A 104,350-nucleotide genomic window follows, 5' to 3' on the forward strand; every position below is an offset into this window, starting at 1 on the left:
TACTTGATGCAGCTGCATCCTGTGTGGCAAGTAACACATGGCTCCTACTGTATTCTCACTCACACACACAGACACAAAAACATAGACCACACTTACACTCTTTTCAAGCTTTACACCCCTGCAAATATATGAAAGTGTTTGCAGCTCATTGGTACTGTTAGACAATCACAATAAAAAGATATCAGTTAATCATTTCAGCCTGTTTTATAATACATTTAATTTAATTTAACTTACATAAACATGGATAAGCGTTCATGACTAATTATCACAAAACATGCCATCTTTGTTTATATTTGGCTTGAATTTTGTTTGTGTTAGCGTGTGAGTTTACGATATTTTATAATTGGACAGAGAGCGGAGCTTCTGTGTTTTATGTGTGTGCCCAGTGATAAATTGAGTGTTAACTGGAAGACAGCGAGATCCGGGAGGTAAAGGAACCTGAAACAGGTGACAGACCCAGCAATCAACCTCTCTCATAACAATAACAGCTGTATAAGGAAAACATAAACATGAGCACATGTACACTTGTGCATGTGCATAAACACCAACACACGTGATATCACGCAGGATACTTTAGTGTGACAGTTGCTCATGCACAAACACACAGCCTCTGAGCGACCCTGAGGTCAGGAGATGAAAATGATGAAAATGGTTTCTGTCACAACAACAAAAATAAGAGCAATTTTAAAGAGTATGTATCACAAACAAACCATGTACAAACACACATACACAAACTCACAGGCACATGCACACACTCCTCATAACCCTTCATCGGGAGATTAAACTGTTGATTTCTAATTGGTTTAGAGGCATGTGTTTGTTTGATCCTGGTATTATATCCCAAGTTGTTTTCTTCCTTGAATGAGCTGATTAAAAAATCTCCCCCTGTCAACACGCTACCAGATAGATACCACTGTTTGATTAATTCACACACACACACACACACACACACATGCACACACACACACACACAAACACACATGTCATAATCCCCGCCTTCCTATTGGCTACCATAGGAGCCCTGTTTCCAAAGCAACATTGGTATGCTGGGTGTGTGGCGCCGCCCATTTCAGGAAGGAACCGCATGTAAACAAACCCGGCATGTGCAGCATTGTGGGCTCTGTCTGACTGTGGTAAACAGAGTGTGACTTTGGGTGCAGGCAGACTGAGGATGATAGGATTACATGTTATTCTGTTTCCTGGACACACACAAACACACACACATACCCCCCCCCCCCCCCCCCACACACACACACACACACACACACATACACCCCACATACACAAACACTGTTTTTGTGTGACTTCATGATATTTAATGGTCAAATCTGAGCTACTATTTTCAGATAAGTAATAATGATAACACACAGGAAAACAGGCTGTGAAAATATTATGTACATTATGTAATCAAAAGGTGTGCAGCAAGTCAACAACAGTCCTACATCAGTGTGGGAAAGCAGGTGCAGGCACATGTGCATCATGTACAGCAGTGCCAGTGAACTGTCCTCCAGCGTCACAACTTTCCCTTCCCCGTGTCATTTTATCGGATGTCCAGCCTTTTGTGCTGATGTCTGTGTTTACTTCTGCAGTCTAGATAGTAAAATATGGCCTCTGCAGGCCAGCAGCTAAAGGTAACCAAAGTTCAGGAGATTTAGCACTGAGTGGTACATAACAGCTCAGACATTTTTTACTTTAGCATGGCCTCAGTGGCTGGACCATACAGTCCTCCTCTGTAAGTGAAAACAGAAGGGGGAAGAATAACAAGGTTATTAAAGAACATAACAGCACACGTTCAAAAAAAAATACCCATACACAGAGACACCTATCCCATTGAGCAAGAACTCCCCTACAACCAATCAAATTTCTGTTACCAACAGCAACAACTCGTGTTTACGTCTGCCTCTTGATAATCCTGCTCTGCGATTGGCTGGTACCCGAGCCTTGGAGCACAGCCCCTTCCCCCCTCTCCCGCTCTCCTTCTGCGTGTCCCTCCATCCCTGCAGATTAAGTAACACCGGCAAAACAAAAAGAGCTTATTTTTGTTTTCCATCAATGACAGTGCAACCCACACAAACACGGAGCTTGTTTAGATGCAAACGGATCTGATTTATGACGGCACAGAGGAATGTAGAGGTACAGCAGGAGACAGCAGAGTGGGAGGGGAGGAGGTATAGACTGAGCTACTGTTGCCATGCACCCTCAGTGTGTTACTAGGTTAAGTATGGTATGTTGCTATGAAAAAAAAAAACAAGTGCAAGGAAGAGGGGCAATTGCATCACTCCCTTGGAAAGTCCTTGGAAAACATGTCTCCTTTAGTACACTGTGCAAAATTCTAATTGGACTTTCAAATTGTCCTCTGGGAGGAATTTCAAATTGAAATGCAGCACATGGTGCCTTAGTGTGCAAACATCTAAATGTTCCCTCATGCATGAAAGAGACTCCAACTTAAAATCTTCTCAGTATTTTTGCTATGGCTCATTGTCATTGGAAAAAAAAAGAAGAAGCATGATCTCTGTTGTACTGAGTCTCATTGTTCCTTTTTGCTGCTGGCAATTAAGGCAAAGAGTATGAACATGCAGCCAGCAGCTGTTTGTTTTGATCTGTCGGCCAGTGTTCAGAGGCTGTTAAGAGTAGAGGCAGCATTAGATAAGATATGTTGCCAAGAACATGGCACTCAGTCCAGATCTGACATTATTATGCAATACCTTAGTGGTTCAAGGAGCATGTTTTTAACTCCTAAGAAAACATGTAAGCCCAGCATGCCTATAGGAATAGTGAAAACATGTTGTGATCAATTTAATGTTTAACCCTATCACCAAGGTTGTCACGTGACTTTGTTGTCACTAGTGCGTATATAATGTGTGTGTGTATGTGCACAGTTTCAGTATTCACAATCTACCCATACACATTTACACACACACACACACACACACACAGACAGACACACACACACGCAATTTCGAAGAACGTCAACTTGTTTGTGCATGAGCAGGAGCCTGCCATGGTGAGCCACCGCATCATCATTCCCCTAATAACCCTGACCTGTAATCGAGTGACGACACAGCACAAGCAAATAAGGCCTTCGTGAGGGAGCCTTCTCTGCCCTTTCCTTTACTGCTCTATCTGCTCTATCTTTTCTTCTCCTGATATCTTTCCTCTCCTCACTCGCCCCACTCTTTCTTTCTTTTTCTCCCTGGCAGGCTGTGTCCCTGGCTGCTCTTAATCTCTGGAGGTTTCTAATTAGTGACTCTCTCGCTCTCTCTCCCGCTCTCTCTGTCTCCTAAAAATGTCATGCCGCCTTGACACCTTTCCACTGTAGGTGCCAAAGCACTGTGAACTTCCTTAAAGTAAGAACACAAAATTGTTACTTGTATTTCCTTTTTTCTCTATTCTTTTTTATTACCATTTTGTTTCATGCTTGCACAGAATCCTGATGTGACTAAACAATGGTTACACGGTTCCTGTTTCTTTCGTTTTTTTCCCCTGTGAGTATTTGTGGCACATGTGTGTGTGCTCCAACACTGCTCTTCAATTAAACAATGCCCATGGGTGAGAATGAGTGATGCTATTTCAGATACTACTTTGTTTAGCCTGAAATAGTCTTACACATCAGCGTGATGGAATGTGGAATTTACACCATCCATGCAATGTGTCAGTCTCTATCTTTTTACGCTCTTTCTATCTATCCTTGATCAACCCGGTCACCCAGTCTGCCCTCTGTCTGCATGCCACAATAGATCAGAGACTCTATCATCAGATGAGAAAATAGCTTGCAACTTCCCCACATTTTGTTTGTATGTCTATCTGTCTGTATCTTTGGAGACAGCAATATTCATCTCCCCTCTTCTCCAGGCTCCACTTGTATCGCCATGCCTTCCAGCCTGCTGCTCTACTTGAGGATTGCAGTCTATGAGAAGGGATTCCTGGCACGACTTTGAGTACATGTGCTCCTGGAAGGATAAGCTCAGCTATGTCAGTAATGTGTCAGCCCCTACCGAGGTTACAGTCTGCTCCCCATATTTGGCAAATCACTTAGTGTTGCCCCATCTCAGCCAGACTGGCAGCCACAGTAAACCAGAAAGCATGAATAGAATCCAGAAGCAGACCGGCGATAAAGGAAAAAGCTTGAGTGAGAAACCAGATGGATTTTTACAATCATTAAATACTTTAGTGAATGATAACATACTTGGAGGCTTAATTTTCAGAAATGTTACACTATGTTTGGCTTCCTTCTACTGTCCTCTACTCTGCCAGAACAAACCAGGTGAGATTATCAGACTCTGAGGCTCACTGTTTGAGTTGTCCTAAAATAGCCGTTGCCTTCTACACTTATGTCACTGCAGCTTATATAAAGAGACAAGTTCAAAGCCCCAGCCTGATTTGGACTTGAGTCACATTTTTGAGTTTACATTTTTCTATGAGCAGTGTTTCCGTTTCCACCGCCTCGTGTCGTAAAGATCTTTATCTGGCTAGGGTGAGTGAAAGAAAGACAGAACTGATTGCAGGATTCATAGGTATGAGGTAATGTCTCTTTTTGTGGATTGTAAGATTATTAACTGCAATATGACATTAGTGAAACAAAGTCAGTTTTTAGTCATTTTAGTATCATTCATACACCTGGGTTACATGAATGCCTGTAACTAAGGCTACCTTCAGACTGCAGGATAAAGTGACCCAAATTTTTTTGCCCATATGTGACTCAGATCCGATCTTTTTATAACAGTGTGAACAGGCCAAGTCACGTGGAATCTGATTTTTTCCGGTTCAGATTTGGGACACTTTCATATGTGGTCCCAATCCGACACAGATCGGATCTTTTTGAATGCGACCCGAGTCTGGACACTCAGGTCGGAATTGATGCGACTTTGACATCACTCTAGAGCAGCTGTTCCCCTGCCAGGTGGACGAAAAAGCTCCACAAAAAGCCACTTTAAACATGTGGCTCTCTTTAAAGCAAAGTAAAGCAAACTTTTATTTTGCGATAGTCTGACGATGTTATAACTGACCACAGAGTTGATCACTCATCCATGTTACTGTTTGGAAGCTAGATTTAGACAGACTGTCACCTTTTTCAAGTAAGCTGCTCCTACAACCGCTTATCCTGTGTACAGGGTCGCGGGGGGATGGAGCCAATCCCAGTTTACATTGGGCGAAAGGCGGGGTACACCCTGGACTGGTCGCCAGTCCGTCGCAGGATATTTTGTGGTATTGCTGGAAATTATTGTCAGTCCCCCTCCTTAAAGGGTAAATTATTATCATAACAATTTAATAATGCATTGCATTTAAACAGCACTTTTCATACACAAAAAGCGATAACATTAGCTTACTGGTCCTACCAGGCTGGACACGCAGTCTGCCAAAATATGTATCCCCGTCCATAATGCACAGATGATGGCCTACCATCTAGTATTTAATTTTGTATATACTTCACATCAGGACTACTAACAGGGGTGAATATGGAGAAGTTTCTATTTTCCTAGCAAAAGTTCTAATGGGATACAAAATACAACTGGGACCCAGAGAATGTCTAGTACACTAGAGCTTATACGGTTCATTAAGCCTTACAAAGACTGTACTGTAACTTGAGCTAAAGTTAACAGGAATGTTTTTTTGTATAATGTAATTTAATGAAACTATAACTAAGTTAGACACAAGACATTTTGAAAGCTTGAACATTGCCTTTGTCTCTTTTGTCCTGGATTGAATGGGCCCCTCTGACAAAACGACCGGCCCCAGCCTAGCCCCCTCAATAAAATCGGTCTAGAACTGCCTCTGTTGCTACTCAACCAAAATATTACAAAAATATAACATCAAAAATCTCCTTCTGCTTACTTCTAACTTGCTAACATACTCACTGTGAAACTTTGCCTTGCAAGAACAGTCTCCTCCGGGCTGTCTGAAATTTTGAATCAGACCTGGTGAAAATAACTTAATAGAAAATAGTATTTTGTATGTTTGTTGTGATGGTGTTCACTTCATGTGAAATTCCATGAGGCAGGATCAAATTAGAAATCTGGCACATGGACCATGTGATCTAAGTTTAGCTGCTGAGGTTTACATAAGGTCAGTACAATCATGGCTCATATAATGTTTTTCATAAACCCTGTGACCAGAGCTTCATGGCAAGAACGCAAGGAGGGCACACACATAATCTTGTTTATGCTAATAATATAGATGCACTCAGAAACACACATTTCCTCCAGTCAATCTATTCAGCTGCTGTTGAACAAACACCCTGATGCAATCCCATGGCAATTTCTGCAGACGTACCAATTTGAAAACAAATATTCAAATGATTATATCCTGCACACATAGTGGATGGAATATTTTCCATATTTAAAACCATTATTGTTCCAGCTGTTGTTGTTGTTGTTGTTATTATTATTATTATTATTATTATTATTATTATTATTATTATTATTATTATTATGTTAAAGACAATTGTCTTAATGGTTTTAACCAGAAACCCAAGAGTAGTATTTCACATTAACAGCAGTTAAGTGTGTGTCATGACCTAATATGCAATGACCTGCTGAGTGTGTGTCACTCTACCCCCCAAAGGGACATAGTGGCTCTCTGAGCGTAGGTCAGGTGTGTGTGTGTTTGTGTTTGAAACCTGGTCACCCTCCCCTTGGCTCACACACACAGCTGTTTTACTTTTAGTCTGATTATAGGTTCTCTAGAAAGACAACCACGATCATTACCTCTGAAATGAGAGGTTTGGATCATGTGATCTCATTCCTCCCAGTGTGGTGTGGTCATCCCAGGTGCACAGGTGTGTGTATATGTGTGTGTGTGTTTTGAAATCTACAGCTATCTCAGCCTAACCGCAACCACACAACTTAGAAACCACCAACGTCAGGTCATACAGTCAGACTGGTAGTGACTTATAACAAACAGCAGCCTCATTGTGTGTTCATATTGTTGTACGGGAATCTCCTTGGCCACCACAGCAATGAGAAATTTCCTGCACTGTGAATCTGAAAGTTGCAGATTGTGCTGGCTCACCGCACGGCCTCTGAGGAGTGAGCTCACTGTAAGATGAGCAACAGCAGGAGCAGAAGCAGCTAGGGTGCAGCTCATTTCTCCATTGGGTGACACATACTTAGATTAGAGACACCCAACACCAGCCATCCATCTCTTTCCTTCTCTCTCTTCTGCCTGCCAGAGCCAGCTGGGCCTTGAGCTCATGGTACCAAACTGGCCATGAGACAGAGAAAGAGGGAGACTCAGAGCAAGGTGGGGTGGGAGGGGATGCTGCCAGCCAGCTCATGGTGTAATCTCATCGTGCTGTGGTTACTGTAAGTGAGATGGAGAAGGGAATGGGAAGAAGGGACCACAGTCCCCCATGATAGTAATGGCTCTGGGAAGGGCAGAATATCACTCTAACCTTTAGAGTGATATTTAGCATTTGGCATTTACAATTGAACCACCAGTCTGCGGATCATATCCCAATATGGAAACTCATACTGTAACATTTCACCAGGGTTAAAAAAAAAAAAGTCATCAGCAAGCATCATGTGGTATAATAGGCTAATATTTAAAATATTAACATTGTGCATTTTCTTTCCTCTCTCAAAATGGTATAAGCAAGGCATACAATATTAGCATAACCAATATACCTCAGAGGTCTCCAATTGTACACAAAAGGATTTACACTACCAAATATTCCCCTAAAAATGTTTTCCCTCACTTTCTTGATTTTAGGCAGGCTTGTTCAAGTGTTCTGCATGTATGTCCAATAGAACGAGGATTAAGTTTTGGGGAATTTTAGTGAACATTTTGAAAATGTTAGTGTTGAAGGAACCAAAAATGTAGCTTTCAGATTTAGTCAGCCTATTGTGAAAGGCTGCTGCAATTGCTTCAGTAGATCAGACAATGGATAAAAGCATTGCTCAGTTAAAAGTATTGGTCCTTAGTGGCTGTGAGATTAATTTGGAGGCTTTTCAAATTCAGTCTCATCCATCCATGGTCAACCGCTTATCTTGCATACAGGGTTGCGGGGGCCAATCCCAGCTGATATCGGGCTAATGGCCAGGTACACCCTGGACAGGTCGCCAATCCATCGCAGGGCCACACATAGGGTGCTTCTCAAGTCTCTTACTTGCATCCACGTTTCTCTCACTTGCGCCTTTTCCTTGCGCCTTAGTCCCGCCAACTCCCGACATGGAGAGACGCAAGGAAACCAAGCCAGGAGAGAAGGAACGAGAAAATATCTTTGTAGAGACATGAGACCTCCTTTCCTGCGAAGCGTCACGTAAAGCGACGTCTGTTTCTGATGACGGATGCAGCTGATCACAGCTGGATCAGCTGTCAGTTGGCTCTAACAGCTGTAGAGACTTTTGATGGAGTTTGTGTCTACATACATGTGCACTGTGTTGGTAAAGTCTCACAGTTATCAGTGCAGAGCAGCATGATTCTCTGTTACATGTTTAACAAACACCTGCACACGAATCATTATAGGTTGCTGTAGGCATATGTCCTGCTCAAAGGCACAGGGTTATTTCTACTGGCACAATGCTTATATTATCTATATTTATCTTATTGATTCTGATTGTAAATTCATTATTGAATAACCCAGAATATGATCATCGTGTCTTGGGATTTATAAAGCTAAATGTTTCATGGGAATTGAAATGATGTAACTTGTATCAAAGTTGACGCTCAGTTTTTGGCTTTCCGTTTATTTCCTGTTCTGATATCCTTTAACACTACTGCATAAATTTTTTTTGCAAGTCACATCACTCGTCACCGATCGATCACTGCGTTCCATCATATCAATCCAACAATTTTTCTTTAGCGCAGCAGCGCTTTCATTCATACTTTCATCAGCTGATTTTTCTCGCGGAGCCGCCAGCTGCTTTTGTCAGATGCTTTGCTCGCTTCATTTAGATACTTTGGTGCAGTTTAGTGACTTGTCCGACTCCTTACGTGAGCTATGTTTTATTATCGTCTATTTGGACTAAACTAATGACCAGCCTCACATGTGACTGAACAGAAATGAGGACAAATTATGTAAAACATGTTTCTTGCAAACAGACTCTCCGACTATCTCTGACTTTAATTGTCTCCATAATAAAAGCTGATGGGAGAAATAAAAGAAGACAGATCTTTCTAATAAATAAATAAAGTTGTTCAGATCTGCAATGAACACAGATTTGAACAAGACAGTGAATCATAAAACAAAACAAATACAGCCTAACACTTTGCAGTGATGCACTTGAGTTTTATGTTCTGTGGTGATCCATCAGATTAGTCCGATCAGCTGCAGCGTCCAATCAACATAACGGCCACCCAATAAGGGGGCGTGTCGGTAAGTAAAAGACTTCCACGAAGGATGCACTGGTGTATCCTCGCTCATAGCTCCTCAAAGATCGCTCCTCGCTCCTCGGAGCATAGATAAGAGCTTTGGGACGGTCTGCAAGATGGCGGAGCGGAACAACTTCCGGTTCAAGCGAGGAGCGAGGAAGCACCCCTAGACAAACAACCTGTCACACTCACACCTAAGGACAATTTAGAGTCACCAGTCAACCTAGTCCATATGTCTTTGGATGGTGGGAGGAAGCCCGGAGAGAACCCGGCTCCATGATCAAACTCCACACGGAAAGGCCGGGACGACAGGGATTTGAAGCCGCAACTTTCTTGCTGTGAGGCCACATCTCTATCCACTGGGCCACCTTGCCACCCCAAATTCAGTCCCCTATTCCATAATTCTGTTCTTAAATATAGCTTTCAAATTTTTGAAGGAATGGTTCATTGTCTTGGGGGAAATGATTGATAGATTGAAACCACTTCCATATCTGTTCGTTCAATATTAAGATGGAGCCAGCACAAAGTCACTGCACCCGGCAAATAAATAGTCCCGCACCTAATCCCCTGTAAAACTTCAACATGTCATTTTCACATTTAGGTTTTTTTTGTATGGATTAAACAGACATATGACGTGTTAATTAGAGAGCTTTAAATTAGTTGGATGGATCGAACCCTGTTTAACTTTGTTCCCAGTCTTAAAGCTAAGCTAAGCTAACTGGCTGCAGGCATCGGCTTCACATTGACAGATTGAGCATTTCTGTTAAGAAGGTAAGGTATCAGTCGAATACAATTTAACCACTTAATTATATGCTGTGTCAGAAGTAGTAGATCCATCAGGGATAAACTGAATAATTTGCCTGGGGTTGTGGCCCTTGTGAAATAGAGGATAACTCAGAAGGAAAGAGGAACACTCAGGAAGAAAAAGAGTCTGAATAGCACTCTGGAGTGAACTACTGCTTGATGTTTACCATCTTTCTGTGCCACAGTTGAAAACACTAATGTTTCTAAGGCAGAGCACACATCTGTCTCGTCTCGCTCCCTCCCTTTCAGTCTATCGTGGCTCTAGATCTCTGGCTCAGACCTCGTGCAGACAGTCGGGCTGCCTCGACAGTCTGGACTGTTGCTCCAGGCTTTGGCACCATTGCCAACACAGGGAGAAGATGTTTGTTAACTCCATACAAATAGCAGCAGCGGCAGAGGCAAGGAAGCCTTTCCAGTAGCTTGAGTCTTTTCTGTTCTCTGCCACCCACATACACCTGTAGCCAAAAGAAACTTGGCATAAAAAAACAGGCATGTTGTTTTTTTTTTGTCTTGCATAGGGCTTGCATGAGTTTCTGCAACAGAAAGTAGGTTTGAAATCACAGATAATGTAGACCTGAGTGATACAGACGTGGAGAAATTAGGTTTTAGAGAGAACAAAGAAGAATCTGATCTATCACAAAGACCATTAATATAACTTGTGTCCAAAGTAGGTCAAGGATTTAGTCAATAAAACACTCAGTACTTAATTGTAACTACCATACACTTACTAAACAAAGTAGCCAACAGTACTTTGTTTACTCAGAGCACATAATAAAACTTTTCTATTATTTAGAAAATGGGTCTTATCTGAGGCGTTAAATATTGCTTTTTTCAAAAAAAAGGTCAAGATTAGGCATGATTGCTGTGGCTGTTGTTGCTGGTAGAAAACACACAAAAAAAGCTGTCTTTAGAACACTGACCTATATAGACAAAAATCCCTGAATATTTTGTGTGCTTTTGGAAACATGTTAAAAAAAATACATCCTCTTTTGGGGTCCTTTTTTGGTTTAATTGGGAACATTTTAAATATGTCCCAGCCTAGCCTTGTGAGTTGGCTTGGAGTTTTCTAGGTAATTTTCATAAGATCTTGTGTTTCAAATCTCCACTCAGACACTGGATTCATGTTTTTGTTGATAGCACAGTGCAAGAAAAAACAGACAAATAGTCATCACAAGCCACATTAGTCTTCATATCAGTGTCTCACAAAACTGTTTAATCCCAATCTATAGCTACAGTTTTGACAGTGCATGTAAGAAAATGACTAGTTTTGTCAGCATTTACTTACCAGTGCAGATATTAATGCCAATGGAAAGTCCCTTTATTGCATCTCTACTACTTGTTTTTTGTAACTCTGTCTGAGTAAAGCTTCCTCTGTTCTTAGAACACAAAGCAATTACCTGAGAGCGGTCATAGCAGAGGGACTGCCTTTTTTTTTGCTTGTGTGTGTGTGAGCGTGATGTGTGTGCACAGGTGTGCGTGTCTGTTCATGCTTTCGCGTACATTTGTGTTCAGGCGTGCACGCATGCAGGGTATGACCAGCGATTGGCTGGAGACCAAGGTGCTGCAAAGAAAAGCGAGATGAGTTCCTCTGAAGTCTGCTATCTCTTTGATGTGGGACGACTTTACCGTCAGCTTCAGTTCAGGGCCGACCACAACACTCAAACACTTCCCCCTTACCTGCCACTGAGGATCTCGCTGACCCTCATTCTGCTGCAGCTCAACTATAATTTCAGTCCATATTCTATGGTGTGATTGCACGAGGCTGTGTGCGCATGTGTGTGCAGGATTACAAAATGTAAAACTTTTCATCACCTTCACCAAGTGTATTGCCTAATGGTTTGCAGGAATGTTGTAAGCCTTTACAGGATTTATTAAACTGAACTTTCATGCATGAAAACCAAGTATGCAATATTGTAGATTTCCCAACAGTGTATCTCTGTTGTGTACAGTTTAACTTCAGCACTCTACAGAAGAGAAAAAATGTATTGGTTATTGATACCATACAGCCTCCCATTCCCACTTGGATGCACAAAACTACAAGTAGGCACACTACCCACTGACACACAGACCTCTCTAGCCTCAGCTGCCTGTGCACAGAAAACAAAAGAGCTCTCTCCTGCAAGACCCCCAACCTGTGCCTCGATTCTGGCTGCAGTGACTGCCCTAGCTGTCACATAAGGCAGCTGGTCTATGGGAAGTAAAAGGTCAGTGCTAGGAAATAGCACGTCACAAACATCATTATGTTGTAACTACACTTCTCGCTTTTTCTCCCTTTAATCTATCTTACTCCACACATCTTTCCATCTGCCACCCACATTTACTCTTAATTTCTTGCTTTTACTGGGTATCTGACATCACGCAACACTTCCTGATACTTCTATATCTGTACAATCTGCTGTAACTTCCTCCACTCTGCTACAACATGAGCTAACCTAAGGCTTGGCGAGTGGCAGTGGTTTGTGGAGCCTTGTGCAAATGGTGAAATAACATTGCTGACAAGAGAGGATGGGTTTGATTTCAAATGTTTATTCACAAAACATTAAAAGTGAGTACAATTTAAATGGATATTGCATTGTTTCGTCTGCATATCTGAAAGTAAGTAATAATAGTCCATGAAACTGTGCCACAGGTACAGTTCAAATCAGGATATGCAAGCAAAGTCTTATTCCAAGACATTCCCGATAGCTGCACTGGTAAAGAAAAGTTAAGTCCATTTAGACATTTTCAGATAGCCTCTTCCAGAACAACAACTTCCTTGTTCGCCTCTGATGAGGTTCACTCCAGCCTCTGCACTTTCACATGTCCATTTGTTGCACAGTCTATATCTCTGTGACCTTCTCTGCTCAGTTCCCCATTGCCTTTTGTCAAAGGCAGCAACTGGCTCAATCATCTTTTCATGCACTAAGCAGTACAGTATAAATCCTTCTGACTGTCCATCAGGCTTTCTGACCACTCCACATACGCCGCACCCTGTCCACACTTGATCTCTGAACTTGAACCCTTCCCTTAGGGTAATCCAGAAACAACGTGCTGACCCAGAATGCACTGGTAGGGTGTGCTCTTGCAAGGGGGTTACAGCCACAGCCTCTTGATCCAGACATGTGAGGCAGAAATGCTCCACACCCCTGGCTGAAGCTCAGCTCCTTGACTTTCTTTTCATCATCTTCATCGTCATCAACATGTGATGCATTGTTAGAGGAATGTCACTTCAGCGCTCTGGGAGCGTGATGCTGGGCACCCAGTCGTAAGCACTGCGGCTCTCCTCACAGAACAGACCCAGCTTGTCCAGAGCGGGATCTTTCCACGGGTTTGCACTGGGGCTCTAAAATAAAAAAGAATGACATATTTAGAGTCAGATCACCTGCCACAAATATAGAAGATACAGACGTGCAGTAACTTGTGTGCAGAAAATGTCAGACGGAGGAGTGATGCATGCATGATTCACTGGCTCCTGACTGAGTGGGTGCTCCCGGGAACGTACCGTGACAAGAATGCAGTGGGCGTCCTTGGGCTCGCCAGTCTCGTCTGCACCCACCAGGTCGGCCAGGCGCGCTATGTCGTTGACGCGCACCACGTTGATGTCGTTGTCGAAGCAGAAAGCCTGGATGAGGGTGAAGTGGATCTGAAGAGCAATGTCGCACTCGTATTCCTCGTCGGTGGCGAGGACGCAAAATGCCACGCTGTCGGGATCCCTGTGGAGAAAATAAGAAAAGTGGTCAAAAAACATTCTCATGTCCTTATGTTTAAAGTAAAAAACAAAACGGAACACAATTGTAGTTAAACATTTCAGGAATTGCAATACTTACACATTCATGACTTTAGCAGATTCATAAACTCCAACTGTCAGGTAGTCCTGCCTCTTAGCAGCGACCAGCAGCTCTTCCAGGGCTGCGCCTGCACTTTGCACCCTTCACAAAGAAAAACACACATCATCAGGACACTGTGCACATTTTGACAAACAGATATAAGGCATTCGCCCAAACGCTTAAATAATGTTGTATCCATGCGTGAAATATTTACCTATCTGCGTGTTCCATTGTGTTCTCTTGTCCGCGGATCTCTTCCAGAGTCATAGTTATAATCCAAGCGCAAACGGGCTTTTGCATGGAACAGAAAAGGGCTGTGTGATTGTCTGGGTAGTCTCTAGCGTTATTCTGAGCTCAGAACAGGCTGTAGCGGATTTATAGCAGGACGGCGTAGTTTCTCGGCAAGGGGAGGTCTTTCCGCGCCTGCTTCGTAAGCTACCATTGGCTCAGAGTGAGGAAAGCAAAAGTCCCCGGGCAGTTACGCGGAGCATGTTGACAACCCCACGTGGGGCTGAGATTACAACCTTTCAAGAAATCCCCCCCCCACCCACTCACCATCTATTCCTCCTTGCCTTGTCAACATCCAACATCACCACAATGAGCAAAAACTAAAAGTCCTGTTGACGATGGACTTTCAGTGTCACTGCAAACAGCTAACTGAAAGGCTGAACCCACTGTGGCTTCAATTGACCACCGGAACATCTCACAGTAAATAGGCTAGGCTACTTTTCCGGAATATGCTGGCGTGTTTATGACCCAGATTTATAATGCTTACATATAAATCACGTGTTATTAGGCCTACACAGCTTTGAAGAATAAACAGACAGAAGATTTTGAAACAAATATTTAGCATCCTAATGAATTTCTTTAATAATGGGATTGCATAATGCGGACCGCAGGTAGAGGTCACGGTTTGTTCACACTGTTATTTACCACTTCATAATACCAGGAAACCTGCCTTGTGTTTATAGATTATATAATTGTTATGTACCAAGTGATGTTTTCATATGGAAGTCATAAAACCGGGGGGGGGGGGGGGGGGGTTGCAGAACATCTCCGACCATCCCATCCTACAGGTGACAATGGAATCATGCAGATCAAACGAAGCTGTGGGCGGAAGAGCTGTGGTGAAATGAATGTAGGCTATTCCATGATAAACTCTGGAACAATCTTTTAAGGACTGGACTTCCCCAGATGAGGGGGTTTCAGGCTATATATAGCCAATCCAAACTTTCCCTGCAGTCTAGCCGTGGCTTGCCCTTAATAAACAGCTTGTGCGCGTGTATCCTATCAACCTGAGACTATCAACGCGCTGCAGCGTTTAGAACTGCCCCGCGAGCGAGCCTGTCCTGACCCAAATAGGGCCACATTTCTTGATGGCGACGTGTTTTCAAAGGAGTGGCCGAAGCAGCTTGTGAGCGGCACACGCCAGGTTTTTTTTTGTTTTGTTCACCCGTTGAAAAGGAAGCTTAATTGCCAGTCTGACTTGGCGCGTGCCGTTTCTCCGCGGAGAAAAAAAAGGCGACTTTGTGTCACAACAATACACACGTCTTCCACCTGCCCCCGTACATTTCATGGGGTTGGGTGGACGTGAGTATGTCTGTATGTGTCTGTGCGTGCGCCCCACACTCTTAATTACCCTACTGCATTCAGTACCCTGCGGCAGATGCCCGACAGATGCGCGTGCCCCCCCCCCACGGAAAAGCGCCACGTGCCGTGGCCAGCAGCCTTTTCAGGCCTGTTTATCTTATCAGTGGGACTGCATGTGTACATTCAGCATCGTTCGCTTTGCAGACAGCTGCGAAGGCTGTGCATGTTTACACCGGGTTGCTGTTGTTGTTAACTTGAATATTCTGTTTATTATAAGCCAAGCATACGCAATAATTTCAAATATAGCCTATATATAAAACACCACTACTAATCATGAAAAAAATGTGCACTCCTAGCAGACATTGATACCACACAACAGGGGGAGAGGTATCACAACGCGAGCCTTATTCCAGGAACATTGCACTCGTTTGAAGGTTGTTATCATTACATGATTCTTGTTAAGTGGTGAGTCAAATAAAACACCACTTTGACATTTGTTTGAATGCAAACGTGCCTACATGATAACTGCCTGACCTTTAACCTAACCAACACTATCTATGGAGCTGCTGAACGCGAACTAGTCACACACAGCAGCAGAGCTCAGCGACAGAAATCTGGGCTGACCCCGCCACCTGCTGGTCATCCAGAGACTGACCTTTTTCCCTTCTAGACAGCTAGTCTCAACATGTTGAATAAGCTCATGACTCATGACTCAAAGCTCACACTTGTGAGTCACCCACCAGTCCCTGTATGTTGTTGTTGTTGTTCCCCCTACAGCTGAGGTTACTTCTAAAGTCAGACAAATATTGTTTGCCAGCCTTGGGGCAGAAATGTGAGCAGGAGAAACAGGCCTAGCAACAAAACAACAAATAGACAGTTTGAATTTACAGTACTTAAAGCATTCATGAAACTGCCTCTCCTCCCTAGAAAATGCTCAGAATGTCTCAGTATTATCCACACAGCCACATGTACAAGTCATTTACATAAATAAATCCAATGCACCCTGTGATTTGCTAGTCCGATAAACAGCATTACATAAACCCTTTTGTACCTTGAAGCTGTTGGAATTGTGGGGCTTTTACAGCTCTGAATGCAGTAAGCAGTTTGGCTAAGAGGATGGGGGAAATCCCACACTGGCTGTAAAAATCCCAAGGATAAATTAGAAACAGTACCCCTACATGACCTCGAGCAAGGCATCCTACCTCCCTAAAACCGTAAAAGCTGTGGGAAACAGTTCCAGACTGTGGTTGGACTGGTAGCTCCTGAGCAAACACTAAAATTGTTCTGTAGGCCTGTTAAAGAGGACCCTGTTGAAAAAGAAAAATTAAAGAGCCCATTAAAAAAACCTTACACACTGTAGTGTATGTGTAAAGAGATAACTAAACAGCTAAATCCTGAAAACAGTTCAAATGTTATCCCCACAAATGTTTTCTTGTAGATCTCGTTTTGTCAACAGCCTCAAGTTGAAAAATTAAGTAAAATTCATAGTAGACAAGATTGAACATGTTCTTCTATTCCCTCATCAGAAACACTGACCAAGGAAAACTCAAGCCATTCTGATGGGGGAAAAAAGAGTTTAAAAAGTTTATTATTATTATTATAGAGATCCAGACATGTCTTATACATGAAGAGTTCAAATGTACAGAAGAGCTACAATCATTTAAGCGTATTTACATTCCCTTCCCAGACTATGTCAAATGTCAGTGCATTTGTTTAACACGATTAACATTTGCTGTTCATCATTCACGATTATAACAAAAAACTGTGCCAATACCATTTAGATTCCATACTGACAGTAACATATCATATAAAACACAAAAAATAATAAAAATGCCTCACTGACAAAACAGGTCATTACATTTTTGAGTATATTTTACTGCATCACGGATTACTGAGCAAATATATCAATCCCCGTTATTCTGTGCACACAGGTGCTAAGATATTTCAGACACATTTATAAAAGGTAAGAACTGTCCCATGACTTTGCAAAAAGAGGAGACCGCAGGGGTGGACGGGATTGGCTAACAATGACAAAGTCAAGGGTTCAGTGTCTTATTCTACATTTCGTAGACATTTTTTTTTCTTGCTTTACTGTACAACGTAAAAACAAAGCATTGCAAAATTAAAAACGGTGCATGGATACCCTTGTTACAAGGGAAATACTAACAAACTTTACAAGTCTTCTAAATGGCCAAATGTCCTGCAATGGCTTAAGCATTATGGTGGTCAATCACTTTGATCAAGCTTTATGAGAGTCAGGCAGCCTATCTTCTACTATGTGATGGATGTTTCTGGCTAGTTTGGACCGTTGGGCTACTCATTTTCACAATAATTTACTTTGGAAGAGTATTTCATGAGCAGCTTACATTTACATCTGCTGGAGGTAATCAGACAGACCAGAGAAAACATAGCTCTGCCTACAATTTGGGCCAGTGCATGATACAATTTCCTGGTGGTGCAGACAAATTTACACATTTTAGTCATCAGCACCACTTTGTACATCAAGGTGTACAATATCGTTTTGTTAAGGCAGTTTCTACTTTTGATTACTGGAATATGGACAGCTCTCTCCAGTTCTGGTTACCCACTGGAACAAAGAAATTAAAACAAAGTGCAACAAGTAACAGCAGTACATGAGAGGGCTTTTAGAGCGGAAAAGTAGGGACAGGCCAAATGATCATCCTTATAATTACTAATATTTTCCCTTCCTCTTCCTCTTCCATCCGCCACCTATAACATTAAGAATATGGCTCCCTCTGCTGGCTATATTGAGCAACATCTCCCTACTACATCTCATCTGAGCGGTGCTGCTGTAATATGACAGACGGGGGGTTTCGGTCTATCCAGTTATCTTTGGATCCTGTGACCTCGTACGCCACAGCAGATGCCACTGTAGCATCAATGGATCCTTCCTGTAAGGCCCCGACTCCACTGGCCGGCCCCGACGTTATCTCTGCAGCCTGAGTGGGACTGGAGAAGTCTGCCGAAGAGTTGCTGTTGACTCCTGTTTCCGAGTCAGGTTGCTCCACCCTCTGGTAGTCTGGGGTGTGATTCTTCTGACCGCCGGCGAAGATGGCTTTAACGTTCTCCACCTCTGCTTGGGGCACTAAGAGAACATCCTTCTCATCAGGCTCCGGGTAGGATATGGCGTTTGTGCTGTCTGGCACTGAGCGCAAGGCCCGGGAGATGACTGCAATAATCAACGAAAAGTGGTTACCAAAGCTGAGCAAATAATGCCACGACAAATTCATGACATCTCAATCACTCAATTTATTAAAAAAAAAATTAAACCCCACTATGCAGTCTTGATGAAGAACCCAATAAAGATAAAATCAAAAAGACACGGTCAGACTTTTTTTATTATGAGGTAACTTACTGGAGGTGGGTGTATAGAGTTCCTTCTGTTCTTTGTTCCCGCCAAATGGATTGACTGACGGGAAGATGATGAGACAGAATGAGAGCAGGAACACCTGGAGGGCAAAGCCAAGGATAGAGTGAGGAAAAAAATACTGCAGCATGACAAAGAACTTGACATGAGACTTGATATCAGAAATACAATCAGGAGAGAAAAATAAGTGGTCAGCAAAGTTACCATAACACAAGTGCTGGTTGTGCTGGCTTTCATAGTCGACATCTTCACAATAGACTGAAGTTTCCTTAGTTGCTCTATCAAAGAACTGTAAGAACCAAGAAAACACATTAACTAAAAGTGATGCAACAAATTCAGAAACACTTTCAAGAAATGTGTTATTGCATATTAATGCGGAAGCAATATCTCAGAGATCTTACATGTTTTGTTTCTGAAGCATCTGGACTTTCTTCTGTAGCTCCAGATTGTGTGCAGTACAGATGGCAACCCTGTGGCAGACATTGATTCAGTAATTGGTACATTCATCCAAACATGTATTTGGATTTATTTACATAGAGTATTTGATCAACCAAACTAACCCATCAACCACAACAATGAAAGAAATACAATATATCACTGCTAGCATAACTAGAACATTGTTGCTCAGTTCTTTAGTTCTTCAGTGTATGTTCTTGAGCTTGATAGGGCTGCAGCTAACGATAAGTTTAGTACTTGAAGCTTCTATAGATTATTTCATCGATTCGTCGTTTAAGAAGTACTTTTGCTTGGCGGCTTTCTTATCAGCTGCCATCGTGCTGTTGTGGTAACGTTAGGCGACGTAAGTCTCGTTTTACTGTGGACGGACTGCAACATTACAGAGTTGTTGTTTTCTTTTAGCTTGAAATAATCCCATACTTTGGACACTTTTTTCTTCGTTCCTCACTATTTTCTCTCTCTTCCTCCACTTTGCAAACAGCGGCATCATAATCACGTCGTGTTCACAGCGTCAGCGCGATGTGCGACAGTAATAAATGTCTGCCTAAACAGTGTGCTATATAGTCATAGGGATTAAACGAAGCCTCGATGCAAAGAATTTGTGTCAATGCATTTTAGTAAATCGATGAATCGTTTCAGCCCTAGTTGCTACTGCTCCTCATACACCAATAACTGTTTTGCTGTTGACTACAGACTTGTAAAAATTTGTCGATTAATCAATTAGCGGATCAACACTTAATTAACTATTTGGATAATCGTCTTAGTCATTAGTATAGCCTGGGAACCAGGCTCTGGCGTATGTGTGTGATCCTCCTGCCATTCAGGCAGACTTCCAGCCAACCTGGCCTGGGTCTGGCCAGTCACTACAGTTTATCCAATATGGGACGGGTTTGATACAATGACTGTACAGAGGAGCGGCGTTGAGGCATTTTTGTAATAAGATATATCTATATCTATGTCAGAGAATGTAACCAAGATAATTCATTTGTAGAAATGTTGGCCTTTTCATCTCACCTGTTTTCCAGTCCATCAACATACACCTTCTTCTTCTTGCGGCTCTCCTGAGCGGATTGCTTGTTGCGGATCTTCCTACGGACCCTCTTCAATGTCCTCTCCTCCGCCTGTTCAACACAGAGCAGGCTTTCAGAATGTACACACGACAGATGACGATGTGTATAATTGCCCTCAGCAGCTGCGCCGCAGAAAGACCACACAGAAAAATCTATTTGACTATTCATCAAGCAAAAGCAAAAGCAAAAGGGTTTGAGTGCCAAAAAAAACAAAATAGCTATCAAACCAAATTATGAGACAAAAACATTCACATATGGCCAAACAATACCACAAATTACATGGTTCAGGATTATTGTACAGTGATTGCTACAAAAATGAACAACAATAATTTTTTCATACAATAATTTGGCATCCACAGCAGTTTTACGACAAGACCATCAGTTCAAGTAAATAAGCGTTTTTCGGCATCAATTACCTTTGTGAGAGGCATGTGTGTGGGAATAGTTGCTCCCTCTTTCGACAGAAGCCGCTTCTCCTCCTCAGTGAGCACAATCTCTTTGAACTGGAACTGGAGGGAGAAAAGAAGATTTTTAAATCATGTTCAGTGAAACGTAAGATGGAGAATGAAAAGTGGGGAAAAACAGGGGAGACTGACCTGGTCTGATTGATTGGGTTCAGTCGAGTCCTGTGTTGAGTCCTCTATGGCCAAAGTGTAGGGCAGCTCGCTGGTGATGTTGTCCTCCTCTATTGCCTCACTCACCAAGTCATCTGACACAAGAGAAATACATTTGAAATTCACTTCATTTGCTATTCTGATCCGCTAGGAAAGTAAGTGTGTTTTTAATTACTTAATTGATAATTACAGCACTTGCAATTGCACTAAATCCATGTGTTTTGAAATGTTGAAGTACCTAAGCCTATAGATCTCACACATGAAGTCAGAATGAGAGAGTTCCTGGACTACACATACCCAGATCAATGAAGACATCTGTATCTGGCTTCTCTGCCCTCACACTCTGCAGGACATCCATGTCCCTGCCGCCGCTCTGCAGCAGAGAGTAGCTGTGATCCGCCTGGACCATTAAGGCCTCCAGGCTCTCTGTCTGCAGCACTCCAGGGGCCGGGTCGGAGTACACCGGGCTGGGCTGGGAGTAGCTGGGACTGGGCACAATCTCACTATCACTGCTCTGTGGACTCGAGCATTCAAGAATGTTGTTGTTTCCAACCCCAGAGCTGCTGTCATCCGAAATACCGCTGTCGCTGGCCGAGGGAGAATGAGAGGGACAGAGAGCCTCCATGTTGTCTTCTCCCTCTAACAAGCTGGACAGAAAGTCCTCTGTATCCATACCTGTCAGCATCTGGGAGAAAGAAAACTGTATTACACAAGAGCCTGATATGAGCTAATTGCAGATAAACCAGTATTAGTGTTTATACAGCAGATAAATGACAATTTAAAAAAGTAACAGAGACGCTCAATCATGTTATGTTGTCATTACATAGTCTGTCCACCAGAGGGCACTCTGCAACTCCCCTGTTGGCAACACATTATCATAATCGGCTTGAAAGTACTATTTTAACAATAAAAAAAAGCTTTTTTTAAACTGCACTATGTCATGTTATCTTAATGAAGTCTCATAACTACACATAACAAATGTTAGGGATAACCTCTGTTTATGTTTATGTGTATCTGAAAAGAAGAATAAAAAAAAGAATATTGGCCGATTTACCAGATTTTAAAATCCTCAAATGCCTAAATCAGAATTGGTCTTTAAAATTCCATATTGGGCTCTATTACACACCACAATGCACACAGTTGTGCTTTTAGCTGCTCTATGGTGATAACAGCATAATGTTCGGACCCTGAAAACACACCATTATAGTTAGTAGTTAACTATTTAAACAATTGAGGGACATCCCATTTCAACTATGATAACACAAGTTTGAAAATACACAGTGGTAGAATTCTGAGTCAACCCAAACTCAAGAGGAACAATTTGGTTAAATAGTATCTTGGAGAGCAATCTAATCAACTTCCTCCACAATTTATCTTTATTTGTCTTCTCTGTGACTCAAGTCTTACATCTTCTTCAGACAGCCAGGATTCGATGAGCCCGTTCCCATCAGGAAAGAGAGGCTCAGTGGACCCGTCCTCTCCATTGTTGAACAGCAGCCCTAACAGGTCTGCTCCATCCATGTCTGGAAGATCCTCGGCGACTACTGACATCTGGGGCAACACAGACCACAGCTTTGTTTAATTATTCAAAAATGGCATTGATGTTCATGTGTTATTAACATGAAATTGATATACCTAATACAAGTATGATCTCAGACTAGACATTGTTGGGGTTGGGTTTCACAATTTTGTGATAAAGGTTAAACACAATTTATTGGTCTCATAGGCTGGTAAGTAGTGCTGAAGATATTAACATTTATCTGGAAAAAATTCCTGGTTGTTGATGTGTCTCTGTTTTATACCAGTGTAAATTTACAGAAATATTATTTTGAATGGAAAAAAATGCAATTCAAAGAATTGGGAAGAACTGGGAAGTTGTGATTGAAAATAAATAAGACAGAATCAATATTGAAGATAACGGTTAGTTGCAGCCCTACGGTCAAGTGATTAAGTGCATTTTCTGAGTTGACTGAAAAGAACATTGAATCTCTCTGTCGACTAGCATATGATTGCTTATCAGAGATTTTACCACACGCCTCTGCTGTGACTAAATGTTATAAAAATGTCCCAGTAGTCATACCTAAAAAAATGGATATGCAGTCTTGAGTACCAAGTCAAATGTTGTCATAGAAGAATGTCCTTGTTTTGGATATCACCGTGCTATAGAACTAGGGATGGTATTACAGTGATACTTGTGTCACAGGACAACAGAAAGGTATAGTAAATGGAGAGAGGTCCAGTAAGCTTCCACCATACTTAAAGTGTTTGATTCCTTGGGTTGTGTTCGTTTCCCCCCTGGCTGACCCCCATGTGGAGGCTGAAGATGCATGTGGATACTGTTGACTATAAGGAGGTTCATGCCCTCAGCAGCCACAATATTTAGGGAGGGATCTCACAGTATGACAGACTATACTCCCCCTTTAATGGGGTTTTCCAAAGTGTCATGTAAACAGCTTCATATTGCATCATTGCCACGCTCCCATCATGACCTCATCTTTTATTGAGCCCCGCCCCCACATGTCTTTGTCATGTGATCTGATACAATATCAAGTGTCAAAACAAATAAGGACCATATCTATGCTGCATTGTTTGGCGAGGAAAATAGAAAAACATATGAAAGGAATCCCGGAAGCACTGTGTCTTTATTGAAAGAATAACGTTACTGTCTTGCAGCATAGCCATTTAAATCACAAACGAAATGACCTAGCGTTTGTTAACGTGGCAGCGAACCCATCCCTGAGCAATATGATTCAGTAGATTTTCCATTTCACATGGTGCAAAAAGGATTGCATTAACGTCGTAACTTATACCTCAGGGGCAGAAAGAAGGAAATGTCTTTCAGGCCAACAGACGAGCCAGTTTTAATCCTGTAATAATCTCTATTGCCAAGAGGGCGTGGTCCCTCGTGACATTAAACACATAAAAAAAAAACATTAAACATAGTTAATGTAGACATTAATTTTCTTACCGTTCGATGACAGGAAACAAAATACCATTCAAGTGAGTGAGTGCGGATGTGTTTTGGGTTCTCTACTCAGCGTTTCTCCACTGCTACCTTCTACCGTCAAGCGCTTCCTCTTTCACACCGCAGTCTTCCAACAGGGCAAAAAATGCGTCATCACGTCAAGGCGGACATGAGTACGTGGTCTTCCTGGGTGCTTCTGGGAAGTGTAGTACAGTGCCCTGCCACGTACTGTTTTGTTAGCTATAAGGATTTTGACTGTAGGCCTACTCATGATTGTCCAGCAGGAAAAAATACAAATTTAAAAGATAGATAAATATTATCCTAAATTATTAGTTTTGTTTTTTCATTATGCTACTCCAAAGGTTGAAAACAATAACCGACTACTTAAGTTCTTGGGTGTTGTTTTTTCAAACACCACCACAAGAAGCTGATTGTGCAATGAAAATTGCACATAAGACACCAGTTAATGCACTTTTACAGTGCGTTTAGTGTTATTTTTCCCCCCCCAAAAAACCCATACAAATACAGAAGTTTAGTATATATTTTAATCAACACATGAGCATGAACATGGCATCAGATAATCAAAACTTGTCTGAGTCAAAACTTTTGCCACATGAACTACTAATACCTTTAGTGGTTGGTATTCGTTCATTCATTTATTGGCTTTTTCAGGCCACAGGGAAAATAGAGTGAGGTCATTCAGGTCAATCAGCCGAACATCTCATAGAGATACATCACATAAGAAGGTAAGATGGAAATCTCTAGTCATGTCATCACAAACAGTAAGGAGTAAAATGAAACCAGTCTGTCTGCCTTCATAACATGATAGAAAACTAAGGCATTGACGAAAAGTGCTATTAAACATTAGATACACCACATTTCATGTACTGATTGCATGTTTTGCCACTTTATCACCTCAGCATGATGTAGTTGATTTATAACTTTTCCTTAAGATTTATTCTACATTGATTTCTCATTGGGGTTTTATTGGTGTTTCAGCACAGCTGAGCATAGAATGCGTATGGGCTATAAATATTGCCAGCCCGCATGACCCAAATAAAAAGTTACATAGGCCATCTAATTTCTCATTACTTAAATTATATTTCATAACATTTCCAAATCTCATGAGGTCCCCATCCCTGTCAAAAAAGGAGATTCACCAACATTCTCACAGAGACTAATTTTACTAGAAGGAAAATACTAAAGCAAGAAATCCCAGATTTCAGGAGCTGAGTAGAGTTACATATCACGATTTCAATTGAAACTGCTGGACTGAAAAGCACTTTTAAAATATTTCTAATGAAATCCATGCAATCTCATTCCAGACTATAAAGTCAATTAATTTCCAAAGCGAAGCAGAGCATTTCACAGAATCACACAAAGTTTAGATGTGTGCCTTAAACTACGGTACACTTTTAGTCGTTCCTTTTTACTTGTAGTTGGTCCGACTACCTTTGTGACCGCAGGCACGCTCTCAACAGCTCTTCTCTTGTGAGCACGGTGTAGTAGGATCCTGTAGACCCCTGTGATGGAGCTCCTGCAGTCTTTCCCCTGGTTGTTGAGGATGTGTTCTGAGGTGATCCCCAGTGTCTCCAGTGCTGCTTTTACCTCCGTCTCTTCCTCCCTGAGTTCAGACGGATCACTCTCTGCTAGGTAGGATGGGTCTAGTTTAAAGGGATCCATGGCACGCGGGAAGTCCACAGGGAGCAGCCACTCACAGCCCATCATCTGCTCCACTGTGCAGCGGTCACATGGTATGGGCTGGAGGATTCCCCTGATCAGCCTCTGGCATGCCTCTGGCACCCACGAGGGCAGGATGTAGGCCCCCTCCAGGATGCATCGCTTCAGTTTGGCCACAGTGTCGGCCCTGAACGGCATGGTGCCTGTCACCATAAAGAACAGCATCACCCCCAGGGCCCAGATGTCTACAAATATGCCCACATAATGCTCATCCCGAAACAGCTCAGGCGCAGCGTAAGGCGGTGAGCCGCAGAATGTGTTCAGTGTCTCGCTACGGCGGCTCAGCGTGCTAAAGCCAAAGTCCCCGACCTTGACACAAGAGCTGTTGGTGTAGAAGACATTTTCTGCCTTCAGGTCACGGTGGATAATGTTGTTTTCATGCTGTGGGAGAACAAGGAGAAACTGTTACGTAAGAGGGATCTACTTTCATGTTAATTCATTGCTTCAAGATGATCCAAACCATGATTATATTAATAGGGGACCATGACTCTGGCATGTAAATCGGTTTAATGATAATACACATAGGGCTCTGTATTAATATTTCGACATCTGTCAGAACACAACATTTACAAAGTAATTCTGTTAAATGTGCTCTTTAGGTTTGAATCCAAGTAATTCATTCTGATAGTTAGGAGACTGAAACTGGCAGCAGAAGCTTAAAGCGCACCAGAATGAGATTCTTTTACCTAAACATAATGCTTCAATATAAACTTACATGTACTGACCATGTGTTTGACAGCCGAGAGGATCTGAGCGAAGACAATCTTGCTCTCAGTGTCAGAAAGTTTCCCCTCTGTAGTAATCTTGGTATAGAGCTCCCCTCCCCCCGCATACTCCATCACCAGGTGTAACCGTGACAGCGTCTCCACCACCTGAACAAGACAAGGAAAGACAGAAAGGGTGACTAGAGTGTCAGAGTGCATTACAAAAGATGCCGGCCGGATGTAGTGATTACTGACAAATTCCATATTAATCAGGAGTGTGTGTGTCGAACCTCATAGAGGCGTATGATGTTGGGATGGTGTAGTTTCTCCATGCTAGACATCTCTCTGGACAACAGCCTCTGGGTCTTCTGATCCAGCTTGGTTTTGTCTAGGATCTTTATGGCCACTTTGTCTGGTGATGCCAAGGAAGGAGTGTAAGGTCAGTGGTCACTGACAAATGACACATTTCTACAGGAGAGCCAGTTGTACAGATCATTTAAAAGCATGCAGAGAAATACTTTAAACTGGCATTTCATCTCAATTGAACCTTGAAAGGGAGAAGGAAATAAAAACATAAATCCTGATGTTTTTAAAATTAACTGTTCCCACTGTGTCTGTCATAATTAAATAGCTAACTGATAACTGAAGCATTAGATGCATTACATACATTTTATGTTGATAGAAGCTAGAAAATGGGAACCCAGTTCCACCTAGTAAACACAGAATTACACCTGAAGTGACCAGGCCTCATGCTCTGCTCTAGATAATTTGATGGATTAGCTGGGCTCAGAAACCAATTTCCTTGATTATGTTCTGCCAGAGGGTCACTCCTCACTTTTAGCCCTATCTTAATAGGACATTAACCTTTGCACATGAAGAAAATTTGCTCTTTTGCTGTCGTACTGCAGTCGGGGTGAAGATTAAATATGAGAGTGCTGAGTGAGCTACACTGTCCTGGAATCTAATTTACCTTGCCACCTTTGCAAATGTGCTGAGGGGGGAACTGTAGCGCACATTAACACGTTTACGATTTTAATGTCAATAAAGATCAAAACCCTTTAGATATATCAAATTCAAAACTACTGATATCTTTACTGTATTCTGTTAAATGATTCAGAGATGTAAAACAGAGCTCAGGTAACTTAATGCAGAAAAGTCCAAAGTGGTGTTGAGATATCTAATTGTGCGTCCGTATGTATTATTCAGGCTGGTATTAGGCTCCCTCTCAGCTGTGACATAGCTTTCAATAGGAGCATTCAAAATGCATCGCAACACATTGTTTTTGGAGGACTAAATGATACCACTTACATGCACTCACACACATAGCATGGCCCAGACAGGCATACAGTAAAGCACAAAACAGAGCGCACACACAGCTACACACCCATTCTCCTCCCTCCCTTTTAGCCTTTGATGAGGCATGCAGCAATTTTAGCCGTCGCTAAGGAAACTGGAGATCTCTAATCAATCCATCTGTTCAAGGGCAGCAGACAGTCATCCCCTTTGTGGCTGAATCAGCCCCGTGGCCAGGCACACATCACCTTGTTAGTGAATTGCTACATAAGGACACACTTGTTAACGTTGCGGCCCATTGATGGAAACAGTGGAGCAGCCACATTATCACTTAAAACCAGCACGCCAGAGCAGAGAGAAATGGGAGCATACCTAAGATATTTTCTCCTTAAAGATGGATGCATTTAGTGTTTAAGTGAGGCTGATCATTTAAAACTACCTCCTATAACTATATAATCTCTTTACGGTTAGTATGATTGATGTTTTCCTTTGCTTGAGTGTAGGTATTTTAACAGTTGCATTTCAATGATGACTTGTAGTTTCTTGCCTTTGGTGAGGGCATGAATTCCTAGCTTGACATGGGAGAAATTTCCACAGCCGATCTCTCCTCGAATTTTGTAGAAGCCAATTCTTCTGCCCAGTGTTAGCTCACGGACCACCCTGTGACCAGATCACATAACAGAACATGTAACACAAAATTCTCTTTATGATATAATACAGTGGTGACGACGTAGTAAGAATTTCATTCTCCTGGTATGTCAAAAAAAAAGCAAATAGAAATACAACAAATGGGGATTCTAATATAACTTATGGTCACAAAGGCCCTATAAAAAAAAAAAAAGGTGTTTACTGCTTCTTCTTTTGACCCCTACCTTTCATCCTGGCACATATCCAGGTTCAGCCTTTCCAGGGGAGTGAGGCGGCGGATGGTGGCTCCCTCATCGTCTGTGTTGATGTCTGAGCTGTCCTGGCGGCTCCAGCGGGTGTACCTTTGGCCACCAGTGACCACAGCTGTGCCTCCAATCGAACCTCCGACAGAGTCTGCATTAGACTCCCCAGTCCGTGCGCCAGAAACGGAGATGCTCCCAGCGGTGCCTTCTGTCCCAGACTCCCCAGAGCCTGCTGTCCCTGCCCCAGCTTCAGCCCCTTCCGGGCTGCTCTCAGAGGGGCAGACAGCAGTCATCCTGCAAGGGATGCCCAGGGTGGCATGGGCTTATCTCATGGCTGGGAGTGGTGGAGGACTGGATGCGCAATAAGAAAAATATTTTTGTATTTCTTGCCACATTTGTGACAGATTTCTTGACAGCATTCTGTATAAAGTAGGCTCTGTTCAGATGCAGATAGTGACTGATGTTACTACATTATGCCAGTTCCTATCTAAAACTAAAAGATAAAAATGCTTTAGTAATACATTTTGTGCCGTTTAAAATACATTTGCAATGCATTGTTCTTCGTTGGGAGACTGTTAACTAAATAATAAGTCCCCATTTTTACAGTGTACAGAGCAACTACAGAATTGCCTCATACATACAGAGCACAAATGTTAAATAGCATCTTGCTTTTATACAGAAAATTAATCATTGTTATACTATTATAGAACCAGTATCATAGATCCAATATAAAAGTTGATTTAGAACATTCACAAGGGACAAAAAAAATCCCAACCATGACTTACTTTCAGATATGTGAGCCACTTAGAAGGTAAATTCTTTCAGTGTCCTTGCCCAAATCTCATTGCTTTTTAGCCAACTGAGTCACTAAACAAATGTTATGAATGTGTGTTTTCCAGCATTTCATTGAAACAGGACAGAACCTCCAGTCCATGGACCCAGGTGCGTGTTGCATCCAAAATGTCCCAAATCAAATGCAGCTGATAAACTGCTCTCGGCACAATGGAATATCACGATCAGTTTGTCATCTGAATCGTGGCGCAGTTGTAGTCTTGCTGCATTTCAAGAACTCCCAACAGTTGAAGCTTCATTTTTCCTTATTTGTAGATGTCGGTGTAGATGATGAGATGGACGATCAGATTGACCATGTGTTATCGGGTTCATGCTCACTGTTGTCTCTTGCAGAAGAGGTCTGTGGAGCTTTAATGGGCTCTTTTGAGACAGGGTATAAATAGGCAACAGGTTGAGGAGGAGGGAAGAGGGGCTGAATGGGAGGGGGGGGGGGGGGGGGGGTTGGAGAAAACCGGTTGAACAGATGACAGTGTCAGGGTACAGCCATAGCGTGCTCAGTGAGACAACCTGGAATGAAGCACAAGAGAGATACAAAAATGTCATTTATGATTAATTATGGTGCACATGCTAGTCCTCTTTCCTTTTTGTTGTCTAATTCTTGGGTTTTATTTTTTTCCCCCTCCCCACCTTTTTCCACCTTCTGCATGAAAGACTTTGTGTGCACATGTCAACACAAGTGGCCTGTGCAGTATCTGCTTAAGTGTCTGTTAATGCGTATTGTAAGCCTTACTTAATAGTGCTTTAGTCCTGCTCCAAGGGCGATGCAGGCTGAGGTTGCCATGAGAGCCAAAACAAACCAATCAGAGATCTCCCTCACTTTCTAGAAGATACTTGACTAACCTATTTCATTTCAATTACAGTGTATGAGTGATGACTGTCAATCCTGTGTGTGTAAGTTTGTAACTAGTTTATAATTGCATAAGCTCAGAATAGAAAGCTCCAATAATGTCCCATGTCCAAAAATATATTTTTTTCCTATGACAATGCAAATCAGCAAGTACAAACAAATTGCAGTGTTTAATTAGTCAAAATACCTTCTATTGCCAAATATTTTGGCAATAGAAGAAATGTGGCATGTATTTTAGCTGGGGACTTTGTTTTTGAAGTTGTTTTCAAATCACATTGTAAATTGACCATCATCTCCTGATAGTAGTTTAACGGAATAATAGTGTGCACACTTAATACTTTCAACCAGCTTCAGTCAAATTGTTCAACCTGACACCTGAATTAAGTTACCTTGGAAAATACCACAGTGAATGGCACATACGCGAACTTACTCGGACCGTACTACAATCAACAATCCTCCCAGTATTGAATCTGCCAGGTGTTTCCATACTCAGTCTTAACAATGGTGGCAACTGAGTGTTGCTAATTTTTCTGTAGATGAATACATTTGACGTGCTAGTGAGTATACGGCCGCAAACTGATGCACTAATTTACTCCAGTAAGCATAGTGGCCAGCTGTATTATATCAAACAAAACTATACATTTGTGACTCGTTTTTAGAGGTTTACATCTCCAGTCAGAAAACATTGACTTGGTGCTAAGTGTGACTGACAGGATAGGAAAGCTGGAGTAAGTAAGAGACAAACAAATGGCTGATTTTGTTCTTTTCATGGGATTTGTTGACAATAAACAAAATGTAGAATAATGCCATATCCTAATAATTTGCAAACTGTAACCTTCTGCACATTCATGAAATAGACCATAGTATACTTGTGCTGCATTTGTTTCATCTTGTTGGTAGGGAGCAAAAATGTACCTCAAGTTATCAGGTAATGTGAATGCAAATACATTCTTTTCTGAGGTGATGAAGTTAAATGGCGATGTCAGTAATCAACAGTTGAATGTGTAAATTAATTTTAAAAAAACGAACATGGACATGAGTTATAGTTGCTGTGAGTAATGAAACAATCTACTCTAACAGGGCATCCAGGGGAGAACAGATCATAAACTCAGTTAGGGTGCTCAGAAAAAGACACTGTCATGACATAACATGGTGTTTGTGTAAGGCAGGATTAGAAATAGTTAACTTATAGTGCAACATGGCGCTTTGAAGGGTGTTCTCTCATCCGTCTCTAAATTAAGATAAATGAATCTATGTTAAAGCCTCGCTAGGAAATCAAAGCAATTCTCTTTTGTAAGGCCTACAGTCTCACAGCCTTCAAACACCTTCCTGCCATTGCACCATGAATATCTCAGCATTGATCTCAGGCAGCCTAAAAGGACTTGCTAAGAGAGGAGAGGCCTCCCCTTTACAGCACAAAGCAACAAGCCCTGAATACCAGCCTTTTGTGTATGTAAATAAAAAAAAAAAAAAGACTAAAGGACAACCTGCATGAGACACATCAATAATTGGAGAGGTTGGGGACAAAATCACCATAAGGAAATGGTATTTTTCAATTATAGATGAATATTTACATGGTACTAGTAGTAATAGTATTGTATACTGAAAGGGGATTGGTTAATATGTCTTAGGATATAGCCAGTACAATGTCAAACAGTGTATTAGACACCAGTTTGCCATTTAACTTGCTGCAAATATTGTTTTATTTCATCACTTTAAAAGCACTGTGAGATAACTGTGACTGATAATGACTTTAAGTGGAGAGTTTCCCCACAGAGAGTCTAGATGAGCCAGATTGCTTTGCGTTTTGCTTCAACTAAACAGATTTACCTGGTTGCTCGGAGATGGATGCACGTTTGTCTTTTTCCCCCTCATGCTGAGGATTAGGCATCAACTGGCACTGAGTGTAAAAAAAGAGCGCACAATGCCATGTTTACAGCTCTAAAGTGCTGCATTGAGCCTCAGTTCCCATGTTAATGATGTGCACGAGCAGACTGACGGATTTATACACACAGGGACAGAGCACAACAGAGCAGTGGAATTAGAAACCTTAAATATATAGTACCTTGCTCATACCAGTCTGATTGTGAATTAAAGCTGAAATCGTCCAGTAAAACACCGTAAATCATTTTAATCATACACCATGTTGGGAAAAATTACTGAAGACTAACTGGTTACAGCTTTGTCATTTAATTAGCTTTTGCCTCCGTTTTAAAATTCTGATTAGACCAAGCAAGCAAAGCAATATTAAAATCAGTTTTAAAGCAACAAAACCTTTCAAGAGAAAAAGCAGGTCTGTTGAAGGGATATTTGTAGTAGAATTATGATGTTTTAAAAAGAAGGCATCTTGGGTCATGAGCTTTGGGTAGTGATTGAAAGAATGAGATTGCAGATACAAGCGTCTGCAATGAGTTTCCTCCGTATGGTGGTTGGGCTCAGCCTGAGATACAGGGCAAGGAGCCCAGACATCCGGAGGGAGCTGCTGCTTCTGCATGTCTGATCAAGGATGCCTCCTGAGTGGCTTTCCGGGTACATCTAACTGGTGGGAGAACCTGGGGAAGAGCCAGAATACGCTAGAGATTATAAATCTCATCTGGTTTGAGAATGCTTCTGGAACACCCCCCACCACCCAGAGGAGCTGCAAAATGTTGCTGGGGTGAGGGATGTCAGGACTACATTGCTTAGCCTGCTGCCACTGCGACCCGGCCCAAGGTAAGCAGCAGAAAATGGGCAGACTGGATGCATTCATCCATCCAGTCTGCCCAACTTTGCTGTTTCAAGTAAGAATTGCAGACAGATGTACCATTCAAAAACTCACTCAATACAGTACACTGCTTACAGCAAACAGGTTTATAAGTCTGCAAATTGCAAGCCCTTCATCTGCAAACACTGTCAGCTTTGCCAAATACGGGTCCTTACTCACCAGAGACTCAATTTGTCTGAGGATCCCTAAAGAGAATGAGGATCACACTGCTAGCATCAGCAGCCTCTTCACACACACTCCAACAAAAGAAAACGCAAGAGCCCATCCACAGCAGCTGTGGATCAAGAATTAGACCCTCTTTCCTAAACGCCTGTCTGTGCCTGTAGTTAGACATGGTAAGAGAACAGAGGAACTGTTTCTCCCATCACAAGCCATAAAGTGTCTAACTGTAACAGAGTTCCTCCTCTTTGTTTTGTCTCTAACAAAGCTCCTCACTCTGCCTCCCATTCCCTCTTTTTTCTTGAGCTTTTATCCCATTCTCTTTTTCATTGCCGTTAAGCGTTCAGGCATAAAGGACAACAGGAGCGCTCCAATGCACACACATTCACACACCCTTTCCTCAGACAGACACATGCACAAGTACGCTCATGTAAATACATACAGAAGTGTGCGCACACAGACACCACTCTCCACACAAAGCTCCCCCAGTGTGTTAATTGAGACGCACGGCTGACAAGAATGAAGAGCTCAGCAGTGAAAGAGCTGCGACAATGAAGACTATGGGCCCTAGGAACAGAGAGGCAGGCCTCTCTGGAAGCTATGGAGCAAATATTTCACATTTCCAAACCCCGCCCCCTGCTGAAACTGAGCAGCAAACTCAGCACTCTGGGTTTAAATGCAACACACCAACTGGATATTGGACTTCCTCACAAACAGACCCCAGTCAGTTCAGATTGGCGGACACACCTCATCTCTAGTGCTAAACACCGGAGCCCCCCTGGGCTTTGTGCTCAGCCCCCTCCTGTTCATGCTGTGCACCCACGACATGGACAGAACTCTGTTGTGAAGATGGCGGACGACATCACCATCATTGGCCGGATTTCAAACAATGAATTCATATTGGGTGGAGATTGATAATCTTGCAGAGTGGTGTACAGTGAACAACCTACTGCTCAACATCAGCAAAACCAAGGAGCTGACCACTGATTTCAGGAAACAGCAGATAAAGACACACACTCCTGTCTACATCTGTAGAGCAGAGGTGGAGCAGGTGAACAGTTTCAGGTTCCTGGTATTTAACATCACGGAGAACCTGACACAGTCGTCTCATCTCCACGCTGGTGAAGAAAGCTCAGAAACAGCTTGAGGAAGCTTAAGGCCAAATTCCTGTACCAAGTTCTTGTAATTTTTTATTTATTTAAACAGGAGTAATAGAAAGCATCCTGACTGGAAACATCACAAACTGGCATGGGATGTGCACGGCCCAGGACCAGAGGGCTCTGCAGCAGGTGATTAAAACTGCACAGAAGATAATTGGTACCCATCTCCCGAGCATCAGCGATATCGGTGAGGTGAAGTGCCAACGCAGAGCCCAAAGGATACTAAAGGGCAGTACCCCCCCCCCAGCCACAGCATGTTCACCCTGCTGCCTTCTGGGAAGAGAAATAGAAGCTTCAGTTGCCACACCACCAGATTTCAGAGCAGCTTTTTCCCCTCAAGCTATTGGACTTTTAAGCTCAAATTCATCCTCCGCACTGCTCCATTGATTATAGTTCATTTCTGTTTAGCATTTTTATAATTGCTTCTGTATTAATGTATATTGTCTGCTATGTAGCAGAAGAGAGTTACAAAACTCAATTTCACTATATAAATTATATTGTGACAAATAAATGTACCTACCCAACCATTTGTCAGTGCCAGCCAATTACTACTATAGTTGTGACAATACAGAACATGTATTACTGTATCGCTCCCAGTACCAGAGAGAGCGAGGGTCTCTGAGGCCTTAACAAAGTTACCATGACACTGTATGCAGGGAAATCAAGAACATAAGTCACTGTAAATCCTGCATCCTGTGGTTCAACTCAAAATCTATTTGGTCTATTCATATATTTCTTCCTGCTTTACAGATCATTCTGAGATTGCATGTTATACACTGTCAGCACTTTAAAGAGGTTCGCATCAAAGAAAGAACACACCAAACACAATGTTTCATGTGCTCTGACTGACTATCAAAAGAATAGAAATCAAGAACAAATTTTCAGGCGGAAGTAAACAGACCTATTATACAGACCAGACTATTTTTGCTTCAAAAATATGGAAATGTGCTCAGTTTCTAATCCAGGTCGACATTGAAAGAATGATTGAGGCAGGTTTAAAAAAAAAAAAAAGTCTTGGTTTCATGAGGTTTCCTTTCCTTGTAGCCACAGGCCCGTTTTAGTACTGCATTGCTGAGTCTGTGCCTATCAAACTACTTTACTCCTAAAAAGCAATCTATTGCTTACAGGCCTTTGCTACAGATCAAGATGATAGTAATCAAAGTGTCAGTCAATCTTTCCTTAATGAGACAAAACCCCATCAGATTACAACAGGTAAACTCTTCCATTCTTTGCCCAGTTTCATGAAGCCTAGGCTACACTGTGGTCAGAACAGTGAAGGATCGGTGAGACAGGTGCCCAAAATTGACACCTTAAATTGCGCGCGTGCGTGCGTAACTGCCAAGTGATGCACTGTGATCCTTTTCTTTAGTGATGCATTCAATTAAACGACTACAACCTTTGTTAAATTTGACTAAAATATAACAAAACATGGACCGCAAGAATATGACAAAAAACATTCTCGGTGATATGATACGAGTTCTATAGGCTACCAGAGATTATTTATGAGGTACTGCTGAGTCGCCAATCGGTACATCTTGTGACAGTGCTGTGCTAGAATATAGGCCTAAATACTTTGCATTTGCCAGCTTTCCAAACACATCCCTGCTTTCGAGTAAATAAATCTTGCAGTGCATTAAGTGGCTTGTCTATCGGCGTTCAATGACAGTCAACAGTTAACATCTCGCGACAGGCCATTCCCTATGAGCCAGCGCGTTTCTCATCCCACTCCTGACAGTATATAAACACCACAGAGCTTAGTTTGTGAATCAGTCTTACTTGAGTGAATATCTTCATGGGCCAAAAGCTTTACCGACCTCGCTGTAATCATCTTCTCCGGTGACCGATGACATTGAGCGCACTGGCCCTGCAGCAGCTGCTTCCTCTGGTTCAGTCTGTTCTTAAAGGAAATCCACTTGACTGGCAGGTAAAGCAACCAATCGGCTACGGACTGAGGAGTCCACAGTGCTTCTCGTACCCAATCAGAGTCAGGAACTACGACTTTATTTGAGTTCAGCACCACAGGAGCTGTTCAGAGTACGAGGCGGCGGGTCTCACCGGGTAACCTAACCTGTGTGTGTCACTCACCATGGTCACCGGCCGAGCTGTTAGCACAGCAGAGGTTCAAGGTGGGGTCACAGGACCAGCAGGAGGCCTGAAATATAAATGTGGGTTCATCAAACTGACAAAAATACAGTGAGGTCCACTTACCAGCCCTTTCCAGGTCGTCCTCAGTGGATGGAGTTTGCTCACTTGCTCATGGATATAACTTAGTAGGCTACCCCCACTTTCAAATGATATGCACATATGCTGTACATTACTTGGACTATCTTATTTTAGATTGCAGTTCGACTGTTTTACTGTGTATTTATTATTTAAGGTAATACAGCCTGTATGGTTGGTCGGAATATTTGAGGTGTGATATCCTTGGGATGCAATGGTTTAATATTCTGTGAATACGATCCCTTTCACGTCACTAATAGATTCATCTCAGTCACTAGTTTCACAGTCAAGTTAGAATGAAACTATCCACTGGGCTCATCCATATTTAACAACAAAAGGTTGTTGTGAACCCTGAGATTTGAATGCCTTGGGTTCCTCATCCATCAGTAGCGCCAATGAAGCCTCTTAAATGAGCTAGGTAATGAACAACAGTCCAGAGGATTTCTTTTAACTTTGCCCAACTGCTTTTAATAACTTACTTTCTCAGTACAAGTGCTAGACAATTATCTTAATTATATTCTTTTGATGTCTTATATTTATACTTTATTTCTCATGTTATATTTTTTTGCCACTTGGGGGCAGTGGAAACAAGCTGTAAACACAACATTTAGATTAAATTAGCCACCTTAAAAACTTCATGACTGTATTATATAATTATACGCTGGGTTTCTCACAGCTTTTTTCATTGATGACAGCTGCCTGCTGTATGCGGAAACAATGCTGATGAGAGAGGTGAGTCTGAATCAAACATAAAAAAGAATCTGTAGAGCTAAAACGTACTGCAGAGTTGGGTGGTAAGTCTCTATGGATTCATCACTATTAACAACTTCTTTCACAATACACAGTCATTTAACCCATTGCTAATAAAAAAATATTGATTACATCAGCTTTAAGGAAGGAAAAACAAACACACTGAAGGCATAATACACTCAACAGCATTCCTAAATATGTGGATGAAAGAGCTATTCAGGAAACCAATTTTATTCCATATCTGAGTTTTACCTACAAAAAAAAAACAAAAGTCAATAGGAACTTGAACAAAACTGTGGCATAAGCGCTGAGGAACATCAGCACCATACATCGGTGGTTTAATAAGCTGCAACATGAACATTTCATTCATTGTCAAATTGTCTTGGCATGTGACCCAAACAAAAAAAAAAAAAAGACAAATCGTAGTTAAAATAAGGACACAGAAAAAAATAAAACACATGAAAATTGATGATTAAGATTGATGAAGCAATGAAGAGTCAGAATATGTGATATGATAGCTTTCAAATAAATACAGGATCATAAGCAGGAAACGATTCATATCCATAACTGTTCATAACGCATAGTTCAAAATGTGAGGTTGGTGGGAACCGAGTCATTCAATGTGATGGCAGACAGCAGGACATATTGAAGTGACATGCTTTATCCCACATGCAGTATCCTTTATGGAAACTAAGATGTCCGCTAAACGATAATGTCCCGCAGGTCATTTAAGACACAGTCCTTTTCACATTCTCATACAACCACTGTTTGTTCTGCCTCCTCAACGTTCACCATTTCACCCTCCATCTCTACTTCCACCTGCGAGTTCACCACCTGCTGCCCATCAACTTCAGTTGTGGTCACACGCACCACCTGGATCTGCACCCCGGCCCGCTTTAATCTCTCCACATCCTCTTCACACATCTCTGCCACCCCTCCGTCCTCCACCACAACTGTTGCGGTCTCCTCCATCTCCATCACATCCACAGGCTCCACTGTGATGTGCTCCACCTGAATTCCATCGTCCAGCAGAACCGTTTCGGCTCCTTCTATGCTCTGTGTTGCGATGGCGAGAGCGGTGGCTCCGGCGGAGTCAGTGATGACCACTTCTTCAGTTGACTTACTGTCCTCAATGGAATGGACATGTTTGAGGTGCACCTTTAGTTCTTTTGGGTGGGTGAACCACATGTCACACATGGTGCAGTGGTTGGGCTTGTCTCCTGTGTGGCTCACAAGATGGTCTTTGAACTGGTCCCAGCTGTTAAATACACTACTGCAGACCTAATGGAGGAGGTGGAGGAGAAAATAATAGGTCATGATCATAAATGAAAATAGGAGGACCAATAGCATTCTTCCCAATGAGTAACATAGGAAGTGAACTGATAAAACATTAGATTCACTAGAAGAAAGGGATGTCCCCATGAAAGATTGAGGATTAATCGTGGGGGCTATAAAACTTGACAAATGCCCTAAACTGTCCTCATTTGTCTATTTTTGTCCAAAACCAAAAAAACATTCTTTACTAATGTACGACCAGGAAAAGAAGTAAAAAACTGGAACCAATTTTAGCTTGAAAAACGACTTCAACAATTAGTTATGTAAGTAGTTACAGATTAATTTTCCATCTATTTAATAAACAATTAATCAACTAATCCCAGCAGCTCACCTCCTTTGTTTCCTTGTCATCATGAACAGAAAGCTGTTATGCAAGCTGTATTTTCTTAATACAGAAATACATTATTCACTACCGGTCAAGCATATCTGGCCTATAGCGGGATCAGGTTTACTAATACCAAATATGAAATGACTTGGATTAGGAGCAACAGTCATCTGCTTACCCACTCAGTCTGTCTCAGTAATTACACTGCTTTGCTTACAAAGCTTTCTCCAACACTTGTACTGCGCTAAAACAAAGTGTGGAGATACTTATATAAAGAGAAATAACTCTGCTCAGTTTTTTAGAGATTGTTCAATATGTCTTGTCAATATGTCAAAGTGATTTTTCAGGGTGTGATCGAAGTTAGTTAGTTTCTTGATAGACAGATGGCTTTACTTGTTTCTAAAGTAACCGGTTACTAGCTGCTGTTAGCTAAGTTAGCCACGCAGCTAGAGGTCCCATTAGCAAGCTGACTCTGCCCACACTCAGAACCCGGGCCTGAAAAACTCCTCCTCCCAGAGGTCCAAAGCTCCTGTGCTTGCGGTGTAAACACAAACAGTTCCCCGGTGCTTGAGCTCCCAGTCCGGGCAGAGTGAGCTAAGCTAATAGGGCCATTAGCTGCACGGTTAACTGCGCTAACTAGCTAACGGTTCAGTGAGCAGCAGTTGGCGATTACTTTAAAGCTGTCCATCCAGAAACGCCATAGAATAGAATATATTCCAGAATTTCTACACAATCAGGGAATCAGAAACATACACCGACCCCCGGGAACACAATGCTCTTGTGGCATCTACCGTTTTTCCAAACTAATTTTTGTCTGATTTGTGGTCTGATAAACAGAAATTCATCAAATTCAGAGCCCCTTATCCCTATTTTCCCAAGTTAAAGCTGTCATATGCTTTCGAGAGAATGAGGCGGTGCAGGCTAAAGCACTGGGTGTAGAAAGAGAACTTAGTGGCAGCTCCTCACCAGGCCCTCAGCAGGCTTCCGTAGTTGGCCAATCAGATGAAAGTGGGATTTTAGGAAGGGGGGGTCGTAAAGAGACAGGAGCTAAAAATAACATGTTTCAAACAGAGCATTAACTGAGCGGCTGCAAGGCCAGTATAAGATAAATAGGGATTTTTTAAAAAAACTGATTCAGGCAAAGCTCTAATGAAATCCTAGAATAGAAATACAGAGCTGGAACTGAGCATGACAGATTCCCGTTAAACTACATTTACAAAGTAAATCACCACAATCTTAGAAACGGGGGCGGCTGTGGCTCAGGAGGTAGAGTGGGCCTCCCACTAATCAGCTTTTCAATCTCCGGCTCCTCCAGCCTGCATGTCGAAGTGTCCTTCGGTAAGATACTGAACTCCAAATTGCTCCCAAATTGAGTGTGTATGAATGATTTGTTTCTGGTGAGCAGCTGGCATGGTAGCCTCTACATTCATCAGTGTATGAATAGGACAAATGTGACATTAAGTGTAAAGCACTTGGAAGACTACAAAGGCAATATACAAGTACAGTCCATTTACCAAACGGTAAGATAATACATCAGTACATAAAGCAATGTTTCCCACAGAATGACAGGGTAACTGTGGCACCGGGGGGTGTGTGTGCGCGTGCAGTCAATATTGACTTTAACTTAGCTCTCCTTATTAGCTAGGCTCCTTACATGCTTGCTAATAACTTTTTTTTAAGTTGGGTCTCCAACACTGACAGCGTTGTGTTGGACAGATTTGTGCAGGTGTGTGTGCAGGGAGGGAGAGAGAGAGAGAGACGAGTGAGAGGATGTGCTGCGCAAATGCGCTACGGCACTCTGCGATCAAATATGATTTTAAATAGGCCTAGTAAAAAAAACGCGGTCAGCGTTGATTATGGTGGGCCACCAAAAATAAATGAACGTATGGGAAACACTGTACAGTATTACTTCATTATTCAAAACATCAGTCTGCACACTAAACCGTGTATCAGAATCAATGTGTCTTTCAGCATTGAGTGAATAAAGGCATTTACAGAATGTAAAAAAAATTATTCGGGAAATCTTTTTGCTACTGTTTATACTACACCGGTAGGGGTTTGGCACTTGATGGCCTTGATTCTGGACAAACTGTACCTGGCATTCATAGAGTTTCTTGCGTCCTTTCTTGGCTCCGGCACCATTCTGACAGGCTGCCATATGGCACTTCAGTGTGCTGTTCCTTGCAAATCGCTCATGGCAATCTGGACACTCGTAAGGTTTTTCACCTACAGATAAACATACAAAGTCAAGAATGTATTTCAATGCAAGATGTGTAACACAACAATGATATGGCCAAAAACGACCACGATATATCTATCTATCAAATCATTATTTCTTTCAACTTTAAAGGCTGATTTTTGCTCCTGAGTGAAAGTTGAACAAACCAGATGGATAACTGTGGTTATAAACTAACTGTTTATGGTCAGAACATGCCAAAAAGTGGATCACTTAAATATGAGGTAAGACCTTCAACAAACACGCATGAGTAAAATTAATAAAATCTTTCTTCAAAAAGAAAATCCTAATGGAAAAATTAAGTGCTAATTTGTTTGTGATTCAAATTGTTATATTTTTATTGAGGAAAATTATATCGCAATAATTATAATTTTCTTATTGCCCAGCCCTAAATATATAATTATGAACACACTAAGAGTAACTGACATATTAAGAAACCAAACACACGGTCTTTATTTTCATTCTCACCAGTGTGCTTCCGCAAGTGCTCCTTAAAGTGGCCAAAGTGGTCAAAGTGCTTTTTACAGTATTCACAAACATGCACTTTCTTCTGGGGTTTCTGGTTTCGAGACAGCTCTTCTGCATCAAAATGAAACGTGCTGATGTGTTGCTTCAAGGCGCCCTCCCGCGTGTAGGCTTTACCGCAGTGGTGGCACACATGGGGTTTTTCCAGTGAGCCCAGGTGTGTTTTCAAGTGCTGTTTGAGGTGGTAGTACAACTTGAAGCTACGATCACACTTGTTGCAGCGGAACATGTTGTCCACTTGGGAGATCTGGACCTCTACGACCTCGACATTTTCAAGTACCTTGGAGGCGGTCACCGTTTCCTCCTGATACACCACCTCCTGCCAAGCACAAACACAGGCAAAGCAGGGTTAATCCTTTTACATGCACAACTCTACTCAACTGTATATCCAAATTAATAAACCAAAAGAACATGAAACTCAGCTTAAATTAAGGTGTGTACAAATATAAGTCAATATACCTCTTCTATTTCTCCCTTCTTTATGACCTGTAGCGTAGGTTCCCCTTGCTGGTACTTGCTGGTTATGTCAGCAAGAAGAGCCAAAGCAGAGTCATCTGACGCTTCCTGAGCAGTCTTTGCAGCGTCAACCACCTCCTCCAGTCCAGTGTCCTCCACCTCAATGGCCCCTTCTCCTATCACTTCAATCTCCACCTAGAGAACGTTTTAAACATTCAGTGTTGACTATAGAATGTGTAGATAAAGTAAGGGTGACACTTCATACATCAGGCAGTTTTAGCGGCAAGAATTGATCTTAGGGAACTATGTGACCATCATGAACACTGACCTGTTCCCCTTCCACTGAAGGTAGGGTTTCTGTAATCACATTAGATGTCTCAGCAATCTTCCTCTTTTTGCCTTTGCTCTTTGCTGTCGGCGAGGGATTCTCGTTTATCCTATACGAGAAGATGAGCTCTTATTGAAAAACAACACTGTTTTTGCTAAAAAGGACTCCTGAGACTAATTCCCATCTAGGCATTGAAACACTTAATCACTACATACATAAATTACATTACTTTAATTCTGAGTTCCATTCTCAATTCTAGTGACACAGTTGTAGCTTCTTGAGCAGTGATCAAATGTATGCAAGTCTCACTTATTGCTGAGTGCTTTGATGGCTTCCTGCATCTGGAGGTATTCAGCAGCCTTCCAGACATCATAGGCCTCCTCTTCTCCAGCTACAACTAGCATTGCTGTGTAAGTGAACTCCATCAGCTGGCGAAAGGCTGTGTTACTTACTCCTGTCAGAGCATGACAGAGCAGCAGTGGTCAGTAAAAGCTGTTACACAAGAAAATACATCTGTAGCTGAAAATTCTAGAGATGTTTGGAACATAAAGCACATTCAAATGTTTATAATGCCACTTTACTTTTACAAACATTTTTTTTTTCACAACCTGGGTCACATTTTCATAGGGAATATACAGAAGTAGCAACAGTAAGGGCAGTAGTAGATTTCAGAGGAGCAAGTAACACATGTGTCTGACATGCTCTAAACAAAACAATTGTTTTATCCAAATATCTCAAAAACACTTATTTGGCAGCAAAAACTTTAGGCAAAGATCAATTGAAATCATGAATGGCTTTGTAAAAGGCCATGTGCACACAACTAAAGAAAAAAAATGAAATACCTCTCTAATGGATGATGACAACCAACAGTTTGGGTAATAAACTTAAAATACCTTCTATCTCCACGAGCGGCTCCTGGGTAAAATCCTGAAAGAACTTATGGAAAAACTGACTGCATGCTGCCAACACTGCTTTGTGAGCTCTGAACTGGTGTCCTGCAAGAGACAGGAGAGATGGAAATGAGAAGCATTGCTTTGGAATTTCTCTTAGACATTATAAAGATCATCTTTAAAAAGGTATGCCTACTCACCATCCACAATCAAGGTAATGTCTGTGAACTGGTCCAGCTGTCGTTGTTCATTAAGTTTGTCCATCATGACTTTGTAATGTGCTGGGTACTCACTGCCTCGGTCCACCTCCACCTCCAGCTCCGCCGCCATTATTGACCTTATCCCTCTCTGTACAGAACCAAGGAAGATAGACATGCAATTCTTAATACTGTTTGAGGAAAGTAACAAAGCAATCACCTAAACTGCCCACACATGTGCGAGCACTTTGAACTGACCTCTACTACTGGGGCTTGTACTATGAATCAGAAGTGACCCATCCCCACCCCAGTCAGATGTACCTGTGCCCCAATGATGGGGCAGTGATATTATAAGACTATTAACTTGCGCATTCACACAGTCTAATAATATAGTTTGCATGGGCCATATGCTGCAAACAGCATCCCTTTTCTGTGAACGCGCTCATGGCTTGATTGGGAAACCCTGGGTTGAGTTACTAAGTTGATAACCCAAGTCATGTGTCTGCTTAACGTGATGTATGTTGAACTTGCATCGTAGTACAGGCCCCATGTTACAATTTGCTCCACCGTTTCAAACAAAAGACAGTTTTGAGGAATTGTTTCGTTTGACAGTGAAACAACTTACAGCAGGAAGACCACCAGCCAACATTTTTTTTATATCTGTACTGAGGAGGAGAGACCATTTTAATTCTTGAATGGGCAACAAATCTCTCCTGAACAGCTCCACTACACTCTGACTGAACCTCACATTGTCCAATATGACAGTGAAACAACTGCTGTAATTTCATGACTGCTAGGAAGGACTGCTGTACTTGTAATTGTATTGGTTGAAATTGTATGAAAGGCTTTACAGGGCAACAACATTGCACAGTCTGAAGAAGCCAAGATGGGGGCCCACGAAATCCCATCACTAATGTTACTAACGTTACGCTTCCCAGCAACTGCTCAATAAACTGTACAAATATGATATATGAATCACCCTGCTACATTTTTAGAGCTTGACCTGCCACACTAGGAGACGGGCATATAATTCAACGAATGATCCAACACATGCTCGTTCGTCTAGCTAACAGCTTTGCTAAGTTAGTCCAGCCCGATGTTAGCCTAACTAGCAAACACACACAGCCCTGCCCCCCGCAGAAGAATAAAATAAGTACTTTAACATACCCGAGAAATATATGTAATCAAAGCCCAACTTACCGGGACAAGATATACCTATGTAATGGTTTCGATACCGGAACTGGAACATAAAGGAAATAAACACGGCACAACCCCAGAGTGTTGCAGGTAACGGGCCTCTTAGCACGCTCGCCATTTCGCATTTGACAATCAACATTACGTCATCAAACCGCGCATTAAAATACACTTTTCCAAGACCGATTTCCTAATTATAACAGCTGCGGGTCAAAACACACGTTAGACCCATCGGTATACATACCTAAAGTTTGGCTACACTGCTTCAGAAAGTTGTTTAGAGATAATAGTTCCCTCGACGTATGTATCGCTGTTGTACTCTCGTTGCTCCAAAAAGGGCGGTCGTTCAACCCTCGGGCCTCGGAATCCCAGAAACCCTTGCGAAGTCAGGGACGCCTTGGAGCGTTGCTTAGTGACAAGCTGTGAGTGAGCTGTGTGTGACAACTGTTTAGATGTTCTTCTTCTCCACTGCAATGAAACTAAAAGTTGGGGTACCAAAACGGATAAAAGTTTATTTAATTTGCATCACATTATCATCTGCAACTATTTCTTTAATAGTAAAAAGATGGCCAATGCCTTCTGCCTATCCAAATAAACCCAACACTGTCCATAATGCGCCATAAGGCAGACAGTTACATTCACTTCAGGTTGGGTAACATGGGGCAGTAGCTGGGAAAAATGCCTTTTTCCTAAAACAAAGGAATTAGTTAATTTGTCAACTGTGGGTATTTAATTTACTATATAATATGTTACACAGCCATCTTCAAGATACAAATAAAAGTCTACAACATGTTAATTTATATGTCAGCAAATAGACGTTGAGTTTAGGGGGGTAATTATTAGCTAGGCCACAGTTTAAGTATCTCTTTCACAGACAACAGCCACAGTGCCTACTCTTGTTTGCAAAAGTAAGCAGAATGTATAAACCAGGGTCAGCAGAGACTTAAGGTCAGTTCAGATGTCACAACACTGCAGCTTTTGAAAAGCATTCACTTATCATCACCATGAAATCACCATGAAAGATGTGAATATTATGAAAAAACAAATATACGTTTCAGCATGCATCACCCATTTTTACGCAAGGTTGAAGTTTGAAGAGATAAAAATAAGATAGAACTTTTTTCATTCCAAAAGACATTTTTGTCATAGTATGAATAGTGAAATAAATATATACAGAGAATGTGTATACTGGAATGTATATCCATCCATCCATTGTCAACCGCTTATCCTGCGTACAGGGTTGCAGGGGGGCTAGAGCCAATCCCAGCTGACATCGGGCAAAAGGCAGGGTACACTCTAGACAGTTCGCCAGTCCATCGCAGGGCCACACATAGACAAACAACCACTCACGCTCACACTCACACCTAAGGACAATTTAAGGTTACCAATCAACCTAGTCCGCATGTCTTTGGATGGTGGGAGGAAGCCGGAGCACCCGGAGAGAACCCACGCAGACACGGGAAGAACATGCAAACTCCACACAGAAAGGCCGGGGAAACCAGGGTTTGAACCCACCTTCTTGCTGTGAGGCAACAGTGCTAACCACTGCACCACCGTGCCGCTTACTGGAATGTATAACCATAGTAAAATAAAGTGTAAGTTGAAAAACATGAACATATAGAATGAAGTGGGGTGCAAAGTGCAAAGGAATGAATATCAGTGTAGGGCAATAGTTACAATGTTCTAAAATACAAATTAGTGAAATAAAATTTTGCAGAATGACTCATCTATTTACCTATGTAACTATGTTACAAATGTTGCAAATCACAAGTGCAGAAATGAATGAATGGGAAAGCATGAATGAACACTGTGAAAGGGTGCATCATACAGGTGTGGGATGTTATATAACAGCAGATCAAGTGTGAGGCAAATATGTATGTAGTATGGTGCATGACAAAGGTTTATGTTGAAAAAGGTTTTTTAAAGATAGTGTGCTACATGCATCACCTTTAATGTTAGTTATTTAGTGTGGATGAATATTGTAAAATCAAATCAAATCTTTCTTATATGCATGTCAGTGTGCCCTGATAAAGAGACTATCCATAGGCCAGACTGTAAATGAGTAATACTGGGTCAAAGAACAAGCCAGTAATGTCTCACTGCACTGATCAGGTTCTGTTCTACCCATATGTATTATTTACAGTGCTCCCTCCATGTTGGTATGTAATGCTGCTCATGTAGGTGCATACCTCCAAGTCAACTAAATCTGCTACAGTGTGTGACTCAGGTGTTCCTAACAGAACTCCTAAAATCAAGACAAGCAGCGAAAAGTCAACTGTATTATGTAACAAACTTTAATTGTGAGAACTTAAAATGGTGACCCTTGGACATAAACAGGGGTGGAGCACAGAAACACCTTTCGACACTGGCAAACCTAGCTCAAAATACTGCCTAAAAATCTCTACGGAGAACAGCAAATACCTCTGTTCACACAGTTAAGAAGTTGCGAATATATTGTATTAGATTGTCAGGTGTTACTTTTATTGCGTCCATACCCTGTACTGCTTACCATATTTTCAGATAATATTTGCTTATATTCACTATGTGTTTCAATGCATTTTATTCTTTGTTAAACCACAATGTCATTGACATTTGCTGGGCTAGTTAGAAGTGACCTTCGACCTTGGTAATGCCATTACAGTGCTCTGCATGGCCTTTATCTGCATTCAACCACACCTGACTGATTAGGCTGTTTAAAGCTTTCTTATCTTCTTAAACTGATTAATTTCACCTATGTCTGGGTAACACGAATTCAAATGTCTCTCCATAATAATTTGGTAAAGCCCCTGAAATTAATCTCATTTTTTTTAAACTGCTGTCTTTTTTGGTTCTTCATCCCTCCTAAATCTCTACATTGTGAAGTTCATCATTTCATTTTCCCCTGTTGCTTGGGTGAGGCTATATTCAGTTTTTCTTACCAATTGTAGTCTACATTCTTTGGCCAGCAATGAACTATATGAATATAATCTTACTCACTTATGATCTCCCTTGTTCAGTGCTAAACAATACCGTTAATATTTTCCTACTTTTACTGTCCGTGTGTTAAAAACTGTAGGATACTTTCTCAGGAATGCCTAAGTTCTGCCACTTGTGCATGTTGAATGAGGCCTGTGTAGCTGTGTTTGTGTAGGCCTTGCAGAAACATGCTGAGCAGAGCACACTGACTGAAGTCCCACCCTCTGTCCTTTTTTCACTTCCCCTCTCTGCGCCATAAGTGAAAAACAGAATTGCTCAATGTTCCTCCATGTTCTGTTGTACTCATAATACACCTCTGTAATGTACTTTACACAACGTAAAAATTATTCCATTTGATTTACAAGGCAAATAATCTCCAGGGCTGAGATGTCTTAACCAGCAGTAATAAAGAGGTAACTTTTTCTCGTCACACTGTTCTCCTCAAAGAATTTGTCAAACTGCCAGTTCCTACAAAACATTTCCATAAAAAATGTGTCCTACTCATCCTGCCAACGGATTTCATGCACTGTGACTTTTTAACTTTAGAAAAGTGTAGGCATCAGCATACAGCTGGGACTGAACTTTGCCCTCCCTCCAGATAGAAAAACAACATGCAGAGTATAAAAGGGGGGGAGCAGTGGAGGAAGAGAGCTGTTTTTGTTCAAGGAGTTGCAGCGACGCAGAGCTGAGCAGAAAGAAGGACACATTAAACAAAGGGTAGGTGACAGAATACATTACATTTTACTTAACATGCAGTTATTTAACATACGGTACCCAGAAAGCAAAATGTATTTATCAGTGTTTCCCTTTACAGCTACGATAAAAAAATGGATCAGTGCTTAGCGATAGGACCTAAGGGTATTTCGCAATACAGAACATTTGAACCTTTTTAAATGCAAATGTTAAATTGTATGTGCAGTTTATCATGCATCCCGCTTCAACTAGCCACTGAACCACTTTTTACTTTTTTGTTTTACATTTTACATTTTCTTTGACTTTTTGAAAATCCAAGCATGCTTTCTGTTTGATTCTATGCTGTTTCTTTGTATTTATGGTGTGTATCCATGAGCATACATTTGTATAGAAACAACATGAGCACAGATTTGACAACTTCAAAGAAACTGCTTTGTTCAATCTACTAGTTGCACTAGTTTCCCTTCTATAGCTATATCCAGTCCAGCAAGCACTTAATTGAAAAGAGGTAACAGTTTGGGAGGGTACCTTGGACTATTTGGAGAATGTAAAAATGGTGCTAACCCTTCTCTGACCTTTTGTACAGTCTTATCACTTTTGTCTGCAGAGTTTAACCAGTCTCTGGTGTTCTCCCCTCCCTATTATTTTCTTTCACCTCTCACTGCTCCCTTCCCCATATTCTCCCCCCACCCACCACTATCCTCTTACTCTCTGTGCTCAGCAGATTGGGGCACTGAGGAGGCACAGCAGGGATGTGGGCGTGCCTCAGCCTACTCGTCACTCTCTGCCTGTTCCATGGGGGCGGAGCAGAGAGTGATGGGGGTGGGCCTCGCTGTGAGCTGCCGCCAGTCTGGAAGATAGGGGAGGTGGAGCCAATGAAGGGGGCCATGGGCCAGGTGACGGTGGTGGCCCTTTTCCAGGCCAGCTGATTGTCCTGCTTGGTGCAGGCTTCCAAGTATGTGCACATCACATTTTAGCCACCTTGACCTCTTGACATTCATGCTGCTTGGGTAGACAGGAAGTGTTACAGAAATGGTATTACATATTTAACAGTGTCAGATAAATTGTATGGGCTAGGCTTGCCAAGTTGGCAGCAAGGTATAGCAGGCTCAGACTGATCTGTCTTATGCAACTATTAAGAAGTTCAGTGTTGAAGGAGTGCACCCTCTTCATACTAGACTATCCAGAAATGCTTGATTAAAAACTTTGTTACTTGGCAATTGATTTTCAAACTCATGGTCTCTGATTTCCCTCACCTGAGCAGAATGGATGGCCTGCGCCAGATGCTGGAGAGTCAGGGTCTTAAGGATGTGGTCTACATGGTCGTTAACCAACAGGAGGAGCAAGCACAGCGCCTGCACCCCATGCTGGCACAGAGACTATCAGGGAACATCACACTCTACAAACAGGACAAACAACAGCCTGATGTCTGGCAGACACTGAGTGGCATGACAGATGACTTTCTCATTTATGACAGGTTTGTTACCTGTAGTGAATAGTTCATTCACATTTTGCAAGGGAAATTAAGCAAATATTTTTTAGTCTCCTCACCATGCTTTTCTATCCTTTTGCCATCAGGTGTGGCCGTCTCACACACCACATTTCACTTCCATACTCCCTCATCGGACAAGGCCATATTGAGGGTGCGATCAAAGATACCTACTGCAAGCGCATATGTGGTGACTGCACACATGAGGTACAGAGCACACGTAACTGCAAGAATACACATCAATTTAAAAAAAACAGTAGTCCTCAAACAACATGTTGGTAACCCATTTAATCAAAGATCCCACATACATTGAAATCCCTTTTGGCTTTCTTTCCTTTTCTCCTCTCTTAATTTTTCCACAGAGCACTGAAACACCAGAGGAGTGCAAAGAGAAAGCTGATGCACAGCCTGACGCAGACGGCACCCCAGCTGTAGTGGAAGACACCAGACATGGTCACCATCATGGACATGGGCATGGTCACCATCATGGACATTCCCATGGTCATGGCCACCATGGTTTTCAGCCCCGTGGCGTTGGCCATGGCAGTGATCACAACCATGGTCGTCACCATGGAAATCATGATGATATTGGCCAAGGTGTTAGACAACAGCATGAGCAAGATAGTGGTGTGCCTCAAAGGCAACATCATTTAGATTCAGGCCAGATGCAGCAAGCAGTGCACATTCACCACGTGATACAGGAGGCTCATAGAGCCCCTGTGAGGCCATGAGTGGCAGAGAAGGCCAGGTGAAAGTCAAAGCACAGCTGACAGTGGACAGCTGGCTCTGACAATGAAGCCTCTCCTAAGGCCAGCTGATGCTGACACTGACGCAGGCTGTTTGGCGATGCAGTGAGTGAGCAGCCCATTGGTCTCTGACACTGTGACGAGGCGTTGCCCGCCTCCTGACAGTGACACGGACTGATAGGCGATGCAGCCAATAATGTCAGGGAGACCTGACAGTGACGCTCGCCTCCTGCTGACTGACAGCAGCCTCAGCCAGCCCAATGAGTCTGACCCACAGCTGGTAGCTGAGCATGAGAGCAGCTGTAAGCTGGCTCTGATATCAGCCTCATATTAATACCAGCCACAAACACCAGGGGCAAGCACTCTTTTTACCAACAAGTATTACCCTGGGAGAGGGCACGGTAATCCCTGACAGCATAGATGTGGGATGGGTGAACAGGTGGAGTCCAACATCACACTTAAAGACAAAAAATAAGGCAGATCAAAACACCATCCAAAACGTATATTGGCAGCTTTTTGTCCATGTCCTGTTTTACCGGTCTCAGTCTCTCTGTCAGTGGGTTGCTCTCATCCTTTCTCAGGAGTGCATGTGCTTGTCATGTTCATAAATTGCCTCTTCCATTTTGCTCTCACCAACCTTTATGAAACCAGGCGCAAAAACTATGCTCTAGTGGCGTCTGTATGAAGTCAGGCAGGAGAGGGAGGAGAGGGTAGTTTAGGAACATGATAAACGCCTAAAACATTTTAATGTTCAGTATCAAAACATATTTGAGGGAATAGAAAAATCATATATAATCTGCAAATACTAAAAAAATCCACAAATGATTAAATAAGAATATGAGAGAAGATACAGTACATTGATTACAGATTGTGTGAATTAGGTATTTACCAGAAATGTCTGAAGGGCAAATCTGAAAGCACTGGCTAATTACTAGGGAAAACATTTAATAGCAAGCCTTGAATCATTTATACCAGTGTTTGCCTGTATGCTGTGTTGTTCTTGAGCACATGTAACAGTATGAATGGCTGTCTTTTTGTTTTGTACCCGTTGGTGTGACTTTTTTCACAAACATGCACATTTTCAATGTTGAGTACTTGGCATTTTCTAAATCTGCTATGTAGGCTGCAAATTGCTCACATCTATACAAGGCTTGCTGTAGAAAATAATACAAGGTTCTAATTGTTTAGAAAGGAAGAGGGAAAAGGAGAGTGAAGCAATGAATGACTGTTGGACTACACTCTGTACTTAATGATGATTTCTGCGGGAAGATGACAGTCACCCTGAAAATCTGATGATTGTACAGAGAATTGTATTGTGTTAAGGTTGTCAAACATGGAGAGTTGAATAAAGATGGGAGAGTTACTCTTTTGGTTTGTGTGTGTGTTCTCCTCAAAGTTAAAACAAAGAAGCTAGCAGTAAATGGATATATTTAAGCATACTAGCTAACTAGTACAAATTTGCTGTGTAAGAAAAATTATGGGGTCTGCCATGGATTGTATGTCTTGGGGGAGTAACTCTTGGCAGCATTTAACAACTATCCTGCACGCGCCTGAGGACTTGAATGCATGTGACTTCAACAAAGCAGAGGGGTCATATTACTCACAATACTTGTACATTTACAATCTTCTGTAGCACGTCATTAAATTCAAATAATACACAGATCTTCAGTTTTATGTCCAGTAAATTTTGTAACAGTTCTTCCAAAATATTTTGGAGAATGTTTATGTCAAGGGTGCTATTAAACTGTTTTGTCCAATAATTGTCAGCAGATGGCAATGAAGGTCTGCACTATAAACCACCACCACACTCTCAAAGGCTAAGTGGTGAGTTTACTGATGGAGCATGTCCTCCTTACTGACCTGGTAGGCTTTCCACATTCTACTCCACCCAAATAACCTAAGGTGACTCTGAAGAACTGGATCATGCACATTAGCTGTCTCTCTCTACTTTCCTCTGTCACATGTGTACAAACGCATGCAATTTCAATTCCAGTGGTTCAAACTACTCTGCTTTTGCATGCACATGAGCAACATGTACATACGTCAGATGTCCAGTTCCGGCTTGAAATATTTTGCAGGAGTAGTTTTTAGGGGATGAAAGTGAGTCACTTTTCAGAAGGTATGTGCTTTTGATCCCAGGCTTCCCAAGTGTGCATGTCGAAGTATCCTTGAGCAAAATACTCAATCCCAAATTGGTTCTGATAGCTGTGCCATCGGTGTATGAATGTGTCTTTCTGTTAATGATGGCATATGGCACCTTAGCCTCCGGCTTAGAATAGTGTGAAGGTGATGTAGTGTAAAAGCACTTTGAGTGGTCGGAAAGATTAGAAAGGCGCTACTCAAGTACTTAGCATTTACATATTAACACATATAGCTTAACTATAACTTGTGGCTTACATGCATACACACATTGTAGATTGATAGACTTATTGTATCGATAATACTGATGGTAGACTGTAGAACAATGGAAAACAACAAGAAATTAGCTTTATTCTATTAAGAAAGAAAACTACTGTTTATTATTGTGGTATTGTTTGTTTGTGTTTATAATGGCACTGAATGCATGTAATACTGACTTCTTAAGCTCACCTTTCTATGCTGACACTTACATAATGATGTAAACACACAGCTCAAAACCTGTGAAATTCTCTTCAAGGCTTAAAGTGCAACACCCTATGCTCAGTGTAATGTATCTGAATTGCCTGTCGGACTGTGTGTCTGAAAAGGTCAACAAGCAACCGGAGGTAATAAATGAGGCCGGGGTGGGCTTGTGTGGGCGTAATTGGGCTGAAGATCCAATACAGGGGAACAGTGACTTATGGGTAATTACCTGCAATGTCCTGAGACGAAGAGCTGTGAGTGGTTGCCTCTCTGATTCAATCAGCCCCACACAGAGCAGCGCAATACACAGCCTGTGTCTTAATTGTCCGATATGCTTGCCCCACGATGCACGACTGTTTCTGCAGCCGTTTCCTCTCCACTTACTCCAGCAGCAATGAGAGAGAGAGAGAGTGACAGAGAGAGAGATAGAGAACCATACACTTACGAACTCATTCGTACACACAAAGTGCCCCTCTGTTGCTCAGAAACATGTGTGCACTCCCCACCCTACTGCCATATACATGCACACAGATCCTATTTTTCTCTCTCAGCCACGCATACACAAATCCATTTGTATTTGAACTTTCAGGCCAGAGTGGGCTGTACATTTTCTTCATTAACATCTTGGACTGTCACTGAGTGCTGATCTGAGCTAACCTTTGCCGTGCAGTATGCTGCTTGCGTACTTTTAATGACACTCTCGGCAGGTCTTGTGAACAGAGTTCAGATTTCCAACACTAATTATGACTTTAAATGAAACAATAAGTCCAGTAAGTGTACAGAATCTGAAGAAGCGTTCGGTTTTAGAAACACGACAATTCCTGGCATTATTAACATTATTAACATTAAAAAACATACTAGTTTAGTGTTTTCTTTTATTTCCGGAGACACCTGATGATAAATAAAAAAACATGCACAAGATGATTGAGATGCTGTATATACATTTATTGTGTAATTCGTTGAAAGCTTATTGATCACAAATCCAACACAAGAAAGGCTCATCTGGTAAGATAAACACTCAAATCATCAGAGATCGACACACAGTTCTTGGCCTTGAGTATAACAGCAGGCAACTGACAAGGACAGTGGCTCCAAGGTCAAGAGCATTTGAAAATATGATTGAGGCTGGACAATATTGTGCAAAGTCAAACCAATTAATGCAAATGGAAATGCAAACTGATCAATTGCGGTGTTGCGTTTTTCACACTTGCAACCGCAATGCAGCTGTTTCCAATTCTGACTGAATATTTCTAGTTTTATGAGCTTGGGTGACACATGTGAGAGAACACATTACTCATGCTGCACCATCCACTGTTGTCAAATAAGGAGGTTGGGTGATCAGAGGGCTCCAAGCAGACAAATAAATAACACGTGAATAGAAATATAGAGTGGAGCCACTGAACTCAGTCATAGAAAAACATGGTGTATACGCTGTAGTCAAGTCAAGAATTAAACTATTTCCCCAACAAGCTGAAAAATGTCTTGTGTGCTGTGAACACTCTTTGTTTGATAAAGAGTTACAACTAGTCCAAATTCCAGCTCTTACGATTACTTCCAGGTTTAACAGTGCGACAAAAGCCCCCCTTGGACTGATGCAAAACCAAGAAGCTGGAGGCCAAAACACATCATTATCAAACACTGGAGCCCCTTGCACTTTTCAATCATGAAATTCTGAAATCACATAGTGGGAGAAATGTAAGAGTGTGTAGAGTTACAATATAACTATTTCACTCTGCCTATATTTCGGTATGGCTTTCATAAAATACTATGTCTATCTGCTCTATCTATCCATAAATCTTATAGCAAACATTAAATACTACATTACAGTACATCATTCTATCAATCTGGCAGTGTAAAATTTGTCCTATAAACATAAACTCTGTAGGACAAAGCTGAAGCTTATTGATAATGAAGGTTTGTCATTGTCTGATTATTGTGCTGAATAAAAAAACATAATGCTGTTTCATAATAACAAGTAATTTATAGACTTGATTTAGCCCAAAATACAAAATCTGAATACTATTTTAACCATCAGATATATATGTGTACAAAGTGCTTGCTCTAAAGTGTCTGTAACATTTCTAAGCTTGACATAACAGTTGCAAACGTTTAAACACTACATTAAGAAAGAGCTCATTGTGAACTGGAAAAAAAAATTGCAGACACAATGTAGTAAACACCTATACAGTAAGCTTGAACAGAAAAGCACCTCCCAATTCATCTTCCTCACTGTAATCTTTAAAAAATACTTTCAGTGATTTAACTTTTTTTTGTTTGTTTGTTTTTACAACTTTTCCTAAATATCATAATTGCATTGCATATTCCAGTTTGCACACATTCACAATAACCACGGTACAACTGAAACAGAACTTTAACCGTGCTTTTTCCCATTATCTGATCTTCCTTCATATACCCAAAGAGCCTTCTGGGGATCTTTGGATGGGTGTAAACTCTGTGAACATTGGATGAGCATCAATAGCTGACTGTATTGCAGCTCGACTTTGGGGCATCAAAGTCTTTCCTTCCCATTTCTCCCAAGCAACAGACCGTTTTCCGATGTCAGTATCATCCAATTTGCAGGTTTCATCACAAAACATTACCACTTGGACACAACACAGTGATCATCGCACTCTCTTGAATGACCCCCCCCCCCCCCCCCCCCCCCATCCCAACATCACCAAAGTAAGGCTAAATGCAGAAAAAATACATGTACCGAGCAGCAATATATTGTGATTAGTAACATAAATGACGTAAAAATATATATATATTTGTAATCTTACAGCACTAGTAAATATATTAAGACATTTCTGCAACAGCATTGACATGCTGGTGTCATCAGGTAGCAACATCAGAACACTGGGCTCTTTAAAATAAAGAGAGACAGAAAGAGAGAAATGGCACATTTATCATATTCACATTTGTAGAAACTGTCATTGTATGGCTCTTGCTTTGTCTCTCTTCTGACAAAAAAAACCAGCAATGTGCACATCTATCCATTAGCCTGCTTATCTCAAGGATGATTCCAACAACATAATTCAAAGGCACGACGTGTCTTCTTTGCGCTGTGAAGGAGGCCGCCTTGATGTTAATACAATCATAATACTCCTGACTCATTCATAGACTTGTTGAAATGGAAATTCATTGTGTTGTATCACAAAACCACGCACATCGCACAGCCTCTATTGGCCTACGCAGAGATAGCTTATTATATGCAGTATGCTATGTTGCTGTGTTGATCAGAACCACATTGTCATAGTCTTTATGACAGAATTCATAGGGTGAAAACACAAGGAGCCTAAACCCTTTACAAAAGGTCTCCTCTGCTACCCTCTCGCCCACACAAGCAAAGCTTAGACTGTCAATAAACAAAGGGCAAGCTTACACTACAAGTTAATGTGACTAAATAATTTATTAAGAAACATATTCTTGCTTATAATGTCATAAAATACTCACATCTATCTATTTATTTGTTGCTCTACCAGAACTTGGAATTCAAGTACTTGTCCATATCAACATTTTTGGTTTGGAAACTGTGGTGAGCTTTACGAGTAGGATCATAAATGTGAAAATTACAGTTCAGTGGCCTCAGAAAATGTTCAACCTTGCAACTATTTTCTACAATTTCAGCTCATAATTCTTATGACTGTCAGGAAGGCAGAATAAACATCAATTAAGGCAAATGTTTTTGATGTAGTGTGTTGTGTGTATGTATGTACGCATGTTGCTGTGTTAGTACATGTGCAGGATTTTCTATGCACAGAGATACTCTACAATGATTCACCAATATATAGCAGTACCTGCCAGTACATAGCAATGCATAGATGCACAAATCCTAATTACGTAAGCATCGTTTAGCACAGAAATGGCAAGGCAATACCACTATCATAGGCACAGTTTGTCAACACGGTGTAATAGTATTAAACGTTAGCTAAATAATTACAGCTACTTTCAAGAGTCTTTCAACTTGTTCCAGTTGCTGTCCCTGCCATAACAATGCAACATGAGAAGAATACAACTCCCAAATACAAAGCTTGCTCACTTTATGGGCGAGTGATGGTTGTAGAGGTGAGACTTGGCTGCTGTTACAGGATGAAATGCAATATCTGGTTTCTCTGAACTGCTGGATGGGTGTTTATGTCCCTTCCCTTTTGCTATAATAACTATATCAATGCGCCCTTCAGCAAGGCACTTGGTGGTGCTCAGTGTAGTACAGCACTGTTTGTACTGAGCGGCTCTCAGTTGTGAATTAATCTGAATAAACCATTCCTCTTACTACAAGAACCGCTGTTAAGCGCACTAAGCGTAATGTTCTCAGTACGCATGTCAGAATACAATGAAAATAAACATCACAACTATTATAAACACACTGTACCATTCAATGCATTCCAGGAATTAGATTACGATCCCTTTTATTCATCTCCTCTTCTACTTTAGTTAGTGTTGTCCTTAATTTCCCAGAATGTCTTTCAATATCCCCCAAGGAAGGAAATTTACTTTGTATATTTGGACGTTTTTATTGTTGATGGTATTTTTAGTCCCGATTACTCATGTTTCTGTGACTGTGCTGCATTTGTACTGAATGTTTTTTTCAGTTGTTGAAAATATTTTTTCTATTAAACTATTGTGGCTGTAGAGAAAAAGAAATCCTTGACATCATATAATCTACATTTGGCCACTTCTTCACAAATATAGGAATATTATACCATTAAAAAAGAATGAATCCAGGAATGCAAGGTTAAACTGCATAGTGATTTCAACTGTGTAGGGTGTGTATGTATATATTATTTCCTTTAGCTAATGCCTTTTGTATAAAAATCTCTCTCTCTCTCTCTCTCTCTCTCTCTCTATATATATATATATATATATATATATATATATACACACACACACACACACACACACACACACATACACTAATACTATAGATCTCTAGTGAAGTACTAATAATAAGGCAGGATGAGATAAGAAATTTAAGAATATAAAATAAGCCAGAATTGAGCAGCAAAACACCTCTGCCAGCAAGAGGTATCAACGACAGCAAGGACTCCTTCTCGGTGTGGTGTGAAACACATGACTAGAATGTGCTTGTCTTTTCCCAATCAATCATACACACAACAGCTCTCTGAAAGATTAAGACTTCAACTATGTCATTGCTCTAAACACAATTAGCCAGAGATGTAATGCGATCCGAGCAGTCAGCTAATACTTTGTGACTCATTACAATCAGTCTCAGCCTTTAATATGTGTCTTGTGCATGGATGTCAACAGAGAAAGCAAACTGTGCATTGTGTATGTTTACTTTTGGCTGCCTCTGCATCAAATTAATTGATGTAGCAGGTGTAAAAGAATCAATAATACAGCTTGCAGCGTTTCACATCTTTCTTTCAGCACCCTCTGACAAACAAACAACTGTACACTCTCATCCAAACTGTGTGCTGCAAGTTATTTGGTTTCCAGCAGGAATCAGGTAGAAACAGGCTTATGTGACCGCAGGGGACTTCCTGGTGAATTAACCTTACACCTAATGGCATTGTCATTTCATGGCGAGAGGTTCCCCAGCAGGTCTGGGGTGATGTACCCTACGGGCATAGCAGGTAGGGCCTTGAGTGGGTGCTGTGGTAGGCAGGGAGGGGGAGACTGGCGGGGAGGCGGGTTGAGGAGCAGACTGTGCTGACTGTCCACCTCCTGTACCACTGTGTAGTCTGCAACAGGGGTAAAGAACTGAGATTGGGGAGAGTCAGGAAGAATGTAAGGTGACTGATTATTCTCTGCTGTGGCTGCAGGTCTGGTCTCCACTGGCTGAGGGTGTATGGTTTGATACCCCTCGCCAGGCATCGAGGAGCTAAGGTGAGTGCTGATCTGCCAAGCATTGCCCTCTGTGGTGTAGCCGCTTCCTTCAGGATCCACTACCAGCAGCTGAAACTTCAGCTCCTTCTGCTTCTTTTGATCAGTGTCCTCGCTGCTTTTGTGCTCTTTCCCTTTCTTTTGTGTTACCTCCTCCGTGGCTGATGTGCTCTCCTGGATTCGGAGTTGCTGGCCAGGAGACAGCACCACTCCTCCAGAGGGCATCACATTGCTGACTTGGGCATAGAAGTCTGTGTTGACCCAAGTCTGAGGCTCTCCAGTTTGGGTTTGGACTAGGGGCTTTTTGACTCCCTCTGCGGCTGGGGCTCTTTCTACAATATCAAACGAGGCTTCTACGTTCTCAGGTTGCCCTGGCAGCAGGGTGGCCATCAGCATTAGGGTGTCTTGGTCAGGCAGATCTGGGTCATAACAGCTGGCCCGGCCTGAGTCATCATCAGGGAAACTAAGGAAGAGGGAAACAGTTGGAACACAGGAAAAGAAACAAGATGAAATTTGTATTTGTACAGCCATCTGGCAGCACGGAAACACGACCTTTACATGAGAATCTGTGCAGTACCTGATGGCATTGGAGCACCCTGTGTTCATGTGGTGGATGATGGGTTGGGGCTGACCCAGGAGCCTCTGGGTGTCTGAGCCCTGGTTGTCCTCCTTCTCTCCATTATCTGCGTTTTCAGCATCCACCTCGATGAACTCCACCCATGGCTCATCTTGGTAGAAATCTGGTGCATAAGTGGACAGGCCACCCATTCCTCCACCACTCAGGACCAAATTCAGCTCGTCCAGCTTCCCCTTCTGCATGTGCACATATTAGTATGTAAGTATGCATGGCAGTCAGGATGCAGGAAGTCACCTTTTCCTATTCTATACACAGCATTGTGTCTTGTAGTACATAGCACATAGTATGTACATTTTTAAAAATACCAGCAACAAATACAACACGCTTTGTTTTTCACCTTTGCCCGAGCGAGCGTTATTATTTATTTATTTATTCCTATCAGGACTATTTTTCCCTCAGGTACAGGGGTAAGGTTGTTTTGTAGATAGCTAACAGGCTGCCTGTTGAATGCATCCCGCATCATTTGGCAATGATACACCCACAACAGAATGCTGAACCAAGACCCTCTTCACATCTTATTATCCCTCAGTGGTCCTACTGTTCTTGTTTACTCACACAAAGCGAGAGTGCTTGTTTGCTTTTCAATTATATATGGACACTTTTGTTTGTTTGTTTGATAGTTGACACAGATGATAAACAGGCCGTGATTGAAGGAACAGTAGGTGGTGTGATGATTATGTGGCTTTTCGGGCCTCATCCAACTGAGCCACATGGACCCCCAGCAGGGTTTTTAATCAAAATTACAATAAAAATGTAATCAAAAACAGTGGTTACACGAGACTTTATATAATCACTTTACTGAATATACAAGGCACAATTCCATGTGTTGGCAGCTGTTATTGATGTTTACAATTTCACTCTTTGTGCATAAAATACACTACAAATGTATTTGAGTCTGACTGGTATTGGATCTATGAAAAAATTATATGACTATATTTCACTAACAAAGACCACGCCTACGAACGTAGAAGATTAACAATGGTTTATTGCTTGTAATGGAGCCGAGAAAGATTGTACGAAAAGAGCGGATCGAGTGTCCAGAGGGTGGGCTGAGGGATGTAGGGATGGGGGAGAGGGTCAAGGGATGAGGGGTAGGGGTCGAGGTGTGATGGATGAAGGGTTGAGGGGAAGACAGGTGAGGGACGAAGGGGAGGAGTCGGATCTGCACCGATGGATGCGTGAGTGAAGAGCAGCAAGAAGGTGTGTGGGAACTGGTGGAGTCGAGACTCAGAGTGGGGGAGCCGTCTCTTAGTCCGTGGACGTGCGGAAACCCCCAAAAGAACTTCAGATGGAAAGGTGTGTGTGAGCGTTTCTGATACCGTTTAGGTCATAACAGATGTAAGTGAGGTATGCTGGTGAGGACCAGCGGCCGAGGATTTGATTATGTTGTCTGGGATTCCCTGCCTGGAGATGGTGGAGGCAGCTCTGATGCGGAATGGATGCCCAAGTAGAGTTTGGGGGAAATGCCGGATTTGGATAGAATTTGGCGAAGGAGTTAGTGAAATCAGAAGAGCGGCTACTGTCCCTGTCTACAGAGGATCTTGAGGGGAAGCGCGGCTGGCTATTATCGAGTCTGCGTAGCATTGTACTGGTTCGTACGGACTGAGGTAAGAATAGAGTTGGAAGAGGTAGATGGGTTGCGGCAGACCGGATTGGTTAATTTCGCTGCGTTTTAGGTGATAAATGAGTGTGTCTGCAGATGGTATGGAAATGTCGGGCCATAGTGGCATATAGACTCGGATGATAGTTGAGGCTGGAGGTGGTGAACCCTGAGCAGTGCGAGAAGCCAAAAATGCCTATAGGAAAGTGGATTCTTGGACCGCATATGGAGTCAGGTAACCCGATCTGAGCGAGAAAGACAGTAAACGATAGTGTTTTCGTGGCCTGGGATATGGGAGGCTTGGATGATGAATGGCGCTGTGCTGAAAACCAAGGTGAGCCTCTGCATGAGTTGCATTATGTCTGGGCAATGGGACCGTCCTCTGTTGATTATGTCTACCACTGCCCTGAGCCTGAGTATATTTTCTTGGACCGCTTAGACCCCCCAAAGAATGGCTGCAAAAAGACTGGGTACGTGACGTAGATGGTAGGGGAAGGAGGGAGGGCTGATTCGGGTGGCCAGTCCGCTGCGAACCAACTACCGCCATAGTAGCCGCAGACGACAGAAGAGGCAGCATCTGTGAAGAGCTAGATGATCGTCGTGGAAGAAGGAGATGCTGTTCCGGGATTAAAGGAAATCTAACTGTGTTTAAGCTCCATTGCATGCGGCGTCTAGTTTGATGTGGTCATGGAGAGATGGGACGGAAGCAGTTATGGAAAGGAGATGCGACGGGAAGGACCGACCTTGTGGGATGATCCGGGTGGTGTAGTTAAGTGGCTCAGTAGTGAGAGAAGATGGCGTTTGGTGTGATGGTGGCCAGAAGGAAATTGAAAATTGGCGAGGAAATGTGGTGGATTTTCTTGGGGGCAAGGATGCCTGGAGTAACCTTGAGTCAAGGGTGATGCCCAGGAGCTCCAGTGATATGTTGGGTCCTTCTGTTTTCTCTGGGGAGAGAGGGACTCCGAGTTTGTGGAGCGCGGTGTTGTGATGTTGATGCCATAAGATGGTGGCGTAGAGGGTGGCAAAAAGGTGAGGAAGTCATCTGTGACGTTAATATATGTTAAATATATATTAAATATATATTATTCAATATATATTAATTATTAATTAATTAGATTTAGTTATATCTTATTATTTATTTATTTATTTATTTCACTTTATGTTTTGGGCTGCTCTTACGCCCGAAGGTTAGACGAGCTGCAAAGTAGTAGCGCCCTTCCAGAGAACGCCGAAAAGGTGCCAGTAGTCGGAGTGAATGGGAAACACTTTGAAGCGCTGGTGATATCTGCCTTGGATGGCCAGGCTCCTTGTCCTGCGGTGCGGATGAGGGCAATGGAATGGTTGAGTATTGCATTGACTGAGTAGGCGGACGTGTGGGAGTAGCACATAAAAATGTACGGCAAAGTGTTAGATGGTACCAGAAGATGACAGCGACAGAAACCCGAGCTTGTGGTGAAACTTGCAACAGAGGCGAACGTGCCTTAGACTGTAGCAGAAGGTGTGCAGCGCGTGCAGGGCTTTATTATACAGTTTATGGTGCAGGCACGTGAGGAGAAAAAGGCGTGCTCTTCTCTTTCTTTCGTTGTATTGCTTGCGTGTTTGGCTGCAAGCAAACCATTTTTATTTATTTATTTTATTTATTAATTTTAAAGTTTATTTATTTTTTATATTTATTTATTTAGCAATCTAGTTACGAAAAGAAGGCGTACGTGTCGACTTAAATACTGTATTGACTGGAGACGTTACGATTCTACACGATGCCGGGCTGTTTCGGTCGACACCGTAAAGGTACAGAGTAGTAGACTGTGATGGTGCATATTGAGACTGGATCTGGTGGTGCACCGCAAAGGTTGCAGTTCGAGGGTCGTGCTGCAAAGACGCGTCAATAAGCATGGGGTCTAGGGTGCCCCAGTATGTCCCTTGGTTGAACTGCTGCACGCGGCTGGCAGCTTGAGACGAAAAGAAGACGTGGTAGATGGAAACCGCTGTCGCCAAACTGTGAGGCCAGGTCTAAGATTAGGGACAGGTAATCGTCCAGCTCTGACCTGCGGTCCGGGAAGACTGAATTTATATTGTCAGGGTACAAAGAAAAAGGGGAGCAAAATACTGCTGGTGTAAGTACTATGTGAGGATGGATTAATCGGTGGAGTGAGTTCGATGTGGTTACCGGCGACAATCTTTTGCGTGAAGAGGGTGACACTGGAGATGGTCTGCTGTTGTCGTTGCCCCGGAAGTAGCGTTGATAAACCGGAAGTACTGAGCTCGGAGCGCCGAAGCCGGGATCTCCCCCTGGAGCTGCTGGCAGGCGAAGGCCCGACAATATTTGAATTGTCGGAGATCGTAGCTGTGATCGCTGGGGAATATGAGTAGCTGAATGCAGCCGACGTTTCAGTCGAAGTTGTTCGAGAGAAGGCGAAGACTCCGGTATATCTGATGTTAGATGCTCGTCGAACATGTTGTTGTCCGAAAGATTGAGAACGACTTCTGAGTCTGTCGTTTGAGGTAAGTGATTTTGTTTGTTTGTCACGCTCATGAGAAAGCCAAGTCAAGGGGAGGTGAACGGAAAAGGTGTGCTTAAGTACTTGGTGTGCGGAGAGTGGATGAGTTTGAGGCGTGGCCTTAGCTCCCAAATCTAGTTTATAAAACTTCATATAAGCCAATATTTGCTTTGTAAAATAAATCCATAACATAAATCCAACAAAATTGACATATTAAAAAGTTTTAATACTGGGACATTTTACAGTTGAACAATAACCTTCTCTGTGCTCTCTGATGGATGAACTATGTAGGTGGTGACAGTGTTTTGAATTACCACAAACACAAAGCATCTTTGGCATCTTTAGTACTGCAATTTCTTGTAACATACAGTGTGTATGCCATACAAACACCGATATTATGCCAATGTATAGGTTGTGGTCTAGTATGTACGTTCACATAAGTATAAATACAGACAAGGGAGAATAATAGACAGCAGTAATGTACCTTTAACAGCTCTGGATCGATGCCTTTAATTTTGGGAGCAGGAACTGGTGGCAACAGAATCATCATTAATCTGCAACGGCAGGAAGAAGAAAAGGATATGATGAAGATAATCTGTTCACAGTTGTCAGTTTACCAAGAGCTGTTCAGCAACAATCTGCTGCTGATTTTGCCAACATCTGGCCCGCTGTAACTGCCATCGTTTATGCAGTAGAGCTTGAATATTTTTTTGGACACTGTTGGTGTACATGAATAAAAGAGCAAGAGAGTCTGTTCCTACCTGTGCTGCTGAGAGACGACAATTATCATGATGACTATGAGGATGCCCACAACCCCGAAAACAAAAACCAGCGTGAGCTGGAAAGTTGACTCTAAATAAACGAGATGAAACAGAACCTATCATCACCATCAGCATAGTTGTCATCACAACAACAATGTTCCTGGTTGTTCACAGTGGTGTGCTGTGTCTGTCTGACCTGAATAAAGCAATGATTATTTATTGCATCTAACCACAAGATTGATTGCTCCACCCCATGACCCACCATGACCTTTGCTGGGAATCTCAGTCACTAGAATGAAGATGGGGTCGCTGAACTCTCCAAACTTAGTGAAGGCCTGCATCCTGCAGCGGATGTGCACTTCGTACTCTGTTCCTATGTGCAGACCGTAGATTGTCTGCTGGGTGTGTGGCTGGATCTTCAACTGGAATAAAGAAACATGTAAGGAGAGAGAGACAAAACTTTGCTGTGTTTTAACTAATTAGAAAAGGATTCCGCTTTTGCTTACCTAACATAGACAGCTACAACGAAGATGACTGAAGCTAAACAGGGTGTCAAGAAGTCTATGTTTATTTTTGGTACCTGTAACGGAGACCTTTCCAAAGGTACAATTGTTGAGGCATTTCAGTTATATTGGGTAGAGGACATACTGTCATAAATAAGGGCTCTATAACAGGATTTGTTAGACTAGCTGGCCAGGCGGTAATGAATATGAGCCTCTTCAAGGTCCCATGGCCTCTGACCTACAGAACCCTCCCTTCACTTCCTTCAGAGAGGCTAGGTTTTCCCAGAGGGCCTTGCTCTGGCGTGCACTGCCTTGCCAACAAAGCTGCACTGCATTTTAACCACAGGAGTCCAGGGGGGAGGGTAAAGGAAACGTGACACTGTGCACTGTATGACCTACCTACAATTTACTTTAAAGAGGCTGCATGAGTGTTTACATTTGTGTGAGCTTGTGCATGTGCACACAGGTATTTTGTGAAGTTTTAAGGCGTGTGTTTACATGTGTCGGGACATGCAAATGTGCATAAAAGCAAAGGACAAAGGCGGAGAAGTTACAGTGGGTACGGAAAGTATTCAGACTCCTTTAAATTTTTCACTCTTTGTTTCATTGCAGCCATTTTCCAAAAATCAAAAAAGTTCATTTTATTTCTCAGTAATGTACACTCAGCACCCCATCTTGACAGAAAAAAACAGAAATGTAGAAATTTTTGCTAATTTATTAAAAAAGATATTTAACTCAGGTGCTGTCTATTTCTTCTGATCATCCTTGAGATGGTTCTACACCTTCATTTGAGTCCAGCTGTGTTTGATTATACTGATTGGACTTGATTAGGAAAGCCACACACCTGTCTATATAAGACCTTACAGCTCACAGTGCATGTCAGAGCAAATGAGAATCATGAGGTCAAAGGAACTTGCCTGAAGAGCTCAGAGACAGAATTGCGGCAAGGCACAGATCTGGCCAAGGTTACAAAAAAATTTCTGCTGCACTTAAGGTTCCTAAGAGCACAGTGGCCTCCATAATCCTCAAATGGAAGACGTTTGGGACGACCAGAACCCTTCCTAGAGCTGGCCGTCCGGCCAAACTGAACTATCGGGGGAGAAGAGCCTTGGTGAGAGAGGTAAAGAAGAACCCAAAGGTCACTGTGGCTGAGCTCCAGAGATGCAGTCGGGAGATGGGAGAAAGTTGTAGTAAGTCAACCATCACTGCAGCAATCCACCAGTCGGGGCTTTATGGCAGAGTGGCCCGACGGAAGCCTCTCCTCAGTGCAAGACACATGAAAGCCCGCATGGAGTTTGCTAAAAAACACCTGAAGGACTCCAAGATGGTGATAAATAAGATCCTCTGGTCTGATGAGACCTTTAGCCTTAATTCTAAGCGGTATGTGTGGAGAACACCAGGCACTGCTCATCACCTGTCCAATACAGTCTCAACAGTGAAGCATGGTGGTGGCAGCATCATGCTGTGGGGGTGTTTTTCAGCTGCAGGGACAGGACGACTGGTTGCAATCGAGGGAAAGATGAATGCGGCCAAGTACAGGGATATCCTGGACGAAAACCTTTTCCAGAGTGCTCTGGACCTCAGACTGGGCCGAAGGTTTACCTTCCAACAAGACAATGGCCCTAAGCACACCGCTAAAATAACGAAGGAGTGGCTTCACAACAACTCTGTGGCTGTTCTTGAATGGAGCCAGAGCCCTGACTTAAACCCAATTGAGCATCTCTGGAGAGACCTGAAAATGGCTGTCCACCAACGTTTACCATCCAACCTGACAGAACTGGAGAGGATCTGCAAGGAGGAATGGCAGAGGATACCCAAATCCAGATGTGAAAAACTTGTTTCATCTTTCCCAAAACGACTCATGGCTGTATTAGATCAAAAGGGTGCTTCTACTAAATACTGAGCAAAGGGTCTGAATACTTATGACCATGTGATATTTCAGTTTTTCTTTTTTCTTTTTTGATTTTTGGAAAATGGCTGCAATGAAACAAAGAGTGAAAAATTTAAAGGGGTCTGAATACTTTCCGTACCCACTGTAAGAGAGAAAACTTACTGCTTTCCAGTTCGTGGTATTTGTCTTCCTGTACTGTATCTCATACTCAATGCGCATCCAGCCCAAACTGACGTCTGCAGAGGGTGGGGGCTCCCAGTTGACCATGACATCATAACTTACCCCGGAGGGACTTACATTGAGCAGGGTCCAGTTTAGAGACACTGGTGGGTCAGGACGTACTGCAAAAAAGAGCAAAAGATCCGTTTTAACATTTATATCATATATCATTTATATCATTGAACACAGTAAATTAATTGATGGCCTTGAATGCACTCGATGACATGTAGATGAACAAATAAAGACTTATAGTTAATCAAAGAAACTAACATATATGTTCTATAAATCAATTAAAATAGCATATAGGTGGAGGTCACCTATACTGTATGACTGTTTATGAGCTAGCATGCTGTGCCTTGTATCAATTTACAGAGCACATGCAATGTGAGGAGAGCTAATAAACAAAGGTAGGTTTCTTCGTGGAAGAGGTGTCAGCAAACATATGACATTGCCATGTAACCATACAGTAATATCAGCATCTTCTACATTCCTGGGGTCTCATTTATAAAACTGTGCATAGAAACCTCACTAAAAGTGTACCTAAGCCCAAAAGCAAAAAATGGCGTACGCCAAAAAATATTCACGTATAAACCCGTGCGTACGCACATCTGTAAGCAAGTTCCCTTTATAAATCACAATCAACTTGAAATAGCGCATGTGAGGGAGCTTCATGTCCAACTTTTTAAACGCCCATAGTTGCCTATCAATGGTCAGTGAAACGCCCCTCATTAATATTAACACATACTGACTGTGGGAAGAAAAGGAAGCAAATTTTGACAGAAAAGCTACTAAACAAAATTGAACTCAGTGTGACACTGACGTTCCTTTTGCTGAAGCTGAAGCATGTTGTTTGGTGTGTAAAAAAACGGAGCAAAGGGGGCACCGGAGCTCTACCCCTTTGTAACCGCTCTGCAGGAACAGGCATTCCTCTTGAGGAATGACGTCACTGGCTGGAGGGACACACACACACACAAGATGGGACGACCCAGGTACTAATTTGGATTCCCTTTTTTGAAAAGAGAGTAAAAAAAATGCATTCCACTTGTGTTTAATCATTTATTTAGGCTACACAAACAGTCCACTCACTTAATGAGGCTGCAGATGAGTTAAAAGAAATATGACTTGTTGTAAATGACATGAGCTGAAAGATTTACTTAATAAAATAGTGTTGTAAATTCCATAACGTGTTCTTACAAGCAGCGCATCACATCCACACGTTGGCTCAATAAGGCAACGAACATCTGATAACAATATATGAAACTATGCTCTCGGATTTGCTCGACTGACGCTCTGAAAACGGCAACAAATTAAAATGTAATATCTCCTCCTGCTCACCTTATTTATGAGAATAAATTGCACTGCATGCAAGTAGCCTTCCTGATTCCTGATTAAACTGTACATATTTGAGGCGTTCTTTTGCAGAAACATATCTCCATTTGTGTTTATTATCCTAAATGTGGTTCTTTTTGTGTGCGATGCAAATGATCTTAAATAGTTTTTTTGCACACTTCAGGGAAAGTCAATCAAACAGGTGTTTGTTTATTCAGAAAGGTTTAAGCCTACAATACTCAATTGTAAAATTTCGATTTATTTTACACAATATTAGGCCTATTAATTTCAAACCCTTTCATCTTTCTGCCATGTGAGTCGCCGTTTCTCATTTCTCCTCTTTATGTGCGTACGCATGGTTCAGAGTTTACTTACAGGACCGCACATTTTCCCGTCAAGTTTGTTTTTTATATATTTTGCTTGGGAAGTGGCATACATTTCCAGCCCTGTATGTACGCACTGCTTATAAATGAGACCCCTGGTTAGATAAAGGCCGTCAGACATCAAAACACCTACTGTGTGAACCCATGTGTCTGATTGTGTTATTTGTGAAGCATTCGGCATTTGCTGGATTAGCTGATGTGCAGCAGCAACTACCATTTCTTGGAAACCTTTTGTGTAGGTGATCTGTGGTGTCTGAATACATTTACATAATAATCTGTAATAATTCTCCTCCTATTAACAGCCCTGCTAATTCTACATGTGGAGAAAAAATTATGCTAGAACATGTTTTACAAAGTTCACTTGAAATGCAAAGTTGAATTTACCTAATTCATGGGACAAAAATCTGGATATATGCACAAATGTTTGTTACTAACCGATATTCTCTACAGTGAAACAGTCATCCTCATTGAAATAGGTGACGTTTTGGCTGCGGAGCTGCATGCAGTAGGTAATCCAAACGGATGTGTGTTCTGCATCGAAGAAGCACTCCCTATTTGAATGGATGTACTCTGGACACTCTTTCCATTCACTGGTGGGCGAGCTGTAGGAGGGAAACAGTGAAAGAAGGAAGAGAAATAGAAGCAAAGGGGGAAATGATAGGTTATACTGTCTTTAATGGAACTCGCACATGCACACTCAGATACACAAAGTGCTCCAAATGGGAAACAATTGCTTCCAGTCTCCCGGTGAAATGGCAATCACACTCACTCTTTCTTATTGTAGAAGACTCTGAGTGCTCCAGGGGTGGACAGGTTGTGGAAGTTGCCTGGACTCCACCAACATCGGAATGTCTCCAGGTCCCTTGATATGCACTTTGTGAAATGAGGTTCAGGAGGAGCTGAAAGACATTGAGGGAAAGACAAAAAAAGGTAAGGACCAGAGACAGAACAAGCAGAGGAACCCAGATTGGATTAGGGTGATCAATCACCACTATTGACACTATGGGGGCAAATTCAGCCATAACTGAATAAGCTAGCTGCAATGCAATCTAAACCTTTAGGTAAGAGTGAGGAAACATAAACAATTTTTACACCACAATATAATAACAACACTTCAATTTCACCAACCATCCTTGAGGGATGAAAAGATTGTATGAAAAATAATAGGATGTTCTAGTTGTGAGCTTCAGACATACATGTACAATTTAATAATTCTTCTGTAGCATGTGAGCACATACACACACACATGTTTGAATTTTAAAATACTTGTCCCTTACATTGCATTAGCATCAAATATTTTAAGTGATGAAGGCTACGGCCTACATGTAGCTGCCATGAGAAAAAACTCCCAACCCTGATGAAAGCCATGCCATGTGTAATGGGGGCAACACTTTCTGTTGCCAGGAGATAATTTGCAGTCTGCAGCTTATGTTAATCTAAAATTTACTTCAGCTACCTGTAAGCTTGTGACGCATGTGTGAATAAGAAAACAACTTGCTGATAGAAGGTGTTATGTTGCATCCAATTTCAGGCACCATGCCTTTAGAACCGTTAGATCTCTCCACACACTTTTCATATCATTTCTCTGCCCCACTCTGAGGCCCAGACTCAGCCCTTTTCACCTCTCCCTCAGCAACCTGTCACTCTTCATCACCAATCCCCCTCCCTCGTCACCACCCTCTCCTGTCGGAGGCCAGTTTCTGATCCAGCTTTGGGTTTGGTGCAACCATAAATAAGCAACTGAAGGTGTCATTGATTTCTGCTCTACCCACTCTCTCTCCTCCAGCGCTGGCTGCAGCATAAATCACACACAGACCCAGAACATAAACATGCTTCACAACGCAAGGCAAGGAATTACAGACAGGCCAGAGCAATACTCCGCAAATGCAGCCGGGCACTGTCATATGATAGTCTTTTGAGTTGATAAACATTAAACAAGAATTATCTCCACATAGACTCACTGAATGCTGCTAAATCTTACTTAGAAAAGAATAAATACTAAGCTACCAGTATCTGTATGTATACAACATTTGGACAGACACGCACCCATGCATCCCGAGTTAATGTAAACACACTGATAACCACAGAAACTATAACAAAACACAGCCCAAACAAGCCCAGCACCAGGCAGGCCAGACTGCAAATCCGTATAATTTATTCACACAGAATTTACACTGTTACTTTGCTTACTTTCTATTTCATGCCAGTGTAACCTCATAATTCATTGCATTCCTACGCTGTTGTGCCTATGAACCCTCCCTCCCCGATCCCACCTTCCCGCCCTTCATCTTCTGCACACTGTCGTGTTTCCCAGAGCTTTGCTATTTCAACTCGGCCTCCCTCCCCCATCCAACAAATTCCAGCTGCCTCCATCAAAGAGCTTTCTGCAGACACTGGATGTAAAGGAGAGTTTAAGACTATAGCAGGATTACATAAAAAATTTAATGCATATGAAAAAAAAAACCTATTTATATAACCTCATACACAAAGAGTTTAAACTGTTGCTCATATGTCATTATGTACATAATAACACATCTGAATGTTATCTCACAGCTGTTCTAATAAAACTTGAAAGCAAACAGACAGTATTTTGAATGTTACATTTTCATTTATTCATTTAGCTGACGTTTTCATCTAAAGCGACTTACAATTGCTATACATGTCAGAAGTCGCAAGTGTCTTAAGTGTCTTGCTCAGGGACACAATGGTGGATGGGTCACAGTGGGAATCAAACCCGGGTGTCTCACACCAAAGGCATGTCTCTTATCCACAGTGCCATTAGTTAACCTCTCCATAAAGAATGGGGCTCTGCTGGTAAAGGTCAGAAGGTACAGGCAGTTTTTAAAAACTTGTTTGCATTCTTGAACACAGCTCTGGATGGTAGTCTAATCTGAAGTGTGTCAGAGGTGAAAGGTTGCGCAGTGGCAGTCACACTTCTTCTCTGATAGCATAAGGCTTAATCCTATACATGAGCATAATGTCTTTTTCCGAGGATAAAAAAAGCAAAATATACTGTTCAAGTTGTAACTGGCTTGTAATAAGCCAATGGGCGATAACGTGACAGAAAGGATTACCTGCATAAATCAGCTGGTAATTTTGTTGCAGGGCCTTACTGCTCATTTTCTACATGTACTAATACACAACCAGACCATGACAAAATCCTGCCTGTACCTGCCAGCTGCCATTAAATGATCAGCAGTTGAAACCCCTTTGGCTGGAAGAAGAAACCTAATTGTGTGTGTGTGTGTGTGTGTGTGCACGCGCGTTCATCCTGGCGGTCCAGATGTGTCGGTCCAAGTGGGCTGTGTTGCAGCCGAGACTGAAGAAGAGCTTTTAGCTTCACGTCCTGTCTTCATCAGTCCATACAGAGGAGCTAGGAAACCACTTATCTACCTCGATGTCAGCTTTAGCCATTAAGGTTTAAAATCCAATAAATAGCCTAAATAAAGCACTCTTCTCCCAGCCCTTGCGCCAGCTGGCAAACAGCACTAAAAAAGCAGTGAGAAAGGTGCGACTAGGCTTTATCAGTGACCCTGTTGAAATTTTTGATTTTCATGAGGGGCGCAAAGGAAATGAGGCCATAACGTAATGAATTACCACCATTTCTAGCTCATTTGCAGATTTAAGCTGATGTTGAGGTTAATAACGCTTCAAAAGACTGCTAAAAGGAGAGAGGAATAAGAGAGAGAGAGACAGACAGTGTCTTGTCAGAAAGAGTCAATGTGTGGATTATGATGTAATGCCAGCAAAACTGTAGGCCAACATGTCATTTTGAAAAACAGAAATGCCATTGAGAATAAAATTACTGTCATTATTTCCCTTAATGATCTGTGAGAGAAATGTCTATTATCTGACCCAGCTATCATTCTGTGTGGTGTCCCTCAGGGTTCAATTTTGGGTCTGTTACCGTTCACTTTATATATGCTACCACCACAAACAATTACAAGCAGGTCGATCAGTTTGATCTGCTATGTAGTTGAAATTCTCACCAACATTTAGCAACCAAGCTCAGCTGTGCAGGTTGACAGAACTGCATTAAATGTTGGATAACACTCACACCTTCTACAGGGAATCTTGGTGTGATTATTTGAGTGTGAATTCAAATCTAACAGACATAAACTCAGTTGATAAATTTGTACTTGGAACAACATGGAATTGCATCTAACGACACTTTATGCACTCCCTAATCCCATCTGACATGAAGAAAGTGCTTGGTTTCACTAATATACTCCCAGACTTAACATACTGCTAATCTTGACTGTGCATTTCGTAATTTCTGTTAGACCTGTATTTCCCATCTACAATTAGTACAGAATGCTGCTGCTGAAGTTCTGTCTGGATGCAGAGAAAATATTAGTAACACTTGTATGAAGGTCTCTATGAAGGTCATCGCTATAATGACTTATGCATATATTTATAAAACAATATAATGCGTCCATAAGACATTATAACAATTTTTATAATCACTTACAAACATGCATTAGGCGCTATACCAAAGTTCATAAAGTATTATGACCTTTTGATTTAATGTTTTATAACTAATAGTAATACCTGTTTATATCAATGTGCAACAAGAATCTCTGACCATGTTCCATAACACATTATAACCATCGACTCTACCTCGTTATAAATACACTTTAGTGTAATGTCACCATGTTGAATTAGTGATATAAAATGGAATAATAGCTTACAGTAATGTTTAATGTTATATAGCATGTCTTTGTTTGCTTTAAGTGTTAAAATGTCCACCCCTGTATAATAAAGTGACACACATTTTGCGCAGGAAAACAACTTTTATTTATGTTTCTTCTTTATGAACAATCTGTATAAATTTTTAACATTTTGCAGTTTAGCACAAAAACACAACATAATTACATCAAGGACACTCATTCTCAGGGTGGTGAGAGATCGCTCAAGAGAAGACCTGTTGCTGATCAACATCATGTAAGAAGAGGCTCACATGTTGTCATGGATGAAAGGCGAGCCTATGGACAGGCCCTAACAGATGCAGTGGATTGAAGGCATACTAATTAACGTTAACGTAAGTTGTGTTTTTGTGCTAAACTGCAAAATGTTAAAAATTTATACAGATTGTTCATAAAGTGAAGAAACATAAATAAAAGTTGTTTTCCTGCGCAAAATGCGTGTCACTTTACTTAAAGCAAACAATACGTGTTTTTATAATTAGTGCATTTGGTATTATGTCCACCTGTAATATATTATACAGGGGTGGACATTTTAACACTTTACTTAAAGCAAACAAAGACATGCTATGTAACATTAATCATTACTATAAGCTATTATTCCATTTTATATCACTAATTCAACATGGTGACTAAAGTGTATTTATAACGAGGCAGAGTCATTGATATAAACTGGTATTACTATTAGTTATAAAACACTGAAATCAAATATAGGGTATAATACGTTATGAACTTTGCTATAGCACCTAATGCATGTTTGTAAGTGATTATAACAACTGTTATAATGTCTTATGCATGGGCGTAAATCTCATCTCACAGTAGGGGGGCACAATAAACATAAAATTTCTGAAGAGCAATTTCTGAAGGGGACACAAATAATACAGCAAAAATTGTCCTTGTATAGGATACGTGTACACAGAGAGAAGTCTTACTACTATATATACATATATATTAGATATTTAATGGCAGCAGGCCAACTGATCTGTCACTTAACATCATAATGCACAAAATCCTACACAATGGTAGATATGGTATTAGCCTAATATTGGTTCACACACAGGATTATCACTGTAGTAAGAGATGCACAGATTACATTTTTCCTGGCTGATTCCAGTTACTGATTTTTTAAAAGGTCTGACCTGCCGATTTTATTTCTTTCTAAGATCTATAACTGACAGCATACACAAACATTTCTGTAACTATTTATTGGAAAAATCTATTTTTATTAGGATCCCCATCAGCACCACTATAAATGTTAGCTATTCTCACTGGGCTCAAATATGGTCATAAGGAAACATGATTATAAAATAACATGAGCATTTTCACTGGAAGGAGCTGAAAATAAATTGCACACCATTTTAATTCCACTTAATCCTCTAATTTATGTTTGTTTAATCACAAACTACAGTAATTTGCTCACCTTGCTTTTCCCATCACACACAAGCACACACCTACACCTGTCTGTCTGTCTCTGTCTGCTCTGACTTTATTTGTCAGCAGTTTTATGTAATTCTTACTTTTCACCCGCTATTCCGTTTTCACAGCAGCAGATGAGCCGCGTGAGGAGGAGGCTTGTTGTTAATTACCGATAGAGACCACCGTGGTCTGAATGACATCGTCACCAACAGCTGTGTTCACTATTACTTGCTCCCTGCTTTACAATATCCACAGCCTCTCTTTCTGTGTGTTTCTCTGCAGATGTAAATAGTGAGCTTCGCGTCTTCTTCACATGAAAAACTTCCACACACCTAAGACATGTTTTAGCCTGTGTGTGTGGCTGTGACATGAGGTTACTGTCTGTGCACACATGTGGAACACGGCGCAGCGTGTAACATTCACAGTGTCCGGCAGAAAATTGGATATTTGACACTGCTCGGCCCCGGTCACTGGTCAGAGCAGAGTAAGCGAAACAAATGGCCTATTTCAGTCCCCAGCTGATCAATCAGCACATCTCTAGCTGTAGAAGGTGACTTACAATCCAATAAACTGTTAAACAAGCTGCCAAATAAGCTAGGTAATGTTATAATAACAGAGTGGGCTCATGGATAAATAACCGGTTATCATAACTTTTTGTCATGATTCATTTATTAATGACTCAGCATCATCTGTATTAAAGACAAAATAATCAGTTCATCCAATGTTTTAAGTGCATACAGCTCTGCCAGCCTGCTTAACATTACTGGAGTTCCACAACTACTGACGGATTTGAACTGGTTTTCTCCGACCGGACTCCCCTGAGGGAAAGCAGGCAGTGGCCCAAACCACTGTGAGGCAAAGAGAGGGGGGACTCAAAATGTTTCTACACTTAAAACGCACTTTAATTGCCCTGTTTGCGTTTGTATTGTTTTAGTATTTACACAGCTATTCTAAGTATATATCATTATAATATTAAATGTTTTTTAAGGGGGGGGACACCCCTCAGATAGGGGATTTCCGCCTATGGTCTTATGGACGTATTGTATGGTTTTTTTTAAATATATGCATAAGTCATTATAGTGATGGCCTTCATAGAAAGTGTTACCAAAATATTTCTTAAGTATTATTAAGTAAGTAATATTACTTAGTATTTTTTAGTAAGTGTGGTTGGTTTCATAAGGGTGAAACACTTTGGCACAAATATGGTTTATTTTTAAAGCACTAAATAAATTAACTTGATCATATATTCCTTTGGGACTGCATGTACAGTTTGCGCACAGGTTTTAGGGAGTGTTTTTATCTGTTTCTTACTTGTGCTGCCATACTGTCAAAAATAACACACAGGAAACACACAGTCTGCCACACACACACACACTAGATACATGGACTCTCCGTCATGGCATTAGCACATAATTGATTTGATTGCCCTATGCTCGAAGAGAATCACACACGGTTGCTGAACAGTAGGCCTTATTGTCCCCTGTCACTTCACTCAAATAACTTGTACTCTGCTCTCTACTGTCAGAGTAAACAAATTACTAGACACTCAGAGCTGAATTGCTGCTGTAAGTGTCAATTTAATCCATACTGGAAGAATAAAATGTAACCTTTTTTTAAAGGGCAAAGCCATCACATAAAGGCAAATTTTTACATTATTTCAGTACAAAGAGTACATATTTATAGATGCTATTTTTAAACAGTCAGTTCATATTTGCTTTATTGCTGCAATACCCACTTGCTTTTTGCTACCGTTTTTGAACAGTTAAGTCATCTTATTTGGTACAACTGTTCAGCTCTGACTTTTGACTGCTATCGTAGCACCCACACCAGATGATCCACAAGGCTTTCTGCAGCACCATCAGTGTGTGTGTTTCTGTTAACCAGATGGAGAAATTGGCAACACACACTGACACAAGAGTAAAAGTGCCTGTCAGTTGGCAAATGCCAAGTGCTACATTATATCCCTGCACCCCCACCCCCCCAATAAATGTGTTAATGTGTGTGCAGCAGACGGCATTGTTTGTCTTCCACAGGGAACATGCCTTGGTTGATGAGGAAAAGAAAGATTGAAAGAGAAAAGATGGGAAGAGGAAAAGGACAAAATCTGGAAATTCAAACAGGAATTTCACAAACTCTCCCATTCTTCTTCCATATTTATACATACTGTGTGAGGTTCATTTTTTGGAAAAAAAAATCCTACAATGGCATTTCATTCCGCAATCCCGTTTGTATAACAACAATAAAAGTGAGCCTGAACCTGAGGATTGAGCCTAATAGTGGAGGTTAAATGTTCTGTCAGGAGGTCCATGTGACTTTGAAGACGGGCAAGAAGTGGGCCAGAAGAGAGGGGGAGAAAGGTGAGAGACTGCAACAAGATACAAACAAGGGAACGTAAACAGGGGATATAAATAACTGCCAACACGCACATGCAGTTTCACACGTAAGTGCACAGACACACACACGTTCTAAACCTTCAAAACAAAAACCGACAATACCATTGTCCAATTCCTTGAACAAGTTCTACCTTTGCTCCCAGTTACACAACGGGACCTCTTTCCTATTTAAGTGTGGGACCACAGAATGACAAGTTCTCGCTCCACCTGATCCTCATGACTCTCATCAGTGTTCATAGCTTTGAAGTCTTACAGAAAACAATCTGGTGTAGCCAACCATGCAGTGACCCAGTCAGCTTTTTCTGGTTCCAGCGATTTATTAGTCAGAACTAATGATGTTAATCTCCTAAAATGCCACTACAGCCCACAGTATTGGCTTAGTTATGTCATATTATGTTCAAGTGAGAGTAACTATAGATGAGCAGAGGTGTCAGGCTTACAGCATGGACATACTGAGCGCACACATTTTCACTCCTCACCTTTCTTTAGCTTCGTCCACTCTGCCACCCTCTAATGTTTGACACCCTGCACTTTAGCAGGGTGTCAAACATTTTCTTATGGGACAAAGCAACATGTTAAATTCAGCCGGCAACTGTGTGACCTCACACTGAAGTGTGAGAACCCTGTTTCATAAATGAGTCAAAATGGCTCCATAGCTCTTTCTTATAGGTGACACAAATAAACAACCCTCCACTTATTATGAAATGGCACCTAAAGTCTCTCTAGAGAGCTGAAATCCTGACATAATTTCTAAGATAGCAACTATTCCACAAGCTTCTATTACTCATTGCAGTCACCCACTTTCTTTCATTGCTCTTTCTGAAAATATTTACTTGTTACCATATAACAAAAATAAAATGCATCTATATATCCATATAACCATTTCTCCTATATACTTACTTACTTGATCTACACTTATTTCTATGCTTATGGGATGGTCATTTCTAAAAGTAAGCAGGGTTTTCCACATCGTTTATGGTGGAATAAAGAGAGCTTCCACTCTTTATGAAGAAATTATTAAATTTTTCTGATGAAATCTAATATTAGGCTTATTAAGCTTTAGAGAAAGGCAGCAAAAGCAAAAGCTACACTGATAACAAGATGAAATGCGTCAGGATCTGTCGGATTTAGCTCAATGGGTTGATTTATCGTTAACATCACACATTCACTTTGCAGTCGTCAGTTACAGAAAAGTGTCATGATGTCAAAAATAAAGCGGAGATTTTTTAGTTGGGAAAAGTAGAGAAAAGTAACCCAGTCAGTTACAAACAGGGCTGTGTTTGTGAGAAAAAAAACTCACTTAGTCTGAAAAACACCAGTTGAGTTAAACCATAGATAAAAGATGTTAAACACACATTTTTATTAATTTACCACACCTGTAACATGGAGTGAACAGCAGGATACACTTTTTTTTGTCATTTGTGTTATTGCAAATGTAAGTGTGATTTTGGACAAGGTCTTTCCGGTTTCACTTTGGCTCGCTATACCTTTTTCCATACTACTCCTCAGTCTGCCCCACTGTTTATAAACGTTTGCCTTTAAACTCACTTTTGTTAAACTAAGGATATGTTTCCTACATGCAGAACGTTGCTATTGGATTAGCCCCTTGCTTTCCATTACTCTTTACTTCCAGCCATCCTTCCATTACAGAGCATTTCAACAACCATGTATTCTCCTTCCCACTATCTACAGTATGCGTTTCTCTCCACTGCTTTTTAAGTTCCTTTCTGTTTAACTTCAGACACCCTATCCCACACAAGGCCCCACCTTCACTGCTTAGGGCAAACATACCCCACTGCTTGTCTTTGAAGCAGATGTAACTGTAGATTGTGTCTACAAGCTAGATGGACCAGACCTCTGCACTTTTATCACTGGTTACCAACTCTGTGGCCAAGAACACAGCCTCACTCAACAAAATCAATAAGGCTGAGAAGCAAGTCCTGCTGAGACACACAGACACACACTCGGGAAAGGTTTGGGGAAAGAAAAAGACAGTGTGTGTTTGGGGATAGATCAAGACAAACGACTACCACTGACTATAATCACTCTGGTTAGCCTTTAAATATATAGGAGCATCTCTAAACATTTTGTTATGCGGCTGGCTCTACAACGGATATAAAAATACTGCAGAAACAGCATAACCCACAGAATTTCAGGAAGGCTCTATAACGTCCCCAGGCAGAAATGGTTTTAAACAATCCCAAAACGCACAATTTTTAAGGTTACTAACCTACTCAACCAGATTTAATGATTTCTGCGACCTACAACATGTGTCTGAGGGAAACGTGCCATTTTAAGTGTAAAGTGTAGAAAGCAGGTGTCAGGATTAAAGTTGATACAGTGGTGGGCTTGAGAAAGGCACAGGCTGTGCATGTTTGCTCATGCTATCAGCGGCTGCTTTGTTTACAAATGTTTTAACAGTTGATGAGGAAGACCGGGCCTAGATTACCAAAGTGCACAGAGACTATTTTAACAATTGAAGGAGGTGGACTACTCAGAATGTTCGATGGTGTGACCTCACATGGCTATAAGCGGTTTGTCTGAGAGCTTATCAGAAAGGTAATGTAACCCCACAGAGATTAAGACATTTGCCACCGTTTATAAACAAATACAGATTAAAAAGGCTTGAGGGCGAACACATAGAGCTCAAAACTCCAGTAGAGTCCAGTGCAGACACAGCCATCTTTTTTATACTAGTGTTTTTAATTTAACATGGTAGCTTAAGGTGTAAACAGGGGTAGCAGTGTTGAAATCCTTATTGTGTGAATACTATTAAAATATGCCTCCATTTTATACATGTCATATAACTGATGGAGCTACTATCACCTGTCTATGACAGTACCTTATCAGGACACCCTGATTCTGAGGGGGATTCTCACTGTGCAACCTACAAAAATAGGATTTATGATACACAACCAATTACAGTATCTCACAAAAGTGAGTACACCCTCACATTTTTTTGAAATACACTGCTCAAAAAAATAAAGGGAACACTAAAATAACACATCCTAGATCTGAATGAATGAAATAATCTCATTAAATACTCCTTTCTTTACATAGTTGAATGTGCTGACAACAAAATCACACAAATGGAATCAATGGAAATCAAATTTATCAACCCATGGAGGTCTGGATTTGAGTCACACTCAAAATCAAAGTGGAAAAGCACACTACAGGCCGATCCAACTTTGATGTAATGTCCTTAAAACAAGTCAAAATGAGGCTCAGTAGTGTGTGTGGCCTCCACGTGCCTGTATGACCTGCTTTCATCTGTGAAGAGCACAGGGCGCCAGTGGCGAATTTGCCAATCTTAATGTTCTCTGGCAAATGCCAATGTCCTGCACGGTGTTGGGCTGTAAGCCCAACCCCCACCTGTGGACGTCGGGCCCTCATACCACCCTCATGGAGTCTGTTTCTGACTGTTTGAGCAGACACATGCACATTTGTGGCCTGCTGGAGGTCATTTTGCAGGGCTCTGGCAGTGCTCCTCCTGCTCCTCCTTGCATAAAGGCGGAGGTAGCGGTCCTGCTGCTGGGTTGTTGCCCTCCTACGGCCTCCTCCACGTCTCCTGATGTACTGGCCTGTCTCCTGGTAGCGCCTCCATGCTCTGGACGCTACACTGACAGACACAGCAAACCTTCTTGCCACAGCTCGCACTGATGTGCCATCCTGGATGAGCTGCACTACCTGAGCCACTTGTGTGGGTTGTAGACTCCGTCTCATGCTACCACTAGAGTGAAAGCACCGCCACCATTCAAAAGTGACCAAAACATCAGCCAAGAAGCATAGGAACAGAGAAGTGGTCTGTGGTCACCACCTGCAGAACCACTCCTTTATTGGGGGTGTCTTGCTAATTGCCTATAATTTCCACCTGTTGTCTATTCCATTTGCACAACAGCATGTGAAATTGATTGTTAATCAGTGTTGCTTCCTAAGTGGACAGTTTGATTTCACAGGAGTGTGATTGACTTGGAGTTACATTGTGTTGTTTAAGTGTTACCTTTATTTTTTTTGACCAGTGTATTTGATTATAACTTCTCATGTGACAACACTGAAGAAATTACACTTTGCTACAATGTAAAGTATTGAGTGCACGGCTTGTATAACAGTGTAAATTTGCTGTCCCCTCAAAATAACACATCACACAGCCATTCTGTCTAAACCACTGACAACAAAAGTGAGTACACCTATAAGTGAAAATGTCCAAATTGGGCCCAAAGTATCAATATTTTGTGTGGCCACCATTATTTTCCAGCACTGCCTTAACCCTCTTGGGCGTGGAGTTCGCAGCACTTCATAGGGTGCCACAGGAGACCTCTTCCACTCCTCCATGGAGCTGGTGGATATTAGAGATCTTGCGCTCCCCCAATTTCTGTTTAAGGAGATGCTCAATAGGGTTTAGGTCTGGAAACTTGCTTGGCCAGTCCATCACCTTTACCCTCAGCTTCTTTAGCAAGGCAGTGGTCGTCTTGGAGGTGTGTTTGGGGTCATTGTCATGTTGGAATACTGTCCTGCGGCCCAGTCTCCAAAGGGAGGGGATTATTCTCTGCTTCAGTATGTCACAGTACATGTTGGCATTCATGGTTCCCTCAATGAACTGTAGCTCCCCAGTGCCGGCAGCACTCCTGCAGCCCAAGACCATGACACTCCCACCACCATGCTTGAGACCATCTGAACCAAATAAATTTATCTTGGTCTCTTCAGACCACAGGACATGGTTCCAGTAATCCATGTCCTTAGTCTGCTTGTCTTCAGCAAACTTTTTGCGGGCTTTCTTGTGCATCATCTTTATAAGAGGCTTCCTTTTGGGTCGACAGCCATGCAGACCAATTTGATGCAGTGTGGGGCGTATAGTCTAAGCACTGACCGGCGGACCCCCCACCCCTTCGACCTCTGCAGCAATGCTGGCAGCACTCATACGTCTATTTATATGTCTATAAGACAACCTCTAGATATGACACTGAGCATGTGCACTCAGCTTCTTTGGTCGACCATGGCGAGGCCTGTTCTGAGTGGAACCTGTCCTGGTGAACAGCTGTATGGTCTCGGCCACCATGCTGCAGCTCAGTTTCAGGGTCTTGGCAATCTTCTTATTAGGCCATCTTTATGTAGAGCAACCATTCTTTTTTAGATCCATGTTGAACTTCCAGTGACCAGTCTGAGGTAGTGTGAGAGCCATAACACCAAAACCCCCTTAACATAACCATAACACCCCTGCTCCCCATTCACACCTGAGACCTTGTAACACTAACGAGTCACATGACACCGTGGAGTAGGAATGGGAATCGAGAACCGTTCCAAAAGGACCCGGTTCCAAAATGTGATATGTTATTTTGAGGATTTTGAGATTTTGCTTGGAAAAGCAAAAATGAGCAGAGCAGACAGAACAACAAGTTGATAGCACATGATAATTGAACCAATGTTTTTAACCAACTGATAGATGATAAAACTTTGACTTAATTATTCTCTGATCATTGCATTTTAGAAATCCGCAGAGGACCATGCTGACCAAAACCTCTACTTCTAAGATCAAACCCAAAGAAAAACCTGCATTAAATGTCAACTATATCAAGTGTGTTGTGAATGTTGAAGTTGCGAGAAATAACGGAAATCAATTGCCCAATGTATTTGACTGGACAATTACTAACTGAATTAGCATGTAGGTCGTGTCATAGCTTTCACCACAACACGTTTTTTTTTAAGTGATCTTCAGTACAATAAGGCAGTACCAATTCAAATGGAGGGTAGCCTACAGAGAAATCATGTGCTGAGTACATGTACGGGTACCCAGTATATCCACACAGATAGCGCCTCTTTCAGAGCCCATATCACACAGCTAAAATTCTCCAGTGTTAACGTGTGGAGTGTGCGTGTAATATTCGTGCTTTCCATTCTGTAAGCAGTTTCTCCAGCAGCCAGACAGGCAGAGAAGGTGAATGAATGAAGCTTAGCCAAGTTCCAAGACAATAAATAAAAAATTTAACTACTCAACAAATTTAAATATGTTTTTACCAGGATACTTTTACTATTTTTAGTTGATAAATGACTTAAACGATTAATCGATTACCACAATATTCATTGATTTCCTGCCAATCACATAATAAATTAATTGTTTCAGCATTATTTTATGTGGGATTTTATCTAATTGATATCCCAAGGGCACGTGGGCAAACTTCTATTTAGATTTCTTTGGCACTGCAATTGCCTTACCAAAACCAACAATGTCTCTACTTGAAGACACAAAGAAATCAATAGCCTGATTTTCTACCATTATAATTTGAAGGAGAGAAACATGGTTTTCAAGTCAGGCAGGGTTAGCACAAGTAAAAAGACAACTAAAATCTGCAGTGCACACATTCAGTATTTTGAATGTGAGTCAATTCACATACAACTTTATGCAAACTGAACCAGGCCCATGAACAATAAAGTTTTTTTTAATAGAAAACAAGTAAAATCCCTCATAATATAAAACCCAGCAATGCAGACACAGCAGAACTTTCTTTTTAAAAGGTTCAGAGGCAAAGTTTCCACAAAGTCAACAGCAGAATTGATCCATTCTTGGGAGTTGCTATATCTTAGCTGTGAGGATTTCTCTAAATCATGTGCTGTTCTAGCACAGGTACACTTTAAATCAACAAGAACATGTTGGCTAAGGTTGCAGGGCTGTACACTTTCACCTAATTCCAGCTGTAGTGGCTTCAACCATTAGAGGATGCCAAATCATTAAAAAGCTAATACTCACAGTCAATTTTGTGATTGGGACTTTGAACATCAATTGTAGAAATTATGTGGTAAAGGACAGCATAGTTCCTATCTTGGCCACTGATTGCATTAGGGATGTCGAGTGATGTAATATATCAAATTTAATGTTTGGCCTGTTTTCTCAGCTAAAGCATTCTTTCACCTAATTATTTCAAATGGTTCTGTAACAGCTGGATTAGTTGGACGAACATCCTACATCGTCCTGTCCCTGGACTTTGACAGACAAGCCCCGACCGTATATTTACCTTAGGTCTATTGATCACTAGCCTGTTTGACAAGCCAAACCAGGAAAGTGCGGCGTTTGCTCAACAGTGGACCTTTCCTCATGTATCTGAGCAAACACAGCATTCTGCAACTGATATCTGACAAAAGATGTGATAACAAGTGTCAATAGCGTGTTGTGCGCAAAACCTGAATGACATTTGTTAATGTTTGATGAGCTGCATGTAGAGGGATTGATAAACTGTCTGAAGAACAATTTGTCTCAAATCAATCCATTTCTGTTGCTTATTTGTCTTTACACAAAGCAGTAAAAACACCAGTAACCTACCGGATGATGTCACATGGTCCCACCCCATGAGAAATGTAGATCCTGGAGTGGACAGCCAATCCAGGGAGGAAATTAGTAGGAGAAGGACCAGGAGATTGGAGGAGGATGAGACAGCCATGATGCTGGAGAAAAAGACAGAGGGTAGAATGAGATAGGGGCAGGAACACGGAGGTTATAATTACCATTTGGACTCCATGATGACATGCCCATGTGAAAAACCCTCCTTCCTCCTCTACTCTCTACCCCCCTCACTCTTTCTCTCTGCCCTGGGAGAACAAATTGTGGGTGTCATTTAGTTTCAGCTGGTGTATTTAAAACCCAACATGGAACACGGCATAATTAATTATTATGCCAGGTTGGTGCTGTAGCATTTGTAGGATGAATTTATGAAGCATGCTTTCTTTGTACAGGGCTTTTTGTACAGACAAGTTCTCCGGCGCTGTGCCAGAATTCTGGCACGGAGTGTTTTGTATTCGACTATATATTTATGTCCGTGGAAAGTATTCTTGGCATATTTTTTTTTTAACTCTGCATGATATGTGTGTAGGGCGGCACGGTGGTGCAGTGATTAGCACTGTCGCCTCACAGCAAGAAGGTTGTGGGTTCAAATCCCGGTTGCCCCGGCCTTTCTGTGTGGAGTTTGCATGTTCTCCCCGTGCCTGCGTGGTTCTCTCCGGGTGCTCCGGCTTCCTCCCACCATCCAAAGACATGCGAGTGTGAGCGTGAGTGGTTGTTTGTCTATGTGTGGCCCTGTGATGGACTGGCGACCTGTCCAGGGTGTACCCCGCCTTGTGCCCAATGTCCCGATGGCTCCAGCCCACCCCCCCGCGACCCAGTCCTCAGCGCAATTGGTGGTTCGGTGTGCACACGAAAGAATGGGGATTGGCCCTTCCCGACTACGTGGACTCATCAGCTATTGTAAGCCGTAAACAGGACATGGAAGTGCATCAAGTGAGGTGTCAATCAAAAGGTCAACATGTAGCCACTTCTTTTGGTTTACATGCTAATTGCAGTTAGGCTAGTATAAAACAACGCAACAGCAGTCCATGTGTATTTTTTGGGTTAGGGTTAGCAAGGCCATTTTTGTCAGAATGTAATCCACCGACGGCTTCACAGATAAGTCATTTTGATTATTGGCTGTGTTTGAAGTGGGCCACCGGTACCAATACATCTACATTTTACTCTTTTGCGTACCGGGACCAGCCCTATCAGGTTCTCTGGGCACTACGTGACGCTCACCTGTTCCCGTTCTCGTCTGCCTGCTAATCCCTGTCAGTGGAGACAGAGCAGGGAGAAGCTTTCATGCAGCCGTGTGCGCAAAGTTGCTCATCAAAGTTACAGCGCTACAGCAAACTTTTGAAATGTTGAATTTGTTGTTCTGTATGAATGATTATTGACGAATTAGTTCTTAGCATTTACTAATTAGAGACTGACCACCAGGTAGAGCATTTTTTCTTAAACAAGGATTTAATGAATGAAAATAACTCACAGAAATGAAACTAAGGTTAGCTAGCCTTTATAGTATACTATTATATAAAATTATAATAAATACACTAACATTAGCCCTAGTAGGCCTACTGGCCTATACACACGCCAACATGTAAATGGGGAGTACGAGCAGGGCTGGGCAATAAAACAATAATGATAATTATCAATAACAATATAACAAATGTTCAATAAATGCTTGATTTAATTCATTTGAATCACGAACAAATTAGCAAATTAACACTTTATCATTGTGCCAGTCAGTGATGCCAGGCCTGATTTTATTTGCACATAACTCCAGTCCATGTTACACAACTCCGGTTGGTAACGCCACGTGGTAATATTAAAACTGCACACTATCATCTTCAAAGTCTATATGATAAAAAACTGTTGCTTATTTACACATCCAGGAGATTTGAAGCAACATTAGCATTCATTGAGAGTAATGTCCCTGAACACTTGATGAATGTAAGTACAATATTTACTCTCCTTTTAGCTCTGTTTTGGTCGCCACCAACTCCTGAGGGAAATAGCACTCTGTTTAGCTTGGTGTCCAGAATACAGGAGAATCTAGAAAGATGTCTTGGCAAATGTGTACCACATTAACATAACTTAACATAACGTAACTTTTCCCCACAGCTTGACTCCCCTTCTAAAAACTGGACATGAATTTCCCAACAAAACCTTTAACACAGAAATGTGGTGACTGCCTCCTTTATCCAGGCCATCTACCTACAACTAAAATAAGATTTTTTTTAACAGTATGTGGTCTGCGGTATAGAAAAACGGTGACAAACTACTTCCAATCAGCAATAAGCTAGTGTTGGTGGAGTAGTTCTACCAGTCAAGTCCACATGTCTAAATATAGGCCAAACTGTCTGTCCTCACCCTTGGCTATTTACAGCTGCGTCTCCGCAATTTTCCTGGGCAGCCAACAACCCTAAACGTGGAGGTTATGTTTTGTATGCTGGCAACGCTGCCAGTCTTTTCCCCAATTCTAGTGTAGTCTGAGGACAGAGTATCTTAATGCTATATGACTACAGTGAGCTATACAGCATATCAAATTCTCCGGCATGTTTTTACAGGAGAAAGGTTTGGGTCCCATGCCTAGAAATAGAAACCCAAAAATTATTTCACAGCGTTTTTACTTATATATAGCGTGACAACTACTGAGTAACAATGTGGCCACTTCAAGCACAGAGAATTTGCAATACTAAGTGGCAAGAAAATGCCTGGGCACAGGTGTTCAAACACTGGCACCTATTTACAGTAAGAATGCCAGCCATTCATTTATTCTGGATTAGATTTACTGCAGATATTTTGTATCTAAAATGCAGCAAACTACAGCAAAAACAAACAAAAACAATGTAGCAACAACATGGTTTGTAAAACTGGACTACTCACAATGTAACTACATACATTTGTCACAACATAAATTTCCCGTATGCAGTCATAAGTGTGTGTGTGTGTGTGTGTGTGTGTGTGTGTGTGTGTGTGTGTGTGTGTGTGTGTGTGTGTGTGTGTGTGAATTCCAAAAGTCAGAGGCCATACAAGGCCAAGTTATACAATGCAAGAATTTATGGCAGAGAGCTGTCAAGCTGCAGCCTCATCTGGCATGACTAAAATGCTTAATTTACAATCAATTACTGCTCATTTTTCTGCATTTGACAGCTCAAGTTTGTCTTCAGGTCATCTCAGACACTCTCTGTCTCAACTGCCTTTCAGTTTTGATAATCTGTCATTCTCAAAGTATAATTAAAAACAGCCTATTTTTCTCCCCTTGTCAAAAAACTAAAGCACCATTATTACAGTGAACTTAACAACTGTTCGATGAGCACTTTCAAAAGTTTTCTTTATGAAAAAGTGTAACATTCTTTAATGAGTTGAGGAACCAAAGGACTATAAAAGAGAGCCCCTCCACTGCAACATGTGGCCTTATGTTAATTGAAACATTAGTCTCCCCGCCTCTCATGTGAAAGTATCTGTGAAAGCCCTGGCAAGGCTGGTGCTTCATCTCCATCTCGTGCATGTTTCTCCTCCATTCCTCTCCTTGTCTCAGCCAATTGCAGGTTCTGAGACTCACAGGAAGATTGCCTAAGCCAATCAGAAAAGAGGGAGGCTCAGCCCCGGTCTCCTGGGGTCCCTTGGTAAACATTTAAGGTCTCTGTAGTCAACCTTCCTCCCACTACCTCTGCCCTAAAACGCACGCACACACACACACACACACACACACACACACACACACACACACTTGCATGCAAAATCTTGTCTTGGCACCCCACTGCCAACCCCATGCCTCTCCCATGTTTCCTCAAATCTCTATTAATCATCTGTGCTTGTTCAAGAAGGAGCTGACAAGAGCGGGAGGAAGATGTTAGTAGATGGGGTGATGGCATAAGGGTGAAGCCAAAGAAAAAGAAAGGTTAGGGGGTGAGAGGTCACATAACCTCTGTGTTAGTTCCATCTATAGCTGCAGTAAAAAGCATGCACCCATAGCAATGTTGCAAGCAAGTTCCTCCAAAAAGAAAATAGAAAGACTGCAGTGTATGCACTGATATTCTATCTTCAGCTCTCTGCACAGCTACTGGACAACGCTCATCTTATAGTCTAAATTGACAAATTTTTGTTTGTGGTCCAGGGAGATAAAAGTAAAATTTTGTGAGGAAAGGGGTGTGATCATTCAGAAACTAAACTCTCTTCTATCTAATTGGATGGGACAGTGGTTCTCAATCTTGGGCGGTGGGGTCACTGCAGGGGTGCACATGGCCACTGGGGAAAAATGTAAGCATGAGCATGTAAAGTTTAAAAGGAAAAAAATACAAAACTATAAAAGTGTGCTTTGATGCTCGCAAGGCAAAACATATCAGGTTTGTGAGATTTATTCACACAGATTGACATCTACTTAAGTTATACATCCGTCATATCTGAAATGATTTGGGGGAGCTTACTTTGCATTGTTGATTTCACATAAATTTGTTATTGGTTGGTGGGACTAACAACTCTAAATTAAATAAATAAATATTGGACAAATATCCAGGACAAGTTTCTCCAAAGTTAAGTTTCAGGACTGAAGTCCAGAAACGTTTGGATGCTTTTATTTTAATGGATGCATTGTGAATAAAGCATCACAGCTTTTGACACCATGCAGATGTTAATGGTTCCAGAAATCAAACCATTTCTTTACAGTCAGTCCATCTTTTCTTGCTGAGGTACTGGGTTGTGTTTTGGATCCCTTAAGATAAATGATCACCAACATGATTGGTCAATACTACTCAGAATACAAATGGAAACCAGAATACATTCCCAAAACCAAAATCTTGTTCCTTGCCTACAGATTCTGCATTCATATGTAGATATCTGTTAGAGATTATTCTAGGCAGTGTTGCAATGTGTCAACAATGGGAGGGAAGAAGAAGACATGGATTGTATGGTTTAAAATACTTTAAAAAATGGCTCTGCAAATGTTTTATGAGGAAAATATGTATAAATATGTTTTGGTGAGAATTAGTGCATTTAAACAAAACTCTGTTCTCAGGAAAACCCCACAGGGCACCTTAAATTAATTACACAGGGCTATTTACTAGTATTTCATTTTCTTGTTTCTACTGAGCTGCTCGGCAAGTTTAAATATTTGAGATCAACATGTATATTTCTGACTTTTCATCCAACAATATGACATGCCTCAAAATTGATTTAATTCTGTCTGACTCAAGATTTTATTAGACCCATCTTGTACAGTTTATACATTCAATAAACTTGCAAGACTGTGGCTCAGTGTACCTTAATGGCCTTAAGACAAGGACCCCCTACATGCTCACTCATATGTAATTCCTTGTAAGACCGTAATTTAAATGCAAATATGAAATGTAGGTGTGCTGCAAAGAAAGTGCATACCAAATACATAAGTTAGTGAGCTGGAAAATAATCTGTGAGTTTTATTTATTTATTTTTCTTAAATAAGTAAATCTAAAAATGTTTCAGGTGACAAGTGTACAGGGAAAAGTTCACCATCTAAACACTGCTGTTTATGTTGAGATACTATTTTTATTCAGCACAGTTCCATTATATAAATAAAGGATTTTCCAGTAAGTTGGGGTTTCAAACGTGTTTCATAAATATCATTTAAGGTGCTAGGGACTCACATTTATGAATGCAATGCCCCCCATTAGTGGATTTCTGTTCTTTCAATCACTCACTATGCATATACTTTTATTCCTTTCTTTCGTCCCTGTATCTCATTCATTGCAGTCTATCTATCACTACAAATACCCTGATGGTCCAAGCTCAAAGTGCTTATCTCACTGGGCTCCTTAAGGGGCTAAAGGAGAATTAAAGGAAGATGTGAAAGAATTTAGTATGACCTTGTTAATTATTTTGGAACCAGTCACTGAATTACTACCAAAGCTTACATAACACAATCTCAAGCTATTCAGGGTCGTATTTCTTAATGAAAGCCAGGCACAAATTCAACCAAAGGCAATCAACTATAATACTGGAATAAAGCCCATATGAATAAAGCATGAGTGTGACACCACAAGGAATCTTTATTGGCTGTATGACCACAGAAAAGAACTATCACCTCGGTTAAAATCTGCTTACGTTAGACTAGCCAGCGATGTAGCCAGAATGATGCTCCCACAGGAACACACGTGAATATAAATGATTTACATGCAAAAACTTACCAAGAAGATCATCACCCAACTTTAGACTGCTAACCCCTCTGATGTGACTTGTCACTTTGTGAAAAGTAACATGAGCTGGAGATGAGCTTTCGACCTTCGAAATCAAAAGCAGGATTGGCAATTCTCCCAGTATTTTTTTCTCTCCACCCCTGCCTACTTGCGCACATTTGGTGCATGTCCTACGAAAAAAAAACACTTCAAAAAAGGCACAGTGTAGCTTACCATTAGCCTGCAGTTGCACTTTTCAACTTGACACGAAGGCCACTGCCAGAGTCTTTACTTTTTCACAGCAACGACATACGTATATCGACAGACTTCCAAGCACCTGGCACCTAAATTAATTTCATGAAGGATCTTTAATACTCTGTCTCCACAAGGTATGGTTAAGCTTCATAACCGTATGACAACCACTATACAATATATTTTACAAATAATTACGCACAAATGACCATATATTTAATCATGATCATTTCGAAATAATCATGTTTGTGAGTACACATACACAAAGTTGTCCAAGTCCACTGTTCCCTCAATAATTACACAAGAATCATCTAAATAGATTTTATGCCCTCGACCCCACCCCCCCCTCACCACTAACCTCTTTCTGTAAAATAAACAAAATTTGAGTAAACATACCACAGACTTGAGCCTGCACGTTACACCAGACACTGCTGAGGAAGAGCCCCTTCAGACAAAAGGCGGGGCCCGAAAACTAACTTTTGGATGTGCTTACATGAATTCATTAATCTGTGGTAAGAGTGCGTGTGCATGTGTGTGTGTGTTTGTGGAGAGAGTATCCGCACAGATACAGGATGCATTTTTAACCTGTGTGCACTGTGCATGTGTGTCTGTGAGATCTCAGGCATTCAGATCTGGCTACTGGATGGCTCTAATGTCTTCTACTCTTATTTCATAAGAGAGAGTGGAAAACTCAGAGTCAGCACGCTGGCATGAGAAGAGCCTGTGCTGGAAGCAGATCAGGACACACACATCTGCAAACCCCCCTACAGTCGGTGTGTGTGTGGGAGGCGGGTCAAAGAAAGAGTGGGTGTTTGTGTGTACGCACGTGCATGTGTGCATGTGCTAAATAAAGTGTGTGTGCATCGGGGCAAGAACGAGAAAGGTAAAGAGTCCTACAGAAACAGAGAGAGTGTGTGCTGCACAGGTCTGAAAATGGATCTTTGTGGAAAATGTCTGCTTTTCAGCATTCCACGTGGTATGTGTGCACGCACAGGCATGCAACCGTTTGTCTAAGATATTAAAACCAAAGCTGTCAAGTAAAATTTTGCCCCAAATCTACATTTTCATCTTTTACAGCTTGACTTTGGGTAAAATCACTGGAGACAACTCATTCAAACTAATCAAAATTGACAGTCACATGTTAAGTAATCTGGATTTTGGTTTTAATGATTTACTACATTTTGAATATTACATACTCAGTGCTTAAGGTTGTAGAGAGCCTATTTAAAATAATAAATACAAGTATCTATCAACCCACTTATTGTTTTTGAGGAATAAGTATGGATGTGCAGCATCTCTAATTTGCTCTAAATCCTGCCGTTTCTCATGTCAGACACACACACACAAGTGTGTAAAATCTAATGGTTTCCAGAGAGATGTTGAGCTGTCGGAGGGTAAAGAACCTAACAGCTGTATTTAATGTTGCATGTGGGAGTGTAGCAAAGAGGCAGAAACCGATGGAACTAACGTCTCTTAAAAGTCCTTGCCTCATCTATTAAAACATCTCTTACTTCAGCTACCTGGTGGATGCTATAATGGCTGCCATTATGCATGTCTCTCATCGTGCTAATTTTCTGCATTGGTACTTAGTGAGCAACCATTGTAACAACAAATGCACTGAAATATAGTCCAGAAAATATATATTCAGGTTAATATTATAAAACTGAGCAATGCTATTGAAAAGGTTTTTGGTATGCACATTATCACACATATCAAACAGTGTCACAGATTTCCAACGAAGGTTAAAGTCAAGGGCAACTGGACTTGGTTGAAGATACTGGAAGACGTTTCGTCCCTCATCCAAAGGACTTCTTCAGTTCTGACTGGCAGGGAAACTCAGCTATTTAACCTCAGTGGGGTCGTTTGCCAGGGTCATCGATACCGCTGGTTCGTTAGTGTTCCTGGTTGCTGTAACGACAGTCGTTACAGTCGTTAGGACTACCAGTGGCCAAGACTGAACGACCATCGTTGGTATCTTCACCTGAGGCCAATAGGTTACGTTTGTTGAGTTTCCTGGGAAGTGATGAAAGGACAGCATTGTAAGAGGGGGATAAGTGGTGGCGTAGACCCCCTCCTCGGTTCAATGACGGCTTCTCTACCCGGGTGTACATGGCTTCCTTGACACCTCTTTCAAACCATCCATCTTCTCTGTCTAAAATGTGCACCTGGTGGTCCTCAAACGAGTGTCCTCTGTCCTTCAGATGTAAGTAGACTGCAGAGTCTTGACCTGAGGAGTTGGCTCTTCTGTGTTGAGCCATGCGTTTGTGTAGTGGTTGTTTAGTCTCCCCAATATACAGGTCTGTGCATTCCTCACTGCACTGGGCCGCATACACTAGTGTCACAGATTGTTCTACCCATCAGGGTAGATGTAACAAACATGCAATATTTTATGCAGCTATTTGATATGATATGTGATTTAGATAAAAAAGACTGTAAGGAAACATTGCAGTCAATAAACAAACCTTCTTCTTACAGAATTAATTACCCCACTGTAGTGTGTACCTTCTATAGGGGGTAAGTTTGCACATTGTATCTCATTACAGTGTGGTGTGCTTTCTAATTAAAACAGCAGAGGAGCAATTGCACTCTGAAAAGTGCTGAAAAGAGAGAATGTTTTATAAACTGATAAATGGTGACGCAGTGACAAGAATGCAACATCCAAACTCCCAAACTCCTCTTTCACCCAATACTTGGTATTGGTGTGACACTAAACAAATGCATATTTTTAATATATTTATTAATCGGTAAGTAATGTATCAAGTACGAATCCTAATTAGCTGGTTGCAGTTCCTCCACAAAATGTAATTCTGCTGCTTTTCTCTGTTTTATATAAATGTACATTGAATAAATTTGGCTTTTGGACTATTGATGAACCCAAATAAGCTGCTTAAAGCTATGGTCTTGAACTCTGGCAACTTCTTCACTGACACTTTGTTGATTATTTGTGCACTAACAGACCATAAAAAATAAAATGTAACATCTCTACAGAAAACCATCATAGTTGCACTCCTCATGTCACGCATCTACAGTAAGGCAGGCAGGAATATTATGGTCACTGAAGCAATGATGCATTGATCAATACGTGAGGCTCTGTCAACATGAAGCAACACTGCACAATGTATTAAACTAGACTTTAGCACTTAAAGGCTTGGTCCTTTTTTAAAATGAGCCAGCATTTTATTTCATTTCACTCAGACGTTTCGATTTGAACCGCAGGGTTTGATATTTATCAGCATGCGGAACAACGCACCAAATAAATAGCCTACTCCCCTAGGGCTGTCATTAACGGTGTCATTAAATGTTTATGATTAGTCAAAAAGATTTTGCAAAGAGCAGTCTGAAATGTAAAAAGAAAGAAAGTGTAATGCAATTTCAACAAAGTTTCCTAGTCGTGCGTATATGCCGCTTGAAACATGGAGTTTGGAAAATGTGGATGAACACACAAAAAAAAGATGCACCGCACGCTTTAAAAGACATAAACGCACTTACTTAAAATGAAGTCTCGAGCTGAAAAACTGCAAGGACAGGGCACTTTTCACAACTTGGTCATCTGATGGCCAGCGTGAGCACCAACAGCCACGGAAAGTCCTGCTTCTTCACTTCAGCCAACTCGGCCCAGTAAGATCTGTCCGATGAGGATTTTCACATCACCCAATCGGGTCGGTGCCGCTTTCCTATTGAAGATTTTTGTTTTATCTGCCGCTCAGTTCATCATCTAGCCCACTTTCAGGGCTACACACACACTATGTAGCTGAGGTAGAGCCAGTATGTGTATTTCAAATGGCGGTGAAGCGCCCTCATCCGCCAACAATCCGATCTACTCCATTATGGCCACAGAGAGGACAGCCGGAGAGAAAGACTGCCGGGCCAAACTTCCAAAATAAAACCCCCCTAGTAAGGACCTGCCCGCTGTCACGCTTTCTGGCGACAGCCAAAGTTTATATGAAGTAGCACTTTCCATTTTATTTTAACAGGCTATTTCTTAATAGAGTAGGTACACTGCAGCTAAAAAATATTTTAATCTTAAACCAGTGAGTCTGCATACTGACATGTTTAGTGTTCTGAACACGTAGGCAGGGACTTTATATTTTATTTTTTGAGGACAGCAAGGCAGAAAAACATCATTAGGTGTCTCTGGATGGACACGCCCCTAGGAGTAAATCCTTATAATAAACCCTTTGGGTTTTTAAAAAAATAGCCTACTACAATGTATTTAAAATAGGCTATACACATTTTCACAGTTTGTGACCAAATACATTTTCAATAATTTGCCTACTTTCCCCCTTCTCTTAACGGGGGCAGCTTGTGAATTCAGGATAATATTTGGCTACATCTAGGCCTACTACTTCTACAGGCTACAGCAGGCTATTCCCCTAAAACGTTGGACACACGTAATCTGCGTACAATTGGTTTAAGTATGTTTCAAAGTACAATTAGGCTATGTTTAGTTAAGTGTAAAGCACAGTCACTGAGAGCGGCGCGCGGAAACGCATTTTCTGTAGGAGGGGCTGCACTGAATATGCACGCGTGGACCGATGACGTTGACTTGACGTGAGTATTAATGCTCATATTCAGCTTTGCGTGGAAATAATATAATAACAGGATAAACAAGATGATCCGTATGATCGAGGATTTTAAAGCCTGAAACAAGCTCAGCTGCGGCCTCGGTCAAAACTGAACAGAAAAAAAAAACTTAAAAATGTTTAACATGCAAGATTAACACGTTTTGTGGTGTTTTCTTCAACTTGTTGTTAATAATCATCGTCATGTTTCAGATTGATATCCGTCCTGTGACAAGAAGATTTTGAAGTGACAGACAGATGAGACAGACACCTGTCTCTGCTTTCTTGATAGTTGCTGCTCTGCCTGCACAAGAGGACACCAAGGGCTCTATTTTCGTGATCGCAGTCAAGTGCGCCCAGTCCAGTGAGTCTGGGCCGTTATATTATAGCTGTGTGTGTTAGTCTGTGACAATAACAGAGTTTTCTTCACTGGAATTACTGTCCAGCACGTACAGAGTATCAAATATGAATACAGCAGGTCAGATACACTGCCAAGTACACATGACGGCTCTTTAAATTTAATACACATTTTTGGACATGCCGAAGTTCCCACGGTCATCACAGTTCCCACGGTAATGATAGGCTAGACAGATAAATAAGGATTTTAAAATAACTGTAACAGTGTTTGTTTCTGGGAACACCGCCGTGAAATTGAATCCAATCATGTTCATCACCATCCGCACATCTACCTGTAGGCTATTGTAATTAAAAATGTGGAGCTCGAGGCGGTAGCTATTTCGGTCAGACGTTAAAAAGAGGATGAAGCGCGCAGCTGTTGCCCTGGTTACCCGGTGTTATGGACAGGCGTGATCAGATGGTCAATGGCGAGAGAAGTTCATAGAAGTGTGTTGACTGTTTTCAGAGTGTCTGTCTACAACACGCGTACACTGATTTACAAACGTCGTAGAATAATTAACAGGGTTTTATGTGCACGTAGGCATGGACGTTTCTGTGATTATTTTGCAACAGTCTGGTGCTTGTTGCACAAAACTTTACCAGCTGATCTGCTGTGCTTAACTGTTAATATATTTGACAGTGAGAGGCTTGGATGGGTGTTACTTGAGAAACGCACTCACTCTTTTCCCAAAGACTGCAGTATTCCGCTGGATTGGCACCGTCGCACACTCTACTCCCACAGAGGCACACCACACTGTAAAAATTATCAAGGTGGTTCAGAAATGTGAGTAAACACAACTTTAAGAAAAGCTTTGTTTCAATTCATGATACAAACGTTGCTAACCCTTCTTACAAATTGCATCAAAATTAGTATCAAGTTTCAGGAACAATCATTGATAGTGATCTGAAATTTTATACTAATTCTGATGCAATTTGTGAAAAGGGTCAACAACGTTTGTATTTCTTCAGGAAGTTAAATGTTTTCGATGTTGATAAGACAATTAGGCTATGTGTTTGTTTTATAAGTCTTTTATTGAATCTGTTCTTACTTTTTCTATGCATGGTATGGAAACCTGAACATTAGGGACAAAAACCACCTAAACAACATTGTGAAGGTGGCTGGTAAGGTTATAGGTGTCTCAGACTCCCCTGACTGCTATCTTTGACCAGCAGGTTCTCTGTAAGTCCAGGTCTATATTAGACTTCATTCTGAGTTTGTAACTCTTCCCTCAGGTTGTAGATTTAGAGTGTCACGATTCAAGTGCAATAACCCTGTTAAATCGTCTCAGGTAACAACATATTTAGAGATTGTTTTATGTTTTTAATGTCGGCCTATTGTGTGTGCATCTTTTGTCTATTTGTGGTGTTTATTCTTATTTTTTTATGTTTTATCATGTGCCCTGACTGCAAGTCAAGTTTCCCACTTGGGATAATAATAAATGAACTGAACTGAACTGAACCGATGATGTTACCTTATACAATTTGTTTAAGTAATGATCATTTATTGTTTGAACTTGATACCGTGAGTTAAAACAACTATCTATATTACACTGACGTAAGTCATTTCCAAGTTAGTTTAACAGTGTGTTGGTGCCTCGAGCAACGCATCACTTAGTGAGCTCCTGTGCACACCGCAGTCAAAGTTCAAAATAGTTGGCAATAGTGTTGTAGTCAAGACCGCCCAAACCAAGTCAGACCAAGACCAGAGTTTATTGAGGCCGAGAGGGCTAAAACCAAGCCGAGACCAAGACCGAGGGAAGACCATTTCCCCACATTACAGGACACACAATAAAATGTGTACTTCTCAAATTGATCTGAAAGATCTACATTCCCATTAAAACACCCACATACAAACGCTAAGAGCTAAAATCAACGTAAGCAGGAACAACACATTTTTAATTAGAGTTATTGGTTGCATTTGAAGCAATACAATTTTCATCCAATCTAAGTCAGGATGTTAACAAATAAATTGGACAATGCAAAAGCAATTTATTGATATTCCCAAAGTTATGGTCTTGAAATAAAATCCTCAATGTCTGAGGCCAAGACAAGACCAAGTACAAATGCAGTCGAGTCCGAGACGAGACCAAGACCATCAAAAAGTTGTCTTAAGACTGGTCTTGAGATCAAGTATGTTCTTAAGTATTACAACACTAGATGGCAATTGCGGCACATATTAACTTTCTGAAAGGGTGTTAAGGCCGTTGTTAGGAACTCTTTCCACTGGCAGCACTAGTTTTGTTAACCACAAGTGTCTATATTTTGGTTGGAATTTCAATTTATGACTTATCTGCAGTGTATAATTAGTAGGGATGAGCAGGTACACTACTATTTGTATCTGTATCTGTTCAACAAATAAAATTTTCTGTATCTGTACTCGTAGTGGGTGGGGCTTAACCTGGAATTGGCGGGACTAACTGGAAGTTATTTAAGGCTGAAATTGGTATGGGTTAATCAGAATTTGCTATATTTATTAGAAAACTATTTACAGAACAGCCTCAGAATTGAGCTTCAAAGCAATATATACCTATATTTATACATTTTATCATCCAAAACTTGTCAGAGCTATTTGGGTTAAAAAGAATTAAGCTGACATAACTAAATGGGTCTGTAGTGTTTTACGGTGTACTACTTGAATAACAAAGCTATAGGCATATGCACTTGATGATATGAACAAAAATGGTTAAGATTTTAAGATTTTATTTAGGTATCAGTGAATTTTTAAAAAGGTAACAATATATCCACTGTGTTTTACTCTGGTCATCTGGAGGGACTGCAACCCTCCCCCGCCTCCAATATTGAGAACTTCAAAATGTTATAAATGACTGTGTCTGTCTGAAAACTATAGTCTGTGTGGGCTCACGTGGAGGGGCCATTGGAGAAGTGACGCCATGAGAGGCTCGCCCAGAATTTCAGCTGTCAATGGATATAAAACCCCGACCTAGAGAGCACATCAGTTAGTACAGACAGCCCGTCCCGACACGTGAGAGAAAAACACACCCAGCTGTTGCTGCTGGCTTGCAGCTTCTTCTTTTTTTTCTGCGCACAAACTGCATGTATGTATTTGTCTGCTTGGACCTTGAGTTTGCTTTTCTTTCAGGATCTGACTTCCAATCGATGATCATCCCAACGCAAACATCCATCCACAAATAACTATTATTATAATTATTATTGCAGTATTAAACCTGCAGTAACAGAAGTAAAAATCCATGAAATGCATCCTGCTATTACCTCCCTTTACATTCAATACTGTGATGTACACATAGACATTATGAGATTAGACCATATGTCAGCCTGTAAAAGTGAATTAACCCATGTCCTTTAAAATAACAAACACAAAGAAAACAGAAGTGGAACCTGTAGTATTCAACATGGCCAGCTGTGACTAGAAACAGCGACAGACAGACAGACAGACAGACAGACAGACAGACACACTAACAGAGACACAGACAGGGCCTGGGGGGCCTGTATTTTCTTGATCCAGTACTCGCCTTTTTTCTCTCTGGCACTGTTGACATAATTTGTGATGCCGAGGGAAAGAAATGGAATTGGCCTGTCTGTATTGAGCAGAGCCATCCTTGTATTTTTATATCCCTGTCCCCCGCTCGTTTACAACGTCCACAAGTTATGACTTGGCTTTTCCAAGTCCTCCGGTTGGAGTGCCCATAAAACATTCAATGAGACACCAAGACTGCTCTCATCTAACACAAATATTGAAAATTACAACTTGTTGCATGGAGGAAAATGTTCTTTTGCATGCAATCTTTCAAAATGCAGAATGGCTTTCTTCCCCTTATTCCATGGTTCCAGGTCAATTCAAGCAACATTAGGGTTACTTTGCTGGCATTTCACTTGGGACATTAATTACCAAAAAGGCAAAAAACCCTGGCAAACAATAAATGACCCCTTAACATGTCCATGTAGTGGTCAGTTATGGAACAGAGAACTCTGATTGGAGGAGAGTAGGGGGCGTCCATTGAATTAGTTCCTTTGTTATGGAATACTCATTCCTGTGATTGTGTGCTCTGAGTGATCATGTGGACTTTTGTATTGAATGTGACAACAGAACAATGCATCTGGCCCACAGACTGATGCCACTGTGCCTGCACTGGAGGCCTGGAACTAGAGGGAGAGTAGCTGTTATCTGTCATAATAGGAGGTATTCCCAGTCATTGGGGCTTTTAAGCATGAACTGATTCAGCTTGTGCCCACTAACCATTAAAATGCACATGTGCAGTGGTTTCATTTTAGGTGACCCCAGAGCAAGTGCTTTTGTGGTTAACTCTGCCCTGTCCTGCTGTAAAGGAGAAGGCTGGCGATATTCTATATTTTTTGACTACGAAAAGAACAGAGCCAACAATGCATTAGTCTGTCTCTTAAGTACTTTCCAACTTCCCCAGCATGTCTGTGGGTCTCAGCCCCAAGCCCATGGGTTTCTACTGAGGATATAAATCTGTATGTAGTTTTGTGTTTTCAAAAAGGCTAAATCATTTCCCGAAAAGGCTGGGCACTGTGGCTTTTAGCAAACATTAGTCAAACTGAAGTAAACAGTGTATTGGTTGGGGATTATTTTAGTGGTTAATTCAGTGTGCCGTGAGTATTTACAGCAGGGGGATGGTGTATGCAGGACCAATTCAGAGAAGAAACTACAGTGCCTAAGTTAAATGTAATGAAGGCACATGTCACCCAGTCTAACGACATGGCCCATTTATGTGTTTTTGACAACAATGGAGGTCTATCGTGCAGAGGAACAATCTGCATCAGGCTTGAAGTTGCAGGCAATATTTGTTAGTAGGATCAAGTCATTGTTGATGTTGTTTTCTTTGGGATTTTTTTAATAGGATTTGTTGACAATAAGAAAAACACATCACCAGACTTCTTTTTTTGTATTTCCTGAGAACATTATATTTTCATCAGAATTGAGGGAATTAACTACAAAATAAAAATTTCATTGGTTGCTCCACAAGATTGTTGGTTTTCAGTTTCTGAGCCGCCTAATTGGGCGTAGTTTCTTCAGCCATATTCCCATAATTGGTTTTCTGCAATAATGAAAGAGTGCCCTTTGTGTCATCCCCTTCAAGTCACCTGTAACGCATTTAGTGTGGTTTCACATCTCAAGCGTGGCCATTCACTACTATATCAACACCCTGCTGACTATTGGATTAGAAGGCTACAGGGGGAACACACAAACACACTCAACACACAGAAATAACAACAACAGCAGCAAATATATAAGGACGGATGACTGTGCCCCTGGTCCCTAACCTGCCATGTATATGACAGCAGGAGGTAGGTGAGAAAGACGCAGTGATGTGGTAAGGAAATTGAAGTGAATGTGTCAGCATGAGAGCCCCACCATGTGCAAAACAACACAATTAAGAGGGACGGTTAGCCTAATCACTGAATGCATCATGCAAATGATGTTTTTTTTTCAATGCCTACTTTAATCTTGGCTTTTATCGAAGAATACAAATCAGGGACTTAACTCTAATGAAAGGAGGATAGAGTGAAAAGAGTGGGATGGGACAAAGGTGAAGAAGAGGGACATCGGAAAATGGGGGGGTGGGGTGATGTAAAAAGAGAATAGATTGCTGTGATTACTGTATTTTACCCTGTGAGCAGCGTTTACAGCCACATCTTTTTCAACTCAGTCAAACAATTATTGACACAAATCTTCATTAGATAATAGCAGTTACTTTGTAGTCTGTATCTGTATGTTTATTCATGTTGTTGGGTATACTCTTTGTGTAATACCTTTGCACTAACAAAACATTAATGGTGCTTGATCAATACAGCTTGATATGGATAAATGAACTGACATGAGTGCAATTCAATACACAATCCTACACTGCCACAAACGACAGCCTTGGAAAGAGCTGATACATGCCTATACAACGATACAACTTATTATAAGGCAACGGAAGTAGTCAATGCAGAATTATAGATTTATGTTTAAGAGGTGTTTCTGAGGTGTGTCCACCCAAACTATTTTTATGTCGGTGCACAGAAACAGCATTTTCAAGAATATGTACTCAAAAGAAAGCATGTTTTGATTTAATGTCTGAATATCTGCATATTTGAGTTACTTATTTTGCAATGATTAAATTAATTAGTTGGCAAAAAATAAGATACTACATGTGTCCAACAACAAGACAACTTAAGCTTTATTGAGCAGGGAAAACCTCCAGGAATACATAGAAAATACCTCTTCCAAAACATTCTTCATATTACGTAAGTAAACAGGCTGGCTGTGCAATACTGATGATTCATTTTCTTCTATTGCCTCAGGCGGTATAAAGAACGCTATAAACTGAACTGAATGAACACACACACACACACACACACACACACACACATCTCTCTACCAGTAGGCATTACACCAAGGTTAAATCACAGAGGTGATTCTGATATTTTGAATACTAGTGATAGACTGATTTAATTATGAAGTTAATTTTTGACATAAGCTGAATAGGCCATGAAAAAAGTCATAAAGACAGAAAAGACCGGTGTTGATCTGCCTCTAAAACAGGAACGTTGAAGTAACAGAGCAAAGTGGTTGTGTTTCGGATTATGCTCGCTCATGAGTTCAAGCGAGCACGCGTACAACCACAAACCTGGTAGCAATCTTAAAACTGCACCGCTAGTGGCCGCTGGAAACTCCATAATGCCCTTTTAAAAAACACCTTTTTTTTTCATACTGCTCATTGCTGCAGCTCCTCTTTTCACCCTGTGTTGAATACTTCGTTTTAGCTGTGAAGTGATACATCTTATCTCTAAATGATCTTTGTTGGGAGTTGCACATGCACAGTTCCTTGTTATGGACTACTAGCCAATCAGAAGCAGAGAAGGGCAGGTCAATGAGAAGCCCATACACAACTTTGTTTCAGCTGTACATGTTGCCGAACAGAGTTTCAAAGTGGTGAGTTATTAATCTGTAACAAATGTATTTTTCATCCATAAAGTTTTAACTGAGCTCTGTCTCTACATCATAATAACAACTTTATGCCCATTGACTGCCTGGAGGGTAGCTAGTGTTTGGAAGGGAGAGGAGAGGTGTGTGCTGCAGCTCAGTGTTTTTCCATTGGTGTTTTTGAGGGAGTGTCGGACTAGCCGCTGGGCGAGCGTTATATGAGTCACATTTGCCTATAGTCCAGCCGCTTCCCTACAAACGAGCTGTTTTCAAGCAGTTCAGAGCAGTGTTTTCTGTGGGAGATGGGAACTCCCTTTGGGCTGGACTTTGTGCTTTTTAACTTTGCAAACCTATTACATGCTCAAAAAAGGTATATAACTCAATAAAGGAGAGGGAAAAAGCCACAAAGCAAAATACCACCTCTTTAAAGCCTTTGTTTACTAACCTAAAGAATTAATCCATGGAGAACAGACAATTTATCATGCCCACAGACACCAGGAGGGGGAGCTTTTGGCTGCGGATACCTCATTCTCAGTGAAGTTGATTGAAATGAGGCATCTTGTCCAAGAGTCCTTATTAATATATCCCCTTTCCAGGTATGATATGTGTATTTATGTTTTTTAAATATGTAATATTTTTGCTGAACTGCAAACATACTAAGTGTTGCATTATAAAAACTTCATTTTGGCTTTTAGACTGTTAAATGGCATATAGCCAAGCAGCTAGCTAAGCTAACTCATTTCCTCATTGCCAAAAGGGCATGTGGCCTGGCTCACGAGACACACATACACGGTGAGATATTGCTAATGTGTGTGGTTGACTTTTGCTAAGTTTATTTGTGTAATTAACTGTTAGTGTTTTTCCTGTGTTCATTTCTGAAGTCATTGCTCATGATAATAGAGAGCAGGGAGTATAACCTATTAGTAAAGAGAGGAGACAAATGTCAATGTTTTACACATGTTTTTGTTTATTTCTAGTAATACAGGTTTAAATTTGTGGAATAATGGAACACGTGTAAACATTTTGCTGCACAAAGAATATTTTCAGTCTATATCCAATATATTGTCATGTTATGATATACTCAGGAAACTTGAATGTTGCAGTATAACATATTATTGACCTGTCTCATTGGGCCAAATGTGTTATTGTTAAAAATGTTTTAAATTGGAAGAGCTTTCGTACTTTCCAGGGTGTAACATACACAATTGATAATGATAAGGGAATTTGGTGGAGAG

The 104,350-nt window shown here is 41.4% G+C and overlaps 6 protein-coding genes across 8 annotated transcripts; 1 reads left to right on the plus strand and 5 right to left on the minus strand.

Annotated features, from left to right (window-relative positions):
• Positions 1-12,619: 12,619 nt before the first annotated feature.
• Positions 12,620-14,294, minus strand: gadd45ga (growth arrest and DNA-damage-inducible, gamma a). The gene is made up of 4 exons (XM_038704350.1): positions 14,134-14,294; positions 13,920-14,021; positions 13,595-13,805; positions 12,620-13,435 (listed from the first exon to the last, which is right to left on the minus strand). Exons 1-4 carry the CDS (start codon positions 14,217-14,219, stop codon positions 13,322-13,324), a joined length of 513 nt encoding a protein of 170 aa, XP_038560278.1. The 5' UTR covers positions 14,220-14,294; the 3' UTR covers positions 12,620-13,321.
• Positions 14,295-17,069: 2,775 nt separating this feature from the next.
• On the minus strand, positions 17,070-24,160 carry creb3l3l (cAMP responsive element binding protein 3-like 3 like). The gene is made up of 10 exons (XM_038703526.1): positions 24,006-24,160; positions 22,445-22,588; positions 21,335-21,722; positions 21,020-21,132; positions 20,840-20,932; positions 20,368-20,474; positions 19,299-19,367; positions 19,102-19,186; positions 18,886-18,979; positions 17,070-18,699 (listed from the first exon to the last, which is right to left on the minus strand). The coding sequence occupies exons 2-10, from the start codon at positions 22,586-22,588 to the stop codon at positions 18,296-18,298; spliced, it is 1,497 nt and encodes a 498-aa protein (XP_038559454.1). The 5' UTR covers positions 24,006-24,160; the 3' UTR covers positions 17,070-18,295.
• Positions 24,161-24,529: 369 nt separating this feature from the next.
• Positions 24,530-36,324, minus strand: nim1k (NIM1 serine/threonine protein kinase). The gene is made up of 7 exons (XM_038704593.1): positions 36,188-36,324; positions 29,415-29,988; positions 28,612-28,980; positions 28,287-28,399; positions 26,737-26,858; positions 26,468-26,614; positions 24,530-26,123 (listed from the first exon to the last, which is right to left on the minus strand). The coding sequence occupies exons 3-7, from the start codon at positions 28,920-28,922 to the stop codon at positions 25,368-25,370; spliced, it is 1,449 nt and encodes a 482-aa protein (XP_038560521.1). The 5' UTR covers positions 28,923-28,980; positions 29,415-29,988; positions 36,188-36,324; the 3' UTR covers positions 24,530-25,367.
• Positions 36,325-37,555: 1,231 nt separating this feature from the next.
• znf131 (zinc finger protein 131) lies at positions 37,556-45,266 on the minus strand. Of its 2 annotated transcripts, none has more exons than XM_038704053.1 (9): positions 45,112-45,266; positions 43,677-43,824; positions 43,480-43,581; positions 42,896-43,040; positions 42,587-42,695; positions 42,262-42,453; positions 41,746-42,121; positions 41,137-41,267; positions 37,556-38,662 (listed from the first exon to the last, which is right to left on the minus strand). In XM_038704053.1, exons 2-9 carry the CDS (start codon positions 43,804-43,806, stop codon positions 38,135-38,137), a joined length of 1,713 nt encoding a protein of 570 aa, XP_038559981.1. In that variant the 5' UTR covers positions 43,807-43,824; positions 45,112-45,266; the 3' UTR covers positions 37,556-38,134. The 2 variants fall into 2 exon arrangements, with proteins under 2 accessions (XP_038559981.1, XP_038559982.1); XM_038704054.1 differs by lacking the exon at positions 45,112-45,266 and adding an exon at positions 44,874-45,007.
• A 3,144-nt stretch (positions 45,267-48,410) lies between these two features.
• Positions 48,411-52,114, plus strand: LOC119891300 (selenoprotein P). 2 transcript variants are annotated; one of them, XM_038702805.1, is made up of 5 exons: positions 48,411-48,539; positions 49,237-49,470; positions 49,780-49,992; positions 50,094-50,211; positions 50,367-51,014. In XM_038702805.1, the coding sequence occupies exons 2-5, from the start codon at positions 49,268-49,270 to the stop codon at positions 51,012-51,014; spliced, it is 1,182 nt and encodes a 393-aa protein (XP_038558733.1). In that variant the 5' UTR covers positions 48,411-48,539; positions 49,237-49,267. The 2 variants fall into 2 exon arrangements, with proteins under 2 accessions (XP_038558733.1, XP_038558731.1); XM_038702803.1 differs by having other exon boundaries at positions 48,421-48,539; positions 49,240-49,470; positions 50,367-52,114.
• Positions 52,115-58,742: 6,628 nt separating this feature from the next.
• On the minus strand, positions 58,743-95,280 carry ghra (growth hormone receptor a). The gene is made up of 10 exons (XM_038704747.1): positions 94,737-95,280; positions 84,841-84,962; positions 69,786-69,915; positions 69,452-69,618; positions 67,248-67,426; positions 64,954-65,113; positions 64,692-64,782; positions 64,415-64,484; positions 59,773-60,008; positions 58,743-59,658 (listed from the first exon to the last, which is right to left on the minus strand). Exons 2-10 carry the CDS (start codon positions 84,956-84,958, stop codon positions 58,890-58,892), a joined length of 1,920 nt encoding a protein of 639 aa, XP_038560675.1. The 5' UTR covers positions 84,959-84,962; positions 94,737-95,280; the 3' UTR covers positions 58,743-58,889.
• Positions 95,281-104,350: the final 9,070 nt, after the last annotated feature.

This window comes from Micropterus salmoides, unplaced genomic scaffold (assembly GCF_014851395.1).
Source record: "Micropterus salmoides isolate LMB-PRFRI ecotype aquatic unplaced genomic scaffold, ASM1485139v1 Ms_hic_scaffold_7, whole genome shotgun sequence".
Taxonomy (NCBI): domain Eukaryota; kingdom Metazoa; phylum Chordata; class Actinopteri; order Centrarchiformes; family Centrarchidae; genus Micropterus; species Micropterus salmoides.

Coding starts and splice junctions, on each gene's coding strand:
- gadd45ga (XM_038704350.1), bottom strand. CDS start 14,219: ATGCAAAAGCCCGTTTGCGCTTGGATTATAACTATGACTCTGGAAGAG. Junction 14,022..14,133: donor ACAATGGAACACGCAGATAG/GTAAATATTTCA, acceptor TTCTTTGTGAAG/GGTGCAAAGTGCAGGCGCAG. Junction 13,806..13,919: donor TCTGCTAAAGTCATGAATGT/GTAAGTATTGCA, acceptor TTTTCTCCACAG/GGATCCCGACAGCGTGGCAT.
- creb3l3l (XM_038703526.1), bottom strand. CDS start 22,588: ATGTCAGTAGTCGCCGAGGATCTTCCAGACATGGATGGAGCAGACCTG. Junction 21,723..22,444: donor CCTGGCTGTCTGAAGAAGAT/GTAAGACTTGAG, acceptor TCTTTCTCCCAG/ATGCTGACAGGTATGGATAC. Junction 18,700..18,885: donor ACTCTATACACCCACCTCCA/GTAAGTTACCTC, acceptor TGATTATTGCAG/TCATCTCCCGGGCCTTGCGC.
- nim1k (XM_038704593.1), bottom strand. CDS start 28,922: ATGACTGCTGTCTGCCCCTCTGAGAGCAGCCCGGAAGGGGCTGAAGCT. Junction 28,400..28,611: donor GATATGTGCCAGGATGAAAG/GTAGGGGTCAAA, acceptor ATCTGGTCACAG/GGTGGTCCGTGAGCTAACAC. Junction 26,615..26,736: donor ACATCATACGCCTCTATGAG/GTTCGACACACA, acceptor TGTCTTGTTCAG/GTGGTGGAGACGCTGTCACG.
- znf131 (XM_038704053.1), bottom strand. CDS start 43,806: ATGGCGGCGGAGCTGGAGGTGGAGGTGGACCGAGGCAGTGAGTACCCA. Junction 41,268..41,745: donor GCACTTGCGGAAGCACACTG/GTGAGAATGAAA, acceptor GTTTATCTGTAG/GTGAAAAACCTTACGAGTGT. Junction 38,663..41,136: donor AGAAACTCTATGAATGCCAG/GTACAGTTTGTC, acceptor CTCCTCCATTAG/GTCTGCAGTAGTGTATTTAA.
- ghra (XM_038704747.1), bottom strand. CDS start 84,958: ATGGCTGTCTCATCCTCCTCCAATCTCCTGGTCCTTCTCCTACTAATT. Junction 64,783..64,953: donor GATTCCCAGCAAAGGTCATG/GTGGGTCATGGG, acceptor TCGTTTATTTAG/AGTCAACTTTCCAGCTCACG. Junction 59,659..59,772: donor GGGTGCTCCAATGCCATCAG/GTACTGCACAGA, acceptor CCTCTTCCTTAG/TTTCCCTGATGATGACTCAG.